The sequence below is a fragment of the Brachyistius frenatus genome, unplaced genomic scaffold (genome assembly GCF_029030835.1).
Source record: "Brachyistius frenatus isolate BFR_SWC_R1_liver_20210118 unplaced genomic scaffold, ASM2903083v1 Contig_87, whole genome shotgun sequence".
In the NCBI taxonomy this organism is placed as follows: Eukaryota; Metazoa; Chordata; class Actinopteri; family Embiotocidae; genus Brachyistius; species Brachyistius frenatus.
Genome location: NW_027210686.1, coordinates 97501 through 210000, shown reverse-complemented (window position 1 = coordinate 210000; position 112500 = coordinate 97501). Strand labels below are relative to the sequence as shown.

At 41.0% G+C, this 112500-nt stretch overlaps 9 protein-coding genes across 16 annotated transcripts in view; 3 read left to right on the top strand and 6 right to left on the bottom strand.

The window, feature by feature from the left end:
- Window positions 1–1106, bottom strand: part of gna13b (guanine nucleotide binding protein (G protein), alpha 13b) — a 23217-nt gene extending 22111 nt beyond the window's left edge. Inside the window, exon 1 of the mRNA XM_069709921.1 lies at window positions 800–1106. Coding sequence (XP_069566022.1) covers window positions 800–1082 — 283 coding nt within the window. The 5' untranslated portion in view covers window positions 1083–1106. The remainder of the gene's footprint in view (window positions 1–799) is intronic.
- Window positions 1107–5338: 4232 nt separating this feature from the next.
- On the top strand, window positions 5339–24463 carry rgs9a (regulator of G protein signaling 9a). The gene is made up of 17 exons (XM_069709943.1): window positions 5339–5407; window positions 6193–6289; window positions 10537–10587; window positions 10735–10841; window positions 15946–15997; window positions 16308–16366; window positions 17652–17728; window positions 18212–18293; window positions 18519–18581; window positions 20444–20473; window positions 20635–20696; window positions 21118–21231; window positions 22052–22167; window positions 23088–23175; window positions 23528–23666; window positions 23949–24031; window positions 24291–24463. Exons 1-17 carry the CDS (start codon window positions 5339–5341, stop codon window positions 24445–24447), a joined length of 1446 nt encoding a protein of 481 aa, XP_069566044.1. The 3' UTR covers window positions 24448–24463.
- A 2098-nt stretch (window positions 24464–26561) lies between these two features.
- cog1 (component of oligomeric golgi complex 1) lies at window positions 26562–41739 on the bottom strand. 4 transcript variants are annotated; one of them, XM_069709900.1, is made up of 16 exons: window positions 41379–41739; window positions 40668–40915; window positions 40321–40502; window positions 40006–40182; window positions 37257–37413; window positions 35655–35865; window positions 35034–35394; window positions 33846–34297; window positions 31121–31267; window positions 30890–31048; window positions 30520–30641; window positions 29488–29596; window positions 29303–29409; window positions 27722–27803; window positions 27562–27584; window positions 26692–26752 (listed from the first exon to the last, which is right to left on the bottom strand). In XM_069709900.1, the coding sequence occupies exons 1-15, from the start codon at window positions 41679–41681 to the stop codon at window positions 27576–27578; spliced, it is 2826 nt and encodes a 941-aa protein (XP_069566001.1). In that variant the 5' UTR covers window positions 41682–41739; the 3' UTR covers window positions 26692–26752; window positions 27562–27575. The 4 variants fall into 4 exon arrangements, with proteins under 4 accessions (XP_069565997.1, XP_069565999.1, XP_069565998.1 ...); XM_069709896.1 differs by lacking the exon at window positions 27562–27584 and having other exon boundaries at window positions 26562–26752; XM_069709898.1 differs by lacking the exon at window positions 27562–27584 and having other exon boundaries at window positions 26562–26752; window positions 30902–31048.
- A 6417-nt stretch (window positions 41740–48156) lies between these two features.
- Window positions 48157–52651, top strand: smim22 (small integral membrane protein 22). 2 transcript variants are annotated; one of them, XM_069709970.1, is made up of 5 exons: window positions 48157–48276; window positions 50618–50754; window positions 51165–51235; window positions 52244–52339; window positions 52403–52651. In XM_069709970.1, exons 2-4 carry the CDS (start codon window positions 50625–50627, stop codon window positions 52289–52291), a joined length of 249 nt encoding a protein of 82 aa, XP_069566071.1. In that variant the 5' UTR covers window positions 48157–48276; window positions 50618–50624; the 3' UTR covers window positions 52292–52339; window positions 52403–52651. The 2 variants fall into 2 exon arrangements, with proteins under 2 accessions (XP_069566071.1, XP_069566070.1); XM_069709969.1 differs by lacking the exon at window positions 48157–48276 and adding an exon at window positions 49836–50120.
- A 4278-nt stretch (window positions 52652–56929) lies between these two features.
- On the bottom strand, window positions 56930–69098 carry rogdi (rogdi atypical leucine zipper). Of its 3 annotated transcripts, XM_069709959.1 has the most exons (11): window positions 68793–69098; window positions 65904–65975; window positions 64968–65050; window positions 62998–63052; window positions 62830–62910; window positions 61898–61993; window positions 61709–61807; window positions 61071–61184; window positions 60933–60982; window positions 60543–60669; window positions 56930–57363 (listed from the first exon to the last, which is right to left on the bottom strand). In XM_069709959.1, the coding sequence occupies exons 1-11, from the start codon at window positions 68865–68867 to the stop codon at window positions 57322–57324; spliced, it is 894 nt and encodes a 297-aa protein (XP_069566060.1). In that variant the 5' UTR covers window positions 68868–69098; the 3' UTR covers window positions 56930–57321. The 3 variants fall into 3 exon arrangements, with proteins under 3 accessions (XP_069566060.1, XP_069566062.1, XP_069566061.1); XM_069709961.1 differs by lacking the exon at window positions 61071–61184; XM_069709960.1 differs by lacking the exon at window positions 65904–65975.
- LOC138627550 (probable inactive protein kinase DDB_G0270444) lies at window positions 57579–58705 on the bottom strand. The gene has a single exon (XM_069709962.1). The coding sequence runs from the start codon at window positions 58703–58705 to the stop codon at window positions 57644–57646; it is 1062 nt and encodes a 353-aa protein (XP_069566063.1). The 3' UTR covers window positions 57579–57643.
- Window positions 67014–68798, top strand: LOC138627513 (zinc finger CCCH domain-containing protein 13-like). The gene is made up of 2 exons (XM_069709901.1): window positions 67014–67034; window positions 67644–68798. Exons 1-2 carry the CDS (start codon window positions 67014–67016, stop codon window positions 68781–68783), a joined length of 1161 nt encoding a protein of 386 aa, XP_069566002.1. The 3' UTR covers window positions 68784–68798.
- A 4779-nt stretch (window positions 69099–73877) lies between the features above and the next one.
- Window positions 73878–85170, bottom strand: glyr1 (glyoxylate reductase 1 homolog (Arabidopsis)). 2 transcript variants are annotated; one of them, XM_069709957.1, is made up of 16 exons: window positions 85084–85170; window positions 84273–84309; window positions 84098–84177; window positions 83870–84008; window positions 83324–83434; window positions 82179–82262; window positions 79872–79925; window positions 78934–78984; window positions 78653–78726; window positions 78341–78440; window positions 77276–77386; window positions 76320–76421; window positions 75989–76151; window positions 75291–75470; window positions 74996–75120; window positions 73878–74229 (listed from the first exon to the last, which is right to left on the bottom strand). In XM_069709957.1, the coding sequence occupies exons 1-16, from the start codon at window positions 85119–85121 to the stop codon at window positions 74155–74157; spliced, it is 1524 nt and encodes a 507-aa protein (XP_069566058.1). In that variant the 5' UTR covers window positions 85122–85170; the 3' UTR covers window positions 73878–74154. The 2 variants fall into 2 exon arrangements, with proteins under 2 accessions (XP_069566058.1, XP_069566059.1); XM_069709958.1 differs by lacking the exon at window positions 82179–82262.
- Window positions 85171–86745: 1575 nt separating this feature from the next.
- ppl (periplakin) lies at window positions 86746–107049 on the bottom strand. The gene is made up of 22 exons (XM_069709950.1): window positions 106865–107049; window positions 102302–102401; window positions 100823–100977; window positions 99847–99967; window positions 98495–98620; window positions 98189–98230; window positions 97656–97817; window positions 97455–97562; window positions 96119–96214; window positions 95537–95659; window positions 95300–95446; window positions 94371–94522; window positions 94171–94280; window positions 93512–93669; window positions 93199–93377; window positions 92888–93026; window positions 91648–91841; window positions 91344–91494; window positions 91000–91083; window positions 90802–90918; window positions 89971–90063; window positions 86746–89881 (listed from the first exon to the last, which is right to left on the bottom strand). Exons 1-22 carry the CDS (start codon window positions 106915–106917, stop codon window positions 87209–87211), a joined length of 5283 nt encoding a protein of 1760 aa, XP_069566051.1. The 5' UTR covers window positions 106918–107049; the 3' UTR covers window positions 86746–87208.
- Window positions 107050–112500: the final 5451 nt, after the last annotated feature.

The window sequence follows — 112500 nt, the reverse complement described above, 5'->3', positions numbered from 1 at the left end:
GCCAGGTGTGGGTCTAGGTGTGGGGCCAGGTGTTGGTCTAGGTGTGGGGCCAGGTGTTGGTCTAGGTGTTGGTCTAGGTGTGGGGCCAGGTGTTGGTCTAGGTGTTGGTCTAGGTGTTGGTCTAGGTGTGGGGCCAGGTGTTGGTCTAGGTGTTGGTCTAGGTGTTGGTCTAGGTGTGGGGCCAGGTGTTGGTCTAGGTGTGGGGCCAGGTGTGGGGCCAGGTGTTGGTCTAGGTGTGGGGCCAGGTGTTGGTCTAGGTGTGGGGCCAGGTGTTGGTCTAGGTGTGGGGCCAGGTGTTGGGCCAGGTGTTGGTCTAGGTGTGGGGCCAGGTGTTGGTCTAGGTGTGGGGCCAGGTGTGGGTCCAGGTGTGGGTCCAGCCCATGCTGGTGAAGTGTACAGTAAACACGTGACGGTACTGAGGATGTTCGGGTGTCACGTTCTCCTCCAGCCAGGTGACATGGTTCATCCATGAGGACACTGATCGCTGTCAACCGTTGAGTAGCAACGTGGGACTTCAGTAAGAAGATTATTATTATTGGTATAAGAAGCTCAGAGTAAACACCAACCCCCCCACCGAGACACCACCAGGTCCCCCCCAAACCCCCCCCCCCCACCCAGACACCACCAGGTCCCCCCCACCCCCCACCGTGGGGCGTTTCTGGACCAGCGAGCCGCACGAGCTTTGTCAAACGGTGGAGCTGCAGCTAGCATGCTACCAACTTCCCAGTCCGGGCTCCTGGAGACCCGCAGCGCGGGCTGAAGCCGCCATCTTCCCCACAACAGACCACAGCAGGCTTACCTTTAATAACATTACTGAAGATCGTGGCTCTGAAGTCCTCCTTGGCCTTCTGATCGAAGTCCTGTCCGTGAATAATGCGCATCTGCTTGAGGAAAGTAGACTTGCCGCTCTCGCCCGCTCCAAGTAATAAGATCTTTACGAGCCTTTTCACATACGTTTTGTCTCGATTAATACACTTATCTATTTCTTTGGATTTCCGCAGCTGTTCTGCTTCGCCGCTCGTGAGGAGACAGTTCGGAAAACACACAGAAAACACGGAGCGGGACGGCAGGAAATCCGCCATCTTTGAAACCACTTCATCGATGCAGCAGCGCGAGGGCTGAGCGCGAGCCAGTCCGAGCTGCGTTCAGGGCCGTCGGAATCCACAGACACAACATCCCCACGACTTTTATTAGTGCAGTTCAATCGGCTAAAAGCTCGTCAGTAAATGGTGACTATAAAGTTTACCATGAACAAATTGAATCTCGGAATTGCTGAAGTCAGTGATTTCTACAGTATACCATATTCCAACAATAATACAGCAGTTAAAGAGCCAATTGCCATCAATGCACAACATTTTTTTATTTACAAACAAACACATGTGTTTGGTAGGCAACATAAAAAAATCAACAACAATCTTCAATCGAGGGATATTTTAATGCATAGGTCTATTTTTATCTGTCACTGGATCCCAGGTGTTGCTTCAGTATGTTAATTAATTTGACATATTTCCAATATTTTTGAACGCAGCTTGAGTGCTTGGTACAGTGGCGGGCGAGGCGCGTGAGCGAGCTCCGCTTCAGTGTTTGGGTGGGTCGCACAGATTACTGGAGCATCATCTCCCTCATCTTCCTCATCTTCCTCATCTCCCTCATCTCCCTCATCTTCCTCATCTCCCTCATCATCTTCCTCACCTCCTTCATCTTCCTCATCTCCCTCATCTCCCTCATCTTCCTCACCTCCTTCATCTTCCTCATCTCCCTCATCTTTCTCATCTCCCTCATCATCTCCCTCATCTTCCTCATCTCCTTCATTTTCCTCATCTCCCTCATCTTCCTCATCTCCCTCATCATCTCCCTCATCTTCCTCATCTCCCTCATCTCCCTCATCTTCCTCACCTCCCTCATCTTCCTCATCTCCCTCATCTTCCTCATCTTCCTCATCTCCCTCATCTCCCTCATCTTCCTCATCTCCCTCATCTCCCTCATCATCTCCCTCATCTTCCTCATCTCCCTCATCTTCCTCATCTCCTCATCTTCCTCATCTCCCTCATCTTCCTCATCTCCCTCATCTTCCTCATCTCCCTCATCTTCCTCATCTCCCTCATCTTCCTCATCTCCCTCATCTCCATCATCTTCCTCATCTCCCTCATCATCTTCCTAATCTCCCTCATCTCCATCATCTACCTCATCTTCCTCATCTCCATCATCTCCATCATCTCCCTCATCTTCCTCATCTCCCTCATCATCTCCCTCATTATCTTCCTCATCTCCATTATCTCCCTCATCTTTCTCATCTCCATCATCTCCATCATCTCCCTCATCTCCTTCATCTTCCTCATCTCCATCATCTCCATCATCTTCCTCATCTCCATCATCTTTCTCATCTCCATCATCTCCATCATCTCCCTCATCTCCTTCATCTTCCTCATCTCCATCATCTCCATCATCTTCCTCATCTCCATCATCTCCATCATCTCCCTCATCTCCCTCATTTTCCTCATCTCCATCATCTCCATCATCTCCCTCATCTCCCTCATCTCCCTCATCTTCCTCATCTCCATCATCTCCATCATCTTCCTCATCTCCATCATCTCCATCATCTTCCTCATCTCCATCATTTCCCTCATCTTCCTCATCTCCATCATCTCCATCATCTCCATCATGTTCCTCATCTCCCTCATCTCCATCATCTCCATCATCTCCCTCATCTTCCTCATCTCAATCATCTCCATCATCTCCATCATCTTCCTCATCTCCATCATCTCCCTCATCTTCCTCATCTCCATCATCTCCATCATGTTCCTCATCTCCCTCATCTCCATCATCTTCCTCATCTCCATCATCTCCCTCATCTTCTTCATCTCCATCATCTCCATCATCTCCATCATGTTCCTCATCTCCCTCATCTCCCTCATCTCCATCATCTCCATCATCTCCCTCATCTCTATCATCTCCATCATCTCCATCATCTCCCTCATCTCCATCATCTCCATCATGTTCCTCATCTCCATCATGTTCCTCATCTCCCTCATCTCCCTCATCTCCCTCATCTCCCTCATCTCCCTCATCTCCATCATCTCCCTCATCTCCATCATCTCCATCATCTCCCTCATCTCCATCATCTCCATCATCTCCATCATCTCCCTCATCTCCCTCATCTCCCTCATCTCCATCATCTCCCTCATCTCCATCATCTCCATCATCTCCCTCATCTCCATCATCTCCATCATCTCCCTCATCTCCATCATCTCCCTCATCTCCCTCAGCCGACCCTCGTCCTCTTTAACCAAGTCTCTGCTCGGGACTCTAAACTGGAGTTTAATAAACACGTGATGTTCGCAGTGAATTTATTTCATAATTTGAATGCAGCACATAATTTATGATCTGATTAACTGAATGCTGAAACAGTATACCACCTACTAGTCCCCAGTTCTGATGTGGTTTTTTTTTGTATTAAATGAAAAAAATTAATAAATAAAATAAAACTGGCACAAAATATCTGAGTAACGGTAACTTTAGGGACGTCTGGGCAGTCTCATAACAATGTACCTTCAGGCCAGTTAGCGGTCTTAGGTCACCATGACACCATAATTATACATTACATGAAACATTAGAAAGACAGACGTTATTTCATGATTAAAATATTTCATAAAAAACGATTGATTAATTTAAGGAATAGTTTGACATTTCAGTAAATATTCTAAATGTGTGTGGAAGATTAATACGTCAGAAGTGATAGCCAGCAGCTGGTTGTGGGAGCTTAACCAATGCTGGGACACCGACTGGCACAGAAACATGTTACATCAAGCCTTTCACACAATGCTGATTAAACATCCATCACCACAGAAATATCTCCGTATTTTACTCTCCATTACACTTGCTGGCAGAATGGGGAGACAAAGGTTTCACGCTGCAGGTTTAATGGTAATTAATCTGGTAGGTAGGTAGGTAGGTAGGTATATACTTTATTAATCCCCGAGGGGAAATTTTTTCGCCACAGCAGCATACATACAGAAGCAATAATAGAAACAATAGAATAAAATAATAGAATAGAATAATATAATAGAAAAGCAATAAAATAAAAAAGCAGTAAATAGTAGTAAAAAATATAAATATAAAATATAAAATGCACAGTATATACAGTATATATACAGTACATTATATATCTATATATATTATATACAACAAACCAATAAACACAGTCAACATATATATATATATATGTATATATATACATACAGTACAGTATATATCTATATATATAATATACATATAATATACAAGCAACCAAGAAACACAGTCAACAGTGTTATTGTACTGTGATGGATTTTGCCAGAGGTGAGTTATTGTTATAGTGTGGCAGCTGATATACAACCTCACATAGTTTTCACAGCAAGATACGTTCAGCTCTGAATGCACCCTGCCGGGCTGATAGACAGATCAACTTTATTGATCACACGAGTGTCCATGATGGAGAACTATTGGTTCAGGGACTTCCTGCTCTTTTCTCTGACTCACATGTCCAGATTTGAAGTAATGACAGTTCCAGCGTTGTAAAGCGGTCCTGCTGGGATCTCTGGACCGATGCTGCTCAGCAGCCACAACATGGCGCTGGTTGAAGATGTCATGCATCTTATTGTATACATGTGAAAGCATTAGTGATAGTTTTCTAGCGGTATCTGAAGAGTTTGACGTTATTCAACATTCAACTCTTAGTATTGAAAGATAAAAGGAAATGCACCAAAGCGAGAGACCGGAGAGCAACAGCCCCTTCATGGAGTAAAGTAGGAAGCAAGTGAAACGTGAAGGACACAGAAAGCTTGACATTTTGCAATCATTCAATTTGACAGTCATACATTCATTTTGTTTTTGCATTAATGAGAGGTGATCATTTGCGTAACTTTTTTCCTACATCTGCTTGTTCATTTTACGTTTTACATTTTGTAAACCACTTTTCTTTTTACATTGCATCCTTTAAATTGATTATAAAAACAATGCATAATTTTTTTGTCTTTTAATATATCAATTAGTCAGACCACCCAGATAGTGTTGGAGAGAGTGGAGCGCTCCAGCATCCATTTTTCTGGCACTACAAGGATTCCCTGCTGACAGGCTTTCCTCTGTGAAGGAGCTGACAGAAAAAGCTTCCTGCTGATTGGTGGATAAACTCATCCTACCTGTCCTGTTCTTTAAAACCTCTACGGAGGAGGAGTGGCTTCGCCTCCAGTACATGCTGACACTTGTCTGTTAGCAGCTGTACCCATCACAACGGGGATATTTCACACCAGGATTTGATTTTATTCTCTTCATTGGATTTGGTCTTCATCTGTCTGGAAATATGACTATTAGAACAGCCCGTCCTGACCGGGTGCAACATTTCCAGCCCCGGATGCACTGCCTCAAAAAGGTGTGTGAATATATGTATTATCATTATTAGTATTTTATTTATTATAAATGTCAATTGTCCTAAATTTGATCTGAGAATTGGAAAAGTTGAGACTCTAAATATATGTTGATTGTTAAAAGTTATTTGAAGTTAAATTAAACCTCTGAATTTCTAGATAATTTATGACATTTGATTTTATTGCATTCAAAATGTATGAAGCAGAAAGGCTGTGAAAAAAAAAAAAACACAACAACTGTAACACGTACAGACTGATTTTCCTGCTATATAGGATCTGATTGGTGGTTTGACATTTAATCGTTACTTTTTTACCAGTAAAGCAGCAGCAGCTTATTAAAGATAATCTCTAATTCCACTTTAAAGCCCATTAGCTTTGCTGCTCTGCGGTCAGGTGTCACTGCAGTGGAAACCTGATCGTACCTGGTAGCAGCCAGAGGACGTCAACTTTTAACTGACTGATGAATAGATATACAGACTTTGGATTTTCAGTGGAAATAGTTCTGACATCATGGCATTTTTAAAGATATTTGAAGACAATCAAATAATGTAATTCACAGTCTGTCTCGTGACAACTTTAACCAAGATTCCACTTTTTCACTCAAACAATGACTTCCACCAATTATACATTCATCCTCCATTTGTTCCCTTATGGTTATTTATGCAGCTTTAGTGTCCATGCTGCGCCTGCAGCTTTTCCTGTCCTGTGGGGACAATTATATTGACATCTAAGACAAATGTTCTCGAGGTTTGTTTGTATGAATGAATGCTGATGGATCTCCTGCTGTCAGCTGGAGGCCGTTTTGGTGGAGATGCAGGACCCGAAAAGTGGAGTTAAAGGATCCGAGCAGAAACTCAACGTCACCACGATCCCACATGTCATCGCTGGTGAGACTGATGCACACACACACACACACACACACGCACACACACGCACACACACGCGCACACACACACACACACACACACACACACACACACACACACACACACACACACACACACACACACACACACACACACACACACACACACACACACACACACACACACACACACACACACACACACACACACACACACAAGGTTCATACATGATGTAATTTTCCCAGATGAATAATAGTGTTGCTCCTTTTTCCATAATATTGTGTTTATATCTACATCTACATCTTATAACCTGGTTCTATATCTATATCTATATCTTATAACCCGGTGTTATATCTATATCTATATCTTATAACCTGGTCTTATATCTATATCTATATCTTATAACCTGGTGTTATGTCTATATCTATATCTCATAACCTGGTCTTATATCTATATCTATATCTATATCTATATCTATATCTTATAACCTGGTCTTATATCTATATCTATATTTTATAACCTGGTCTTACATCTATATCTTATAACCTGGAGTTATATCTATATCTATATCTTATAACCTGGTCTTATATCTATATCTATATCTTATAACCTGGTCTTATATCTATATCTATATCTATATCTTATAACCTGGTCTTATATCTATATCTATATTTTATAACCTGGTCTTACATCTATATCTTATAACCTGGAGTTATATCTATATCTATATCTTATAACCTGGTCTTATATCTATATCTATATCTATATCTTATAACCTGGTGTTATGTCTATATCTATATCTCATAACCTGGTCTTATATCTATATCTATATCTTATAACCTGGTCTTATATCTATATCTATATCTATATCTATATCTATATCTATATCTATATCTATATCTATATCTATATCTATATCTATATCTATATCTATATCTATATCTATATCTATATCTTATAACCTGGTCTTATATCTATATCTATATCTTATAACCTGGTCTTATATCTACATCTATATTTTATAACCTGGTCTTATATCTATATCTTATAACCTGGTGTTATATCTATATCTATATCTATATCTTATAACCTGGTCTTATATCTACATCTATATTTTATAACCTGGTCTTATATCTATATCTTATAACCTGGTGTTATATCTATATCTATATCTATATCTATATCTATATCTATATCTATATCTATATCTATATCTATATCTATATCTATATCTATATCTTATAACCTGGTCTTATATCTACATCTATATTTTATAACCTGGTCTTATATCTATATCTTTTAACCTGGTCTTATATCTATATCTATGTCTTATAACCTGGTCTTATATCTACATCTACATCTTATAACCTGGTCTTATATCTATATCTATATCTTATAACCTGGTCTTATATCTACATCTATATCTTATAACCTGGTCTTATATCTATATCTATATCTTATAACCTGGTCTTATATCTACATCTATATTTTATAACCTGGTCTTATATCTATATCTTATAACCTGGTCTTATATCTACATCTACATCTTATAACCTGGTCTTATATCTATATCTATATCTTATAACCTGGTCTTATATCTACATCTATATTTTATAACCTGGTCTTATATCTATATCTTATAACCTGGTGTTATATCTATATCTATATCTTATAACCTGGTCTTATATCTACATCTATATCTTATAACCTGGTCTTATAGCTATATCTATGTCTTATAACATGGTCTTATATCTACATCTATATCTTATAACCTGGTCTTATATCTACATCTATATTTTATAACCTGGTCTTCTATCTATATGTATATCTTGTAACATGGTCTTATATCTATATCTTATAACCTGGTCTTATATCTATATCTATATCTATATCTATATCTATATCTATATCTATATCTATATCTATATCTATATCTTATAACCTGGTCTTATATCTATATCTATATTTTATAACCTGGTTTTATATCTACATATTTCTACATCTATATCTTATAACCTGGTCTTATATCTATATCTATATCTATATCTATATCTATATCTATATCTATATCTATATCTATATCTATATCTATATCTATATCTTATAACCTGGTTTTATATCTACATATATCTACATCTATATCTTATAACCTGGTCTTATATCTATATCTATATCTATATCTATATCTATATCTATATCTATATCTATATCTATATCTATATCTATATCTTATAACCTGGTCTTATATCTATATCTATATCTACATCTATATCTACATCTACATCTACATCTATATCTATATCTATATCTATATCTATATCTATATCTATATCTATATCTATATCTATATCTATATCTATATCTATATCTATATCTTATAACCTGGTCTTATATCTAACACATTGGAGCAGATGCTGACTTTTTGAGGCGTCTGTGTGTGTTTGACACATAACAAACTACAGATCAGCATCACTCACCCTGTTAATTTGCTCATTCGGCTAATATTTTCATTAAAAAAAAAAATCACGATACAAAATCAGAGCGGGTATCAAATCAAAGTTGTACTTAATGCACATTTTATATCATTTTTAACATTTCCATTATATTATGACATTTTATATTTTTATAACATTTTATTACATATAACTGACTATTTTGAAAACTAAAATGTCTCTTATTTTATATCTGTATTTCCTGGCCCATACATATTAGTCTCATCAGCAAACAGCAGTCAGACACAGTTACAGACAAAAAGATAATATACTATAATATACGAGTACATTCAGCAGCTGAACAGCCAGATATTTCCCTCAGTGGTTGGTGGAGGCCAAAACCAAAGCTACAAGTGTATGAATATTGTTATTATTATAATTATCACTCCTAGTGGATGATGATACGTCCTGTGTCTGCTGGATGTGAAAATATATCACGTATTATTGTTCAACATATTTAAGATCTTGGAACTTTTAGTTTTCTTGTTGTTGTAATTAATTTGTATTTTATTTCAGATCTTTGCATTGTAGTATAGTTTGTTTTTGCACACTTATTGACTATAGACATAAAGCAATTTTCTGGACATTATTTAGAGCAAAAGTTGCTTGACTTCCCAACTTATTAAAAATACCACAAAACAGAATGGTGAAATGATGAATAGAAAAACTAAACGAATAAATGAACTCATTTTTGTTCTAATTGTAGTGTACTGAGTACTTCAGTCGTGAATAATCGTATGTCTCTTAATTGACCTTCTATTTAAAGTCCTGTGCATTTACTGCACTTTATAAATTGACTTGCATTTTCTGAAGCACAGAGTCTGGGACGACGCTGACAGACTGCCTCGCTCCCTAAGCTTCTAACTGGAGCTAAATAAGGAAACTCAATTGGATGAGATTTGGACTTTGCTTTGGGAGCCAAAGTAGCATTTTAATCTGGTCTAAAACCAGCGAGGGAAATGTCAGCGTGGCTAAATGGGCCAAGCCCAACATGTGAGCTTGAGTACAACATCTCCAGTTTACAAAATGATTAGTTTGAACAGAAGCCAAGTTGTGTAATTCATCTAGAGTGACCTATAGTTTTTAATGTGTTGTCACGTCTCCTGGCTGCTGCTGCCAGTTATTTAGTTTCCCACCATCCCTTCAATTTACTGTAGATGTGATGCTTCAGGGAGCACTCAAATAAAAACGAGTGGAAAGACGTTATTGGCCCATTACCCCAAAGACTGAACAAAAACTATATCTATATATAATCATGTCACTCATACATTTTACATAAACATCCTATTAATAATAATAAATACAAATACTTTTTTAAAAATTGTTTTGATATCCAAAATATTAATTTCAATTTTCATATCTTTAAACATTTTTTACACTAAGACAAAAATATATATTTTTACAAAACTTATTTGTTATTATGAGATTCCTTTAATGTTATTCATCAAATTGTATCACAAAGCATTTCATTTCACAAAAACACCATTGAAACTAACCTTTGTCATTATGAAATGATATGGTGTTGTTATGACCAGAAATATTATATCATATGGTTGATTAACAGATAGCATGAAGATTAACTAAATGAAAACAACCCACAGCCACAATGTACAATAACACAGTCCGTCTGATTACCTGTGTGTGTGTGTGTGTGTGTGTGTGTGTGTGTGTGTGTGTGTGTGTGTGTGTGTGTGTGTGTGTGTGTGTGTGTGTGTGTGTGTGTGTGTGTGTGTGTGTGGAGTCTGTATTTAAACTCTTCCTTGTGTTTCCCGACAGGTAATGACACAATTGCATGGATTGCAAACAAGATGAAGACCACTTCAGAAGGTAAAATCTGTAAACTACAAAGATTAAAGACTAGTTACTAAAACATGATAATCCAGTTATTACTATGAAGACAGAAAACAACAGCTGTTTGCTGTTTGCTCTCATTCGCTGCCTCTTCCTCTTCTTCCCATCCGGTCGGTGCTCCAGAGGCTGAGGCCTTCGGCACCATGTTGGTGGCGTATGGACACATCTACCCGCTGCAGAACCACAAGAAGCTGGTCATGTGCAACGACTCCAGCCTCTACCGCTTCCAGGTAAAACTCTATCCTGGTTTCTTCTGTGCTGCCTGAGTAAAAATAATTCAAACTTGGATGTGGCTGCATAGAACCAACCAATTCTAAAACGTGAATGCTTTCTACACATCTCCAGCCTTACAGCAGAAGATGTGTTGGCTTACAATGAGCACAGTTTCAAGGTGGATAATATCACAGATTCAGGACCAGACCAAATGTGAAACACCAACACAATTCCTCTTCTGGTCTTCAGTTATGGCCTCACAATAATGAAACTGACATGAGGAGACAGTGACACTGATCTTTGACCACCGAAATAGAATGATTGCATCCAAGTCAACAGTTGTGCCAATTTGGAAGTTGTTCCTCGAAGGCATTCTTGAGATATAACGTTCAGGAGAATGGGATGGCTGGATGGACACGAGAACATAACGAGCCCACAAAGCTAGTCTGAGCGTGAATACATGCCTATTTGCATTTTGCAAATCTTCCTGGTTGACTGATGAGTAGGGTGGTGCATCGGTTGAGATGCACTGCAGCACAAGTTTGGTGTCAATTTGAGGTGAAATTACACTTCTGCCAGCTCAAACCAGAAATAGAAATAATTAAAACAATATTTATAATGCAACCTTATAATTTAGTGAATCATATAAAAAATGTAGATGACTTTTGTCTATTAAATTAAATGTTTATCAGGCAGCAGGAGCTCATCACGATGGAATATGAAATCTCTGCCATAAAATATAAAAGGCAACCACAGTCACTAACAAATTAACTTGATTAAAATACACGTAAGGAGGTAACAATTCAAAAGCCTTCCCACCCACTCATCTGGGTTCATTATCTCCTGAGTAGCTACCAGCTTTGGACATTTCATTAATGACTGAAGTAAATATGCAGACTCAAAGCTCCTGATAGAATTCATTCAGTAACACCTCAACATCAGTGACATCTTTGCTCTTTATTAGTTGTGATAATAAATTAATTGCATTTGGAGCTTTAAGTGTGTGCAATTTACTTTTGCTCGCTTCTCAATATCATTCCAGGACCTGGTTTCATTATATTAGATGAATATTCTTTGTTTACTTTGACATTTAATTAATGACAAATTTAAATTATTTACATGTCCAATCTATTACCTGATATGCCGACAGTATCTCCGTCATTAATAAGAGAAGCTGATTTGATTGATGATATGGGCTGATGCACCTTTTAATGATCTCTTCCTTCTACTTTATTTCTGCTCCACATGTTTGTTCACCAAATCTCCAAAACAGTTTGTAACACCGACATGTTCTCTGCACAAACAAAATAATCATAATACAAACAAATCAAGAATACATTTGAGTCATTGGCATACCAAGTATGTATGATGATATGTATGGTAAATGTTATGTACATGTATGAAGATAACTGCTCAGTGTCATTACACATTTTGAACATAACAAATTACGTTGAATTGTTTTTAAACATATTCATTCTATATGATTAAATATCCCATATTCCTGCACTTCTCTTTTATATAAAGTGTATTCTCAGACTCGGGCTGGAGAAAGCTATTTTACATTTTGGAGATAATCCTGTTACATGTTTTGGATTTGGATATTGACAAGATCATGTTAATGATTCCTGTTTCTCAAGCTACACCCATAGGTTCTGGTTTAGAAAAAAAAAATAGTAATAATTTGTAATTTGTTCTGGAACTAAGTTTTTTGCAAAATTTCAAAGGCCTGGAATGCCCCTTAGTGGGCATATGTTTGATAATGAATAAGGCCTTTTTGATGCATCTATCAATCATGAGACCTATTTGAAACAAAGTCTGTATCGTAAGCACACCTCTGTAACAGCTGAATCACCTAATCTGTACAATTATACTGTCTCTTGCGACATTTAACAGTTATCGTTGTTTACCATCTTATTTTGTAATTTAGCATCTGCTGTCTTTGCTGATATTGGAACCTCGTCTGTCACCGAGATGAGATTAAATGTATTTTCATCTCAACGCAAGCAAATGAATGGCCTGAAACGTGCTGCACATACTAGTACAAGCAGGGGAGGCCCAGCCACCACAAACCTTTCTTAATTTTAAAGTTTTATAACTTTATACTCTTGCCTTATCTACATATAAATCTGTCCCATCAATCACTGCAACTTCTGCCTCTTGTGGAATTCATTGGTTCAAGGGTTTTAAGAAGAAGAGCAGTGATGAGCAACATGAGACTTGTCTCGTTCCTTGTTTTAGGAGGTTTTAGATTAGGTAGGTTAGGTAGTTACTTTATTAATCCCCAAGGGGACATTTTTTTCGCTACAGTAGCATACAGGAAAGCAATAAAAAGCAATAAGATAACAGTAAAAAAATATTAAATATAAAATGCACGTTATATACAGTATATACAGTACAGTACAGTACAGTACAGTATATATATATTTTTGTATATAAACAACCGAAAAATACAGACAACAGTGTTATTGTTGTTTAATTTGTTAAATCTCCATTAAAGTTCATAATATTTGTTGTTTTAAATTTTGATTTTGAGTGTATATTTATAGAAGGTATGCCACATGTGCTTTAAATGTTTCATGACAATCAGTGCCAAATTGACGACTGACCATTTGAACAACTGCAGCTGCATGTTTGTTTGCTGTTCAACTACTTGGAAGTTGTTGTGTTTCTTTGTTGTGTATTTACGGTTGCTGTGTTTCTTTGTTGTGTATTTCCGGTTGCTGTGTTTCTTTGTTGTGTATTTCCCATTGCTGTGTTTCTTTGTTGTGTATCGGTTGCTGTGTTTCTTTGTTGTGCATTTACCGTTGCTGTGTTTATTTGTTGTATTTCCCGTTGCTGTGTTTCTTTGTTGTGTATTTCCCGTTGCTGTGTTTCTTTGTTGTGTATTTCCGGTTGCTGTGTTTCTTTGTTGTGTATTTCCGGTTGCTGTGTTTTTTTGTTTTGTATTTCCGTTGCTGTGTTTCTTTGTTGTATTTCCCGTTGCTGTGTTTCTTTGTTGTGTATTTCCGGTTGCTGTGTTTCTTTGTTGTGTATTTCCGGTTACTGTGTTTCTTTGTAGTGTATTTCCGTTGCTGTGTTTCTTTGTTGTATTTCCCGTTGTTGTGTTTCGTTGTTGTGTATTTCCGTTGCTGTGATTCTTTGTTGTGTATTTCCCGTTGGTATGTTTCTTTGTTGTGTAATTCCGGTTGCTGTGTTTCTTTGTTATGTATTTCCGGTTGCTGTGTTTCTTTGTTGTGTATTTACCGTTGCTGTGTTTATTTGTTGTATTTCCCGTTGCTGTGTTTCTTTGTTGTGTATTTCCGTTGATGTGTTTCTTTGTTGTGTATTTCCCGTTGCTATGTTTCTTTGTTGTGTATTTCCGGTTGCTGTGTTTCTTTGTTGTGTATTTCCCGTTGCTGTGTTTCTTTGTTGTGTATTTCCGGTTGCTGTGTTTCTTTGTTGTGTATTTCCGTTTGCTGTGTTTCTTTGTTGTGTATTTCCGGTTGCTGTGTTTCTTTGTTGTGTATTTCCGGTTGCTGTGTTTCTTTGTTGTGTATTTCCGGTTGCTGTGTTTCTTTGTTGTGTATTTCCGGTTGCTGTGTTTCTTTGTTGTGTATTTCCCATTGTTGTGTTTCTTTGTTGTGTATTTCCCGTTGCTGTGTTTCTTTGTTGTGTATTTCCGGTTGCTGAGTTTCTTTGTTGTGTATTTCCCGTTGATGTGTTTCTTTGTTGTGTATTCCCCGTTGCAGTGTTTCTTTGTTGTGTATTTCCGGTTGCTGTGTTTCTTTGTTGTGTATTTCCGGTTGCTGTGTTTCTTTGTTGTGTATTTCCGATTGCTGTGTTTCTTTGTTGTGTATTTCCCATTGCTGTGTTTCTTTGTTCTGTATCGGTTGCTGTGTTTCTTTGTTGTGCATTTACCGTTGCTGTGTTTCGTTGTTGTGTATTTCCCGTTGCTGTGTTTCTTTGTTGTGTATTTCCGGTTGCTGTGTTTCTTTGTTGTGTATTTCCCGTTGCTGTGTTTCTTTGTTGTGTATTTCCCGTTGTTGTGTTTCTTTGTTGTGTATTTCCCGTTGCTGTGTTTCTTTGTTGTGTATTTCCGGTTGCTGTGTTTCTTTGTTGTGTATTTCCCGTTGCTGTGTTTCTTTGTTGTGTATTCCCCGTTGCTGTGTTTCTTTGTTGTGTATTTCCGTTGCTGTGTTTCTTTGTTGTGTATTTCCCGTTGCTGTGTTTCTTTGTTGTGTATTTCCGGTTGCTGTGTTTATTTGTTGTGTATTTCCCGTTGCTGTGTTTCTTTTTTGTGTATTTCCGTTTGTTGTGTATTTCCGGTTGCTGTGTTTCTTTGTTGTGTATTTCCCGTTGCTGTGTTTCTTTTTTGTGTATTTCCGGTTGCTGTGTTTCTTTGTTGTGTATTTCCCGTTGCTGTGTTTCTTTGTTGTGTATTTCCGGTTGCTGTGTTTGTTTGTTGTGTATTTCCGGTTGCTGTGTTTCTTTGTTGTGTATTCCCCGTTGCTGTGTTTGTTTGTTGTGTATTCCCCGTTGCTGTGTTTCTTTGTTGGGTATTTCCGTTGCTGTGTTTCTTTGTTGTGTATTTCCCGTTGCTGTGTTTCTTTGTTGCGTATTTCCGTTGCTGTGTTTCTTTGTTGTGTATTTCCCGTTTCTGTGTTTCTTTGTTGCGTATTTCCGTTGCTGTGTTTCTTTGTTGTGTATTTCCGTTGCTGTGTTTCTTTGTTGCGTATTTCCGTTGCTGTGTTTCTTTGTTGTGTATTTCCGTTGCTGTGTTTCTTTGTTGTGTATTCCCCGTTGCTGTGTTTATTGGTTTCCAGCCAGGTATTCATTTCTAACCTCTTTGCATTCGATTTCAGTTTTAGACACATGTTGCACTTTTGGGGGGCTCAAAATTATCTCGGCAGACAATAATTTTATATCAATGAGGTTTAGTTATGCTAATGGTGTTTCTTATTATCTTCTTATGATCCCTTTTGGTAGATAGGAAAACATTTTGTTTTTATATAAAAACCTTTTTTTTTAACGGTATTTGTTGTTGTAATTTAAACATACCTTGTTCTCTCTGAGAGGCCTTTTTTTTTTAGGTGTACATTTTTAAAGGAACTCTATAACTGGTTCTATTGTCAACCTTTTCAGACCCCGTACTTCTGGTCCACACAGAAGTGGTTTGCTGAGGACTGTGATTACGGTAGGTACAATATGAAACATGGGCTGAATGTGAATTTAATAAGAAGTCAAGTCAGTTTCTTTATGCTGCACTTTTATACAAAACATGACCATATTAAAGATATGTTCTTTAGTTTTGGTCTTTTTTCATTTCTGCAGATTTAGATTGGTGGTTTCTGTCTGTTTCTATAGCTGAAGACATCAGGTTTCACTGACTGCATAACATGTCTAAAAGGACAATTTCTCAAGTTTTCATGACATGCAGCTGTTTGCAATAACTGTGTCCCTCTGATGAAATGCTTACTAATGATTTTATTCTGCTGTCGTTGTAGCCATTTACCTGGCGAGGAGGAACATTAGAAAGAAAGGCATGCTGGAACCCTATGAACAGGTACGTTTAGAGCTGCTGTATAACAATGTTTGCTTTCCCTTGTGGTAAATTGACTGCTTTCATTTTGTATAGTACTAAAAGCTACAGAAAAATACTGACAGTGAAGTTTAAGAACATTAATGTGGAATCTTGTTTTGGAGCAAAGCAGGTTGTAAAGTAGCTGTTTGAAAAAGATGCTTAATGGTGCAATAAGTAATCGTGAGTCACTGTAGCTTCCAGGCTGCCGTCAGTTTTAGGGTCAAATTTGATGTATTCTTGCTCTGCCGATTGATTGAGAAGTGCATCAACTATAAAATAGTGATCAGTTAAGCCTTTAGTTTATATTATAGCTGTCTTGTCTCAGTTTATAGCAGGACCAAACTAGCAGGAAAACAGCCACAGAAAAACCATAAATCAAAGACGTGACACTTGACTGCTGGGACCGACCTGTCCTCAGCGTCCTCCCTGAATAACACACAGAGAGCAGCGAAGACATATGGATGCTTTCATGGTCTACCAGCCCAACGCAGGGACCCCCTGGGATGAGTCTCATGTTGAGCTGAAGGTGACTCCAGGGACTCTCTATTGGCTGCTGAGGTGCAGCTGGTATTATAAGATGGGACCGGACAGAGCTAGCTGGCTAGCATCTTAACTTCAGTAGACATTTGTACAATGCAATACGTACATGTCTTTGAATTGATGGCAAAACTGCTGTTACTTTGCAATCTGTGGATGATTTTAGCTTCTTTCTTTTTTTAATGTATTTGAATTATATTCATATTATTATATTAATTGAATTATATTATATATTGCAACTTTATACATCAACTGTCATTTTCTGGCACGGTTTTGGGAGAAATGTTGGATTTAATGGAAAACAAAAGATATTTGCAGCACTGGGAATGTTTCTAAGATGCCAGAGATGAACTGGGAAAAATCCCTGTTGATTAATAAATAATAATACCATCTAATAATTTTTTAATTCCTGGGCTGATTTTAATAATACATTTTGTTTAATTTGGCCACAAATACAACTTGGTCATGTTTAGGGAAAGATCATAGTTTGGGTTCAAATTAGTATTTCATTACAGTTAGAACATACAAACAAATAGGACCCTGTCGGCCTGGTCAATACCATTTATTACAACATTTTAAGATGACTAAACATAAAGTATTCATGGCAATATTATATTGATTGTTTCAATTGAAAACCAGTCATCCCCCTTTTTAGTGTTTGTAGTGTCTTTTCCTGAATCCCCTGAGTGATTTCACAGCTGACCGTCGCTGTATGTGTGTTTTTAAACAGGCACATTACAACCACCTCCACGAATGGCTGAACCACAAGTGGGACTTTATTGTGATGCAAGCCACTGAACAGTACAAGTAAGCACAACTGTTACAGCTTGGCACTGAAACTCAGTACCTTTACTTTTTTAAAGAATATTTTAACCTTAATTTGACAGTTTACAGTGAAGATAGACGAGGACATCTTTAGATTGTATATACCTCCATTCAATCCAGGGGTTTAATTGAATCCTGGTAAAGATAGCGTTGATCGTGGTTCTGAGGTTTTCTTTGACCTTTTTCATGTTGTCTTTATTATCAAATTGTAAAACTGTATCTTCATCTATATGTGTCAGATTTGTAAAGCAGATAAGTAAATAAATGACGATTTTAAGTTTACCAGCTTTGTGGATGCAAATAATAAGATTTGGCACCAAATACTTCAGATTTTGTTCTATACTTATTTATGTACTGTATTTAAAAGCTACCCTTAATATAAGATCAGCATTTTGAGAGTGAGTTGCTCTCCTCCCAAAATGATATTACAGTGGTTTGACTCCTTTTCTTCCACGTATGTGTCAGAGCTGGGAGGGAGAGGAAGAAGCCGGATCGTGTGGTGTTTGAGTGCCAGGAGAGGGCTTACTGGATTGTGAACAGGCCTCCGGTCAGTGTGTGTGTGTGTGTGTGTGTGTGTGTGTGTGTGTGTGTGTGTGTGTGTGTGCGTGCAGGCGTGCGTGCGTGCGTGCGTGAGTGCGTGCGTGCGTGCGTGTGTGTGTGTGTGTGTGCATGTGTGCGTGTGTGTGTGTGCGTGCATGTGTGCGTTTTGTGTATATACATATATCTTCATCATCATCATCATCAAATGAACATCATTCTTGTGTGTGTCCAGCATCGTACTCACAGTGCAATGGATTGTGGTCCAGAACGGCTTATTGATCCCAACATAGATGAGGTAACAGGTCAGTACACACACACACACACACACACACACACACACACACACACACACACACACACACACACACACACACACACACACACACACACACACACACACACACACACACACACACACACACACACACACACACACACAGAGATTAAGTTCATCTGATCCTTTAAGAAATGTACTGGAGCTGAACATGTTGATTAGAACTGCACGGCTGATCTCTGTTCTCACATCCACTTGGACGAGAACGTCCATGACTCTCTCTGGTTCTGGTTCTGGTCTCTAGTTCTGGTCTCTGGTCTCTCCATCACTCCTTTACTGATTAGAAAATCAGTTTTCTGATTCAGTAGAGGGTTTTTATACAAAACCACTAATGCCTCTTTATATTATAGATTTTACACACGATAAACATATACACATTAATTTTATCTGTAATAATTATCCCCCAAAATAGCACAGTGGTATCACACTCACTGCCCTTTTGGGGATTTTGAGCAACAATGATGTCAATTGAAAAATAAAATCATTTATTTTGAATATATATATATAGCCTATTTATGTCCTTCTTTTTAAAAGTATAATTGCCATAAATTCTCTGGCTCTGCCTGTACTCTCTAATATACATATTAACTGCTTTTATTAGGTTTTTGTATTCCTGTCATCAGCCAGGACCTTATTTCCTTGAGGGACTTTTGTATTGTAATAATAAATGTGCATTACGTTGAATGGGTTGTAATTGTGCAGCACTGCTGGAGCTTTAACACAGTGTTGTGAATCAATGACAGCTCAGCCTGCTCTTTAATATTTCTCTCTGTTTGGGGGTAAACTGAAAGATGTACTTTTCTTTACATGTACAGGATGAAAATAATCAGAAAATGAATTCATTGCATTCCTCTGTTTCCTGTCTTCTTCTTTCAAACAGATTTCCTTACTTGGGTGGAGAAAAGAGAGTAAAGCGAGAATATTTGAACGTGTATAAACTCTGGGGTCCAAAGTCTGAGCTCACATTAAAATATGTCAATTAAAAAATACATATATTTAAAACACTTTAAGGCTTTAAAAACTGAAAAAGAAGAAATAAGTCCTATTCTGCTCTGTCTGTAGGTCATCAGTCAAATCAAAGCGGTTTGGTGGCATTGATCATGTTAACTCCTTTGTACTAAAGGTCACATCTCATTGATTCTTATCCTTCCATTGAAGCAGTGTTCAGGTGACACTCAGGTGGATTTCATCGAACGTTGCATACTATAATTTTAAGTGATATCAGAACTACGTGAAAGTGTCAGAAGTCAAATAGTTATTTTGATCAGAGTGACTTTCACAAAGCTAAATCATGTCTGACTGAAGGTTTCTAAGGGTTTAAGGGCATTGACCTCTAAAACACAGACAGATTTTTAAACAACTGCATCACAGATGCTTAATTTATTTAATTTGAAAAAACAACAACACAAAACTCCACTAAGCTTGTTAAAACAAGGCTATCAAGTAGTGGAGAGGAAACCTGTGATGGACTCTGACACAGCAGCATTTCACAGTGGTGATGGGAAAACAAGATCTATTTACTAAAGAATCAGTAGTGTATGAAACCAACAGAGACACATGGTGGTGGGATTGTACATATTCAGTCTTATTGTGAAGTTGGACACTGGAGTGGACTCCTCTCTGACCGATGGGAAATACATTTACCAATAAATTGGACATTGTAGGTTATTTTTGTTATTTTCTTGCTGTGTTTGTGCTTAGACAGCACAGTATCTGTATCTGTAGATGTAAGATCATAGCATCAGTATGTTCCTCTGTATGCTCACCTACTAGATGGTTCTCACCATCTTCAACAGCACCAATTTTTTATCTTTTTGTCTCAGAAAATCACCTTTGACGAGTACAGACGCAAGGTAAGTCAGATTATTCATTCATAATTAAATCTAAAGAAAAAAATCTCAATTATTATTATATTACCTTCATTTGGAAGTGGATGGTAAAGAATACTTTTCTAATATTACACTTATAAGTTTACAATGGCAAATCATATTTTGTGTTCCTGTTTTAATTCCAGAACATCTTCTACCAACAAGCCATCATGAGGTCAAAGGTCAAATCAAGTGTGTCCCTTGGAGCGTAAGTTCTTATGGCACCTGCCCATAAGCACCTGATAGGGTTCAAACTAATGTTGGATGTTTTTCTCATAAATTGGACTCAGCATGGTGTGAATACATGTAAAGTATTTAATCAGTGTTGGAAAATTATTTGTGGAGAATTAGAGGAAGAGATTTGTGTCTCCTAGTTATAAAAGCATTATCTCATTATTACAAAATCACATTTTAGAATTACAAACTATTTCATGGCCCTGTTCAGGATAAAGCGGGTATAGATAATGGATGGGATGGATGGATGGAAGATTTTCAAAAGAGAGCATGACATTTTACGTCCAAAATGTGTGTGACTGTAAAAAAAAAAAGCAGAACCCGGGATGAGAAGCTCTCGTCAGGTCTGAAGGCTCCTGTTACGGAAAGGTCTAAAGATGGTTGTGTCTCTGCAGGTTAGTGAAGTACGTCACGAGCTACAAAAACCACGACCCGTTCCTGGCTCCATGTCTGCCCAGCAACCCCTGGCAGACAGACAACGACTCATACTGGGCTCTCAACATGAGAGGGTGAGTTCCCCACATGTTCGCTCTGTCTTCTTAATAGCACTTGGAAAATATGAATCATAAACAAAGTCATCACATTTATTGTGAAATACTAGTATGATAAGTGTCGTCAAGCAAAACCAGTACTGGTAGGTTCTCCGCCTCCTGACTTCACCTTTCAAAGCAAGCTTGTTTTTAGATTTGGGTGGAAACCTTATGAATCAATTTACAGAATCAAAAGGGAGGAACACCCACATTTCTGTGAAGAAAAAATAGTAATGGAAAACTACAACATGTTTATATATTCCAGTGAGAGCAGAACAGGATTCATTGGATTGTCAGTTTTTATCATCAGTTCACCAAATTGTTGTATTTTGGAAACATTTGTAAACCTTGAAAAGAAGAAGTTTGAGTGTCCAACTTCAGTTTGAAATTCCTCAGCAGATGAATTCTGTTCAGTCTGAACTCTGAGATGTGTTGAAACTTCTGGAAAAAGCATCCAGCGGAAGGATTTGGGGGATTTTTTTTTCCCAAATTCAATTCAATTAAAATTCACAAATAATTGTATATGTAATTGTATTAAAATCTAAAGGTTGTCAACTACGTGGACAAACTTGTTTTTAATGATATGAAACACTTGAAAGATGTAGGATGAGATGGTACAAAAACTTCTTATTTCACTTTTTTGAATGAAAACAAATATATGTATTTGAGTTGTGGTATTTTCGTTATATTTCATATGACATTATATTAGGATTTTGTGAGCCTGCACAGTAAATCTTTCCCACAGCTATATTGAGAACGGTGAGTATCTGTGAACGTGTCGGAGTGTGTTTGTGCTCAGAGTCGACGTTCCCACTAAGATGCGAGTGGAGCGTTGGTCCTTCAGCTTTTTCGAGCTGCTCAGCGACCTGCGAGGAAGAGACGACTTCAAGGTCTTCCTCAAGAAGGAGTTCAGCGGTGAGTTCCCAAACTTCATTAAAATCATTTTATTTTGAATCACACATTTGTGGTGTTTAACTTTGTTGAGCCAGACGGCGGTGAGACGGTGTTTGTTTACAGCTGTCAGCATGAGTTACTATGACTTTGGTTTTGAGCACGTCTTCATTTCATTTCCACAACCTCACTCATAGTTTACAATGTCTGTATATCAGGAGGTTCTCCGACCATTTGTAAATGATTCTGGGTGCAGAAATGTTGTTTGGAGGGCCACCATGACCCCCTTGATTTTAAACAGATGAAATAGCTGCAGCTCCTCTGTGCTCCATGCTTTCCCCTGTGCTGAACACCTTTCATGCACAACAGGAGCAGTTTGTGAACCTTTGATCCACCCTCGTACAACCGATTTTCTATTATCCTGACATAACTACATCTTACAATTAGACCTGAATAGTGAAGTGTATTTCCATCTAACTCTCTCTTATATAGACGTATGTGTCCTTCAAATAACCGTGTAATTGACTTAAGACCAGGTTTCTGTTGGACAATCGTACAACTACTGACTCAAGATATCAATTCACTAACCTTGCATCTGACCACACCTCAGTTTAAGACCTACATGCTTAGATGCAAGTACATTTTCTATTTAAAACACATGAGCACAAGATGGCAAAATAACAACCTTCTCCATCTGTAACTGGTGAAGTTACAGAATCACAGTTCATCCTGAAGGGAAAGTAGATGTCATGACTGAACTTCCTAATAATCCATAAATGTTAGACTCCTGAAAAGTCTGGAGAAGGTTTGTCCTAAATTTTGTGCCAATCAATAGAATTGAGATGATGAGATATTTAACTGAATATGTGACGATGTGGTGTTGGATGGAGAGTCAGATGAACGGCAGTGTTATCATGACTTCACTGTGTTCGTCTGTACACCAGGGGAGAACTTGGCTTTTTGGGAAGCAGCTGAAGAACTCAAGTTGGGCTCTGCATCGTCCATGTCATCAAAAGCTGAGACCATCTTCAAGTAAGCACAATAAACTGTAATATTAGGATATATATGTGTGAGTTTGCTGAGAGTTTTGCTGTTCATTTCTTTTGCCTTTCATGGGTTTAGTTCCTAAAAAGGATGCAGGACAGGATCCTGGTTCATTTGTTGACATTTACTGTTTCACAATGTGTCGTGCTCCACGTCTTCATCAGACCTTATGGAGCAGTGTGTGTCAATCAAATTCAATCTCTATATGAAAGAGTGCAAAAGCCAAAACACAGGTTACAACACTGGTTGTTTCAGTATGATTATATTTCCCAACAGTTGTTAAACTACAGCATCCAGCCATGTCGCCTCCATGATACTGATGTGAAGTGTGTGTTTGCAGGACCTTCCTGGCCCCCGGCGCCCCCCGCTGGATCAACATCGACGGCAGGACGATGGGCCTGACGGTGAAAGGCCTGGAGCATCCTCACCGCTACGTCCTGGAAGCAGCTCAGACTCACGTCTTCCTGCTCATGAAAAAGGTGGGTGACTTGTTCTGGGCTTGTATCTAACATTGGACTTCACCTGCTTGGGTGGTTGATTAATACCAAATAAATGATCTGTGGCTCATTTGGAGATCTGGATTCTCTTGCTAGACTGAACATGTGTTTGTTAGGACATGTAGCGTGGAGGGTGTAGCAGGAGGACCAGTTCACACTGCTACACCACACTTCACATGGAGGCCGCGACATGTCCTGTACGAGTTCCACTGTGATGTGACAGCCTCAGCTCATCAGCTGTCTCGTGTTCTTTCATCCACACAGGACACGTTCTTCCGTTACCTGAAGTCTCCGGTGTACAAGGACATGCAGAAGAAGGCGCTGGACCCTCAGACTCACAACTTCAGGTTGGTGTTAACGTTCACTAACTGATACTGATATCAAAGATGAAGTAAGATGTCCTCTTTAAGCTCTCTCTGGCTGCCCGCAGACCTTTTGTTGGTGCACTTTGACCCCTTCCTATTTGCTGTTGTGATAAATCCAGTGAATAAAATAATAACACAAATAAAACCAACTTAAAGCCACTTATAACAAAATGGTCTCTCCCTCGTGAAAGAGGCTTTTACTAATAACCTCAAATTTATTCTCTTTCTATTTCCACCCCAGTCCGGCCCAACTGGAGCAAAATGCTCAGAACCGGAGCCCGGGCATCCATCCCATAATGCTCTGGCAGCAAGAGGAGGAGGAGAAGGCAAAGGTTGCTGCTGCCTCCGCTCCGGTTGATGTCAAAGCCATGATGAGCAAAATAGACAGGAAGAAGTAGAGAAACACTGTGTGTGTGTGTGTGTGTGTGTGTGTGTGTGTGTGTGTGTGTGTGTGTGTGTGTGTGTGTGTGTGTGTGTGTGTGTGTGTGTGTGTGTGTGTGTGTGTGTGTGTGTGTGTGTGTGTGTGTGTGTGTGTGTGTGTGTGTGTGTGTGTGTGTGTGTGTGTGTGTGTGTGTGTGTGTGTGTGTGTGTGTGTGTGTGTGTGTGTGTGTGTGTGTGTGTGTGTGTGTGTGTGAGAGGTGTGAGTGTGTGTGTGTGTGTGTGTGTGTGTGTGTGTGTGTGTGTGTGTGTGTGTGTGTGTGTGTGTGTGTGTGTGTGTGTGTGTGTGTGTGTGTGTGTGTGTGTGTGTGTGTGTGTGTGTGTGTGTGTGTGTGTGTGTGTGTGTGTGTGTGTGTGTGTGTGTGTGTGTGTGTGTGTGTGTGTGTGTGTGTGTGTGTGTGTGTGTGTGTGTGTGTGTGTGTGTGTGTGTGTGTGTGTGTGTGTGTGTGTGTGTGTGTGTGTGTGTGTGTACACTAAGAAGCAGCCATCTGTTGTTCGGGGGATTCAGTGATTTTCTTTCCTCTGAAGAAGTTTGTGATTTTGATCATCAAATCAAATTGATTAAATGTGGAATCATTAAAAACATGCTAGTTTATGGGGATTATATGATATGCAGTATTAAAACATTAGCAGCTGTGCACGAAGCCAGAACAATGAGCTTGTGATTGTTCTTCTTTAATGTAAATTACCAGACTTCTAACAGCACATCTAACTCTCGAGTACAAACTCAGTATTGTAGCTTTAGTTGCTGCAGTTTATTTAGAGGCGTTTTAATGATTTTATCCCCACTTATTAACATAAGGGCTAAACCAGAAGTTAGCCAGCCATCCTGGAGCTCCGCCCACTGATCGTGCTGGCCAGCGCGGGAATGTCTCACCAGACACCAGGTTAAAACAGTCTGTAACACAGCGTAGCATAATGAGAAGCATAATCAGCATCGTGTGAATAAACTTGGCAATGGCTTGAATATTAAGCACATTCATTTGTAAAAGCCCTGAACTATAGATTTAGATTTTATTTTTACTAAACTGTAGTTATTTTCTTCATGAGAGATTTGTACAATATGTTTATCTGGATTTCGTGTGCTAATTCAATAAAGAAGCTAGAGCAGAGTTCAGATCATGTTTGTGTGTGTGTCAGACGTTTGTGTGAATTTATTTGCATAACTAGATCAATTCTTGAGTTGTGTTTTCAAAGGTCACTTTTCACCTTTGACCACCAAAAACTCATCGATTCATCTTTTTGTCCAAATGAGTGTTTGTGTCCAACTTGAGGAAAATTCCCTCCAGGTGTTCCTGAAACATTGTGTTTACGAGAACGGGACGACCCGATTGGACGGACGTGAGGTCACAGTGACCTTTGACCACCAACAACTAATCACATTATCCTTCAGAACAAGTATTTGGGAGATAAAGAGGTCCGGTGACCTTGAACTTTGTTCTTTGACCTCTAAAATCAAAACAGTTTAAGTGGACATTTTTACTAAACTACCAAAGATTCCCTCGATGTCCCCGAGATTACATCAATGAGCATGAAGACACCGACAGACGTACGTCTGCAGGAACGAATGGACAACCTGAAAACATAATGCCGACGCCCACGTGTCCATTTCCATCCATGTCTGTCCAGACTCAAGATATTTGCAGTGAGGACTTTGATTTGGTAAAAAATAAAGCTGATTCTGATAGAAGACAAAGATCGATCAGAAACTAAAATATTAAATGAGATTTGTGACACTTTCATCTCCTTTTGATGACATCTGGAACTTGACTGACATGAAGAGCGATCCGGCTGCTGCTGGAGAACCAGACAGAACAACGGAAAGCTGCAGAAGCAAACTTTCAACACATCTTAGCTCACTAATTCAAATCAATATTTAGCAAAATATAACAAGGAGAGTGGGACCAAGTAAAAAGTGCACAACTTCCTACTTCCATGTGTGGAGAGGACTTCTTCTTCTGTCCTGTCTGTCAAACCAGCTTTGCTATTTCAAAAAAACATAAACGTGGAGAAACTTTTGAACCGTTGATACGTGAATGAATCCAGTAAAACCAAGTAAATCACACAAGAGGCATTTCTCAAATAACAAAATGATATTTACTGTACACAGTGTTTTTACAGAGATTGTTATTTGGCCATGCCAGACAGCCAGCTGAGTTTGAACAGAGAAGGAGCTGCTGCGTCTTCGTCCTGATCAGCCAGCTGTCTGAAGAGGCTTCCCGGCCCGAAGCTGTTGGCGCTGCCTGCTGTGGACGACGGAGGAGACTAGAGGAGGAGCAGAAAACATCTCGGTCGTCGGCCACTTCAATTTAAAGTGATGGAAACATGCAACACCAGCGTCCACTGAGCCCGGTCCAGTCTGAACATCTCCGCCACTCAACGGTTCAATAAAGTCATTGATGGAAATACAGGCGTCAACATCAGATGAGGGCGAAGCGAGAGAAGCATCTCTTCATGGTGTTCACAGCACACTGCTTATTGTTCCAGCCAATGAGCAGCCTCGCCGAGCAGAGAAGAAACTCTGCACCATCTTTGGTTTTACAAGTTTAGCATTTGTTTGAACTTTTTGTGTCGTTTATTTCAAACTGTTGTTTTCTGCTGTTTCCTAACTTATTAAAAAGGTGCTTGGTACTTTTCTCAGAGTCATGTTAAAAATTAGAGATGGATTTTATCTCAAAGATGGGACATGTTTAGCTTAGCTTAGCATAAAGACTTGTGGCAGAGGTAAGCTGCTAGCCTTGTTCAAACTGATATGGATGATATCAATGATCGCAGGTAAGAAAAAAACAGTTTCCCAAAGTGCCGAGCGTGTTTTTGAAGGATGAAACTAATATGTAACGAGCTAGTTTTGGATGCAACACAACACGTAACTCAAGGTAGGACTTCTCTATTCAGACACGTCACTACGGGGTCACTGCTCACTGAAACCCTTCACGTCCTCTAGAAGCACAGCGTGGGAGGTTAGTGAGTAAAACTGATAACCATCATCATCAAACATCAGATATAAAACACTCGCACACCAAAAGTAAGTCAAGGGACAACCAACACACACAAACCCACTCTGAGGAACTTGCCTGGTTTCTCTCACTCAGAGATGCTGGGAAGGCAGAAGGTGGAACACAACATTTACCACAGCACAGAGAAATCAACACAAACATCATCAAACAACAAAACTAAAAGTGTCCGACACGAGTGCCGTCAGACTCAGATCAGCTGACTGCAGCTCGGACTCACCGGCTGGTGGGCGGCGTCGCAGGTCCTCGACGATGACTTGGACTTCCTCACGTTGGACATGCTGAGAGGCAACAAGCCGAACCTGCCGAGGACAGAACGCTGGAGGTGGGTCCAAGTACCGCTTTCCGTTTCCTCTTTTTATTTACACTTTGGTGAAATTTACTGTTAAGTGGGAAATACTGAAGATTTTACTGAATTACAATTACAGCTCAGATGAAGGTCTTAAATACAGAGATATGAGCTGATATAATTTGATGACCAATAATATGATAAAATAGTTCAAACAAGCTCCAAGTTGAGCAACTGCAGTGGTGAAATGATGTTTCTACACGAGTCCATCAGGAGGGATTTAGTGTAAAATGAGTCGTGTGTGAATGTGTTGCTGCTTCTCACTGATGACATCATGTCCATACTCACCACTACACCTGTGAACATCATCTGGGAACAGTTTCCACACGCTCCACACATCATAACAAGTCAACTTAATGTAAATCACTGATGGACACACTAATTCTAGATAACCATTTGAATAAACAGACATTAATCTTAGTAACAGTATTGTTTTAGTATCGGAGGCCTTCACGGCTGCTCGGTATCAGCTGAGACTAATGAACATTAACGCAGACATAATGTGACAGATTCCATTTTGCTGAATGCGTCATATCAGCTTCAAAAGGATTTTTTTCATTTTAATAAACGCAAATTTGATCAAATGTGGATGAAGCTCAGTTCTACTGACTGATCCCGGGTCAGATGGGTTACAAGGAACCAGAAGGAACCATGAGGACTTGTGGATATAAAGTTCCAACAGCATCCGGCCTCAGTACAATCACATGGAGGACTTCTCAGGGCAACCAGGATGGTTTTAAAATGCTTTTAATAGAAGTGAAGGAGGACAAAATCTGCAGTTCTTGTTCTGTATTCTGAGGTTTTTGTTCAAAGGCTCCAGAAGTTTTAACTGAAGTGAGTATTTTACAGACCTGTTGGTACATATTCTCTCCTCTGTGTTGTGTCACTGCGGGCATAAAACGGCACCAACTGATTGGTTCCTGGTTCATGTCAATCATTCAGATCACTTCCTTTTGTCTCAGTGAGACGGAGCAGTGCAGAGGACCGACAGCAGGTGGAGCACTACACATTAAAGCTGGTTTCATCTCCACCCTCAGAGGACCCAGTTACTCATTGAGGGTCTCAGGAGCAGCAGAGCAACAGGTCAGGCAGCTCAATGTCTGACAACTAAAGTTATTTTGGGCAGTGGAGGAAACTGTTTCATTAATAAGTAGCTGCAGAGTTTGATTCCATGTAATAAGCCTTTGTATTAAAACAGTAATATGTTTATTTGTCCGTCTTTCACATTATTGTTTACTTGATTTGATTTTTTTGATTTTTGATTTTTATACACTTACTGATGAAAATGTCAAAGATATCAATATCTTTCTCATTTTCAAATGTTTCTTTCTACTTTGTTTTAGTTTAATCGTCGTGAATGAATCTTGTTGGTTTTCATGGTTTAAATACTTTACAATCTGAAATCTTTGGATGTTCCACAGAAGACTGTAGGAAGGGTTGTTGACCTCTGACCTGATTTGGCTGCTGGCCAGCGGCAGGATGTTGAACAGCTCCTGGGAGTTCAGACTGCTGCGGGAGGTGAACTGCTTCTCAGCGCCGGTCAGCAGCCCCAGCAGCACCTGAAACACACCAACCTCCGCTCATTAACACCGAGCTGCTGATAGAAGGCTTCCTGTGTGCTGACATGCAGGACGCACCGAGGTCCTCTGGGACAGCCGGTGGAGGTTGGCGTTCAGCGGAGGAGTGAACACGTCCAGGTCAAAGGGGTCGATGAAGCTCTCCAGCCAATCACAGACGTCCTGGAGTCTGGAGAGCACACAGCATAAAGATTACAGCTTTCAGAGAGCTTCCTCATTCAGTGACAAAAAATAATCAGAAAGAAATACAGGTCAAAAACTGCCACCAAAAAAATGTAGTAATAAATTCACACAAGTACATATGAAGAATACTTTTCTGAACAACTACTTCAGAACAACCGTTTTACATGAAAACACCAGATTTTCTTTGTGTTTGCTCACATTTGGTTTCCTGTCAACACGACTATCATGTTACTGAAAGCAGCTTCACAAAATCTGTTCAGAACTCAGATGCTGTGTTTTCCAGGACTTCCAGCTTGTACCTGAATACACCTCAGGTTGCAGCATGTGTGCGCTTGTTGTCTGTCTGTCTTGTCGTCTCTGTACTTGTTGAAGCTGCAGGAATCTGTCAAACCTCAATGCTTTTTGAGTTTGATGTTGAAACGCTTCAAATCATTTCTTTCAGAAACTTTTCAGACACGATGACATAATGACCGTACGTTGTGCACCGTGGTGGCAGCACTTAAAAAGGAACACCTATAATGATATATAATATAATATAATATAATATATAATATATAATATAAAATACAATATACAATACAATATAATATAAAATATATAATATATAATTGTATATAATATATATATATACTGTACTGTATATACTGTGCATTTTATATTTTATATTTTTTACTGCTATTTTACTGCCATTTTATTGCTTTTCTATTATTCTATTATTATCTTATTGCTTCTGTATGCTGCTGTAGCGAAAAAAAAAATTCCCTCGGGGATTAATAAAGTAAATACCTAACCATAATATATAATATGTAATATAATATAATATAATATAATATAATATAATATAATATCATATATAATGAGTCGTGCCAGGCGCCTGCAGCGTCTCCCATCGCAGCTTTAAAGTGGTACCGGGGGTCTTGGTGGGAGCGGGAGCTCTTCTCCTCCAGTCTGCTGCCCAGAGTGGTGTTCAGATAGCGGATGTCAAACAGCAGCTGAAGGGCTCTATTCTGAGTGACGGGGAACACCTCCTCCTGCAGGAGGAAGGAGGCACAAACACAAAGCATCAAGCTTATGGTGACTTTAATAACTTCCTTCATCTCATCTCTTCATTCACTTCTCTGTGAGATTGTGTTTCTGTGTCTCTCTGTGTGTGTGTCTCTGTGAGTCAGTGAGTGTGTGTGTGTGTGTGTGTGTGTGTGTGTGTGTGTGTGTGTGTGTGTGTGTGTGTGTGTGTGTGTGTGTGTGTGTGTGTGTGTGTGTGTGTGTGTGTGTGTGTTACCCTGCTGCGGACCTGCTGTGTGAGGTTCTGGTAGCAGTGCAGGACCTGAGCCAGGCAGCCCTGCAGCAGCTCCTGCAGGGTGGGGGGGGGGGCGTGGCCTCCCACCCTGTTCACCTCCACACACAGCTGAAACAGCAGCGACTGCACGAACCAGGAAGGCTGCAGAAGACCGAGAAACGTTTCAGAACAGAATCAGAAGTTTCCGTGTGTCAGAGCTCCAACTGAACCTACCTGGACCGGAAGACGGATTTTGGACGTGACGCTGCTCCCTGACTCCGCCTCCTCTTGGATCTCCAGATCCTCCCAGTTTGTTGCTGTTGTCAGGATGGCGCCGGCAGACTCGGCATGCAGCGCTGTGCTGAACTTCTCCAGCAGCACCTGTCGCAACACAGTGTAACTGAGCAGGTCTTCAAACTCTTCATATGACTTAGAGCTGCATGTTCAGGAGCCTTTAGAGCAGTGAGACACGCTGTAAACAAGTTATATAACTAGTATGAACTATGGTTTTAAAGTTCTCATCCATCTGACACAGTGGAACATTATTATTCATTAAAGAGTCATATTTGTTTCTAACTAATGAATGAAGCCACCATTCACTCTCCTTCGAGCTCTATTCTGAATATATGGATCCACTGTAAATATAAAAACAGTGATTACAGCAGTATTGCATTTTTAATCAACTTTGAACTTCCCTTATGAAGCCCTGAGGTTATCTCCATTTACTGACATCAGACCAGGAAATGTAGCTGAAAGCTCACAAAGCCGGATGATTCGTTAAATACAAACAAAAAAAGGGGTAAGAAGCTTTTCAGGGATTTCAGCTGCGTTTCAGTGCTCAGCAGCACACTGATGCACCATGGGAGATATCACGTCACCTACTGGGAGTGTTGAACTCGGTCATGTGATATCAAAAGGCTGCCTATGGACGGTGTTTATAACCCCTGATAGAAGATGGTCTGTAGTGAACGTGAAAGGCCTCCATGATCTTTGTCAATAAGATAAGCTAAGTGCTGAAAATGCCAGTAAGTTAATGAAATCATGGAGTAGATATGTTATATCTATAACATTGTTATAGATACTGGGTTATAGATATGTTATATATGTTATAGATATGTTATATCTATTGTTATATGTTATATCTATCGTTATAGATATAACATATCTATAACAATGTTATATCTATAACAATGTTAGAGATACTGGGTTGTAGATATAACAATGTTAGAGATACTGGGTTGTAGATATAACAATGTTAGAGATACTGGGTTGTAGATATAACAATGTTAGAGATAATGGGTTATAGATATAACAATGTTAGAGATACTGGGTTATAGATATAACAATGTTAGAGATAATGGGTTATAGATATAACAATGTTAGAGATAATGGGTTATAGATATAACAATGTTAGAGATACTGGGTTGTAGATATAACAATGTTAGAGATACTGGGTTATAGATATAACAATGTTAGAGATAATGGGTTATAGATATAACAATGTTAGAGATACTGGGTTGTAGATATAACAATGTTAGAGATACTGGGTTGTAGATATAACAATGTTAGAGATACAGATATAACATCATTGTTAGAGATACTGGGTTATAGATATAACAATGTTAGAGATACTGGGTTATAGATATAACAATGTTAGAGATACTGGGTTGTAGATATAACAATGTTAGAGATAGATATAACATCATTGTTAGAGATACTGGGTTATAGATATAACAATGTTAGAGATACTGGGTTGTAGATATAACAATGTTAGAGATACTGGGTTATAGATATAACAATGTTAGAGATACTGGGTTATAGATATAACAATGTTAGAGATACTGGGTTATAGATATAACAATGTTAGAGATACTGGGTTGTAGATATAACAATGTTAGAGATACTGGGTTATAGATATAACAATGTTAGAGATACTGGGTTGTAGATATAACAATGTTAGAGATACTGGGTTGTAGATATAACAATGTTAGAGATACTGGGTTGTAGCTATAACAATGTTAGAGATACTGGGTTATAGATATAACAATGTTAGAGATACTGGGTTATAGATATAACAATGTTAGAGATACTGGGTTATAGATATAACAATGTTAGAGATAATGGGTTATAGATATAACAATGTTAGAGATACTGGGTTGTAGATATAACAATGTTAGAGATACTGGGTTATAGATATAACAATGTTAGAGATACTGGGTTGTAGATATAACAATGTTAGAGATACTGGGTTGTAGATATAACATCATTGTTAGAGATACTGGGTTATAGATATAACAATGTTAGAGATACTGGGTTGTAGATATAACAATGTTAGAGATACTGGGTTATAGATATAACAATGTTAGAGATACTGGGTTATAGATATAACAATGTTAGAGATACTGGGTTATAGATATAACAATGTTAGAGATACTGGGTTGTAGATATAACAATGTTAGAGATACTGGGTTATAGATATAACAATGTTAGAGATACTGGGTTATAGATATAACAATGTTAGAGATACTGGGTTATAGATATAACAATGTTAGAGATACTGGATTGTAGATATAACAATGTTAGAGATACTGGGTTGTAGATATAACAATGTTAGAGATACTGGGTTGTAGATATAACAATGTTAGAGATACTGGGTTGTAGATATAACAATGTTAGAGATACTGGGTTGTAGATATAACAATGTTAGAGATACTGGGTTGTAGATATAACAATGTTAGAGATACTGGGTTGTAGATATAACAATGTTAGAGATACTGGGTTGTAGATATAACATCATTGTTAGAGATACTGCGCCAAAATGATTCCCCTGTGTGCGCAGATCCTCCATGTTTCTGTCTCTCCTATTCGATCGCTACTCTCCTCAACACTAAACAGATGTTCTATTGCATGCAGAAGATCATATTTAACAGATATACATCCATATTTGTGAGTGTCTGACTTTGGAGAGGGCGGAGCTCCAGATGCGGTAGGCCTCCATGCTGCAGGTGAGCAGCTCCTCCTTTAGCCCCGCCCACTTGGCCTGAGCAGGGCTGAGCTCCGCCGCCGCCCTGGCTTTGCCCAGCTTCTTGCTCTGCCGCGGGGCGCCTTTAATCGTAGCCTCCGACCCGCTCTGTTTTCCCAGGATGCAGTGCTTCAGGTTGGGGCAGAGTTCACCCATAGACTGGCACAACCTGGCCATGAACAGGACCGAGTTGAGGCGGATGGAGCTGCAGTCTTTGGAGGCAGCGGCCAGCTCAGAGCGGATGGAGGTGAGAATGTGGCGAACGCAGCCCAGACAGCCGTCACGTAACGCCTCCTCCACCGCCGGGGAGTCCGTGAAGCGGTTGGACGAGGACGCTGTAGAGCCGGCAGGTCCGGAGGAGGAGACTCGGACCGAGATGGAGTCAGATCCTGCAGACCACAGCATGGGAGAGGAACATTATACTGTGTTCACTACGCAAAACATACATGTATTAATTTTAACAGTTTTAATGATGATCAATCCAATAATTTACCAACAAAACATTCAAACTGCTAGCAGGATTGTAAATAATTCCTTAAAGTCTTCATCACTTCAGTCCACATCATTATAATATATAACGATAAGTAAGAAATCAGTAGTTAACTGGACAAGTGAAAACTATGAAACGTCTTCATCCTGTTTTTTTCCAACTGTAAAATCTTCAAAGGATGAACCCCAAAACTTTTTTTTTCCAAACCCTCTACAGATTCACGAGTTAACTTTGTAACAAGATATCAGATTACTGTGAATATTACTGGTCTTAAATTCAATATATTTACCAAATTATACTCGATAGTTGAAAGCTCCCCGGACGACTACTGTCAGTTTTACTCTTCCTCAAATCATCCTTCAACCGTACTTTCCGTTTGAGTAGAAATAAACAAAAACGTAATTTAGTGAAGACACGTCTCCAAAGTTAAAACCTTGAGTTCGGTGCGTCCTCACGTACCCTTGTAGCATAAATGTTTGAATGTTGGGGGACGGAGACTTCTGAAATAAGGTAGGTTTGCTTTTTTTACGCCCAATAGAAGCTCAATACATTCCCGACAGCATGTTTAGTAACAGCTAAATTGGAGACTGGATGAAGACTACTAGCACTTTCTGTCTCAACAAAACCGTCCCCACCGGTGTCCTGGGAGGGAAGGTAGTGCTGGAGGTCATCCAACCGGGTCTTCAGCTTGGCATCCATGGAGGAGCAGAAGTTCTGGACACACGGTGTAAGAGCCTGGGTCTTCATGGCCAGGCCGCTCCTCTGCTGCTGCCCCCTCTGGCTCACACTGACCCAACCAGCATCACTCAGCAGGTCTCCAGGAGACTCCGACCACAAGAAGGAGGCCACATCCACCTCATACTGGGCCCCCCGACCAGAAACAGGGCTGGTACCTGAAGAGGAAGGCGTGGTCTGGCTCTCCAGATCCCTCACAGCGGAGGTGAGGAGCTGGACGGAGCTCATCGAGATGGCTTCGGTTTCTTCTTTGGTGATGGCCTAGAGGACGACAGCAGGGAGTCACTGCAGAGCTACATTATGTACAGAAGCAGGTCCGTCAGCACGGGGAGTCTCCACTCAACTCAAACACAAAGTCAACACATAGATCCGGTTAGCTGCTGCCACCCATTCCCTCCTTAGTAGCCCGGAGGCTGGAGGAGAACCCACCTGGACACTGGAGGAGAACCCACCTGGAGGCTGGAGGAGAACCCACCTGGAGACTGGAGGAGAACCCACCTGGAAGCTGGAGGAGAACCCACCTGGAGGCGCTGGAGGAAGAGCTGCTGCAGGAAGTCGTCCCAGACCAGCAGCGGGTGGTCCAGCAGCTGCCGGCACATGCTGCTCCAGTGCTGGCTGATGGAGTCGGAGGACAGGAGGTCCCACACGGCGTCTCTGATGGCGGCCAGCCCCTTCAGGCTCTTCACGTACACCAGCAGACTGCCAACACCGCTGCAGATGTCCTCCTTACAGCTGACACACAGACGACACGTCACAATTAGGTTTTTACAAAGTAATCTATGGCAGAGAGGATTTTTTTTTATCAGACTCAATTTTCCACTACAGGAAAAATACGTAACCGATGATTGTGGAGATGGTGTTAGAAAACCTTTGTGTTCCTCGGCAAAATATTATAACAGCTGATTTTACAGTGAGGCTGATAACAAAGTCCATTTAAATATATCTGATCCATATTTATTATAAAACCGGCAGACGAGGAGGAAAACATACTCCACTGTTACTGTGAGTGGCATCTAGTACTATAATGAGACATGCAGCAGAGGACATTACATCATCAGCACATTGTCCCTGATAAACACAAAACATTGATGTAATCCTGCTAATGAAGGCAGAGTTCAACAACGTACCATCTGAAAATGGCAGAAATTCTGGTGATGACAGAAAAACAATCTTTACTTTGGAAGTACTGAGTTTTAGAAACAGCAGCTGAACAATGACTGAAACAACCAACCAGGAGTGAATGGATGATGGTGATGATGAGTGCTTAACACAGATCTGTTGTTCTACTAACAGCAGGAGTAGAAACAAGACTGAATGTCAGAGCTGCAACGATCCCTCAGTCAGCTGACTGACTTTCACTCAACACAAATACAAACACAACACTTTGGGTTTCGCTCCCATTTCTCATGAGTCAAGACTTCTGTACAAAGAAAATGTTTATTTCTCGGAAATGTTGTTCACAAATGTGTTAAAATCAGTGTTAGTGAGTTCTTCACCTTCTGCCAAAATAATCCATCCAGCTGACAGGTGTCACATCAAGATGCTGATTAAACAGCTGGATTGTTACACAGGTTCCCTTGAACTTAGTCACAATGAAAAAGGCCCTCTGAAATACTTTGATACAGTCATTCATTTAAGCAAAAAGCTCATATTTTACTCAAATATGAAGACTTGAATCTTTTTTTTGTCAAACATGACAATCAAATTGAATATTTAAGGATTTTTGGACTGTTGGTCAAACAAAACACAATTGTCTCTTAAGTGTGTGGAAAATTATTAAAAAATAACACATTTTACTACTTTGTCTTTTTTTAAATGAATGTGGAGATGAATCAATAATTAAAATAATCATTAGTTGTAGCCCTGCTGACTGCATTAAGTTAACAGGGAAACAAACCAGAAAGGAGATCCTGTTTACCACCTGATTGTTGATTCATGTCCAGTCTGGAAGAACAGGAGTCTGACCCGAGTCTGCTCCACATTAGATAAACTATCACTTCCTGACACGTCTGTTCCATGTTTAGCTGTTAAAACAAGAATTCTTCCAGCGTTCTGTGTTTTTATGTTGAACTCTTATAAAAACGTCGATGACTAAAGAAGATGAAGAGGAGCGGCGTCCTTACGTGTCGATCCAGTGCTGCAGCGTGTCGCGGAGCTGCTCTCTCTGGATGGGCTGAGCCAGGGTTCGTAAGGCCGGCTGGAACTCCGTGATGGATGGAGGCAGGTACCTGAACCAGCTGCCGGTACTCCTCTCGTCCTGCAGCACCTTCCTCCCTTTAGCTGAGGAGAGACGGGATGGATGGAGGACACTTTATTTAAGTGCAGTGTGAAAACCAGGCTTGTTTTAGTCCAGGAAGACGTTTTCTCTAACAGGACTTTTGGCTATAAAATGGCAATTTTAGATTTTCTAAATCAAATGCACTCTTCGGGAAGTCAATAACAGCTGCTTCAGCAAACAATCTTATTCACATGTGAGAGGAGCCAAAAGGACGTCGGCAGGCTTGGACAGACCGTTGGAGCTCCTCTGCTCATGTCTCAGGGACTTCAGCAACATACTGAACTCAGTGAATCCAGAGAACAACATGAGCAACATGGACAATCCTCCATTTACCATACAAGTTCAAAAACAGAAGCTATTATAAACATCAGGAGTGAAACAACGCATGAAAATGAACTGTTTGCATATTTAATGCAAGTAGTTGTTTTTTCTAGGAGTTGAGGAGGTATTTAATGCCAACACCAACACTGTCACTGTATTTGCTGAACGAGTAAAAAAAAAGAGTGAACATACATGCAAAAGAGCGAAACTATTCTCAAATGCAAAAACCTGTTGTCTGATAAAAACCTGAATAGGACTGCAAACATGCCAAATAATGTCCTTTCTGAGCAGCCTAACAATATGACCTTCCTACAGACGTCCTACAGCTTGAAGGTTGTCGGTGAAGGTTGTCGGTGAAGGTTGTCGGTGAAGGTTGTCGGTGAAGGTTGTCGGTGAAGGTTGTTAGTGAAGGTTGTCAGTGAAGGTTGTCGGTGAAGGTTGTCGGTGAAGGTTGATAGTGAAGGTTGTTAGTGAAGGTTGTCGGTGAAGGTTGTGAAGGTCAGTGAAGGTTGTCGGTGAAGGTTGTCGGTGAAGGTTGTCAGTGAAGGTTGTCGGTGAAGGTTGATAGTGAAGGTTGTCGGTGAAGGTTGTGAAGGTCAGTGAAGGTTGTCGGTGAAGGTTGTCGGTGAAGGTTGTCGGTGAAGGTTGATAGTGAAGGTTGTCGGTGAAGGTTGTCGGTGAAGGTTGTCGGTGAAGGTTGTGAAGGTTGTCGGTGAAGGTTGTCGGTGAAGGTTGATAGTGAAGGTTGTCGGTGAAGGTTGTCGGTGAAGGTTGTCGGTGAAGGTTGTCGGTGAAGGTTGTGAAGGTCAGTGAAGGTTGTCGGTGAAGGTTGTCGGTGAAGGTTGTCTGTGAAGGTTGTCTGTGAAGGTCAGTGAAGGTTGTCGGTGAAGGTTGTCAGTGAAGGTTGTCAGTGAAGGTTGTCTGTGAAGGTTGTCGGTGAAGGTTGTCGGTGAAGGTTGTCGGTGAAGGTTGTGAAGGTTGTCGGTGAAGGTTGTCGGTGAAGGTTGATAGTGAAGGTTGTCGGTGAAGGTTGTCGGTGAAGGTTGTGAAGGTTGTCGGTGAAGGTTGTCGGTGAAGGTTGATAGTGAAGGTTGTCGGTGAAGGTTGTCGGTGAAGGTTGATAGTGAAGGTTGTCGGTGAAGGTTGTCGGTGAAGGTTGTGAAGGTTGTCGGTGAAGGTTGTCGGTGAAGGTTGTGAAGGTTGTCGGTGAAGGTTGTCGGTGAAGGTTGATAGTGAAGGTTGTCGGTGAAGGTTGTCGGTGAAGGTTGTCGGTGAAGGTTGTGAAGGTCAGTGAAGGTTTTCGGTGAAGGTTGTCGGTGAAGGTTGTCGGTGAAGGTTGTCGGTGAAGGTTGTCTGTGAAGGTCAGTGAAGGTTGTCGGTGAAGGTTGTCAGTGAAGGTTGTCAGTGAAGGTTGATAGTGAAGGTTGTCGGTGAAGGTTGTCGGTGAAGGTTGTCGGTGAAGGTTGATAGTGAAGGTTGTCAGTGAAGGTTGTCGGTGAAGGTTGTCGGTGAAGGTTGTCGGTGAAGGTTGTCGGTGAAGGTTGTCGGTGAAGGTTGTCGGTGAAGGTTGTCGGTGAAGGTTGATAGTGAAGGTTGTCGGTGAAGGTTGTCGGTGAAGGTTGTCGGTGAAGGTTGATAGTGAAGGTTGTTGGTGAAGGTTGTCGGTGAAGGTTGTCGGTGAAGGTTGTTGGTGAAGGTTGTCGGTGAAGGTTGACGGTGAAGGTTGATGGTGAAGGTTGTCAGTGAAGGTTGTCAGTGAAGGTTGATAGTGAAGGTTGTCGGTGAAGGTTGTCGGTGAAGGTTGATAGTGAAGGTTGTTAGTGAAGGTTGTCAATGAAGGTTGTCAGTGAAGGTTGTCAGTGAAGGTTGATAGTGAAGGTTGTTAGTGAAGGTTGTCAGTGAAGGTTGTCGGTGAAGGTTGATAGTGAAGGTTGTCGGTGAAGGTTGTCAGTGAAGGTTGATAGTGAAGGTTGTTAGTGAAGGTTGTCGGTGAAGGTTGTCGGTGAAGGTTGATAGTGAAGGTTGTCGGTGAAGGTTGTCGGTGAAGGTTGTCGGTGAAGGTTGTCGGTGAAGGTTGTCAGTGAAGGTTGTCGGTGAAGGTTGTCGGTGAAGGTTGTCGGTGAAGGTTGATAGTGAAGGTTGTCAGTGAAGGTTGGCGCCTGAGATGAAACATTTAAGATGAAATAGTAAAATAGAAAAGACTAATTCATGATAAATTGCTCTCGGTCAGGAAATCCCTGATAAGTATGGTGAGAGATGTCCCGGCTGTTCACCTGCAGGAGAGGTGGAGGTGACGTTCTCCAGGATGGAGAAGAGCATGCCACAGCTGAGAGCTGTCTCCCCGACCCGCGGGCCTCCGTCGGGGGGCAGGTAGAAGACGGCGTAGGCCTGGAACAGAGTGGTGACCAGCAGCTCCACCAGGCTGCACACCTGAGCCTTGATCCCTGCACCTGCAGGAAAAACCCACGTTTAGGAACTGGTTCACGTTCCCGGTGAGTCGTATTAATGAGGCTGCTCTGCTCCACAGGAACCATCCTGCTGCTTTATTTCTTCTGAGTAGAACATGGTTATATTATATGTTAGAGTACCGTGCTGAGGTTGGTTCAGCAGCTGATGGATGGAGGACTTCCGGGCCAACAGGAAGTCAGCCAGGGCCTGGCGGGGTGAGCTGTCTTCCAGCAGCATGGTGGACACCAGGGCCTCGGCGATGGCCTGGTCCGACACCGCCCGGCCGCGCAGCAGAGACCTGCTGTCCAGCAGGATGGCCGACCTGCAGGAAACAGGCTGTTTCAAAAACTTTCACCAACTGGATCTCGTTGGTTCTACTGGAAGTGGTTTCATCTGTATTTGTTTCAGTTGTGAGGGCTGGATTTATAATCACTATCCTCTGAGCATGACTTCTGCTCCTCTTAAAACACAAGAACACATCCAGTACCTGAAGTGTCCCGTGGTGGCGACCTGCCGGACCAGGATGGGGAAGCGGGCGAGGACGGGGCTGTAGTGGGCCCCCGTGGCCGCCTCCAGCTGCAGCAGGCTGTGCAGGTGGCAGCACAGCAGGTAGAGCTGAGTGGACTGCAGGTACTGGGACGCCTCCATGGCGCTCCAGATGCGCTCCGGGATCTCCAAGAGGAGCTTGATCTGGGAGGCCATGGTGCAGAACTTCTCCTGCAGCTGCCTCTGGTTCTGCAGCAGGACACACAGACACAGGACACCTTCAGATGAAGCAGTGGAAGATGACCGTGGATTATAAGAAGGGGAATCAAACAGGTCTGAGCACCTTCACATACAGAGGAAAGACTGCTCCCATTTAAAAACATAGTGATCTAACAAAGCCACTCGCAGGTGCACAGCAGGTGTTCGGCAGTTTGGAGGTGTTCAGGGTCTGCAGGTAAATTCGGACTCCAAGTTATCCACCAGCAGGAATATAAAGGCTGATGCTCGCTCTCATGATGGAGAGCTGAGGTTGTACAGACAGAGATGCTCTGTGCTGCAAGTCTTTGAAGCCGAATGGATCAACATCCTGCTGCGGTCACATCAGGTGTGAACACATGTTACACCTGTGATTCATTTCCACGTGCAGCTCGTGTGTCGGTGAGTTGGCCCGTTTTTAAAGGAGGCTTTGTGCTGCTGACGTCACGCAGCTCACCTGTCTGACGCTGCTCGCGGAGGCTTTCCCGTGTTTCAGCCGGTGGCAGTACTGCTGCATGTCCCGGACGGACCGGACGACGCTCTCCGAGCACTGCCTCATCTCTCCGATGGTGTCGGCGGCGTCGATCAGGTCCCGGTACCGCTCACCGACCATCTGCCGCAGCTCCTCCTTCTTGTGCTCGATCTCCCCGCGGACCTTGCGCTCGATCAGGCGGATCTCCTCGGTGTTGTAGCGCTCGAAGAGAACCGCCGGGTCCTTGATCTCCGAGACCCGGAGAGACAGCGCAGGTTCCGCGGCCATCGTACGTCCAAAACAACTTCAGTCCGTGAAGGAGCTCCGACCCGGAAGACCAGGGCAAGTACACTTCCTGCTTCCACGTAATCAAAAATGTGACGACACGAAGTATGACGAGTTCATTGGTCGCCAGGGTTGTCTGTCAAACGACATTTCCGTGCAGGTTGTGTGCCGCCTACCCTCGTTCTCCTGAACCAATCAAATAAATAGAAAGTATCTCTCGCTCTCTAATAATAATATTTATATATATTTCTCTCTCTCTCTCTCCAATAATAATATTTATATATATTTATCTCTCTCTCTCTAATAATAATATCTCTATATATTTATCTCTCTCTCTCTCTAATAATAATATTTATATATATTTATCTCTCTCTCTCTCCAATAATAATATTTATATATATTTATCTCTCTCTCTCTAATAATAATATCTATATATATTTATATCTCTCTCTCTAATAATAATATTTATATATATTTATCTCTCTCTCTCTCTAATAATAATATCTATATATATTTACATCTCTCTCTCTCTACTAATAATATCTCTACATATTTATCTCTCTCTCTAATAATAATAATATTTATATATATTTATCTCTCTCTCTCTAATAATAATATTTATATATGTATATCACTCTCTAATAATAATATCTCTATATATTTATCTCTCTCTCTCTCTAATAATAATATTTATATATATTTATCTCTCTCTCTCTAATAATAATATTTATGTACATGTATCTCTCTCTAATAATAATATCTATATATATTTATCTCTCTCTCTCTCTCTAATAATAATATTTATATATATTTGTATCTCTCTCTCTAATAATAATATTTATATATATTTATCTCTCTCTCTCTCTAATAATAATATCTATATATATTTACATCTCTCTCTCTCTACTAATAATATCTATACATATTTATCTCTCTCTCTAATAATAATAATATTTATATATATTTATCTCTCTCTCTAATAATAATATTTATATATGTATATCACTCTCTAATAATAATATCTCTATATATTTATCTCTCTCTCTCTCTAATAATAATATTTATATATATTTATCTCTCTCTCTCTAATAATAATATTTATGTATATGTATCTCTCTCTCTAATAATAATATCTATATATATTTATCTCTCTCTCTAATAATAATAATATTTATATATATTTATATCTCTCTCTAATAATAATATCTATATATATATTTATCTCTCTCTCTCTCTCTAATAATAATATTTATGTATCTCTCTCTCTCTAATAATAATATTTGTATATATTTATCTCTCTCTCTAATAATAATATTTATGTATATGTATCTCTCTCTCTCTCTAATAATAATATATATATATACAGTGGGTACGGAAAGTATTCAGACCCCTTTAAATTTTTCACTCTTTGTTTCATTGCAGCCATTTGCTAAAATCAAAAAAGTTCATTTTATTTCTCATGAATGTACACTCAGCACCCCATGTTGACAGAAAAAAAACAGAAATGTAGAAATTTGTGCAAATTTATTAAAAAAGAAAAACTGAAATATCACATGGTCATAAGTATTCAGACCCTTTGCTCAGTATTGAGTAGAAACACCCTTTTGAGCTCGTACAGCCATGAGTCTTCTTGGGAATGATGCAACAAGCTTTCCACACCTGGATTTGGGGATCCTCTGCCATTCTTCCTTGCAGATCCTCTCCAGTTCCGTCAGGTTGGATGGTGAACGTTGGTGGACAGCCATTTTCAGGTCTCTCCAGAGATGCTCCATTGGGTTTAGGTCAGGGCTCTGGCCGGGCCAGTCAAGAATGGTCACAGAGTTGTTCCGAAGCCACTCCTTTGTTATTTTAGCTGTGTGCTTCGGGTCATTGTCTTGTTGGAAGGTGAACCTTCGGCCCAGTTTGAGGTCCAGAGCACTCTGGAAGAGGTTTTCTTCCAGGATATCTCTGTACTTGGCCGCATTCATCTTTCCTTCAATTGCAACCGGTCATCCTGTCCCTGCAGCTGAAAAACACCCCCATAGCATGATGCTGCCACCACCATGTTTCACTGTTGGGATTGTAGTGGGCAGGTGATGAGCAGTGCCTGGTTTTCTCCACACATACCGCTTAGAATTAACGCCAAAAAGTTCAATCTTGGTCTCATCAGACCAGAGAATCTTATTTCTCATAGTCTGGGAGTCCTTCATGTGTTTGTTGGCAAACTCTATGCGGGCTTTCATATGTCTTGCACTGAGGAGAGGCTTCCGTCGGGCCACTCTGCCATAAAGCCCCGACTGGTGGAGGGCTGCAGTGATAGTTGACTTTGTGGAACTTTCTCCCATCTCCCTACTGCATCTCTGGAGCTCAGCCACAGTGATCTTTGGGTTCTTCTTTACCTCTCTCACCAAGGCTCTTCTCCCACGATTGCTCAGTTTGGCTGGACGGCCAGGTCTAGGAAGAGTTCTGGTCGTCCCAAACTTCTTCCATTTAAGGATTATGGAGGCCACTGTGCTCTTAGGAACCTTGAGTGCTGCAGAAATTATTTTGTAACCTTGGCCAGATCTGTGCCTTGCCACAACTCTGTCTCTGAGCTCCTTGGACAGTTCCTTCAACCTCATGATTCTCATTTGCTCTGACATGCACTGTGAGCTGTAAGGTCTTATATAAACAGGTGTGTGCCTTTCCTAATCAAGTCCAATCAGTTTAATTAAACACAGCTGGACTCCAATGAAGGAGTAGAACCATCTCAAGGAGGATCAGAAGAAATGGACAGCATGTGAGTTAAATATGAGTGTCACAGCAAAGGGTCTGAATACTTATGACCATGTGATATTTCAGTTTTTCTTTTTTAATAAATTTGCACAAATTTCTACATTTCTGTTTTTTTCTGTCAAGATGGGGTGCTGAGTGTACATTAATGAGAAATAAAATGAACTTTTTTGATTTTAGCAAATGGCTGCAATGAAACAAAGAGTGAAACATTTAAAGGGGTCTGAATACTTTCCGTACCCACTGTATATTTATCTCTCTCGAATAATAATAATATTTATATATATGTATCTATCGCTCTCTGATAATAGTATTTTTACATATTTATCTCTCTCTCTCTCTAATAATAATATTTACATATATTTATCTATCACTCTCTAAAAATAATATTTATATATATTTATCTCTCTCTCTCGCTTTCTAATAATAATATTTATATATATTTATCTCTAATAATAATATTTATATATATTTATCTCTCTCTCTCTAATAATAATATTTATATATATTTATCTCTCTCTCTCTAATAATAATATTTATGTATATGTATATCACTCTCTAATAATAATATCTCTATATATTTATCTCTCTCTCTAATAATAATATTTATATATATTTATCTCTCTCTCTAATAATAATATTTATGTATGTGTATCTCTCTCTCTAATAATAACATCTATATATATTTATCTCTCTCTCTAATAATAATAATATTTATATATATTTATATCTCTCTCTCTAATAATAATATTTATGTATATGTATATCTCTCTCTAATAATAATATCTATATATATTTATCTCTCTCTCTCTCTCTAATAATAATATTTATGTATATGTATCTCTCTCTCTCTAATAATAATATTTGTATATATTTATCTCTCTCTAATAATAATATTTATGTATATGTATCTCTCTCTCTCTCTAATAATAATATATATATATATATACAATATATTTATCTCTCTCTCTAATAATAATATTTATATATATTTATCTCTCTCTAATAATAATATTTATATATATTTATATCTCTCTCCTCTAATAATAATATTTATATATATGTATCTATCGCTCTCTGATAATAGTATTTTTACATATTTATCTCTCTCTCTCTAATAATAATATTTGCATATATTTATCTATCACTCTCTAAAAATAATATTTATATATATTTATCTCTCTCTCGCTTTCTAATAATAATAATATTTATATATATTTATCTCTAATAATAATATTTATATATATTTATCTCTCTCGCTCTCTAATAATGATATCTATATATATTTATCTCTCTCGCTCTCTACTAATAATATCTATATATATATTTATCTCTCTCGCTCTCTGATAATAATATCTATATATAATTATCTCTCTCTCTAATAATAATATCTATATATATTTATCTTCTCAATCTCTGATAATAATATCTATATATAATTATCTCTCTCTCTAATAATAATATCTATATATATTTATCTTCTCGATATCTGATAATAACATTTATATATATTTATCTCTCTCGCCCTCTAATAATAATATCTATATATATTTATCTCTCACTCTCTCTAATAATAATATCTATATATATTTATCTCTCTCGCTCTCTAATAATAATATTTATATATATTTATCTCTCTCGCTCTCTAATAATAATATCTATATATATTTATCTTTAATAATATTTATATATATTTATCTCTCTCTCTCTCTAATAATAATATTTATATATATTTATCTCTCTCACTCTCTGATAATAATATCTATATATATTTATCGCTCTCTCTCTAATAATAATATTTATATATATTTATCTCTCTCGCTCTCTAATAATAATATTTATATATATATATTTATCTCTCTCGCTCTCTAATAATAATATCTATATATATCTCTCTCTCTCTAATAATAATATTTACATATATTTATCTATCGCTCTCTAATAATAATATTTACATATATTTATCTATCGCTCTCTAATAATAATATTTATATATATATTTATCTCTCTCGCTCTCTGATAATAACATCTATATACATTTATCTCTCTCGCTCTCTAATAATAATATTTATATATATTTATATCTCTCTCTCTAATAATAATATTTACATATATTTATCTATCGCTCTCTAATAATAATATTTAGATATATTTATCTCTCTCACGCTCTAATAATAATATCTATATATATTTATCTCTAATAATATTTATATATATTTATCTCTCTCGCTTTCTAATAATAATATTTATATATATTTATCTCTCTCGCTCTCTAATAATAATATCTATATATATTTATCTCTCACTCTCTCTAATAATAATATCTATATATATTTATCTCTCTCGCTCTCTAATAATAATATTTATATATATTTATCTCTCTCGCTCTCTAATAATAATATCTATATATATTTATCTTTAATAATATTTATATATATTTATCTCTCTCGCTCATTAATAATAATATTTATATATATTTATCTCTCTCACTCTCTGATAATAATATCTATATATATTTATCGCTCTCTCTCTAATAATAATATTTATATATATTTATCTCTCTCGCTCTCTAATAATAATATTTATATATATATATTTATCTCTCTCGCTCTCTAATAATAATATCTATATATATCTCTCTCTCTCTAATAATAATATTTACATATATTTATCTATCGCTCTCTAATAATAATATTTACATATATTTATCTATCGCTCTCTAATAATAATATTTATATATATATTTATCTCTCTCGCTCTCTGATAATAACATCTATATACATTTATCTCTCTCGCTCTCTAATAATAATATTTATATATATTTATATCTCTCTCTCTAATAATAATATTTACATATATTTATCTATCGCTCTCTAATAATAATATTTAGATATATTTATCTCTCTCACGCTCTAATAATAATATCTATATATATTTATCTCTAATAATATTTATATATATTTATCTCTCTCGCTTTCTAATAATAATATTTATATATATTTATCTCTCTCGCTCTCTAATAATAATATCTATATATATTTATCTCTCTTGCTCTCTGATAATAATATCTATATTTATTTATCTCTCTCACTCTCTAATAACAGTATTTATATATATTTATCTCTCTCGCTCTCTCTCTAATAATAATATTTATATATATTTATCTCTCTCTCTAATAATAATATATATATTTATCTCTCTCGAATAATAATATTTATACATATTTATCTCTCTCGCTGTCTAATAATAATATTTATATATATTTATATCTCTCTCTAATAATAATATTTATATATATTTATCTCTCTCTCTCTAATAATATTTATATATATGTATCTCTCTCGCTCTCTAATAATAATCTTTATATGTATGTATCTCTCTCTCTAATAATAATATTTAAATATATTTATCTCTCTCGCTCTCTAATAATAATATTTACATATATTTATCTCACTCTCTAATAATAATATTTATATATATTCATCTCTCTCTCTCTCTAATAGTAATATATATATATTAATATATGTTTCTCTCTCTAATAATATTATATATATTTCCCTATCTCTAATAATAATATTGTATATTGATATATATTTTTCTCTCTCTCTCTAATAATAATATTATATAGGTTCCGCGGCCATCATACCCTCTCTCTCTCTTTCTCTCTCTCTCTCTTTTCACTTAGAGAGAAAAAGAGAGAGAGAGAGAGAGAGAGAGAGAGAGGAAATTCCCCAGACACAGAACAAGCCCTTGAATGAGGAAGCAGCAGCAGGTGTCCAAACAGGTGCGACAGGTGTACCTTCATACCCGGAAGAAAAACCACTAAAACAAACGGCTCCATTTACAGGTAAGCAGCTGCGCTTCACCTGCTGAACGTCAATATAACATGTGAAATACTTTATAACAGATTTGTTTTTTAACGTCGCCTACATAGAAATGTTCAAATGTTTTTGGTTTTGTTTATATTTAACCCTTAAAAATGTGTCCGTGAATGAAAGCTGGTATTATGAAGGCTGATGAAGGCGCCTGGTTCCAAGAAAACACAGAAGGAAGTTCGCAGGTGTACTTGGGAAATATCTCGACAGAGAATATGAAGGCTGCTTGTTGTAAAAAAGGGTTTAAAGGTCTGATCTGGTTAGTTGTGTTTCCACTATTGTCCTTTATGTGCTCTGCAGGCGATACGCAACTCTATAGATCCACTCCACTAATATTACTTTGTACTCTTCTACATTTAATCAACATGTTTAATTACTTTTAAGATGAAGATTTTACACCGTGAATAATATAACAAGCCTTTCAAACACAACACATTGTTAAAGATTAATCCAGTAGTTTTCAACCTTTTGGGATTCTGACATAAAAAGTCAGGGTCCCATTTTAAAAATATATATATAATATTATTATTGATGCTGGTCACATGTTCCAGGTCACATGTTCCCGGATATATACAGTGGTGTGAAAAAGTGTTTGCCCCTTCCTGATTTCTTATTTTTTTGCTTGTTTGTCACACTTAAATGTTTCGGATCATCAAACAAATTTAAATATTAGTCAAAGATAACACAAGTAAACACAAAATGCAGTTTTTAAATGAAGGTTTTTATTATTAAGGGAGAAAAACAATCCAAACCCACATGGCCCTGTGTGGAAAAGTGTTTCCCCCCTCCTGTTAAAACATAACTTAACTGTGGTTCATCACACCTGAGTTCAATTTCTCGAGCCACACCCAGGCCTGATTACTGACACACCTGTTCTCAATCAAGAAATCACTTCAATAGGACCTGCCTGACAAAGTGAAGGAGACCAGAAGATCCTCAGAAGATAGACATCATGCTGAGATCCAAAGAAATTCAGGAACAAATGAGAAAGAAAGTAATTGAGATCTATCAGTCTGAAAAAGGTTCTAAAGCCATTTCTAAAGCTTTGGGACTCCAGAGAACCACAGTGAGAACCATTATCCACAAATGGAGAAAACACGGAACAGTGGTGAACCTTCCCAGGAGCGGCCGGCCAACCAAAATTACCCCGAGAGAGCAGTGACGACTCATCCGAGAGGTCACAAAAGACCCCACGACAACATCCAAAGAACTGCAGGCCTCACTTGCCTCAGTTCAGGTCAGTGTTCATGACTCCACCAGAAGAAAGAGACTCGGCAGAAATGGCTGCATGGCAGAGTTCCAAGACCAAAACCACCGCTGAGCAAAAACAACATTAAGGCTCGTCTCATTTTTTACCAGAAAACATCTTGATGATCCCCAAGACTTTTGGGAAAATACTCTGTGGACTGACGAGACCAAAGTTGAACTTTTTGGAAGGTGTGTGTCCCGTTACATCTGGCGTAAAAGTAACACCACATTTCAGAACAAGAACCTCATACCAACAGTAAAACATGGTGGTGGTGGTGTGATGGTCTGGGGCTGTTTTACTGCTTCAGGACCTGGAAGACTTGCTGTGATAAATGGAACCATGAATTCTACCGTCTACCAAAACATCCTGAAGGAGAACGTCCGGCCGTCTGTTCGTGACCTCAAGCTGAAGCCAACTTGGGTTCTGCAGCAGGACGATGATCCAAAACACACCAGCAAGTCCACCTCTGAATGGATGAAGAAAAACAAAATGAAGACTTTGGAGTGGCCTAGTCAAAGTCCTGACCTGAATCCTATTGAGATGCTGTGGCATGACCTTAAAAAGGAGGTTGGTGCTGGAAAACCCTCCAATGTGGCTGAATTACAACAACAACTCTGTAAAGATGAGTCGGCCAACATTCCTCCACAGCTGGAAAAGACTCATTGCAAGTTATCACAAACGCTTGATTGCAGTTGTTGCTGCTGAGGGTGGTCCAACCAGTTATTAGGTTTAGGGGGAAACACTTTTTCACACAGGGCCATGTGGGTTTGGATTGTTTTTCTCCCCTAATAATAAAAACATTCATTTAAAAACTGCATTTTGTGTTTACTTGTGTTATCTTTGAATAATATTTAAATTTGTTTGATGATCTGAAACATTTCAGTGACAAACATGCAAAAAATAAGAAATCAGGAAGGAGGCAAACACTTTTTCACACCACTGTATATGTGTGTGTGTGTGTGTGTGTGTGTGTGTGTGTGTGTGTGTGTATACATATATATCTGGTGTGTTCTGTTCTTGTGTGTGAATGAACCTGTAATGAACTGCTGTGTTTCTGAGAGCAGGCTGACGATGGATCCGAGGAACATCCAGCAGGACTTTGAGAATCAGTTCAACGATGTGGTCTCCCGACTGCAGTCCAAACAGTTCTTTCAGTCTGACTGGGACATCGCTTCCTTCGCCGTCTTCTTCATCTTCATCGGTGAGTGAAGGTTTATGGATGCTCTCGTGATTAAACATCAGAGTCCACATTCATGAAGACTTTTTCACTTCACTTTCCAACACGTATTCAAGTTATAGAGACATATCCCAAGAGATTACAGCTGTAAACTCAAAAAGTTGCATCTACAAAGTATTGTACAAATATTTAAGCTTCACTCTATTTGGGATGATTTTGGTTTCTGGGTTTAATGTCATGATGCGACTGCAGATGTTGGAGTGTGTCCAACCTGACAGGACTACAACCCGACCGGCATCATGTGACCGGGAACATGTGACCGGGAACATGTGACCGGGAACATGTGACCTGGAACATGTGACCTGGAACCGTCACAGGACCGTGATGTCTGAACTCTGTCTGCTCCCTCACTGTTGTGCTGTTTGTGCTGTCAGGTGTGATTCTTCTGCTGGTCATCCTCATCCTCATCCGCTGCTGCTGCTGCTGCTGCTGTGATGAGGTGAAGGTAAACACACACACACACACACACACACACACACACACACACACACACACACACACACACACACACACACACACACACACACACAGACACACACAGAGACACACACACACACACAGAGACACACAGAGACACACACAGACACACACAGAGACACACACACAGACACACACACAGACACACACACAGAGACACACACACACACGACACACACACACACACACACACACACACACACACACACACACACACACACACACACACACACACACACACACACACACACACACACACACACACGTCTGCTGGTTTGCAGCCAGACATGATCTCGACCGTTTTACGTTCATCTTCTGGTGCATTAGTCTTTGTTGTCTGCACCCTCGTTAACACACAACATCACAGGAACATCTGCTCTTTCACTTGTTACTGATACACTTGTTGTTTGTTTGCACTGAACTTCCTTGTTGTGTTAACCATGTCTAGTTTATAGTCTAGTCTCACCTGTCAAGTCTTACTTGACTAAAAAAACAGTTTCTTTTAACCCAGAGTGAATGAATTCTTACAATAACATTCTTATAATATCAGATATATAACCCTAAATTTGAGTTCTGCGACTCCACAGCTTTCATGAAGACACAAAATGATGAAGTGAGCGAGTGTTTTAGTAACAACAAAGAATCACAGTAGTCCAGCCTGGAAGTAACAAATGCGACAGTTAAAGTCACCAAGACGGATCGTAGCTGATTTGAATAATATTAGGAAGATGACAGAAAGCAGTCATGGAGACGTGAAAGATACATCCTGGTCATAAATAATCAAACTCCAGGTTTCACCCCCCCTAGAGGAAACAGAGGGTATTTATTAATGATGGATGAACTGAAACTGAGCTCAGGTCCTGAAGTATTCCTGTCTGTACTCTGGCGATGATGGTGGTGATGATGATGACGGTGATGATGATGATAGCGATAGCAGCACAAATGAAACACAACAATTGCTTTGTTTTCCTGACAGCATCAGAGAGGGAAGGTTGGCGTAGAGAACATGGCTCTGGAGCCCTGATAGCTGGACTGAAGCCGGAACCAGAACCTCGTGGTCCGACTCCAGAACCTCGTGGTCCAACTCCAGAATCTCGTGGTCCGACTCCAGAACCTCGTGGTCCGACTCCAGAACCTCGTGGTCCGACTCCGGTGCCAAAACAGAGGATTTGATTCTACTGTCACCTTTCTGTAAACGATGATTTTGATCTCGCTGATTGTCTCTGCTACATCTCACTGCTAGAATCGCAGCTCTTAGAGTTTTTATGACTTTGTAGATTTGAATACAACTTTTTTTTTTTACTTACTTACTTTGCTGAGAGAATGTTAACATTTATTTGAAGTTTTTACTGAGAAATAAAAATATAAAAGATGATTGACACGCCATCCATGTATTAGTGTATTCTTTCACATGAAGTTTCATTTATGGAGGATTTACCAAACAATATATATTGAAATCCTTTTGTTCTTTTGTATATAGATTAAACTGACACTTTTGCCATCTATATAAACTCAGAAAGGTGACCAAGTGAAAACATGCTTTTAGGAATTTTTTTAAATGTATCAAAAACTTAAATCTCATTTACAAAAGTATGCTCCAACTCAATCTGCATCTTGTTTTCTGTAATTGTCTTTGAGATGTGAGTCCATCCGTAGCTAATTGAACTGATTGGAAGTAGTTTGGAAAGACAGACCTGCAGGTCCGTCAGTTCTTCACGCTGCATGTCCTGACAAAACCACACAAAGAATTATCGGTGATAAAACTTAGTGAAAATGTAGAAAACTATGTCAAAAGGTTTGAGTGTTCCCAAAACCAGTGACCTTAGTGACGGTGAAATAAAAGAAGTTTGGATTTGTCCGAGGAAGAAGATTCTCTGTCCTGATGAAAGTAGAAGTTTTTGGTAAAACCCGAGCATGTTGCTGAACATCCCCTGGGTCGTACCATGTGTCCAGTGAAGCAGGTGGTCAGTGAGCTGTGGAGGTTTCTCCTAACAGCAGAGTCCACGGACAAATGAAGTCAAACATAATCTTGAAAGTCACTGTTAGCTCTCATCCCAACTAAACTTTTTAATGAAGTCTTCCCTTTAATGAATACTTCCATATTAGATCAGATCAACCTATCTATTGTAACCAGCTATGTACCGCAGGCTTTTAAAGTGGCTGTAATTAACCCTTTACTTAAAAAGACGACTCTTGATCAGCTGTTTTAGGAAACTACAGACCAATTTACAACCTGATGTTTATTTCTAAAATCCTTGAAAAAATTGTTTCAAATCAACTTTGTGATTATTTACAAAGGAATGATCTGTTTGAAGATGTTCAGTCTTTAGAGTTCATCATAGCACAGAAACAGCTCTGGTGAAAGTTACTAACGACCTTTTATTAGCCTCAGATAATGGACTCATCTCTGTACTTGTTCTTCTGGACCTCAGTGCTGCTTTTGATACGATTGATCATACGATCTTATTACAGAGGAAGACGTTACGAGAATTAAAGGAACTGCATTAGATTGGTTCAAATCCTACTTATCAGATAGATTCCAGTTTGTCCATGTCAACAATGAGTCTTCCAGACAAACAAGAGTTAGTTATGGAGTTCCACAAGGCTCAGTGTTAGGCCCAATACTTTTTACTTTGTACATGCTTCCATTAGGAGATGTCATCAGGAAGCACTGCATCAACTTCCATTGTTATGCAGATGACACTCAGCTATATCTTTCTATAAAACCAGATGAAACTAATCAGTTAGTAAAACTTGAAGCCTGTCTAAAAGACATAAAGGCCTGGATGACCAAAAACGTCCTGCTTCTAAATTCAGACAAAACAGAAGTTCTTGTACTTGGTCCTAAACACCTCAGAAACTCTTTCTGTAATCACGTAGTTACTCTAGATGATGTTGTCTTGGCCTCCAGCAAAACTGTGAGGAACCTTGGAGTCATCTTTGATGAGGATTTGTCCTTTAGACACCATATAAAGCAAATCTCCAGAACTGCCTTCTTTCATCTACGTAATATTAATAAAATCAGGAAAATCCTTCCTCAGCGTGACGCAGAAAAACTCATTCATGCATGTATCTCTATTCTGTCCTTTTCTTTCTCTGCTCTCCTCTCACCCCAACCGGTTGAGGCAGATGCTCCGCCCACCTCTGAGCCTGGTTCTGTTAACAGATGCTCCGCCCACCTCTGATCCTGGTTCTGTTAACAGAAGCTCCGCCCACCTCTGATCCTGGTTCTGTTAACAGATGCTCCGCCCACCTCTGATCCTGGTTCTGTCGGAGGTTTCTTCCTGTTAAAGGGAGGTTTTCTTCCCTCTGTTGGAGGTTTTTCTCTCTTAAAGAGGAGTTTTTCCTCCTAGCTTATGTGGGAATTGTTGAATTGTTGAATTGTTGGTTTCTCTGTATAATATTGTAAAGTTTTGCTGTAAGGACTTTGATGTGTTAAGTGCCATGAAATAACCTGTGTTGTGATTTGGCGCTATAGAAATAAAATTGAATTGAAATATAGGAGGAGTGGGAATGTGTGGAAGTGTCTGTTTCTTTCTTTATTTCTTTTTGGCATATTTTTACCTAAAATATTGGAACTGTAAAATGACTCATTGCTGTTTGGCACTCAACACTAAAACACAGCTGGCAGATATGAACAGAGAAGAGAAACTCCACTAGTGTTTACAATAGTTTTATTGCACAGATAAATACGATAGCTAGCTTTTCCAAATAGATTAACACTTACTGGAATGAAGTCATTTGTTCATGATTGGATTAGTGTTTCATTCATGAACACATAGTCACAAAAATATACAAAATAAATACGAAATACTTGAACTGCATCAACAGCTTATCATTCAGACATATACAGGAAGTAACAAAAAGGGAAATGTGAATTGTCATTTTAACCAAACAAGACAATGAGGAATAAAAAAACACACTAGCTCAGCTCAATAAATACACAACATAACATGAAAGCCTCGTATCAGTGGTCTCCTTTAAATGGATTTACAGGGTGGTATGTTGTCGTTATAGATCATCTCAGTCCTCCCACTCATCTGTACCTTCATGACACTACAGGAACACAGTGGACTTGAACCACCCCGGTTTACCTGATCCCATATTTGGATCAGTGTTGTATGATTCAGCCGGGGCTGTAAAAGCTGCTGGAGTTTCTCTGCATAGTCTTCATATTTCCTTCTAAGCTTACTTCATTGAACAAACGCTGCAAAGCTGCTGACGTATATAAAGCTTAAATAACGGCCAGTTTTGGGCTAAACTGAGCTACAAACAGTCCTGTCCGATCTGTCCAACATCCTCTGAAAGAGCACATTGGAGTGTTTAGCGTTTCTCACCCAGTGCTTTTCACAGAAATATAGAAGTCGTGAAACAAATTCTCAGGATAAGTTTTCTGTTTTCTACAGCTGGATTTACTGGAACTGTGGACATGAAACAATCCCTCCAGTCGTTTTGTAGTGAACGTGGTTGAAGCTAGAGGGACTTAATAATATACAACATCATAACTACAAGCCATCAAAATCTGAGCAGCAGAGTTTGAGATATCTTCCAAAAGCTAAAGTATCATTATTTCAGTGATATTTATAGTTTTAATCAGACTTCTTGTTACATTTATGGGCTCCAAACCCAAACTAAGGCTGCTCTATAGTCTGTAACATTTAATCTGTTTTTAGTTCATTTTCCCATTTCGTTCAATCAGTTCGGGCAGATCTGAAAACAGAAATGGTACTTATCTGTAGAACCCATCCCATCAGCAGCCTGTAGAGCTGTGCTGAGACTGATGTACTCCGTGTTTCATGGAGTTACTTTGGAAGATAAAATGTGTTCTCTGATTGACGTGTGTTTGTCAGAGGGTCGTTAACTTCATGATGTCATCGTACAGTAAAAGCACCGCTTCTGTGGACGTGTCGTTATCACACGTCAATGACTGCATTTGGCTTTGGTTTTCAGATAACAAATTTGATCTCAATACAGTAACGCCCTGTTCAATTTAAAGCGTAGCCATTATAGATCTTTTGAGCATTGGCAGGAATGCTGCTAAGTATATAATATAATATATTAAAGCTTTCTGTAACGAGAAGGACCCTCAACACACGGCTGATCACAGCTGTTTGAGCTCCACATCAAAGTCTGATGGTTGGAACAGCAGCCGGACTTCCTCTGCACAGACATCCAGTGGGTGACTCTGCTAGACACCGCTCACATTTATTTATACTCTGAATGAGATCTGCTCGTCACTGCAGGGAAACTGGCCCCATGAGGACCAACAGTTCAATGTGCTTGAAGTCGGGCTGCCTCAGATCATCAGATGAACCGTCCAATGACAGATTGGCTGAGAGGAAATATCTGTTGTTTCTCCTTCTCTTTCCAACATTAGATATTAATGAAAGGTAGTGTTATGGAATGAATGAACTTTGAGCCAACTTTTCATCTTGGCACTTTTTTTTTTACATTGATTGGAATATTTTAGAATAAATATGTTGACCTTCATGACAAAAAGCATTACTGTAGTTACAGGCCTGTAGTTTGTCTCTTCATCTTAGAAAGTAGAATTGTGAAAATTGACACGTAAAACATGTCAACATGTAGAATTGGCTGAGAGCCCTCTTGAAGCTTAAAAGGAAGGACCCCCCCCCCACACACACACACACCCACACACCACTGAGATGACTTAGAGCTGCTCAGTCCTCCTAACCGGAGTCAAAAAGTAGTGTTCCTCACAACAGCTGATCACTTTGGGATAAATACTCGGTCAGGACTAAACTGCTTTAACATGACAAGAAATAATCCTAAAAATAAAAGAACAACAATCACATTCATTCGTGAGAAGTTCAAGTCAGTACTGTGAGATTCAACACACATCGAGGGAATGTCAGTCAGCTGGAAATGGCAAAATGTTGATATCTCGGGTTCTTTCAGCTAATCATGCAACACTTTTAGACTAAACGACTGCATGATATGATATTATACATAGAAAAATAAAAGCTTCCCAGGATGTCCCTTACACTGGAGCGGTACGCTTGCTGCTGACCCGTCTGTGGAGGATGGACTGCATTAGAAAGGTCTGTAGTTCCAGAAACTGGAGAAGACGGATATCTAAAAGACAGCGACAGCAGAGAAGAGTTGTTACTGGAGATTTATACAAAATGACCAACCAGTCACAGTAAACTTATCACAACCCATCATCGTGTATAAAATGAAGCTAACTCTTGTCTGCTTCGTCTTCAGCCATCACAAAACTGACAAGCTGCTGCAGCACAGCAGTTTTTAAGGGGTGGTTTGTTCGTGACTGCAGATGACTTTGACATGTTTGAATGATGTCGTCCTCCTCCTGTACCTCTGAACCACGCTGCACCACGATGCTCTCCGTTGGTGTTCACCAAATTATGAAAAGGTTGTCCACACCGACATGTGCTCCCAGTGCACAGGACCTAATCTCAATATCAACCTCAACCTCAGCTCCAACCTCAACATCAATCTCAGCGTCAACCTCATCCTCAATCTCAGCTTCAACCTCAGCCTCAACCTCAGCCTCAACCTCAATCTCAGCCTCAACCTCATCCTCATCCTCAATCTCAGCCTCAACCTCATCCTCAACCTCAATCTCAGCCTCATCCTCAACCTCAATCTCAGCCTCAACCTCATCCTCAACCTCAATCTCAGCCTCAACCTCATCCTCAACCTCAATCTCAGCCTCAACCTCATCCTCAACCTCAATCTCAGCCTCAACCTCATCCTCAACCTCAACCTCATCCTCAACCTCAGCCTCAACCTCATCCTCAACCTCAATCTCAGCCTCAACCTCATCCTCAACCTCAGCCTCATCCTCAACCTCAATCTCAGCCTCAACCTCATCCTCAACCTCAGCCTCAACCTCATCCTCAACCTCATCCTCAACCTCATCCTCAACCTCAATCTCAGCCTCAACCTCATCCTCAACCTCAATCTCATCCTCAATCTCAGCCTCAACCTCAATCTCAGCCTCAACCTCATCCTCAATCTCAGCCTCAACCTCATCCTCAACCTCAGCCTCAATCTCAGCCTCAACCTCAATCTCAGCCTCAACCTCATCCTCAATCTCAGCCTCATCCTCAACCTCAACCTCAGCATCAGCCCCAATCTCAGCCTCAACAGCCTCAACCTCAGACTCAATCTCAGTCTCAATCTCAGCTTCAACCTCAGCCTCCACCTCAGCATCAGCCCCAACCTCAGCCTCAACCTCAATCTCATCCTCAATCTCAGCCTCAACCTCATCCTCAATCTCAGTCTCAATCTCAGCCTCAACCTCATCCTCAACCTCAATCTCAGCCTCAACCTCAATCTCATCCTCAACCTCAATCTCAGCCTCAACCTCATCCTCAATCTCAGCCTCAATCCTCAATCTCAGCCTCAATCTCAGTCTCAATCTCAGCTTCAACCTCAGCCTCCACCTCAGCATCAGCCCCAACCTCAGCCTCAACCTCAATCTCAGCCCCAACCTCAGCCTCAATCTCAGCCCCAACCTCAACCTCAATCTCAGCCTCAACCTTAGCCCCAATCTCAGCCTCAACCCCAACCTCAGCCTCAGCCTCAGTGCCAACCTCAAACTCCAGCGCACTCTTGAGCTTCTCATTACTTGAAGCGAATGAGAACTGCAGGACGAGCGTGATCAGTCCTGCATTGCTTTCCCACTGAATTAAAGTGGAGGACCGAGCGTACGTTGTAAAACTTTAGATATATATCATGAAAACAAGTGATAGATGTGGTCATCAATTTGTGTCCAAAAACACTATTTTTAGTTTGCATTATAAAAATGTTAAATTCACAGTAAAACTGAAGTAATTGCATCTTTATCTGAACTAATGTATTGTGATCTCAGAGGAAATCAGAGGGAATCAGTGATCAGAGGAAAGCAGAGGAATTCAGAGTGATCAGAGGCAATCAGAGGGAATCAGTGATCAGAGGCAATCAGAGGAATTCAAAGGAAATCAGAGTGATCAGAGAAAATCAGAGGAATCAGGAAATTAGAGTGATCAGAGGAATCAGAGTGATCAGAAGAAATCAGAGGAATCAGTGATCAGAGGAAATCAGAGGAAATCAGAGATCAGAGGGAATCAGAGTGAATCAGAGGAAATCAGAGGGATCAGAGGGAATCAGTGATCAGAGGAAATCAGAGGGATCAGAGGGAATCAGTGATCAGAGGGAATCAGTGATCAGAGGAAATCAGAGGGATCAGAGGGAATCAGTGATCAGAGGAAATCAGAGGGATCAGAGATCAGAGGAAATCAGAGTGAATCAGAGGAAATCAGGGGAATCAGAGGGATCAGAGGGATCAGAGGGGATGTGAAGGCAGGATTTAGTTACAAGTGGGACTTAAATCAAATACTTTAAAGGTGACTGATTATAAAGCAAGAAAGGCTTCAAAAATAAAGCTGAGGAGAAACACAAAGTCAAAGAGCTGCAGACGACCAGCTGGTCACACACACACACACACACACACACACACACACACACACACACACACACACACACACACACACACACACACACACACACACACACACACACACACACACACACACGTCTATCTCCTGTGTAGTGTGGATGGATGCTAACTGTTACAGCAGGAGAATGATGACTCACTGCTGCAGCTGCTTGACTTATCACAGAGTAAAGTCAAGTAAAGGATCTGTTTAATCCATCTAATTAACAACATCTTCTGGTTTTAGTTGCGGTCACCATAACTATATAAACAACATTCAAGAAGTGACTTCTTTTTTTAAAATTGTGATTCAATCTGTTTATCAGGAGTATTTTAGATGCGTCTCTTTACAGAATTAAAAGTCACATTCATTTTTGTCATTGTCAGTTATGTGAATGATCGTTGAAGAAATCCCAGTGATTAATTCAAAAGATTCAGAACAGCATTTGGAAATATCCGGTTCTGTGATAAAAATGTAAAAATATTAACCTGAGGACATGAAAAACTTCAAGGTAGAAGTTAAACTATGGCTGTGGTGGATTTTGGGAAGAAACATCTCATCACAATAGTGAAATAATTCAAACTGGTGGTCGGATCACAAATCTATAGTGTTGTTACATCGGCCATGAAAGTTCTGTATTTCTATGTCCAGTAGCTCCAAACAGGAGTACACAACAAGAAATAAACACCTTCCAGAACCATCAGTCACTCAAACTTTGCAATTGTACTGTCAATATAAATACATATAAATGCAGCTCTAAGAAGTCGTGTCACTGATATTCATCATTTAAGTCCTATATTTGGAGACACCCACCTTGTCCTTGAGCTGCTGGCAGAGCTGCAGCGAGATGGTGAAGAACACCAGCGTGTCGTTGAGCCACGGCACCACACACTCCACCTTGTGGACGTGGCTCACCTCGAAGCGGTTGCTGTTGAGCTCGCTGTGGACGCAAAGTCAAGACAGGTTTAAGGACGAGATGCGCTTATTGAATGTCACACACTTCTGAATAGAGTCCTACAATCCCAATAATAAACATACAATAAAAAGGGCTGTCAGTAACTATCCATTTATTATACATAATATATATCAAATTAATGTTGTTGTTTTTGCTGTAATCTGTTTATATAGCGAGCATTTTGCAAAAAGGAAGAATGTCAGAAAGACCCAGAGAGGGAAAGAAATAAAGAGAGAAACCAGACTTACAACATCGTACCAGGGTTGTGCAACACTGAGCTTCCAGCTGGCTTGAAATTCTGTGGAGATAAGAGACGAAGACATGAAACCGTTGGTCACATGACGCTGCATGTAGCTTGCTTTTTACAGGGTGTCACATGTTGTCACCTTGGTGGTGTTGGGAGGCAGCACATGAAGCTGGTAGACAGTCAGACACAGTTTGCTTAAGTTGATGTAAAAGTTCACCATTACGTCTCCGGGCATGGGAGGGGTGAACATTTTCTGGAGACAGAGACAGAAAGGAATGAATCAGCAGCACCAGGCTTTGTGCTAAACAAGCTAACATTCTCTCTCTCTGTGTATATCAGCTGTATATGCATATGTCCAAAAGTATGTGTCATACATAGTCAAGTCAACATGGGGTCTAAATAAAACATTAAGATTTTGTCCTCTGAACTGAAGGTTCCAGATTAAATCAGCAGCAACAGTCCAAACCAAAGGATGAAACAGAGCGAGGGTGGAGGTTTCCACATACTTTCATTCATTACTGTAACATCGTCATCAGAATTCATCAGTAACTTGGAATTCTTATCAAATATATTTGTTTTGGCAGAAAATTTATAAAAAAAGAAAGAAGATAATATTGGTTGATACATTCATCCTAATTGTCAGATTTGATCAGAACAGCCTTAAAAAATGCTCCTGGTGTTACTCTGTATGTGTGTGTGTGTGTGTGTGTGTGTGTGTGTGTGTGTGTGTGTGTGTGTGTGTGTGTGTGTGTGTGTGTGTGTGTGTGTATTGTCTACCATCACCCCGCTGGTTGCCAGCTCAGGCAGCGTCATGGAGGCGGGGGTGGTGAGGCGGTTTCGTGCTCGTGTCAGCTGGAGCATCACTGCATCCATGAGCTACAGCAGCAACAGAGATGTGATGTTAGTGTCACTGACCAGGAAAGGACCTGAACTCAGGTCCGTAGCGGCCGGAGGAGGGCCACACACCTTGTTAACCTCAGCGCCTGTCTTGAAGTGGTAGCTTTCATCGTGGCTGCCGAGCAGCTGCAGAGCCTGGTTCACGTGGTTCCTGGCATCCTGGATCTAAAGCAACAGCAGACGGATGTGGACAGAAGGATTTCAGCATTTACATAACATGGATGAAGTCACTGGGGAGGCTCCACCCACCCAAAACAAATCAGGTTATTCAAAACCCTCAGGTGACCAGCAAGGGAGGAAAAAACAGGAAATGGTCTAAGAAACGTCACCTTTTTCAGATGAATTTAATGCAGTGCTGTTTAAAAAGGTTTCAGACACTTTAGATCGTCTCATTCTGCTAAAGGACAAGTGGCTCAAACAGGCAGCCCAGCTTTCACAAGACAGAACTTAGCTGTTTATGTATATATGTCCCTTTATGTTTGAAACCAGACGTAAATTCCTTCTATGTGTAAACATACCTGGCCAATAAAGCTGATTCTGATTCTGGACTTTAAATGCTCTGTTAGTTTAAAATGACATATTTGGTTGGACTCTGGTCATTTAACTGCATAAGTTTTGATAGACAGGAAAAATGTGCCTTTCCGAACTTGAAGTATTATGAAGGATCATGTTAAGAACACTGTAACATGTCTCTGTTGATTATACGACTGTCGTGGAAAATATTCTGAAGACACAAATTCTCTTTTTTTGTCAGTCATCAATAATGAATTCAAAACAATTCTTGTCTTACTGTTAGCCTCCCCTCACATGTTTTATTCATTAGTTTTTGATTATTCTGTCTGCAACTTGTGTGCTGGCTCCCTTGCAGAAGTTGAAAAAAGGTCAAAGATCAAAGGTCTGCATGAAAGAAGAGTAGGGAAGTGTAAAAACAAAAGATGATTCAGGCCTGAAGGAGTTTAAAAGGTTCCTGACGAACGCTGCTGCTCGCTGACATTCATTACCTGCTGCAGTTTCCACTGCTTGTCTTCTCTGAACTGAAAGTGCAGCACTTGGCTGCTCTTTGCAACCTTCAGGTTTACATCCTGTTGAGAAAAGTAAAACATTAACAGACAAACATTCCTATTAAATCAATGTTTTGTGTTCACATAATGAGAACACTGCAAACTCACAGCCTGAGTCAGAGCCTCCCCCTGCAGAGTCAGCACACCCTTCACCTGATCCATTCTGCAAAACACACCACATCTGGATTTCAGCATCGCTACAGGAACAGCGAAGACAGTTTACAGGGCAGGAGGTCACCTGATCTGAATCTAAAAGATGATAACATGAAGGAGATAACAGACCCGTTCAGAGCAGCTATCAATGAGCACCGGGCAGCCGCTTCCCCACAGGAAGACATTACGTAACACACCGCCCACTTTTTACACGTGGGATGACCTTGGCTTTGTAACTGTACAGCAACCATACAGTGGGTACGGAAAGTATTCAGACCCCTTTACATTTTTCACTCTTTGTTTCATTGCAGCCATTTGCTAAAATCAAAAAAGTTCATTTTATTTCTCATTAATGTACACTCAGCACCCCATCTTGACAGAAAAAAACAGAAATGTAGAAATTTGTGCAAATTTATTCAAAAAGAAAAACTGAAATATCACATGGTCATAAGTATTCAGACCCTTTGCTGTGACACTCATATTTAACTCACATGCTGTCCATTTCTTCTGATCCTCCTTGAGATGGTTCTACTCCTTCATTGGAGTCCAGCTGTGTTTAATTAAACTGATTGGACTTGATTAGGAAAGGCACACACCTGTCTATATAAGACCTTACAGCTCACAGTGCATGTCAGAGCAAATGAGAATCATGAGGTTGAAGGAACTGTCCAAGGAGCTCAGAGACAGAGTTGTGGCAAGGCACAGATCTGGCCAAGGTTACAAAATAATTTCTGCAGCACTCAAGGTTCCTAAGAGCACAGTGTCCTCCATAATCCTTAAATGGAAGAAGTTTGGGACGACCAGAACTCTTCCTGGACCTGGCCGTCCAGCCAAACTGAGCAATCGTGGGAGAAGAGCCTTGGTGAGAGAGGTAAAGAAGAACCCAAAGATCACTGTGGCTGAGCTCCAGAGATGCAGTAGGGAGATGGGAGAAAGTTCCACCAAGTCAACTATCACTGCAGCCCTCCACCAGTCGGGGCTTTATGGCAGAGTGGCCCGACGGAAGCCTCTCCTCAGTGCAAGACATATGAAAGCCCGCATAGAGTTTGACAACAAACACATGAAGGACTCCCAGACTATGAGAAATAAGATTCTCTGGTCTGATGAGACCAAGATTGAACTTGTTGGCGTTAATTCTAAGCGGTATGTGTGGAGAAAACCAGGCACTGCTCATCACCTGCCCAATACAATCCCAACAGTGAAACATGGTGGTGGCAGCATCATGCTATGGGGGTGTTTTTCAGCTGCAGGGACAGGACGACCGGTTGCAATTGAAGGAAAGATGAATGCGGCCAAGTACAGAGATATCCTGGAAGAAAACCTCTTCCAGAGTGCTCTGGACCTCAGACTGGGCCGAAGGTTCACCTTCCAACAAGACAATGACCCGAAGCACACAGCTAAAATAACAAAGGAGTGGCTTCGGAACAACTCTGTGACCATTCTTGACTGGCCGAGCCAGAGCCCTGACCTAAACCCAATGGAGCATCTCTGGAGAGACCTGAAAATGTCTGTCCACCAACGTTCACCATCCAACCTGACGGAACTGGAGAGGATCTGCAAGGAAGAATGGCAGAGGATCCCCAAATCCAGGTGTGGAAAGCTTGTTGCATCATTCCCAAGAAGACTCATGGCTGTACGAGCTCAAAAGGGTGCTTCTGCTCAATACTGAGCAAAGGGTCTGAATACTTATGACCATGTGATATTTCAGTTTTTCTTTTTGAATAAATTTGCACAAATTTCTACATTTCTGTTTTTTTCTGTCAAGATGGGGTGCTGAGTGTACATTAATGAGAAATAAAATGAACTTTTTTGATTTTAGCAAATGGCTGCAATGAAACAAAGAGTGAAAAATGTAAAGGGGTCTGAATACTTTCCGTACCCACTGTATGACCATAAAGAGAAAATGAATGGACATGAAGTATTACGTTGAGCTGCCGAGGATGAAGTTTTCCTGTTTGAGCTGACTCTCCAGGCCCGGCGTCGGCATGGAGAAACGTCTCGACGCCTCCTGTTGACAACGACACGAAAAAAGGTTACGGAGGTTTAAAACCTTTGTAAAATGAAGTTCAAGAAATTCTACAGACCTTCAGCTGAATGTTTGTGTTCTACAGTAAAATACTGCACGACTGTATAACTGTTTTTCAGGTCTGTAATCAACCCTGAATATATGTTGAACTCTGCAGGAGTAATAATTCAATGCAACCATTTACTGACGTTCACTGGTATCATGTGATGATACATATTCATATTCTCTCATCAATTTACACATTTCTGTTTCATTCTGGATTCTGAGCAAACTAAATATAATTACTATTATATATGTTGTACATGTGTCAGGAGCTTTGCCTTATTAAAATGTGTAACAGTGAGACTGTATTGCTTTTTTTATTTCATATAATTGTGCATACTTGTCATATACCTGGAAAAATACAACTTCTTAAGGGGTATTCAAGCCAGTTATTAATGCTATTATGTTGGGGTTCAAATTAAAGCAGATGTTTGCAGATATCCTGACTGGGATCGTATATGTCCCATGATGCATCTTGAAAGGGTGTCTCTATTTGACCCGCCCTGCCTGTAAAAAAACAACGAATCAGCTCAAACGGTCTGAAACTAGCTCTTACTGAGTTCTTTCTGTTCTAAAGGTGAGATGAGATTATTATGACATCATCAGACTGCAGAAAGCTCATCTGGAATTGTTTATCATATTGTATAAAATGTTTGAACTGGCTGTGTAGGACTCCCCATGACAAGTAATCAGATCTTCACATGCACAATTGATGTAATGGCCCTTTAACATTGTGGTAGTGATTGTAAGCACACCATACTGAGCCCCAACCACAGCTACAGGACAGCTTCACCTTCAGGACGTCCTGCAGCTGCTTCAGGACAGCATGCACTTCTTCCTTCAGCAGCCAGTTGAACTCCTCCTCCTACCAAATAATAAATAAAGATTGAACTCCTGAATGATGATTAAAATACAAACCAACATCAACATTTAGGATGTCCTATTGGAGGAAATAGCTCCAGAGCACCATGGACAACATGATGACTCCAATACAGAGTGAGCTTCCTCTCATCCATGATGCTGAACCTTGAATATACTTCCTGCTCTGACAGGAGGCAGAAGAAGCCACATATTAAAATCATATGGTTTTAACATTGTTGGAGTGCAGTAATATCTATAAGATACACACAAAATATGTGTTTCTTGCTTAAGAAAAGTTTTAAATGATTTAGAGATGTCAGAGAAATAGTTGTTAACACTGTCATCTTGATCACGGCCGGCTGTAACTGAATCCACAGATCACATCGCTGCAGCATCTCAGGAACATTTCAGTCGAAGAATCTGAATGTGAACAAACTGAAGACTTTCAGGACCTCCATCAGCTTCTGGAAGTCACGACCGCTCCGTCAGGTCAGCGTTTTCTAGGAGAGGAATGTCTCTACTGTCTTTTTATAACTTATTTATAAGTAACCTCAACTTTCAGTCATGTGCTGCACCACCGATCGTACTTTGCACCAGTCAGGTGTAGCTGAGAGGCAGCGACACGGCCTTAAAATATAATCACAATACCTGTGAATATTTCTGCAATAACAATATTCATGATGATATGACTAAATATTGATAAATATTGTATAATCAATTTCAAGAGCATAAAACTCTGCACGTAAACCTGAACGTGGAAACTAATATTACTGTGGTTTTGTAATCGAATCACTTCCAAACTACTGAAGTCGCCTTTTTGGAACGAACTCCTCAACAATGGAAACCGTGTTTGTAACACACATCATACAGTTCTGCTGAGGAACGATATGATGTCATCACGTCAACACCTGAATATTGCAGCTCGTATTATGGTGAATGCTGCAGTTTATTATGTAAATGAATGTCATGAGTGCAGTTTTACTCAAAGTGGCTTCTATAAATGTTCATTTAGATTCATAAAGCTGTTTATGAAAGTCATTATATGTCAGTCGAAACAAACAAGGTGAGTCCAGATCTGCTGACTGGCTGAATGAGTGACAGCCAATCACACCACTGGATAAACAAAACGTTTTAAAAGATGTATTCATGGTGCAAAACATCATCTGTATTTACCTATTTATCTAACAATGGATTAAATATCTAGATTAAATATCTATCCTGAACACTCAGGATGAACATTAAGTAGAGCCTACATTCATATTTGGTGTTTTATTGCATTTTCAAAGAAAATTAGCAAAATCTGTGGTTTCACCTTCTCAGATTTAAATATTTATTTCTCCTTTCTGAAACCAGCTGACAGTCAAAGTCATGTCTTTGGTTTTGGACAGTTTAATGGACCAGAACATTTGAGCCCGGTCTTTGGAAACCTTCAGTTTCTGACTTGTTACTGACCGAATGACAAACCAGCTGAGAAAATAGCAAAAGTAACAGAAACTAAAAGATGAAGATGAATGAAACTGTTGACTTCTCCTGTTGTGATGTTTGATGTCTTCATCAAGTTTAATCTTTGAATTGATGCCAAACCGTAAATTAATAAAATGCCGTTAACACTCGTTCGTTCTGTTCGTTCTCCAAAGAAAAGAGAAAGCAGTGAACACGCTGCGTGTTTCAGATCAGAGGACCGGGAGGACCGGAAGGACGGGAGGACCATGAGGACCGGGAGGACTGTGAGTACCGGGAGGACCGGGAGAACTGTGAGTACCGGGAGGACCGGGAGGACCATGAGGACCGGGAGGACCATGAGGACCGGGAGAACTGTGAGTACCGGGAGTACCGGGAGAACCGTGAGGACCGGGAGGACTGTGAGTACCGGGAGGACCGGGAGAACTGTGAGTACCGGGAGGACCGTGAATACCGGGAGAACCGTGAGTACCGGGAGGACCGTGAGGACCGGGAGTACCGTGAGAACCGTGAGTACCGGGAGAACCGTGAGTACCGGGAGGACCGGGAGGACCGTGAGAACCGGGAGAACCGTGAGTACCGTGAGTACCGTGAGAACCGTGAGTACCGGGAGTACCGTAAGGACCGGGAGAACCGGGAGGACCGGCCACGGACCCACCGACCGTCCACATCACTGCAGAGGGACGGTGACAGCGCGAGCCCTGACGTCAGCACCTGTCCCCGAGCGCGCGGATGCTCCCGTCCCTCCCAGCTAGCAACAGCTACCATGTTAGCTTCGTCCAGGTGCAATCTTCTAATCTCAAACCGGGACAGAAGAGACCGGTCCGGGGACAGCGAGCCCCGACGGGTCCGGGGACAGCGAGCCCCGACGGGTCGGGGGACAGCGAGCCCCGACCGGTCCGGGGGCCGCGAGCCCCGACGGGTCCGGGAACAGCGAGCCCCGACCGGTCCGGGGGCCGCGAGCCCCGACGGGTCCGGGGACAGCGAGCCCCGACCGGTCCGGGGGCCGCGAGCCCCGACGGGTCGGGGGACAGCGAGCCCCGACCGGTCCGGGGGCCGCGAGCCCCGACGGGTCCGGGGACAGCGAGCCCCGACCGGTCCGGGGGCCGCGAGCCCCGACGGGTCCGGGGACAGCGAGCCCCGACCGGTCCGGGGGCCGCGAGCCCCGACGGGTCGGGGGACAGCGAGCCCCGACCGGTCCGGGGGCCGCGAGCCCCGACGGGTCCGGGGACAGCGAGCCCCGACCGGTCCGGGGGCCGCGAGCCCCGACGGGTCCGGGGACAGCGAGCCCCGACCGGTCCGGGGACCGCGAGCCCCGACGGCCCGCCGGCGGCTCCGACACGGAGGCTGAACATCTCACCAGCACCGCTCTCTCCACCTGACTGGCAGCGGACATCTTTGGCAGCTCCGACAGAGACCTCTGAGGGTTCAGCATGTTGACCAGTGAGAACGAACCCCGCGGTGGACACCTTGAAGACACGGTCCTGTCCTCGGTCCTGTCCTCGGTCCTCGGAAGAAGGTGTCTCCTTACCAACTAGCTTAGCGGAGGATCCGTTGCCTTCGCTGCTGTCGGAAATAACGAAGCTGCCCAAATGAAAAACCAAAATTAGCTGCAAATATAAATGAAACGAGGATGAAGACGCTGCTGAGCTGCGGAGTTTAAATCACGGCCTCATCACGGCCCTCACAGAACAAACAGGTGTTTGTGTCTGGTTGTACATGTTTTATTCTTTAATGCCACGCTTAGATGATGCTGTTTGTGCATATTTAACATGTATCGTCATTATTCTGGGCATCCAGCAGCCGCGTGCTCTCTATCGTTTATCAAACCAACACCTCCAAAAATAAAATGTTCTTGTTAACCGTTTTATTTGTTTGTTATTCCAACTGAACAACTACGAGGAAACTGGGTTGCGATATTTACGTGAACCACCTGAATGCAGCATTAGGCTGGTCACACGTTCACCGTTAAGGTGGACCGACCCACTAATCCTTATTTGGTAATACAACTTCCGCTCAGCGTCGCACAAACGTTGGTATCGTGCAGCGTTCAGGAGACATGGGACATGTTCACACCGGTCCGGTCTTCATTTGAGGGGCTCCGTGGTTCAAGTTCATATGAATCATATTGTTCTTATTCTATAGGTATTTTATCACTTTGTTTTGATTATAATTATTATTATTGTATTATATTGTACAAACTACACGTAGTGTTTCTCCTTTCAGTGGAAGCTGCTGAAAATGATGAAATGACTTTAAGTCATGTGGAACCCCAGTAAGATGAAACATGGAGGTTCATATTGTTTGAGATAAAAACAAACAAAATAAACAGTCAGATTTGTATTCAGCCAGAATCACAGTAGTTTGTCTCTGCAGTAAAAGTTCTAGTTCCCAGTTCTACTACTTTGGGGCCTTTTACACTTTGTTCCAGTATTACTTGTCGATTATAGACCAGGTGCATCATAATGAGTTTACAAGGCCTGTTGCATTAACAGTAAACAAAACAAAAATCACACTTGTTTGCTTTTCAATGGATAAAGCTGGTATTATATTTATTCTAGTGAACAAATCCCAGACAAGTTGAAACTGCTCACCGCCCAGTGGGTGGAGGAGTAACACGCCCTCCTGAGACACTTCACAACGAATTCATCACCGTGGATGATCGGTGTCTATTTTGTTTCATCCGATGTATTTTGTGGTGACAGTGAAGATATGCGAGGAGGGCGTCACTGCCGATAGATCCACGGGGCTTTCACCATCACTGGTCACTTCACCACCAGGAGGGTGGAGGTGGGACGAGTACAGCACTAAGTGTGGATTAATCTCCTGCTTAAAAGAGTCCACACCAAATGCAGCATTGGTTCTTGTGAGCAGGTGCTTTAGAAAATTATTAGAAAATAATTTTGAGTTAAATTGAAGTTAAAGTATCTCCGAGGTGTTTTTTTAAGAACCCCGTCTTGTCTGTGACGACGGGATCCGGGCAGCTCCAGAAGGGCAGGTCCTCTGGGGGAGTTCCCTGCATGCACTGGTTTGTACCTGGCCAAGACTCATTAATGCGTTGGGAGCGAAGGCTGGCCAGAAGAGCTACTGCTGCACAAACTGATGGAAAACTTCATACGGGCTGTGACAGACAGATGTCAGGAGACGGAGCGTCGGGCGTTCAGGACTACAGCTGCTGACCTCCGTCCACCGCTGGAAGCTTCTACAAGTGGAGGGGAGTGTGAGCGGGACCACGGAGCGATGGAAGGAGGCCTGGTCTCAACAATCGTGTTTTCTTTCTTCGTGTGGATGGCCACGTTTGTGTGTGAAGAAATGGCAGCAAGATGCATTCTGGGAAAGTGAGGCTTTGGGCAATGCTCTGCTGGGAAAGCTCGAATCCTACCACTCCTGGACTTTGACGAGTACCACCTGCCTAAATAGTGTTGCACACTCTTACAGGTGAAGAGATTCTTCTCAGCAGCATAATACGCTCGGCTAAATGAGAAATATGGTTCAGGAATGGTTTGAGGAACGCGAGTTCAAAGCGTCGACTCGGCCTCCAACAAGTCTGATAGCACCGGACATCTTCAGCGGTCTCGTGGAGTTCAGCCTCAACAAGTCAACGAGGCCGTGGGTTCAGTGTGGCTGAGCAGCGTTTATTGAGAAACTGACTAATACAGCGTTGATTTTGAGTGACAGTAAATGATAAACATTAGATCTCGATCGGATCAATTTGATTTGAAATCTAATCAAATTAACAATTACTGTACCAAGAGGAAACTCATTCATTAAACATGCATAGATGTCAGTAATCAGGAGAGGATTTATTAAACAGCACACAAGTCTTGGTATTTCCACATGTACACATAATCATAAATATCCCCAAAACTAAAGTTCCACCCTCTTTCCATTAATGGGAACCAAGTCATTGTCATTTCAATGCAATAATAAGCCCGATTATATAAGCCACATATTTATAAACCATTTACACTTGAGCTGAACAATCTACAGTATTAAGACACAGATGTTAGACAGTCGGTCTGTAGACTCAAAACCAAAAGCAGTCGTTTTCTTTTAATCCCAGTTATTGTAAATACAAAAGTCACTCTACTCAGTCTAACGTGCTATTTACATCCGTCTTCCACAAACAGGGCTAAACTTTCCACAAGAGTGTGTGTTTGGAAAACCTAAATTAAAAAAACCTTAAACTTGGCAAACAAAACAAAACATGCAACTAAATGACTCGGTCTTAATGAGAAACTCTTTCATTTATAGTTTCAACTGATGAATCCATAAAAAAAACAAGCCACCATGAGTTTTTTTTTTGCAAAGAAGCAATTTAAATGGTTGGTGTTGTGATGGTGCCTCTGTCCTACTGCAGGAGGTCTACTGGAGAACAATGTCCATGTTAAAGTCCTTCAGTTTCACATCCAGGATGGTGACAGGGCTTCAGAGAACAAAGACACGTTTAACAGACCTGGTTCTGCAGGAAGTCACCTCACACACGTGAAGCTCCCTAAAATGACCCAAACCTGCTCCGTAAGGAATCGTTTTCTAGTCTCATTGAAGACGATAACGGTTTAAGAAGCTTTGAAACCACTTGGTTTCACCTTCCCAGGGACTTCTGCATGAGGAAGCCCAACTGTGCCACGTTTCTTTTGGATTTATTGGGCGAGGTGGTTTTTACCTGCGTATCTATGGAGGTCTCCAACATTTCATTTTTCACTCCGAGCTCCACAATCTACCGGCTAGTTTGCAATCTGCAGGTTGGAGCCCCCTGATGTCGGGTATGCTTCAGGCTACATAGTAGAGGTTCAAAACATCGGACCCGATCCAAAATGGGTTCATAGAAAAACTGCCCAGTCCTGATGTGCGGAGTTCATTTTAAAAGAAAAATAATCCCCCACTGGTACAAACTCTAGGACAATTAGACCCGATGCAGAATGTGATGCTACTTTTTCCTGCACTTCCCATCTGACAAAAATTCTCAAAGTTTTCTTGTGTGATGATGACATATCAGAAGTGATAAATTTGCCTGGAGTTGAAGACATGGACACAGACCTGAGACCTGCAGTGAGAACAGAACGGTAGCTTCCCCGTGGACACTGATAATAATTTGGACTTGAGGGCAGCCAGATGGTTTCTGTCTCAAATATTCATTAGCTGGCATAAGTGTTTGAGCTATGAAAATATAATACAAAATAAATGTGCTTTTTTTTTTTCCTTCTTTCTTTTAAACAACATGCATATTTGTGATACTTTGTTCACTGAAGCATTGCCGCCAAGATGTGGAGCGAGTCGGACATTTCATGGTACAAAATTAACGTGTCAGTTCTCTGGTGGATAAAATTTGTAATGGAGACGGTTTCTGAATGATGTCCAACATTTCTTTGGTATTTCTCTGACATTTGTTCTTAATTATCAAGAAACATATCTAATCAATCTGTCTCAAGTTAATATGAGCTGAAAATACTGATCAGTCCGGTTCCGGGCTTCAGCCAAGTGCACAAAGATGTGAGGACCTCTACTATGTAGTCACGTGAGCATCCATTCGTCTTACCTGAAATCTGGGCCAATGCAAGAAAGAGAAAAACAGACTCCATGTGGAGATTTAGTTTGGAAATGTAACAAACAGTTTGTGTATTAGACTGATCCACTGCTCCAACTAAAGTCACTGTTGACTGTGGAGATGAGGACTTGTATTTATTCTACAGCTGTCAGTCTATAAAACCCACATAAAACTTTCATTAGTTTGGTTTTTAATACTCGAGTCCAATGATGGTTTAAAATTGACCTATAAACTACCAGAAAAGAAAAATAACCATGACTGACGCTGGGGGCTAAAGTATGAACTTCAGTTAAAATACAACTCAAAAAGAGGATTCATCTAGTTTCAGAGTTAATATATTAAAAAAGAAAAAACAACACAGAAGAAATGAGAACTCTTCCAAACAACAGAGTTAAGGGTTTCAAATGTGGACATCTCAAGTCTTGATGAGAAAATATCAATTCTTACTGCATTTTAAGGCCTCAACACATCTGTTCCTCTGTCCTTAACCTGTTCAAGAGAGATCATTAACACCAATGTAAAAGCAGAAATCATCTCGTCAAACCACAGAAAGAAGCTATGACCGAACTGCACGAGAAGACCTAAGAAGGAAACATAAATAAATACATCTGTTTTTGATAGACTCCAGGGGGTTACAATATTAAGGCAATGCAGTAGCATGTTCTTGGTGTTTTCTCTCATGGGTTTCTGGACATTTAAAAGAAAAGCAAAGATCACATTCAATTAAATAAACTCATCATTTGCACATGAAGTCAAACAAAACACTTCTTTAGGGTTTCTGCATCCACAAAACCTTCCACACATCCTTCCCAGACAACCTGTTTTCCTTCTACCGTGTTTAGTTTTTTTTAAATAGGCAGGAAACAAGCAGACTGTTGCCCCCCCCCCCCTCCCACCCCCCACGCCTCCCCCTGCTGCAGCGGTGCAGTAGTACAACCTCGTTTAGAGCATTCTCTCAGTGTATATTTCCCCCTGTACAGTCATTGCAATGCTCAAGTTTGCCACTAAAAAAATGAAATCCCAGGACTTGTGGGCCGGTAACGTGGCTGCGCTGGGCAAAATTAAATAAAACAAACTAGAACTCAAAATAAAAAAAAACAACCCACTGATTAATGATGAGGGGAAATAAGAAGGGAGTAAAGAGTGTGTGGTCCAGAGGATAGGTCACACCTCTCTAGTGGATGTAGGCTCTGTACACGGCAGAGATATCGTTGTCCGACTGGTCCAGGGCCTTGGCCCTCTTGTAAACCTGCACATGAACAGAGAAACAACAAGGTTTTACTTGCAATGCAAAGGCTTCACCCTTATTCTTATAGCATGTATTCATAGAGTGGAGATGAGATACTCGTTGGGGGGTGCAGCTGTGGGTTGGACTGCTAGCAGAGCTGCTAACATTAGCATCCTTACTACATTCAGGTAGGATGCGTTTTGAAAGGTACCCCTCCCCCTACCCCCCACACACACACCCCACACACACACACACACACACACACACACACACACACACACACACACACACACACCAGACACGCAGCAGAGCAGAGAAATGGACAAATAAGTACGACTTTCATTGACAGAAAAATGCACGAGCAACAGATGCACATAAACTTAATAAATAGTAGTTACTGGACATATGTGGCACTCTTAATGCATCCTCAATGAATCCACTGAGATTCTTTAGCAGCATGTGGAACGTTCATTTTATAGTAAAACAGAAAAAAAGATGCAATCTAAGATTCATCCCACTAATAGATATTTTGCAAAAAGGACACGTTCCTCTGCGTTTTGGCCTCTCATCCATGCACACCTTTCAGCTCACTGAAACAGATTCTTTTTAAAAATGCCTTCTCAAGTGCTATTAAAAAAATTTAAACGGAGGTGGCAAAAATCCATCAAGAAAATTATCTGTATTTGTGTTAATTCGTCTTAATTGTTAACTTTTCATTACAGAGCCCAACAGAGTACACAAAAAAATAAATAAAACAAAATGAAAGAACCAGAGCACACAGTTGTACCTCATTGGCAGCTGCAGCCATCGGGGTTGGATGGTTGGCCATGTCGCCCATGGAGATGGCTAGCCTCAAGTCCTTCTGAATATGTTTCAAATAGTAGTCTGGTTTAAAGTTGCCTTGTAAAATATCTGGAAGAGGCAGGAAAAGAGGTGATTATAAAGCCAACTTTAAAAGATGGCAGTTTGTTTGCTCAAAACTCAAAAAGGAGAAAATTAACACAAACAGTAAAAAAATAATAAAAGGTACATGTAAGCCAGTAAACAAGTGAAATCAAACCTCCTGTGCTGGGTTGACTTACTTTGGCATTTCTGGTCCACAAAGGTGCTCGCCATCTGGCCCTGGCACAGGATGTCCAGGAAGGTCTGCTGTGATTGGCCAGTGGCCTGTGCCAGAGTTAGCCCTTCTGCAATGGTGGCCATGAAGCTGCCCTGAACCATGTTGAGGATCAGCATCATCCTCGCTGCATTCCCTGCTTCACCTACACACACACACCCCCACCCACAATCATTACCAACTAATGTACACGCGTGCTATCTGGCAGGTTGGACATGAGAAAAAAATAAACCAAAACTAGGCAGTAATCAGACGTGAGCCTTAGATCTGAAATGTCAGATGCATATTAAAGGTTAACGAGTATCAAATAACACCGCGTCATTTGCAGGTTTGCAATCTACCAACAACCAACTCTCATTTCATTGCTGTCAATGAAAAGTACCTGAAAACAAACAAAACGTTTTACTGAATATTGTAAAGGAACCTGCCGAAACTTGGTCGGCAACTCCATCAACAAAAGGATGGTTCTAACTCAAGAGAGAAGTTTCCTGTCTGTTTTAAGTGACATCTGCTCATGAAGGTGTCAACCAGTTGGTCTCAGTCTCATTATTCAGCAGAATCCCAAAGATGGTTCTCAACACCTGGCTTGATCCAGTTCATTCAAACATTGTCCTAACTGCTGCTGAATGTCCTGTATGACTGCACACGTCACCACATGCATACCCAGGAAGAAGGAGGTCTTGCCCATGGCCTGGAAGCAGCTGCTGCAGTCCTCGTACACCGTTCTGTCACCAGCTGCCAGGATGACCAGCATCCCTTCGTTGGAGAGCTGCTGGCTTCCTGCCACCGGAGCCTCCAGGAAGCGGCCGCCCCGCGACGTGATCACCTAACATTCAAACATGGGATCATATGAATACTGGACAATGGTGCAGCTGCTCTTGAATATTTCAGATGGAGGGAAAAAAAAAGCCACAATTGTTTTGAGGGTTGGAAACGTGTTTTAAAATCGTCCTTATTTTAAGGGCGCAGGATTTCCGGCTTTGTTGGCGTGTACCTGAGAGAGTTCTGTGATGGTCTCTGGATCGACGGTCGACATCTCCACGTAGCATTTGCCCGGCCTGATTCCCTGAAGCACTCCACTGGGTCCCAGCACCAACTGCAGAGCAACAGACAGGACTCGCTGTCACACGTGGAACGTCTTTGAGCTGTTAAAGTGGCGTTCATACGTTTACTGACTTTTACATTCGGAGAAAGAGCTGTGGTACATGATATTGCAATATTGGGCATTATGAATATGATTTAGGGGCTTCACTGACTGCAACAAGCAGGATGGCGTCTGTTCCAGTCCGACAGTCGGCAGATAAACAGTTATACTGTGTGATACATTAAGCATCAACTCTGAAGTCTTCAGATCCAGTTGCTGCCACTCGCTTTCATGTTTAAAACAAAGATATTTGTGACCGACATCAGCGCTCACTGAAGTCCCTTCTCTGTTACAGAGGGACAAATACGGGTTTAATAGACAGAGTCGCCTTCAGCTGGCTTTGTTTTACGAAGGATTCTCAGGTCCAGATCCCTCCAAGTTCACAGTCCTAAATCCACTTCATACAGAATCTCAGCCAAAGTTAGGATGTGCCAGAGAGAATATTCTTGACTTGAGTGAGGACCCTTTCAGTCCCATTTAGCTGCCTGCTGGGCAGGTGAGGAGAGCAGCTCTCTGGATCTTCACATCCACCCAAGCCTCATCCATCTTTGCAAAAATATGCTTGCTTGTACCGTTAACCAAAACTGTCCATAACAGACCCCCTTGCAGCTTCTGAAACTGGTCCTTTGTGATTAGTGGGCAAATGACAAGTCACAATCTGACCTAGTAAGTGAGCAAGATGACAATAGACACGAGACAGCATGTTAAACTGCTGCCAGATGGATGACAAGCGGCACACGTTCAGTTGGTTGGTTGCTCATGAACCAGGATTCAACACTTTACCAGGAAGTTGAGCTGGTACTCACATCCCTGGCAGCCTTTGGGTCGGAGACGCAGGAGAAAGTGATGTCACACATGGAAGCCACCTCTGCAGGAGTCCGGCCTAACCTGGCCCCCTCCTGGATGAACAGGTCACACTGAAACACACCCAGCAGCAGTCATCAGCACCACCTACCTGATCCTTCTATGTCTGACAACATATTCTCACTTTATTGAAAGGTTATATTTACGTTACTCATCAAAAGGCACTGTGTGTCCTTGAGGTCTAACAAACCTGGTTGGTCAATTTCCTTCTTCATAAAACATCAGCAAATCTGCTTTGCATGGTTCACATACAGATTTACTACAAATAAAATAAGCCTGTGATTATTTCAGTAATACTGATTTAAGACACTTTAAACATAGTTTATTATACAACAAGGAGTTCCAACACAGCGATCTGATTGGTCAACTGAACATTTGGAACACGCTCAAATCACCATAAAGCACACCGTGCCCGTCATTAGTACCCGTACCGTAACACCACAGATAGTCACGCACTCCTAGCGGCGGCTAGCTGGACCGGACATGTTTAACACGACACGGTGCTAAAAACGTAAAAATATATGACTCCATTGATATCTTTTTTTCAGCGGATATCTTACTGGCTGAGCAGTTTAGTGTTTCTATGTGCTGTATTTATTCAGTTTGAGAATCCATCTCTACCAAGCAATGAAACAGACTGAAATCCATGTTGCTAGGTGGTTGCTAAGGGTCAGACTACTTACTGGAGTGGTAAACATTGAAGACATTACATTCGCTTGTACTGAGGCAACTGAATGTTTTCCAGTTGTTAGTCATATCCCATATATTGCCATGGAAACGGAGCTCCCACTAACAAATAGTTTTATATTTTGAGAACAAATTGCTCCATAATATGAACACATTTAGATTACATATTTTACTTAGTTGGTAACTTGTTGTATAATCACAATATTACAGGAGGGGGTGTGCTTTTACGTGGTTATATGAATAATGTAATATTGCTTAAGTATCACTGTAGTTGCTTCAGACTGCAGCCGCTGTGTCACGCTGACTGGATGTTGTAATACCTTTTCTGCTGTGCGGTTCCACACTGTGACAACATGACCCATTTTCAACAGGTTGGAAACGATGCCGCTGCCCATCAGCCCCAGACCCAGGAAGCCTATCCTGGAGGGCAAAATCCAAGACGAACAAACAAATGAAAACACAAACAAACAAATAACAAAAAGGTTCCTAAATGACTACAAAAACAATAATAATAATAATAATAATTTAAAAAAAAGAGTGATTGTTATCCTAAGTAATCTGTTTCTAGCTAAGTGTAGGAGGTCATTTTGATAATGGTGTTCAGTGGGGCTGCACTGAGGATGTGTTAATACCTTTTATCTGTTGGTGTGATGCTGCCATTGATGGCTGTGCTGTCTGCTGCTTGGATAGATGTTGACCCGGCGTCCTGCACAATCAAAAGCAACTCCATCAACATCACACTCAAATCATAAGAATCCTCAAATTCCTTCACTGCATTTTATGTGCAACATGTCACTGAAAATGTTGTCATTTAACATAGTACTGTATACGTACAATGTAAAAAAACAAAAACTCCAATATTAAATTGAACATTTTGACTGGTTAGTTTTATAAAAGTCACATGTAGCTTTACCTCTTCAATGATCTTCAGGCGCTTGCTAATGGGTTCCATAGATGAAGCCGGCTGTGACAGAGAAACAGACCAACACAACATAAACATCAAGCCAAGTTCATTGTATCTTATTTACAACTATGTCGTGACAGAATTAGATAGTGAGAACTTTTATAAAATATGTATTAACTGGTGAGTTGAAGCTCAATTTTTGAGCCTCTCGGGTTTAATTTCACAAATATCAATAATCATACATCCACACAAACACGTGATCGATATTCAGTCCAGCAGTGCAATAGACACACTAATTCTTCCATAACGCTATATTTTAAAAGATTATGGTCAACTCAGATCTTAGTCATTTACATCTGTGGTTCACTATTAGACTTGTATTAAAGTCCTGAGCGCCTGGCACATCACCACGTTCTCACGCCCTCAGAGCTGGGAGAAGGTCCGGCCTCATGGGCCTCCATCCCGGGCAGCTGCAGGGCACAACAGCACGGCTGAAATACCAGCACCATATGTTTTTCCAGATTCTGCCATGTCTGCCTTTCACCAACAGTAACCCTGAATATCCTCATCTCAACCACATTCACTGATGAAATAAACTTACACACAGAAAAAAGAAATGAAAATATAAGTAACACTCATCACTTCACCATCAGGTTGACAAAGAAAGAGGATTCATGAGAATTGCCAGTGTTACATGTCCACATAGGTGGTTGAGATCGGTGCCTCTGGGTAACTCCGCTTTAACGTGGAGATGAGCATGATGAAGGCAACTCAAAGTCCTGGGCTAACATGTTGTCTATTGATTTATTGGAGACCAATACGAGACTTAAGTCTCACATTGATATCAAATAAGATGAAATGTGAAGTGCTAACAGACAACAGAAACAGAAAAGAAAAAGAAGTCAGTGTGCAGATGTCATAATGCTGAGCAGCGTGCTTCTTCTTACCTTCTCAGACTGACTGAGTAGGAAGTGATGAAAGTGTGGGTCGTCCTTCACAGGCTGCAACACAAGAGGAGTTCAGTGGGAACATGCTCATATGGATATAGAGATAGAGTGTCCAGAAACCCTTGAATCTACACTGTAAAATCACAGCGTCCTCAACATGGTAGAAACTTCCATGATGGTCTAGAATTCCTGGAAAACCAATTTGGGACTGGTTCCATCTGTGGCCCCAAAAATCTGATTCTGCCCTGAAGCACTGATGATGAAAGGCTACTTACAAATCATGAATGATCCTCATTTCACAGATACATGTTACAGTTATCTCTCCAAATTACAATACTGACAAATTTACATAACCAGTCTGCAATGTAGGAGAAGTTCGGTTTCAGTTTCAGCTCTCGTTCGGGCCATTGGGACACAGCTGTCGTTAGCTTGCCTACAGACGAGGACCAGCTGCCCACAGCTGAGCCTTCAACGGGTGTCCAACCCACCAAACGAGACCCGACGCAGGTGACCGGATCCCCGAGTCCGTCTGAAGGGCGGTTGGAGTACTCACACCGACGCAGGCAGGGTCGTCGGCCGTCATCACTATCGTTCTTAGCTATAACTAGCTAGTTAACGAATGGCTTTGTTTGGATGCCCGGTGCAAACATAAGAGGTGCTTTAACAAGTCAGGTCTTTAGTAATGTGTAGAAATAATAATGTAAAAGAGTAAATAACACCTGTAGCAGCGTCCAAACTGAAAGCATCTTGACCACGTAAACAAGGACGTCAACTGCAGTATCACATTACAGCAAGATATCCATCACAATATTGGACATATGGAGCATTTTTAACATTGTGATGTAATATTGTTGGGCTGGTTATCAGCTGCCCAGATGTTGAAATTGAGTATGGAAATAACTGACGTGAAAACCCCTTTTTAATTTTGTTTGTTTGTGTAAATTATGAGTCAGGAAATATGTTCCAACTTGGCTGAGATTAACTTACAATCAGCCGCTGCAACGCGTTATCAATACATCTGACAATTATTGCATTTAATAATTGATGGATTGTTCAATGTATAACACGTCCAAAGAGTGCTCGGGACCAAGATTACGTTTGATCACAGCCCATGTTAGCGAATGTTAGCAGGACCCTTCCAACACTACCTGCTAATATTTGCACCCACTGCCGTGCAAATGTTGCTATGACAACATTGGGGAGATGGCCCCGAGTTGCCTGCTTGTCTTCAGGTTATATTGATGACAATTTATGTAAGGGTTTTAATCAGTGAATCAATCAAGAGCAAACTTTTACAAATAAAACATGCTTGGTACAGTTAAGTGTTCGTGATGACGGGCTGACAGTCACAGGTTAGCGTCTATACGTTAGACGTCAACGTTTAGAACTAATAATCTACTAATATAGAAATAATAACTAATAAGTTCTATACTGAATGTTACGCAACTCTTCCAGCCAATACCGCAAAATGAATTAAGACTGGAGTAAAAAGGAATTGTATGAAACTTTACTGTGTCTTAGCAGGCCAGATCGAGGAAAGAATCCAACTTTTAGAGAGATGTCACAATCTGTCTCATGGAAGTGGAAACTGAGCAAGTTTTTACAAACTCGCAGCTACATGGTTCCATTCCAGCCAATCAAAATAAAATGTAATTAATCAGATTTAGATTTCTAAAGCAGCAAAATATGACCATAAAACAAGCGCTGATTTTTGACTCGCATGTTACATTAGTCTACAAAGAGGAAATGGTTTGTGTTGCATAGATTGACAGCTGAAACCAGGAAGAGGGCTGATTCTGTTTTCCCTTCACAAGCTATAATGAAGGCAGAACTACATTCAGTGACAGAGATGATGAACTACCTCCTCTCTGATGATGGAGAGGAAGACCTTCTGGAAGTTTGATATTCTGAAGATGTTGCACTAGAACTGCAACAGCAAAGTAGTGGACACACACACACACACACACACACACAGGTCAAGACTGGGAAGGGTGGGGGCAGGAGGGATGGGGGGGGGGGCGCTCTCTTTACCTCCACATACTCCTAAAAAGCAGGAAGCTGACCAGTGATTGTATTTCTGTAGGTAAACCAATCAAAGCTCAGCCTGGTTTGAGCTTTTGCATTCAGAGTTTCTGACCATCACACAGCAAGCAAAGAGTTTCAGCAGTCAAACGAAGCACCAAACAGGTCAGAAGGGAAAAGGTCTGCAGTTGTTGGTGAATTAAAGCCAAAGGTTAAGGTCAGGTAGAAGAACAGCAAGGCAAGGCAGGCTTGGTGGGAAGGGGGTGGGGGTGGGGGTTCACCTACACTGCTTTCCCACTTGAATCCTGAGCCAGGTCCAGCCCCCAGCCTCTCAATAGTGGACGGCTCGGGGTCAGAGTCAGTTAAGTCCTTAAGGAGGAGAAAGACACATTTCACCTTTAAATGAAGGGGTGACTGTAGAGTCCACGAGTGGGAGACGTTCCTCTGGTACCGACGGAGGAAACCATGTTGAGCAGCACATTTATCTTCAGTTACTACCGGCGGTGACAATGCACAGTGAGAAAGAGCCTGGAGCTGTTGGCCCGACTCGGGAACACAACAGGTCCTAGAAATGGATTGGGCATGTTTCCACCTGAGCAAGTTTAGTACGAGGAACGTTACTGCAAGAGGAAAAGGACTGTTTTTAACCACCACACTTTCTCAGGAGGAAACTCATTAAGTTCCTGGTACCTGGATTAGGTGCAACTAACACCGAGGGAAACGTTCTACATGTATTTGCTGTCATGAAGCTGCAAAGCTGAATTGAACCGGGCTGAGAACACTTTACATTTAACAGACTTTGCAGGTTTAATTGAGACAATTTCATCAACTTGCTTTTTGGGGAACGTCCGGGGTTGGGTACCCTTCACGGATCTTCAGTACTACTACAGATATCGTTACTTCCATACCGGTTCCTGAACAACCATTTCTTCAAAACCAATCTTATAAAATTCATTTGAACAAAAAAGGAAATTACCAAACACATAAAGCTTCAAATCTGTAGTTGTGATTTAGTTTAGAGGGGAGAGTTTAACGCTGTCGCTACGGTAAATAACGTGTCCTATAAATGACTCACACGCAGGCTATAGATAAACATTACACTTTGCTGATTGTCCCTAAAGAAAAAAGGACTGAAGTTGTGTGTCTAATCCCTAATCTATGTTGAAAGATGAACTGTGAGAAATCAATAACCTTCTCAAGAATAAAGCTGCCAATCCCAGCAGACCAGCCAGTGAAAGGATCTGGATCGCTCCATGCACTAAAGAAGGAGGAGGTTGAGATCTGATGTAAATCCGTGTCCCCATTTCTGTGCTTCTTGTTTTCAGTTCCTGTTTTACCATCTTATTTTCTGTTTTAAACGGTGGACTATTTCATTAAAACCCAATTGTCTTGATTGGAAAATGTTTCTTACTACTCAGTGTGCTACTGACCTTCTCAGAGGGGTCCTTCAGGGCACTGAGATCTTCATCATCCTCCTCCAGTATTTTCAGAGGCTTGGTGGGAGTCTTCTTTCCTTTTGAGTCTCCTTTCCCATCCGAGTTCTAAACATTTTTTTTTAAAATCACATATCATCATTTTGTGCTGCTTTTCTAAATGGACAAGAGTTCTCAGCTTTCTAACAACTTTTTCAAATCAAGCATTGGCACTAAAAAGAAACCTGCCTGTACACCAAGCAACTTGGTCTGCTACCAATTTCTTAAAATATTATTTTGTGCTATTGTTGCGAGATTTTTAAGAACCAAACATTTTTTTCTGTTAGAATAAATGTGCCTTGACATAATTCTCTGAGATCTATGGTCTTTGATACGGCTCAACTCTACCGTTTCCTCTCCTACACATACGCCAGGAATCACACTTTACAGGTTCATGAATAACCGAGGAGACACACCGAGACACTTTTAACATAAGGGCCATTGGACTCAGCCAGTCGGCAATAAATATTCCTCCAACCGCCCCTCCTGAAGGACAACCATCACCTGTTCTTTCCCCTTCGCTTTCTTCAGGAAGTCTTCCACTGCATCAACTGCCTGCTGGAAGCGCTTTCCTTTGTTGATCTTGATCATCTCCTCTTTGTGGGGGTGGTACGGCTTCAGCTGCTCCACTTTGATCCAGGCACTGGACGGATACACAAAAACACAAGTCTTACACATTTGGTGGAGAAGGTGCTGCAACAGTGTGAACAGCTGTTTTATGATCGTCCTCACTGGTCTTCAGTTCCAAAGAACTTCACAAAGTGGCATTTCTTGCCCCGGGGCTTCTTCAGGTCCTTGGGAGGGCTCACCACCTGAAACAAACATGTGGTTTAGTTGCAACATCTGCATTATATTGACCTACTAGAATTCATTTTCATCCAGCTGGTGGCGGGTCGTGACTCCTTACCTTTCCTGGCCATGGTGGGTAACGACCGAGCTTCCCCCTGAAACGAGAGGGATTCATTTAGTCCTGGGACTTGTCTTCTAACACAAAGACACACGTCACACTTGATTGTACTGTAATGGACCACATAATATTCTGGTATTCGGTGTCCATATCTCTGAATATTTTATTATCGAGCACAGACATCAGAAGTAGTGCAGCTGCTTGAGGTACCAACATGTTTGAGTTTGGAGAACTTCTGAAACGAAACCACCTGAACACGATGAGCAGCCTGTGAAGTGGACCTGTTGGTACCGTGTGAATAAAGATGAACCGTGCTGTCCTCCGGGCAGACAACGAACAGAGGACAGGTTTAAAACGTGTCCCCAACACAGAAAACAACGAGCTGCGGTCCTCGGTCACGTTTCTGTCTTCTCTGAACCTCCATGAGGAACCGAACCGAACCGAGCCGAGCCGAGCCGAGCCGCCTGACAGGAGCTTCCGCCCGGGGACAGAACCGCTCACAGACCACAACATGACCACCACAGGAACACATCAAGTATTTGAAGAAGCCTTGTTTAAAAAATAGAAATAAAAATAAATAAAAAAAAACGCGCCTGCGCAGGACGTCAACTCTAAAAGAGAAGTTCGGTTGAGGGTTAGCTCGTCGGCTAGCTGGCGGCTAACGGCCCGGTTCGGTCTGTTTGGGTCCACCGAGGACGGACAGCTTCCTCCAGACACGTGACACCGAGCAGAACTAGTACAGCTGGACCATGAACACAACACCACTCTCCCGGAGCGAGCAGCACCAGAAGCTGAGGACATGTTAACTCACCATACCAGGTCTCCGATCCGCAGATGCACCGTCGCCATCTTACAACTTTAATAAACCGTCGCACGGACCGAGGAGGAGGAACACACCCACTAATGACGTCATTAGTGTCCTGACGTCACATCCGCCTCCGGGCTGCTGCTGCTTCACAGCACGACCTGTCTGTATTAACAGCTGTTCAGTCATATCACAAACTACCACCTTCATATAATACATGGTTCATATTGTGTTCACACTTAATATTTAACGAGATTTAATAAAACAATAAAAACAAGAGGCATCAATGTTTAAATCATTTTATTAATCCAAATCAACAGTCACGCAAAGCCAGTGCTTCTTCAGGAGGACTTACTGCCACCTATTGGCGGGAGTCCTGCAGTACAAGTACAGAAGTACATGCAGTAGATGCACGAACGTTTATGTGTGCATATATATATATATATATATATATATATATATATATATATATATATATATATATATATATATACGTGTATGTGTGTATATTCACAACCCATGGGTCCCTCAATCTCTCAGGGTTTTAGAGGTCATATCCACAGACTTATTGAGAACGGATCTTTGGATGTTAAGGAATTTATCAACATCAAAAATCTGTATAATCAGCATCTATCATACATATAATCTCATAGATTTATAGCCAGAATAACTGACAACGTTGAGCTGAATAACTTCGTGGATGTTGAATGTCTAGTTTCTGAAACAAAAAAGTGAAAATTATTTGTTGTCAACTGGAATTTGCCTTTAGATATTAGATATATATGAGATAATGAGATATAGGCTATTTTTGTCGTACTTGTCATTCACTTGAGTATTTCCTTCCATTATTGTCTTGTATTTCTACAACATACCATACTAGATGTCAGAGGAAAATCTGCTTCATTTTACTCCCCTACTTTAATGACAACTATAGAACATAGTAACTTTGCAGTCATATATTACGTAAAAAAACCTCCTCAGCATAATAAGTGTTATTATGTACTGTGCATTGTTAGAGATTATGCAGTCAACAGTGTAGAAGGACTTAAACACAGATTCACAATGACTTCACAAGAGTAAGATAATTGCTAAACTTTGATGTATCAGAAATAATAAAGTACTATATTAATTTAGCACTCTGAATGGAGCCCTTCTGCATGATTACAGTCAAGGATGTGAAAACCTTCTCCATCCGATTACATAAAATCATTGTCTTGATCAGTTATAAATATTATGTAATCATCAGCTGGATCAGATGACTGTTTTAAATCAGACACAAGTTGTAGTAGGAGTGGAATTTATTGGTCATAATGCTTTTTAGGCCTCGTATGATGATCAGTGATCTGTTAGGACCAGGAAACATTGTAAGTACATTAAATACCTATTTGAGCACCACAGCACTTGTTGTGGCTCATGTTCATATTTTACATCACATTTCCTGTAAATAGTGAAATAGCAGCTCAGTAGGTGCGAAGCATCGCTCATCTCGCAGCTGTTTTTTTTTATTTTATCGGTGTTGCATTTACACATTCAATGCTGTATATTTGGGGTCCATCATTAAAATATAGTAAACAAAATTAAATGTTTAATAAATTTTCCTCAAAGATAATATGCAAATTGATACAAATGTTTTACCATAATATAATTACTCACAAAAACAAAATACAATTTTCTCAGTTTGATTTGATGTTTATTGAAGCTTGCAGAGCACACATCAGATAACCCGGGGAACAGACCATGAATAAATGAAACAAGTACACTTGTGAATTTCAACAACAATATCTAAAAAAAAAAAAAAGGTATCTTCTCAACCCTTGTACCTAGTGTTCGTGATTAAATCTCAACTGAGCAAACTTTTTCTACGGCATCACGTGTTATGCAGTTGGCTATCAAAATAGTGATATCCATCCAAATATTCATGCCAATAGTACAAAACTGTATGTGCAGAAGCAAATAAATACATAGTGCATTTAGCAATTATGGAAAAAGTAAATAAAATAATACCCAGTCACCATAGTGTGAAAGTGAGAAAAGAAGAACAATGAAAAGTTTGGAGACTTTAAGACAGAGTTGAAATCTTTTAGAATCACACCATCAGCACCAAGTGGGCTTTGTCAGAAAGTTAGACTGTTCACTTGTTTTTGCCCGACACCATGACACCAAACTCCTGGATGGAGATTTCTTTATTTAAGTACTGCTGAAGATGGTGATTTGTGATGTGCCCAAGACGCAGTGCATCATCGATGGAGAACTTTTTCCCTGATTTTCTGTCATGAAGAACAGAGGATTCTCCCGTGGGCCCTTTGACCGTGATCTCCTCCCAGTCGCACTCCTGACTCTGCAGGTTGACGAACATCTTCCAGTCGATCAGCCCCAGCTTGTAAGCCTCCTCTGGGCGCATCTCTTTGCCTGTATCTGGGTCAATGACCACGATGGACCTGCGGAGATGGCTCTCCCTCTGTTCCCTCTTCATTCTCACTGCCGCCAGGTTCTTTTGGAGCTTCTCAATCTCATCATCCTTGTGTATTGTTATGCCCCTGAGCTCTGCCAGTTCCCTCTGGAGTGAATCCAGCCTCAACTCCAGGTTCTTTCCATCCTCCCTTGGCGCAGACTCAGTGATAAATCGAGTCTCTTTGCTGGTGATCTCAATCTCAGATCGAAACTTGCGGATCTCATTCTGCAGCCTTTGGTTTTCTAGCTGCAGACGGCTGCTTTCATCACGGATATAGTCCAGTTCTTTAGACGACTTGGTGTTGGAGAACTCCATATCAGAGAACCTGGACGTGAGGGTGGACAGCTCTTGGTCAAGTTCTCGCCTTCTTCTTTTCTCCTCTTCCAGAGTTCTCCTGAGTTTCTCAATCTCAATCTCAGCCTCTGGGTCCCTCTCAACTTGGACTTTCTCAGTGCGGACCACTCTTTCCTTCACGTCAATCTTCTCCAGAGTGAGCTGCTGCTGGATGAGGGCATTCAACTCTTTCTCCAGCAGGGTGCGCTTGTGCCTCTCTTCATCGAGCTGCAGTCTGAGGATGGAGTGTTCCTTCTCCTGTTGGGGATCCTGCTGCAGGACTACCTTCTGTTTGACGGTCACCTTCTCACGGTTCTCTTTGTCACGGATCTCCAGCTCATTAAGTCTGACCCGAAGTCTTTGGATCTCCAATTCTGCATCACGCCTCGCCCTGCGTTCATGCTCCAGTTCTTCCAGTTGCAGATCCAGGTCAGCCTTCTGTCTCTGCAGTTGGTAGAGCTCAGTTTTCAGGCTCTCCTTTTGTTTTTGCTCATTATTGATGTTCTGTGAGAAGGTGTCACACTCAGACCTGAGGAGAGGATCTTCTTCCATCTTGACCACTTCTTTCTGAACAATCTTCTCACGGACCTGAGACAGATCCATCTTCCTTATTCTGATCTTCTCCTCTTGAGCTGACCGTTCTCTCTCGAGGTCAAGGCGTTTCTTCTGTTCGTCCGACAGCTTCCTTTTCAGAGTCTCGATCTCTTCCTTAGTCTTTGGATCTTCTCTATACTGCATCACTTCATTGACCACCTCTTTAGTCTGCACTTGGGGTTTGGTGTCCTTCCATCTGTTAATTTCATCACGAAGCTGACGGATTTCCATCTCAGATTTCTCGGTCTGGTGGGTTTTATCTACAATTTCATTGCGAAGTCTCTCCAGCTCTCTTTCCGTCTGTGGATCCGTCTTGTATTTGATGACTTCTTTGGTGATTTCTTTGATCTCCACTTGAGGCCCTCTGTTCCTCAGCATGGTCAGCTCATCTTGCAGAGATCTAAGCTGGAAATCTGCATCTTTATAGCGCCTCTGTTGCTCTACAAGTTCAAGGCGAAGATTGGCCACCTCATTCTCAGCCTTGGGGTCTGGGCGGACAATCTCCCGCACTTTCTCCTGAATAACAACCCTGGACTTCTCCTCTTCCAGGCTTGTGATTTTCCTCTGGAGGTCGGCTCTTTCCCGCTGTGATGATCTCCGTTTGTTTTTCTCGTCGTCATACTGCCTCCTGAGGTTTTCTACCTCTCTTTCAAACACAGCATCTTTCTCTACTTTAAGCACCTCCTTGATGGAAATCTTCTCCTCTGCCATTGATTTCTCCTTCTCTAGCCTTCGGAGCTTCTCCTGAAGAAAATGCAGTTCATCCTCCAGTTGCGTCCTGCCATCTATTTCCTTCTGTTTCCTGTCAAAGAGCAACCGGTACTCCGATTCAAGTTGGGGGTCATTCTGGACTTTGATGATCTCCTCTTCTGTGATCACCTCCTGTTCCTTGTTCTTCTCCTCAGCCAGGAGGGTCACCTGCTTTTGTATCTGAATCAGCTCACTGTCTTTCATCAACTTCTGCCTTCGTAGCTCTTCCAATTCCTCTCGAAGCTTGCGCACCTCCTCCTCCTGACCACGGTCTCTCTCTATACGCAGGACCTCCTTCACTGTGTACTGCTGAGCCCCTTCTTTCACCTCTGTATCAAGGCCACGCAGCTTAAACCTGAGTCCCTCAAGGTCATTCTCCAGAACGTGGGTAGAGCGGCGCTCCTCTGACAGTTTCTGCTGGACCTTGTGGACTTCCTCATCCAGCTGGGGGTCTGGGACCTTTTTAATCAGCTCCTTCTTGACAATGGTGTCCTGAGGCTTCTGTCCTTCAAGGACATAAATGTCAGTCTGAATGGTCTCAATTTCTTTTTGCAGCTGCTCCCTCCTCTGGATCTCATCTTCCAGCTGCTTCCTGATTCTCCATGGCTCTTCTCCTGGGGCAGCAGCATGGACTGACTTGACATTTGTAGCCTGAATCATAGGGATCTCTGGTTGCTATGGGGGGTAAAAAGAAATCATCATTATCATTACAGTTGTTTTAATGTTAATGTAGTTGTTATCATTATTATGTGAAAATGTTTCACCTGGTTGAGAAGACTTTGGGCAAACTCGAGATTCTGCAGCCTTTGCTTGTTTACAGCATTCACCTCAGTAAACTTCGCCTCAATAGCAGCTTCCTGAAAATATCGAAATAACATGTCATGTATAATGCATATAGTAAATCCTTAAGTTAGTGCAATGGGGCCCAACCTTTTTGGCAAAGCTGTCTTGTCTTGTGCACTGTATATGTTGCTAAACCAAAAAGTAATGTTCCCTTCTTGAATTGTTTCACTTCAATGGTTTTTCGATGCATTAAGATAAGGGAAGGAACTGGTATATCATAAAAACAAGCACAGATTAGACAAAAGTAGGGTAAAAAAAAAAAAAAAAGATTCATTTTGTTTCCAATCTTGTTGCTTCTTGTGAAATCTCATTTATCCCACAATCCTTTACAACCCCCAAAATTACTACTAAAATGTATAACTTGGTATGCAGTTTCAAAAACGTGTGTCTCATAAAAGATGCTATCAAGTTGCATTATAGGAAATGTAGGATCTGTTTTTTTGGGCATGATTCATCCACTAGTCAGCATATACTGCTTTCATTTTGGTTATTATTTTTTGCATGTGCCTCTCACAAGCCCCCAGCATTATAGGGAAGTGTAATAGTAAATAACTGGAGTGGCCCTTTAAATGTTCGTTGGTGACTGCAGTCTCTAATCTATGCTGAGAAAGAGCAATCCCAGTTATGTGTTCGGAACACGTTAGTTAGGGAGTAACATACTTGAACGTTTGGAGGTTTTATGGAAGACATGAATGAAGCAGACAGGAACAGGTTTTGTGTCTTTGTTGTACTTAGTGATGTTTGTGCCTCACCTCTGCCTTGACTGTCAGTGCAGGTGATTCCAGGCGGCTCCTCTTGTATGTCTGAGGCACAAGCCCATCCTCAAGGTCAAGGATGGATCTGAACTTCTCAGTTTCACTCTCATAGTCCTACAAAGAAGAGGCAGTTATCCATGACTGAATCTTTATCTGATTGAACTTTTGTAAATTGAAAATTGTAAAATATCTTACTTTAACAGCTTGTTGGTAAAGCTGGGCATTTTTGGAGACGTTGTTCAAGTCAGACTCTTTTCGTGCAATATCAGAGAGCAGGCTCTGTAAAAACAGTTTTAGTTTTAGACAGTATTCTCCGATCTGTCGTATTTCCTCTATCTTTACCACCGCATGGCCATTCTGTGCTGAAGTGTGATCGAAGCACGACCTTTGCTTTGATTTTTCTAAATACTAGGACTGTAACTTTGTGGCATGTATTTAAAAAAAAAAATGGATAGAGTTGCTCAAATCCACGGACAGAAAATGCTTGTCCATTGGGAAGTATGCCCAGTAAGAATCATCCTCGTGCTCATCTCTCTTACCCTCTGACTCTTCAGCTTGGCGTCCACTTGTCTCGTGTCATCGGTTTCTCGGGGCTCGTAGTTTGGGACACGAGACAACCAGCTGTTCAGATTGTCATAATCATTGCGGTAATTGTTATATGCCATCTTTCCTCTCTGCAAGCTTTGAGCCCTGCAACACACACACACACAGCAATAATAAATAAATAAATCATCATGGAGATCTTATTTGCTAGTTTATATGGTATGTGCTTTTGTGGTGTAAAGTTACATTTCTCTTCCACTATCTGCCCAGTAACTTCCCTTCCCGTCCTGACCATCTCACCTGCTGTCAATCTGCCTGTTGAGGTTGTTGAAGCGCTTGTTGAGTTTCTGGACGTCAGCTTCCTGCCTCTCAATGTCGGGACAGTGCTCCTGGAATTGGGTGGCCATGTTTTCACAACTGTTCTTGGCCAAGCGCAGGTTCTGCTGTGTGTCAGCAATCACTGACCTCTGGGACCTCAGATCTGATCCAATATCCTGCCGCAGTACCAAAAGAGACAAACTGAGTACACAGTAATATGGGCTACAGGAAAGAATATTACAGACAAGTCAAAGAAAACTATTTGACAGTGTGTGAAGTCGCTCTTTCTTTTTGTCTGTCTGTCATCGTTTCATACAATTATTCCATTGATGTTGTATTGTGTGTTTGGTGATGAAATCAGCATGTTTTTATTTGTGTAAGTAAGGAACATGGATGGATGTACTCTTTAGGTGGCCATGGGGCAAACTGATCCATTTCTGTGATGGTGAATGTGTGGTAAATGAATAAGCACAAATTTATGTAAAAATTTTAACCACGAGAGCTCAACAATTACCAACAACAAAAAAAGTTTTTTTTCATGATTGTTTTGAAGCACATTTGCCTCTTTAGTAAATCGGTAGTGCCGTCTATCTGACTATCAGGATGCTCAATGATAAAGTTGTTAAGACTAAATTATATCACAGTAAAAGGCTAACTAGACCATCAGCAGGATCCCCAGGGCAGTTGGCTGCTTTGTCTGCAGGTTAATTAAGCAATAGAAAGGTTTAATAATATACTACAAGTTGGTGTAGCTGCTTACCAGTGAGATATATGTATTGATGTTTGTAAACCGTGAAGTCATTATTTCTGTTTCAATAAGAAGTAGTTTAGTCAAGTTGTTAAAAAAGTTTATATTCATTGTCTCAAAAAAATGGATAATGAATTTTCTTACAAACTTCTCTTTTTCCACTTATAACATTTAAAAAGCAGCTTTTTTTCAAGCCATGTTTCAAGACAACGTTCTTCATTTTCTAACTTGACACATTGCCATCACAACCACCACTAAATGCTAATCACTGTAATAGCACAAAGCCATCAGCAGGACGGTGGGTCGATCCCAGACTGGACACCTGCTGATCAAAACGTTGCTCCACAGCACTAATAGTGATGAAAAACTTCATAGTGTGTCGTTGTTGTTCCATTTTCCAGTGTGTCTTTTTTTTTTTTTGTCAGAGAGAGTTAAACATCTAACATGAGCCAAAGAACATAAGAGGCATCTTACAGCAAGCTCCCGCTGTGTTTTCTCCAGTGAGGAGATGTCGGCTGGAGCAACCTCCTCTCTGGCCAGCTTGTTCTCGTAGGAGGACAGTAAAGTCTTCCCGTTTTGAAGAGACGTCTCCAACTGGTTGGAATTCTTCAGTCTAAAACAGAGCAGTTATAAGATGAGAACAAATGCATATCATTCAACACATTCAATGACAGGTTTGATTTAAACACGTTCAAACAGGATGTAAAACAGTTTAGAAACAGAAGAACTTGGGGGACACAGATGATACTGAGAAAGAAACACTGATGAAATATGAGGTCCCATACTTCTCCTGAGAGCACTGGAGAAGCTGCTCAACCTTGGTGTACTTCTTGTTGGCCTCGTCCATCTTGCTGTGAAGCTGAGGTGCGCTGGCACAGTTTGGTTTGGAGAGCAAGAAGCTCTTTGCTTCCTGCACTTTGGAGGACTTCTCTGGTTCAATCCTACTGACAGCTGCAGCGATGTCCTGCGGAGGAATGTCGGAGTTGGTGAGTTGTACACGGGATAAATACTCTCTCTGCTTTCTGAGCTAAACGAGTGATATGAGGACGTGAGAAGCAGCATTTAAATGAAACACCAGAATGAAGTGAGGATTGTTACCCTCGTGTCCTGCAAGCGGTCGGCGCTGTCCTGCAGTGGCCTGTTCTGCTCCAGCGGTGGGCGCACTCGAGCATTAATGGATTTCTCCTGTTTGTTCAGGTCACTCACAACCTTGTCCAGACCAGCCATCAGCTGGCGGCACTGCTGCTCCTGCTTGTCTGAGGTCACACACAATCACACACGGCATGATGACCTTCATCATCTGGCTTCAGGGGCTCAGAGAGACAGTTTACAGGTTTTAACATGTCCCACAAGGCTTCATCTGAAGTCTTTGTGCGACACTCAGTTCTGCTTCATGGCACATTATTTTCATGCAAATCTGTCATAACTGAATGATAGTGTATTAGGAACATGATTATTAGTTTAGGTAGATTCATTTTTAGTAATGTGATTAAACATAAATTCATTCAAATTTAAATACAGATTTATTACATATCTATTAAATATCCAGGCCTCTGTAATACAGACGTACCTTGAGGTCCTCATCATTTCCTCAGAAAATATGCAGCTAATGAAAACGTCAAAGGTACAAGGTCTCCACAGAGCCCTGTGGCCTGGTGGGCGGGGCCAGGAACTCTGGTCTTTTTGTAAAATATCCTCAGGTTATCAGCTAAATGAAGTTGCTCATGAATGGATGCATGATGAGATGTGTCATGTACCTGTAGCTGTGCCAGTCCCGCTCTCCTTCTTCAGCTCATCGAAGCGCTTCAGCAGAGCTCCTTTGCTGCCTGCCATCTTCTGTTTGATGGATTTTTGCTGGCTGGCCAGGCTGCAAGCACACGATACAGATTACTTTTACCGGCTGCACTGGAATAAAACGCTAGACTTCTTTTTAAAAAGTCCTTTTTAAACACATTACTTGTCAGAGATGGCCACAGCCTCCGGGTCGGTGGGGGGGATCATGAAGCAGACGGCCGGGGCGGTGAGTTTACGGCCAGCGGCGTCCTTCACGTCCCATTTGCTGCCATTGTTCCGGAGCAGAGTGTACCGCTCCCCACGCAAAATCTGACCCTGCACACATCCACACATTACAATATATCTTCTGTTACTACATCACAAATACAGTTAAATCGAAAATAATCACAGTCTCAGAGTTTATTTAAAAAGACCGATTGTCCAGCCATTATGTGGCCACACAGCTCTCGGCAGAATTTGGATCTGCCTTCATTTTCTTGCATTAAAAACATGGTTTGTGAGATTAATCGGGGCTGCATGTGTAAGTAAATCTTTTTTCAACATAACTGTTGTAACTTCATTTGAGAATTGAGGTATTCATTTAGCATTTAGGGTACGATAAGGAGACTGAATTATTAACCGATTAATTGGTAAATTAATTTTTGTAATTTGTAATGTGAGGTTTACAATGCCTAATCACAATGCAATTTCATTCTAATTAATCACATTTAACTGGTTATCGTACAGTATATGGAGCCCCAAACTGTTCAATATTAGATCAATTAAAAAATGAATGATTAACCTGCGATATACTCGGCAGATCTAATCATCTGAACATGTAGCTGTGATTCTGGTTAAAGTCAATAAAACCAGGTTTACAAGGGTACGATGACTCGTTGTGTATTTGGTTAACTAAATTAGTTCAAGTCAATCTTCGTTGGTGCAACAGACTGTTAGTGTTTCATAATGTCAATATTCTGTCGTAGGCTGTTTTTTATAGGCTTCTTTCAATACTTGGAATTCCATCACATTTGAAAATAGGTAACAAAAACAAAGAAATGGCGGCTACCATCCAAAGATATTGATATTAACTTTCAAAGAAACTGAACAAACCTCATCTGAGTCAAATTCACACAGAGCTTCAACGGGCAGCAGCTTCTGGGGCGTTTCCCTCCGGTACTTCAGAGGCAGAACCTGGAGGCTGCGTTTCTGAAGAGCCTTCACTCTTTCATCGAAGTTGTCCATGGCCTTCGTTTGGTCCTACACACACAAGCAGATTTTCACTACTGTGGAAATAGTCTTTAGTACTGTCACTTGTCATTGGGCTCATTAAAAAAAAAAAATGCTCACATCCATCTCCTGGATGAGACCCTCCATCTGATACACATCTTTGAACTCTGGGTTGTACTTCTGGTTGACCTCTGTGTCCAGACGCTTCAGCAGGTCCTGAGTGTCCCGCGCCTCTTTCTGGTACTACACACACACACACACACACACACACACACACACACACACACACACACACACACACACACACACACACACACACACACACACACACACACACACACACACACACACACACACACACACACACACACACACACACACACACACACACACACAGTGAATCTCTATTGGCCTACAATTATCTTGTTGAGGTCACAGAGCAGTGATCATGCAATCAATCATTACCAACTAATGTACACGCGTGCTATCTGGCAGGTTGGACATGAGAAAAAAATAAACCAAAACTAGGCAGTAATCAGACGTGAGCCTTAGATCTGAAATGTCAGATGCATATTAAAGGTTAACGAGTATCAAATAACACCGCGTCATTTGCAGGTTTGCAATCTACCAACAACCAACTCTCATTCCAGCTGTTTAACCGTGTCTCTGGGTGTTTGAAGATCACCTGTGACTGCAGCTCACCTTATTGTACTCGTCCATGTGTTTCAGGTGGTTCTCCTCACAGATCAACAGGTTCAGGTATTCCTTCCAGTCGGCGTGAACTGCCTCCGTATGAGCCTGACAACAATATGTGTGGACGTTTGATTTCCTCAAAGCGAATTAAATAATTTTCTACCCAAAGCAGATTTAAAACAACACATTTCCCTCCACCAACAATTCAAGTGTCAGTTTACATCCATGTCTGTTTGCACTCATATAATATACAACTGTATTTAGTGAAGACTTTAAAGGAATTCAATAAAGGGTTTTCAGGATTATTAAGAAAGCGGATTTGACGTGACTTTTTTTTAAGCTTTGTTGTATTTGTTGGCTGTATTAGTGTTTAAATTCTTTGAGAGAAACCAAAAACACAGTCAGACCTCTTGTCTGCAGTCACATGTTTGGCTGATAAAGCAGATTCTGGGAGAAGCTTTACCCACGACAGCGGACAATGCTTTAAATATTGTCAGACAAGTTCTGGAGTTTCTAGGCAGATTTATGGACATTTACTTGCAACATGGGAGATAATTATGTTCTTAGAAAATGTTACACTAAATCTCAAAATATGTTAATGATGTCTGTGGTGTTCAAATTTAACTCTAAGAATCAATTAGCTCAATAAACTGTGTCACGGCCGCTGCTCCAACAGCTGACTGTGTTGATAAGTGGGTTAAATCAGCTAAATTAATTTACAGTAACCAGCATTCGGTTGTTTTCTGTCAAACACTTTCCCCTTTTCCTTACAGGGTTTTCCCTGACATCTCTCCACCCAACACACTTTCCATGACCTTGAGAAAGACCCACAGCTTTCACACCTTGGAGCACAGAGATAATAAACTGATAAGCTTGAGGTCAGAGGTGAAGAGAGTCTGAGAGGCCTTTTGAGTGCCGTCAAACAAACAGTAAGTTTTAAAAACCTTTCGAGGAAGACTGACAAACACTGAGAAATGACAACAAGAGGTGACGACAACTTTGTCGATGGCCTTCCTCCGGATCAGCTGTCTGCTGCTGGAGGAAAGTGGGTCTAACCAACAAACTGTTTTTCTGAGATCACAAAATCTTGGTAGTCAACAATGAAAACCTCAAACATGTGATTTATTGAGCTTGAGGTGGCCCACCAGCCATCCACCGCCTGATCCTTAAGATGCTACTTTGAAGTATGAAAGGAACAATGAATGATGAGTCCACGAGGAGTTCATGGGGCGGCTCCAGGACGGATCCTTGTGGAACCCCAAAGGGCCAAATATGGAAGCCCAGGTAAACTTGCAGAAATAACATTTAACATTGATCTTAGCGGACTGGACGGATGAGCCTGTACCTCAATGACATTCTTCCCAGGATGCTCGGCGGCAATCAGGTTTTCTCCATCATCGTTCAGCTTGGTGATGGTGGTCTCCTTGGACTCCAGACATTTACTGATGAAGTTCTGTTGGGGGGAGACGAGTTGTATTGATTCACAGTTTCATCATGGACCCTTGTATGTACCGATGCTCATATTCCCTGTGTGTCTATACGCTACCTCATACTGCCTCTGGCGAGCTGGGTAGTCCAGGTTGGTGTCGCTCCAGTCGTAGTTGATCCTCTCCTCCGCCTGCTGGTCCATCCAGTACAGCTCATTGGTGCAGCGCTGCATGTAGTCCCGCAGGCTCAGCAGGTGGCGCTGACGAGCGCTGGAGCTGGCCTGGTCCAGGGAAGGACAAACTTAAGAGCTACGACCAATAGATTTATGATTTATTAATATCAGACTAATTTAATACTAAGATGACAACCTTAATCTGAGAAGAGTAGGTTTTTATGTAAATACTTAACACTTAATAGTTCATGTTAATCTGATAACGTTTACTGTGTAAAGCAGCAGAATAAAATGAATTTAACTTGAATAGTGTCACATTGAAGCTCCAACATAGAATTGTTATCATATCATTTTTCATCTCCTCCTGAGGAGTTCTCCGCCTACAATCACCACTGATGCTGATTAGAGCGACATACACTGACACACAGATATACAAGGTTTAACATATAAAATACACGAGATGAGCTGAGCTTTATTACCAGCAGTTTGTTGTATTTCATCTGAAGGCTAGTGATGTATTCCTACAGAAACAAAGAAAACATTGAGGGAGAACCTGACAAACATTTGACAAAAACAGGATTTTTACATGCAGCTGCACAATCTAGGGTCACGTTAAGATTTTTTGCAACTAATAGATAATTAAACTGTGTAATTACATTTCAACTCATTTATTTAAGCAATTTACAGTAAACTGCCACAATTTCTTGATTACTAATGATTCATTTCTGGCTACTATTAATTTTTAAAGCGGTTAAATCCTGACATCATTCAGTTTCTGTTCCTACCTTGTCCCCGCTGGTGGAGATGTGCGGAGCCAGAGCCTCCACCTCGCTGTGGAAGATGTTGTGTTCCTCCACCTCGTTCTCCACCGACGGCAGGTCCTGGCCGAAGCCCTTGTTGTTCAGGTTGTCCTGGGAAAGAAGACCAAACAAGTCCACTCCAACAAATGTCGACAATCTGGACTCTGTCCTGCTACTACTGAAAGGAACTTTGTCTATGATGTCGTTGAAATGGCCAAGCGGTATATGTTGGAATGTAACATGTCATACATCATGTATGACATCATCTGAGGGCTGTCTACATTATGCAATAGTCTACATAAGTCATCCCTTTGCAGTGAATTGTTGGAAGCTGCCTCAGACCTTTCACATAATTTTTCATCATCATTATGTCAATAGATATGAACACAGTGCCCCGTTTCGACTTTCACACCAACTTTTCCGATCGTTCCCTGCCTCTTAAAACGTATTTAGTTGTTTATCTTCTGTAGCTTAACTTTATTAATTCATTAAGGCTGCAGTTAAAGATTCCAATAAAGGTTCACTGTCCTTTTAGCTTTGTTTTGGTCTCTAGAAGACCCTGAGAAAAAGGACGGTCTCTTTAGCTGCTAAATGTTTCACAGCTATTCGAGAGGTACCTGAATACAAATTCATCATTTAGTCACGAACAAATTGTGCGTTCTGAACAGACATAAACAGAATCCAGACTTCCTCATTATTTGTCGTTTTCCTCTCCTCGGTCGTAAGAATGACCGACGGCTGCTGAGAGAAGTCGTGCTCGTGATCAGACTAAAGTCGGTGGTGTGGACTGTGAACAATATGACCACATGTGGAACAGGAAGGTTTAACGTGTGATGGACCCCAGTGCTACAGATATTATCCTATTCATTTTCTCAATGCATTAAGCAGTAACAAAATGTACGCTACAGGAGCATTTAGGTTGGTTGTGGAATCCTTTATCAATACTGACAGTGATCATATCATTTCTTTCTCACTTACTTTGTGATTCTTTGCTACTGACTTTGGACCTGAGATGGATCTGGCTTTTGTAAATGACTTTGAGCAACACTACTTTTAACTGCTCGTTGAGACTGTGGGTGTAGGATCATGTGCATCAAGTTTGCAAAAAAAAAAATGTATCTATAAAACATATAAGGAACACAAGGAAAGGGTACAAATGACTAATTTAAAAGGAGTCAAGGGATATTTTAAATTTGCCTCAATCCTTCTCTGCATTATGTAATACCAAATTACACATCAAGCAGTATCAGCAACTAATGAGGGAAATGCGCTGACTAATTATATTATTAATGTGAGGTCTGCTGCCCCCTGTGGGAGTGTGCAGGTATGTTTCTTACCAGTTTCTCATCCATCATGATGCCCCAGTTGATGCTGGGCTTCCCCTCAGTGCGGATCAGGTGGTAGATCCGGTCATGGTCTTCTCTCAGCTTCATCACTCGTTCACGCAGCTGCCTCATGCTGAGTACACAAGAAAACACAGAAAGGGGTTAGTAACAATAACGAGTAATGTAAATTAAATTCAACTTGACAAGGTAATGCAGATTCTGTGTAATTTAATAGAATGAATTTGTTTTTTAACATTCTCAAATAAAACCTGTATCCCAATAAGTGTTAAGTGCAAAAAGTGCTTTGTTAACACTGATCAAGAGTATTATGTGTTTAAGTAATTCAAGTGTTTTGTTTTTTATTTAACCAGGAATTTATTAGCAAAATGTGAAATTCAAATAATGAGTTAAATAATGTCTGGACATTATTTAACTCATTATTTGAATTTGATTATTTTATTATTTATATTTATATATTTATTATTTATTATTTTCCAGTGATGCTGGCATTCTTGAGCCGACTTTTTACATTCTACATTTACCTACAACTGCTGAGTTACCAACTTTTAATGTGAAAAATCTGCACAGGAAGTGAAGAGTTTCATTAAGAGTATGAACTACTATAAACTGCAATGTAAAAGTAATTTTGAAAAGTAGTATTCAGTTAGAGAAGATAACCTGAGAAGAGAGGAGATGTGTGAAAGACATGATACAGTGGTTGCAATGGTGGAGTGAGTGCTGGAAATGGAAATTATATATTAAATGGAATTTAAGACAAAAGGGAAAATGGAGGACAATTATGAATTGACATTAACTGGTAAACAAAGAAATCATAAATGAAGGTTTGTCTTTTAATACAAGCCTGTTATAAATAAAAGCCTGGTTCTCTCGGTCCTTATTGCTTATGGATAGTGTAGTTCAGTTGGTTTCTTTTTGTCACGCAGCCTTGTTAGAGTGAGACGAAGCCTTGGAGCTGAGAAGGACTCACTCCTGCTCGATCATCTCAGCCTGTGGATGCTGGAGGCGCTTGGCGTTGACGGCGTCATCGTCCAGGCCAATGAGCAGCTCCAGAGAGTTGAGGATTCTCTTGTTGGTGTCATCCTGATACAGCGGCTGCTTCCCCTCATTGATCTTACTCACATCCTGCAGCAGAAACATGGTGGACGCAACAAAGTCAGTCAGACAAACAAACTCTGCTGGCTTTTATTTCAAGTCCAAGTACACAAAAAGCAGCACAACAAACAAACCAGATGAAGTCTGACGTGGCCGTTTTCCTTCTTTTCTACAGTATGTTAAATTAGCTTTAAATTGTCATAGCTTTGATTACAGAGTTAACAGTTAAACTGTTGATTAATGGTCAGCTGGATCTTTTTAGGAGAATAATGATCATTACAAAAATCCTCACAGGATAACTAGAGTCAGTGTGAATACTAGACGATACTAATATAGAAATATTGTCCCACATTGAAACGCACAAAGGAAGCGAGGAGCTTCTCGTGGCATACATTAACACATGTATATACAGTATGTGGATTTCTTGTCCAATAATTGTGGACTGTATTCTGTATGCAGTACAAATGCTAATGCAGAAAACACTCCTCACATTCATACATTCATTACAGACAACGGAAACTGAAAACAGCTGGAGGGCTAAAGAAGCCTGAGAGGTCAAATCTGTGTCAATAAGTCTGCACACAAAAACAGAGAAAGTTGCTGTACTTTCTATTATTTATCAAGTAAATAAACAGGCACTAAAAGGCTTAAGTTAATACATGAGATTTACAACGTCGTGTGCTTCCAGATGACAAACAGCAACGCCTGTGTTACAAACAGACAGGAAGGCTGAGCTGACAGACTCTGGATCAGCAGGGCGGATCGGTCCGGCTCGGTCACACTAACAGAAGTGAAGAATCCAGTGGTTTTGAATAGTGACCCATACTGGGGACCAAAAGGACTTCTCATGTTCTGCATTGATGTATTTTCTTTTTTCAAACCTGTTTGTTGAAGGTTCAGAAAAAGACCAACTTATAAATCACAGGAGCCTTTAAAATAAAATTAGAAACTGCAGTGTCTGTTCTCTTTTTAATATACTAAATACAAATTCTGACACATGCACATGACATTAAATGTCATTAGTACACTAGTTTCATCAAATTATGTTCTGGTAGTCCAAGACTTAGATTTACAAGATTTTACTGACTGAAATGGAAGGAGGAGAGTAAACAGCCGTAAATTACTCCTTTAAGTGTTTACAACAGTAAAGTCTGTTCAGCCTGCTTCAGACAAACTACTTCAGATAAGAATTTATAGCATTCTGTATAATATAGATGAATATGGTTGGCCTTTAACTTCTTCTGAATTCAAGTGCAAAATTTTGCAATTTATTTTTTCCATTTGGAAAAACTAGTGATAGTAGATTAAATGGTCCGTATGAATGCATCTCTTAAAAGAAATGATCAAAATGTACCTTGTTGAGATTCTGCTCAACGTCGTAGATGTTCTTCTCCACTTTATCAGCATTCTTCTGCAGCTTCTCGATCAGAGCGCTCAGCTCTGTGGAGGGAGCACTGGAGGACAAACAGGGAGACACTTGGTCATGTGGGACACAGCATTTTCTCAAGGGCTAAATCAGTGCATCAAAATGGCAGATAAAATATTCGATCCAGTCAAAAATGGACTCCTGACTGAATCCTTGTTATTACATTTGTGTTGATGGATTAAATCTGAGAACATAATGAAACCGTCAGAATACAAGTGATCTTACTGCTTATATTGGTTTTTATCTTGTATATAACATGTTTTTAAATGCTCCGGGAGACTGAGCAGCAGATGTTGAATTCAAAACCAACGCAACACTTCCATATCAACCCTTCAGCGCTGCAAGTCCCACCCCCAAAGGTTTCTGTACCTCCAGACAGTACTGCTCCACCCAAATAGGGATTTTTTGGGGGTAAAAGTATCTCCCAGGAACTTTATTCAGACTCTGGTTTCTCAGCTGGAAACGCAGGACGGGGAACTAAGTTCCTCAAAAGGTTCCCGTTTCCTGAACAATAGTGACAATTTTGTCATTCTTACTGTTATTCATGGAGCGACACATTTTTCTTCCAAGTGCAACCTCAGGGTGGTGCTAAAGACTTGGAGTCCTTTCAAATTGTAGTCCTTCAAATGAAAAGGTTTCATTCCCTTTGCAACGTCAGCCAGTTACATTAAGAGGTATTTTGCGTGCAGTTTGACATTTTGGTGCTGAATTACATTTGTGAAGGAATTTGGAGATGTTCCTCCTCTGGGGAACACGAATGTGTTCAGTCAGCTCATTGGGAACCTGCTGAGTACGTTTTCATAGTTTCTTTGGTGGAAAGTTCAACCTGTTAGCGGCACTAGACGTCCCGTGGTCTGTAAAGATATCAGAACTCATCCTCTGAGGACCACGAATATCAACAGTTACATAAGTAGTTAGACAATTCAAAATGGGAGACACAGAATACTCTGCAACTCTTAGATGTTGCTGCTCGTGTGTTTTACTGATCTGTATGATTTATCTGATCTACAGCATAATAGGTGTGTTTTAATTCCAAATGATTCACAACAAACTGAGTTGGAACCACGCTGCCCAATTTACTGTTCTAATACATCAGCTGTTCATAATAAACAGACAGCTTTATAGCCATTAATGACTTTATGAGGCCATAATCTCACTGCATCGATTTCACATTTTATTTCTTCAGGGAATCTCATACCGTACAGATGAGTCACAGCTTGTTTCCTTTGAATCATAATACAAAGCAGTGCCAGAAATGGGTCTGACAGACTGAAAATAAGCATAGCTCATTAGAATATAACATTATATAACTCTAAACATGAATTTGTTGGGACGCAGACAGCTTCAATATTGTCACTGTGAATGTTGTACTCTGTGAGCTAAATGTACAACTTACTGGTACATCAGGACAAATAGATTCATTACAGAGATGACATTAGTCCGTAAAGCAACAGAAACTGGCACAGCAGGTTTGTGCTTTGTGCAATCCAGCACACAGACACCAGTCCAATCCCTGTGATAACCAGCTACGACTCACTTTAATGATTGTTTCCATGTTTTCTTTTAGCTGCTAACCTCGACAACAGTTTAGCACGAGAGCCTCACTGACAGTATTAGCATTGCTGATTTTACTGGCTGGTTTTAGTTGATCACAGAAACATGCTGTTGCATGTCAGCTGATCAGAAACAAGAAAATGCAAAGTCACAAATACAAAACATAAAGTCTGTTTGAGGTCATTAAGAAAAGGAAATGTCTCTATTACACAGTTTGTCCAGAGTGCTGACAAGTTTATTTTTACTGAGTAAATTTCCTTCTTAATACTGGTTCACAATTCTTAACATTGTTAAAGTTAACATGACATTAAATAACATTAAAATAAACATATTGGTGAATGTATTATTATCAGAGTACCTATACATGTAAACAGAGTACCTGTTTGAATGCTCAGTGACGTAACTCGTTCATGTAGAATTTTTTTTTTATTAATTTTTTTTAATATCATTTCCATTTAACACTGCAGATTTTTTGTGTTGAAATGTCTACCAAGAATCATCAGGACATTGAGTGACAGCTGACCTACAACACAAGCTATTACAATCATGCAGTTCCAAATGCCATTTTGTTGTGTGCATGTGTGTGTGTGTGTGTGTGTGTGTGTGTGTGTGTGTGTGTGTGTGTGTGTGTGTGTGTGTGTGTGTGTGTGTGTGTGTGTGTGTGTGTGTGTGTGTGTGTGTGTGTGTGTGCGTCAGTGAAAGGCACAAAGCAAAGAGAATCTGTCAATTCAAATCCACCACCCATTTCCTCTCACACACACACACACACACACACACACACACACACACACACACACACACACACACACACACACACACACACACACACACACACACACACACACACACAGTACGCACAGAGGTTACATAACGCCTGCCGCATGCACACCGGACAAGGACTGTCAGTTTAAATCCAGGGACTGATTTTCATATGAAACCATTGGAGAACAAGTTTAAACTGGTTTATTCTGTTGAATTCTGAAGAAGCAACCGCTACCGTGTCTGTCGAGACCCATCCGAATGAAAAACAGCCCGAGGAGCATTTCTGTCACATTACAACACAAGCTGAGGACGACAACCCTTGTTCCCTTCTATTTTCTCACTGAAGCCTCCAAACCAACAGATCTGAGAGAATCTGGATCGTCCAACAAGGATCAATGCTTGAGGTCAAAACTGGTCGTTAAATGCACACATAAACCCAGTTAGTGGGACTGTATGGTTTTGAATGAATAACAGCACTATAAAAACTTGAATAGAACTTGTGTAGGAAAATTAGATTTCTTTAAACCAGAGATGTTTTTGTTGCAAAATTCAGAGCAGATGAAAAGCGACCCTGTTTCGGTCATCAGGGGTCCCAGTGAGTGTCCCAGAGGGAAGAACCTCATGTTTCCTAATGAACCACTTGTCTTTGAATTTGAAATCCCAGTTGAAGCAACCAAACACAATAATTCTACCTGCTGTACTTTGTGTTACGTGCTGCAAACATGTCACTAGATTCAGGGAGGCTGTCTGGCTCTGATCCAGTGGGGTCCGAGGTGGGGAAGGTTTGGGAGGGAACTGGCACCGGAGCATTCGTTTGAGAAACACAGCTCACATGTTTCCGCTGGGAACGGGTCAAATTAGAACCAGAACGCTCCAGCAGTCCGTCATAGAGGGTGTGGAGGGCTGCTGCTGTCACGGAGCCCCGAGCACCGATCTGCCTCTGCAGCTCTGCAGCCCACATACCGACTGTTTGTGAAACAATGGACATTTAAAATGCTACATAAGAGCATTGCATTGTTTGTAGTCATTTTGTGTGTCTTTGTTGCAAATTATTTGTACTATGGCATCCACATAGAAACCAACAAAAACTACAGAAATCCAGAGAAATCAGTGCATTGTTATTAAATTCTTTACCAAAGCGATTTTAATAAAGTGGCGCCACTGCAGAGGGCAGTTCAAAGACTATTAGTTCCACAGAGGAAGATAAAACATTCCTTGTTTCTTTATGGCAGGTGTGGCAGAGGGTGGAGTCCTCCTGACGCTGAAGGATTACAGTCTGAAAAACACCTGAGTTGATCTTTAGCTGAAGGGGGGGTTACTTTTGAGGCCCCTGAAACCTGCTGATTGACAGACAGCATTATCTCCCAGCAGGGAGTCGAGTGAAGGCAGGACACTATTGAAATGAAAATGAGCATTCATTATCTAATAAACTCACTTCAGCCTCATTTTAGCATTTCAAGGGCAGAAAATGTGATGGATGTACGCCTGAACCCGGGGAAATAACTCCGGTGTGGGCTTGGTGCACATATATTGTGGGAGAGGCTGCAAGCACATTGTCTCTCTAAGGAGGACAGCAGAATACTTATCAAACCAGTTCCTACAACTTTACTCCACAGCTTATCAGCCACACCCTCCGCTGAGTTAAAGAACACATTATGCAATCTGAATGTACAACTTTCTGTCATTTATCTGAAGTTTTTACATTTATTCACATCCCAGTAATACTTCACCTAGATTACTACGATATTAAACCATGCAGGAGAAAAGACATTAATTCAACCTGTTAGTCCACGATAAGGTACGCCTAGTTCTCTGGTGCGTGTTCAGCCCACGCACCAAACTGCGTTAAAAAACAACAACTACATTATTACTACATGAGACATTACTTCATGTGCACACTAAAAACAACATGGTTGACATAAAACTTGAGGTGTTTTGTGAATGACGTTCAATTCAGAAAGTGTTGAATCCACCTTCAAGCCTTTTACACAGAACTAATGATAAGAGAACAAGATGAAGTGCTACTGTGCTGATAATATTAGATACGACATGAAGAAAGATTACAGGGTTTAAATTAGTGGGAAGACAAGGTCACGTTAAAGAGGACATTTTTAGAATGAAGTCTGGTTGGAAAGGTTCCGTCTCAGCTCGGATAAAACAAAGTGTCCAACTTACGGTGTTGCTTTCTGCTGCGTGATGACGGTGGACTTGCTCTTTCTCTTGAACATGGTGACAGGTCACCTGTCAGCGGCTTCCGACAACTTTACAGTCCCAGCAGGACAGGTGAACCTCGGCTGTGTGCTCCTGCGCTGCTCCCGGTGTGTGACGTGTGTCACATACGTTCACACGTCCTTCTCAACATCAGACCTTCCCCTCCCACAGACCTGCAGCCTACCAGCAGCACGAGACTCATCACCTGCAACACCCACCCCGGTACCTGTCAGCCGGCCGAGGACGCGGCCACACCCCCTCACACACACACACACACACACACACACACACACACACACACACACACACACACACACACACACACACACACACACACACACACAGTCGAGTCTGACTGGTTCAGCCAGTGTACTTCTGGTTGCCACACCCCCTGGCTACAAAGCAACTCACCCACCCACGCACGCGCACACGCAACACTAAAGGAGTGTTCATGTGATAAGCACGCAGATGATCTGTATTAAATATTGTATTCTTTCCAACTGGTTCACCATGTAATCTGTTCCACTGCAGCACACTGTCTGTACAGATACTCTACAATGAAAAGCAGTTTTTTTCCAAACAATCTTTACTATGTCGTCACACCCTGTTTTACATTGTTTTGCATTTGAGTGCCATAAATAAATAAAGTTCAGTGAGTTCACATACAATTCTTTTATAAAAAAAAATAATAATAATAATTTTCTGCACATTGTTTTCTTTAGAATTCCTTAACATTTGTCTTGTTTGTGGTGGTGTATAGTTTCATAAAGTGTGTGTGTGTGTGTGTGTGTGTGTGTGTGTGTGTGTGTGTGTGTGTGTGTGTGTGTGTGTGTGTGTGTGTGTGTGTGTGTGTGTGTGTGTGTGTGTGTGTGTGTGTGTGTGACAGTGATACTATTCTCTTCACAGGATTTCCAGGTGAACTAGAAAGTAAGGACTTGTGTGGTGTGGCTTTACTATTTCAATATCTCATTTGTGTTTAAATTACAGCTCATCTCTTTGGTTTATTAAATGATTTTAATCCAGATACTTTCATGAATTCTTAACTCATTTTGTGAAAAACATTGCGCCAAAAACTAAACATAAATACAGAAAAATTATTTTTTTGTTTTTTCTGCTTTAGTGTGCAACTTTACAGAAAAACATGTGTCCAATGTTTTCCACATAGGACACGTGATCATATGTATAACATGTTTACCACATGCCCCCCCCCCCCTCCTCTATCTCTGTTTGTGTGATTGTGTTCAGGTGTGCTGAACTCCATGATGGAGCCACCAGCTGCTCCTCATCACAATAATCAAGACCGCTACACATCCTCAGATCCTTCATCTCCACACTGCCAGCTCGTTGTATTGCAGGTGCCTCTATGGTCCAGCCTAATATCTATTATCAGATATCTGATATTAGATATAGATATTAGGCTGGAAGGACCGCCCACCTAATGGACTGCCCACCTCACGGACCGCCCACCTCACAGACCGCCCACCTCACGGACCGCCCACCTCACGGACCACTCACCTCACGGACCGCCCACCTCACAGACTTCCCACCTCACGGACCGCCCACCTTACGGACCGCCCACCTCATAGACTGCCCACCTCACAGACCGCCCACCTCACGGACCGCCCACCTCACGGACCACTCACCTCACGGACCGCCCACCTCACGGACCGCCCACCTCACGGACCGCCCACCTCACAGACTTCCCACCTCACGGACCGCCCACCTTACGGACCGCCCACCTCATAGACTGCCCACCTCACAGACCGCCCACCTCACGGACCGCCCACCTCACGGACCACTCACCTCACAGACTTCCCACCTCACGGACCGCCCACCTTACGGACCGCCCACCTCATAGACCGCCCACCTCATAGACTGCCCACCTCACGGACCGCCCACCTCACGGACCGCCCACCTCACAGACTTCCCACCTCACGGACCGCCCACCTTACGGACTGCCCACCTCATAGACTGCCCACCTCACAGACCGCCCACCTTACAGACTTCCCACCTCACGGACCGCCCACCTCACGGACCGCCCACCTCATAGACCGCCCACCTCATAGACTGCCCACCTCACGGACCGCCCACCTCACAGACTGCCCACCTCACAGACCGCCCACCTCACGGACCGCCCACCTCATACACTGCCCACCTCACAGACTGCCCACCTTATGGACCGCCCACCTCACTGACTGCCCACCTCATAGACCGCCCACCTCATAGACCGCCCACCTCACCGACTGCCCACCTTATGGACCGCCCACCTCACTGACTACCCACCTCATAGACCGCCCACCTCACTGACTGCCCACCTTATGGACCTCCCACCTCACTGACTACCCACCTCATAGACCGCCCACCTCACTGACTGCCCACCTTATGGACCTCCCACCTCACTGACTGCCCACCTCATAGACCGCCCACCTCACGGACCAGTAATTTTCTCCTGACTAATCTATTTAAACAGTCATTTCCTCATGTTTTGATTTCACTGATGATGAAACTTTTATGTTTTTTTGCCCAGAATAAGTTGTTATTTATTATTCTGTGAGTGCCGGTCTTGTGTTAAAGTCTTTTGTGTCCCTTCCATTGCAGTGGTGTGTTATGTATGAGGCCTCCTCGGTGGTCAGGGTTCGGAAAAGGTTTGGTTCTGGTTAATGTTCTGGAAACACTAATTAACAAGGACATAACACCGGTGCGCTGTTTGGTTTTGATCCTCGCCATTACCGTGCACAATTTTTGTTAAACAACAGCTAGTCCTACCACATGGTATGGCATGATGACTGGGTTTGAGTATGAATGTGATTAAGACAGATGAGATGACTGGAAAAGCAGGCAGAGGAACGAATCAACGGATTTGACTCCTGTTCACCTGAAGCACAATAACATCTACTAAGTGCAGGTAAAAATGAATTGTCTCGTTCATGGATGTGGTTATAATTCTGTAATAAGAGAGTTGAGCATTTATCTAGAAAAAGAAAACATTCCAAAATACATCTTGAAGGCAGTTCAAAGAGCGAACATATCCGATTTGAAACAAACAGAAAGAGATGGGATCAATGAAGTTTCCTGTGTAAAGGTCTCACCAGGCTGTTATCTCATGTTGTTTCATCAGAAGTTAAAAGTAATATTGTGCATTGGTGCATCTCCTCCACTAACCCCACCACCACTGCATTCCTCTACTGATAAAACGGTGAGAGTCAATGATCTTACAAACCAATGAAGGTACGACTTGTTCTCTGCTTAAACATTAACAACTTGCCGAACCCTCCGTCCAAACACACCTGCAGCTCACAATGCAACAGAAACTGTATTTGTTGGAGGATGGAAACACTGAGTGGTGACTTTATTTCATTAGCGTGTCCACTTCATCAGGACTTCTTCAAATATTTACACCAGTATAAATGTAAACCCATAAATTAAAACTGCAAGCAGTGATATGCGGTCCCTCACGCGCTGCACGTTGGGGAGCTGGCTTCGGGGAGGCGACGCGCAGCATGCAAGGGCCTGTATATCACTGCTTGCAGTTTTAATTTATGGGTTTACATGCAGGGGGCACTACGACTATGACGGAATATGACTATCAGGTGTCTTCAGGGCGGGACTGCTATCAAAGATGTAATGTTTGAGGAAGATTGGAATATGTACATTAAAGTCAGTTGTAGGTTCATGGCGAGACGCTCAAAATGGCCACCACAACATGGTCACACCGATCGACGAAAACAAATTCATGGTGCCAAGAGAGTACATCTCGGTGTGATACACATGTCCAACAAATTTGGTGAATGTAGGTGAAACTAAGTGCAAGGGCTGCAGTTTAGGGGGCGCTGGTGAGCCGTTTGGCCACGCCCACTCACAAAACACATCAGATGTATCGTCTCACCACGCCGGATGTATGTGACACGTTTCGTGAGGTTTCAAGCATCCTTTGACCATCAACTTCCTGTGTCACGGCGAGACATCCAACTTTGTTGCATCGTCACGGCGACGCCCATTGACAAAGTCGAACGAATGTCTCAATATATCATCAACTACATGTTTAGGTTATTGTGACCCGACTTTACGTTCATGGGATCAACCAGCTCGACGTAGAATGTGAAAGTATGAAAAGTGTCATTTCCAGTGGCCAACAGGGGGCGCTATGAGTGAATATTACCCCACAGGGGTCTTCAGGGCGGGGCTGTTATCATACCTGTGATGTTTGGAGAAGGTCGGTCCATGTACATAAGATTTAAAGCAACTCCTACTTTCATGACGAGACGCTCAAAATGGCCGCCTCTCACGGGCATACACATCGATGAAAACAAATTATTTTGATAACTTTTAATCCCAAACATGTTTTCTATCCAGAGAACCTAAATTCAAGTCGGTCCGACAAAATCCCTCAGAGGAGTTCGACAAACTACAACGTGTCAGAGTCGCCCAAAATGGAGACTAAATTCAAAATGGTGGACTTCCTGTCGAGTTGACGTAACGGTGCAATGTAACTTTTTTGTGCGTCTAGGTGTGATACACGTGTCCACCGGATTTGGTGAATTTAGGTAAATGTGGCCGCCGGGGCATCTCTGTAGGGGGCGCTCTCGAGCCGTTTGGCCACGCCCACTCGCGACTCCACTAGAATACGACATTTTTCACCGGGAGACAAATGTGTTTCCACTTTCATGAGTTTTTGAATACGACGAAGATTCCAAAAAGGAAAATCACTTTTCGTAAGAATAAGAATAAGAACGACGATGAACGAGAACATTTTTATGAAAAACAACAACAGGGCTTCACACCTTCGGTGCTCGGGCCCTAATAAGATGAAGGGCAAAAGAAAAAAAAACATACCTGTCATTCATTTATATGTTTTGATGAGGGACCAGAATTTTTTGAATACCCTTTAATTCATTAAACTAAAATAAATCTTTTCATATTGACTAAGGTGAAATGTACATGGGAGAACCAGCTCTGAATTTCATACATGATACAACCTAGATGAACTCACACTGTATCCTCACTTTAATGATAAAATTATTTTAAACTTGGACTCTGACAGGTGTATTAACCCAAAAAAACACTGAAGGTTTTCTCAGAATTTCTATCAGGAAAGCATCATTATTTTTTTATAAGTCTATTTTTTCATTCATTTCCAGGTCAGCATAAACAACATCAACAACGTTCTAAAAAAACATTTCAGCTCAAGGCTGAAAATCAATGATGTGCTGTGGAAAAGTGTGAATAATAATGATTGTATTTTGGATTATTTGAGGCAGTTATCTAAAATGTTCAAATTAAACTTAAGGACTCCCTCCAATGAAAATCAAGCTTTGAACCTTGTTGATTTGTCCATGTGCGGTTCTTACTGTAGTGTTCCTCTGACTGAAGGCCTCCGCCAACCACGACCCTTCACAGTGTGTCCAAGGTTCATCTGTGATTCACTCTGTTGGTGTGAATGCTATCCTCATTCTTTGTTCGTCCAACTTGTATCTTAAGACCAACACACTCAAGGGCACTCAGATGGGGGAAGAACATTTGCTATTTAAATAACGTGGGTGCTGGATGGAAAACTAACAACCGAGGTAGTCTGAAACTGGCAAGGACACCTGCCCTTGAGC

What these genes read in the sequence shown, in the direction of transcription:
- ppl (XM_069709950.1), bottom strand. Translation starts at nt 106,917, where the DNA reads ATGTTCAAGAGAAAGAGCAAGTCCACCGTCATCACGCAGCAGAAAGCA. An exon ending in TGAAATACAACAAACTGCTG is followed by an intron (nt 97,818 to 98,188) that starts GTAATAAAGCTC and finishes TCCCTGGACCAG; the next exon opens with GCCAGCTCCAGCGCTCGTCA. An exon ending in CTGGGAAGAATGTCATTGAG is followed by an intron (nt 96,215 to 97,454) that starts GTACAGGCTCAT and finishes TATTGTTGTCAG; the next exon opens with GCTCATACGGAGGCAGTTCA.
- LOC138627513 (XM_069709901.1), top strand. Translation starts at nt 67,014, where the DNA reads ATGTCAGTCGAAACAAACAAG. An exon ending in TGTCAGTCGAAACAAACAAG is followed by an intron (nt 67,035 to 67,643) that starts GTGAGTCCAGAT and finishes TGCGTGTTTCAG; the next exon opens with ATCAGAGGACCGGGAGGACC.
- rogdi (XM_069709959.1), bottom strand. Translation starts at nt 68,867, where the DNA reads ATGCTGAACCCTCAGAGGTCTCTGTCGGAGCTGCCAAAGATGTCCGCT. An exon ending in TGGCAACCAGCGGGGTGATG is followed by an intron (nt 61,185 to 61,708) that starts GTAGACAATACA and finishes CTCTGTCTCCAG; the next exon opens with AAAATGTTCACCCCTCCCAT. An exon ending in GCCAGCAGCTCAAGGACAAG is followed by an intron (nt 57,364 to 60,542) that starts GTGGGTGTCTCC and finishes GCTGTCTTTTAG; the next exon opens with ATATCCGTCTTCTCCAGTTT.
- smim22 (XM_069709969.1), top strand. An exon ending in CGTCTTCTTCATCTTCATCG is followed by an intron (nt 50,755 to 51,164) that starts GTGAGTGAAGGT and finishes TTGTGCTGTCAG; the next exon opens with GTGTGATTCTTCTGCTGGTC. An exon ending in GCTGCTGTGATGAGGTGAAG is followed by an intron (nt 51,236 to 52,243) that starts GTAAACACACAC and finishes TTTTCCTGACAG; the next exon opens with CATCAGAGAGGGAAGGTTGG.
- rgs9a (XM_069709943.1), top strand. Translation starts at nt 5,339, where the DNA reads ATGACTATTAGAACAGCCCGTCCTGACCGGGTGCAACATTTCCAGCCC. An exon ending in TGCTGGAACCCTATGAACAG is followed by an intron (nt 16,367 to 17,651) that starts GTACGTTTAGAG and finishes GTTTTTAAACAG; the next exon opens with GCACATTACAACCACCTCCA. An exon ending in TTGATCCCAACATAGATGAG is followed by an intron (nt 18,582 to 20,443) that starts GTAACAGGTCAG and finishes TTTTTGTCTCAG; the next exon opens with AAAATCACCTTTGACGAGTA.
- glyr1 (XM_069709957.1), bottom strand. Translation starts at nt 85,121, where the DNA reads ATGGCGACGGTGCATCTGCGGATCGGAGACCTGGTATG. An exon ending in TGAAGGACCCCTCTGAGAAG is followed by an intron (nt 82,263 to 83,323) that starts GTCAGTAGCACA and finishes CTCCTCCTTAAG; the next exon opens with GACTTAACTGACTCTGACCC. An exon ending in TGTGGACCAGAAATGCCAAA is followed by an intron (nt 75,121 to 75,290) that starts GTAAGTCAACCC and finishes TGCCTCTTCCAG; the next exon opens with ATATTTTACAAGGCAACTTT.
- LOC138627550 (XM_069709962.1), bottom strand. Translation starts at nt 58,705, where the DNA reads ATGCTGAGGTGGAGGCTGAGGTTGAAGCTGAGATTGAGACTGAGATTG.
- cog1 (XM_069709896.1), bottom strand. Translation starts at nt 41,681, where the DNA reads ATGGCCGCGGAACCTGCGCTGTCTCTCCGGGTCTCGGAGATCAAGGAC. An exon ending in CTGCAGCACTGGATCGACAC is followed by an intron (nt 35,866 to 37,256) that starts GTAAGGACGCCG and finishes TCTGTGTGTCAG; the next exon opens with CTGTAAGGAGGACATCTGCA. An exon ending in GGCTGTCCCAGAGGACCTCG is followed by an intron (nt 29,410 to 29,487) that starts GTGCGTCCTGCA and finishes GGTGTGTTTCAG; the next exon opens with GTGCTGCTGGGGCTGCTGAC.